This window comes from Ascaphus truei, chromosome 1 (assembly GCF_040206685.1).
Source record: "Ascaphus truei isolate aAscTru1 chromosome 1, aAscTru1.hap1, whole genome shotgun sequence".
Classification (NCBI taxonomy): Eukaryota; Metazoa; Chordata; class Amphibia; order Anura; family Ascaphidae; genus Ascaphus; species Ascaphus truei.
Genome location: NC_134483.1, coordinates 371,167,664 through 371,295,163, shown reverse-complemented (window position 1 = coordinate 371,295,163; position 127,500 = coordinate 371,167,664). Strand labels below are relative to the sequence as shown.

Genomic DNA, 127,500 nt, shown 5'->3' with positions numbered 1-127,500 from the left:
AACAAACATCCCGGGCAACGCCGGGGCTCTCAGCTAGTTAAGTAATAAAGATAAACACTGCAATACTACTCCCTGCAGGTAACTGCCAAGTGCATACAGTAGCCATAAACTTTAGGGACGGTAGACGCTGTTACTTACGGAATACAACTAAAGAAATGCGTAGGGCCCCTAATAATTCCAGAAGAACCCAAAGATTTTCAATACTTTTTTTTAATCAACTCCATATTTGTGATTAAGTCCTGGCTTTAAAACTCCCATTGCTTAGCATTCTGGTATTTATAGTCTTTGATTGTTTTTAAAGCACCACTACAAAACCAACAATGCTTATTGGTTGTGCTTAAAAACAGTGCTGAACCAGACGGTCCTAGGAGCCTGGAGCTAGTGGACAGCTAAAATTATTTAAAAAAAATTATCCCAATGTTATTTTGTTTTATGTGCCCTAAGTACTGTATATATTAAAACAATGAATGTAATAAAAAGAAGCATGTCAAATAGTTTCTTAAACTCTTCCATCAATGTGGGGACCATGGCGTTACTGGTAATGTTCTGTGTGCCCCTGAACCACTGCAGGAGAGTTGATGTTTCCCTAGTTTTTTCCTAGGGCACACAGCTGGTCCGACCCACCTCCGTAGAGTCACACGTCCTCCCATTTACAATGCTTGGAATTGAATATGATTTTTTTCAAATCTGCAAATAACGAAGCCTAAAATAGTTACATAATAAAAAGCAAGTACTGCGAGATCCAGCAGTGGGGACCGAACCCATTGAGTGCTGGGGGAGAATATATTGCCAAGCCTACTGTATGTTACTTACTGTACATGTGCAAATAATACCTCATGTCTTAAGTATTCAGCTCCCAATATCAATAATCCAAAATAAATGCTTTACAACAGGCTCTGATTCAGGGACAGGGGTTTGTGTTTAGATAATGTGCGTGTTGAAATGTTATCCCAGTCTTCATGACCTCTGACCTGGTTACATTTCACACTTTCTCTATAAGTAGTTCCTTTTTTTAGACCCCCCTTTATGGAATTAAAGACCCTAGGGTAGGATACCGCAGTGACATGTTTTACTAGCAACAGCATTTCATATTCAAAGAGCATTTGCCAGTTGTCCAGGCATTCATTCAGTGACAGGTTTTAAGCTGGTTTATAGACTGTAGCAGGCAAGTTCGATTTGTAAACATGCAACAATACAAACTTCACCAATAACATGGCTTTACACACCAATGTTAAAATCCAATACATACCAGTGATTAACCACATTTAGTTTTTATTGCTGTACTGTTTGAGGACCTCTATATCACCTTCTGATCAATTACACAGAATTAAAGCGACAAACCTGCCCCCAAAAAAATCTTTTGTTAGCTCACCTGAACTCGGGTCCCTCAGAGATCATCTGAAGTCCCCCAACCTCTGCGGGCCTCTTGTTTTCTGATATACTTGTAGGGGGCTTTTGTACCAGTTTTGACAAACACAAACTACAAAGATGGCTGCAGGGTCGTGAATATAACAAGGGAGATGACTTTGAGATTTTGTATTGCCCTGACCCTGCATACATTTTATGTCCACTATGCAAGTATTTTTGCCCAATGAACAAAAACTGCATGTCCATCAGTAACTGGGGGGCTGAGGAACCGTGGATCAGCTCTGGAGTACTTCCCTGATTCAGACACACTGAACATGCAGAAGCACATCACACACGCAACTGTGAATGAAAAAGGATGGGACTACCTGTGCCAACCAGTTAGTTGTGATTCACAAGAGCAAGAAAAGTACCAAGCGTTTGACCCAACTTTTTCCCTTTGCAATACTTTTCGGTAATAGTGAATGACGCTTTTTCTCTCAGAAGAGCAAGCACCAGCAATACTTCCAAATATTGACATCAGTAAACATGTACCATGTGCAAAATAATATTACCGTCTGAGAATCTGTAAAATCAGCCATCATGGCTACGCTATATATATATTTAATCAATGGCATTATGGGGGTCTCCAAGTAATCTTAAACTTTTTGCAAGGGCACCAACTTCAAAATGAGGTTTTTCTTTGTCTGACCAGTGTACAATATGTATATCTTTGTTTATATAGCACCCACAGTCCACTCAGCACTTTACAAAAGAGACAATACATAACAGGGAATTATAATACAATAAGTGTAACAAACAAAGCAGACAATAGGAAAGGAACTCCCTGCCTTGGGAAACTTACAATCTAAATGGTATTTTGGGAGACTTACAGAGAAGGCAGGTGAGGGAATAAGTGCTGTAGATGGCAGTGCTTGGTCACAATGGTTGGTAGGAGTGACTGTGGGTGTGGGACGGTGCAGGCTATTGAAATGCTTAATTTAAGAAGTGAGTTTTAAGGTTTGACTTAAAGGTGAAGAGATACAGTGCTTGGTGTATACTGAGTGTGTGGGAGTTCCACAGGTAATGTGCGGTGAGGGGAAAAGGCTTAAGGTGAGAGAGCAGTAGAGGTGAAAGGTGTTTTCCCCCTTGCAGCAAATAAATTCACCAGGTCTCAGGAGGTGTCCCCCTCTGTACCCCAGAGATCTGCACAAACCTCAGAAACAACACTAACAAACCGATGCAAATAGAAGTTGGTGCTCTGATTGGAGCCAATTCCCCCATCTTAACAAATATCTACCTGCGTTGGAAAGAGGAGTATCCTCTGAAAAGTATTTTAATAACAGCATGTGCAGAACAATATTTAAATGTTTAGAGTCACCTGTAAATTACAGAATTCTGAAAGTAACCCCTCTTTTTTTTAATTGTGCAATATGCAGATCTACTTTTTTTTATTCTAAAATGTACTGAACAAATATTTTACATTAAGCATGTTCAGAATGTCTAAAATAAGTTTGTACTAAATTCTGACTGTATGTATGTAAATATCTTAGAATGTACAGAATACCTCTATATAAATTGTGGATTGTGCAAAATATTTACATAGGAATATGTAAAACAATTCTTAGTAATTGAGAGATACCAGCACCAAAATGTCTCAAAAAACCCTTTGACAGTGCTCACAACTGTGTGCTAGCTAAGGAAACTTTTCTAGAATAACTTTTTGATTGTGCAAGATGAACTGTACAGTATCTTAATTGCTAAATGTGCAGAGCGGCTTTTATAATGTTCATAACATAGTCACTGAGTGTGAATTTGAACAACTACTCAATGCATAATAGGCCCCTGGCATATACTTCTATCACTTTCTCCCAGCTATGTGAATGTGACCCATAAAAGTGAAGTATTGGTTAGACCTACCAAAGATAGGCAGCCTGGCCTTGCTGTTGTCAGAAGCGATGCTGACCTGCACCCCTTGTGGGATATGATGCTTTAGAGGGGAGAGTTGGGGGTTCTTGTCACTGTAAGTAGAAGAGGCTGATTGAAGAGCCCTGCCAGGCCACGGCACCTCCTCCTGTTCTTGCGGTGACCCTCCAGCCCTGGAAAATCCTCTGAGGGACAAAGTATCTGGGTCACCAAGGCGGGACAAGGGGTGCTCAATAACCGGCAGCCGAGGCAGTGAGGAACCCGGGGGCGGAAGAAGTCGGCTGGACATCTTGTGTGTGAGACAACTACAGAGACCTGAAACACATAGAGACAGGGATTGAAGACAACAGAAAGTACGCAACGCAAAGGCACAATGATAGTCACTAAAGCCAAAGACACAATCACTGTTTACCTCATTGTATTGTACCTCATTACAAGTACTATATCACTATGATTGTTCTGTCTTACTGTAACTCAGTGTAATGTGGGAAAATGTTGCACAACAAAAATGTAAATAAACCTGAGATACTAATACCGGTGCTCTCTAACTCGATGAGGGAAGGCCCGCCTCAAGCCAAGTACCGGATACACAAGAAAGGATTTTATAAATGCAATAATTTATTGAAGCCAAATAAAGTGTCCAACATTTCGGCTGTTGTATAGCAGCCTTTGACACTCCTTGACGAAGGCTGCTGTGACAGCCGAAACGTTGGATACTTTATTTGGCTTCAATAAATTATAAATTATTGCATTTATAAAATCCATGGAGCTGCTACTCGTCCTTTCTTGTGTTACTGTAACTCAGACCGGGAGCACTAACACAGCCCTTCATTGGCATGTTGCTGTCATTTATATCAGTACTACGGCACAGTATTTGTATTATTGTTGGTGGAATTCTCACAAAATCCCAAATACACTAACATAATGTTTAATAATTCTTCTTTTTCATTAATAATGATATATTATTATTACGCTTGATATTTATTACGACAGTCAGTAAGGAACACATTATGAAATGATCAATATTCTTAATATTTGAATTACTAAAACGATTATTACTACTGTTATTCATTGTGACTCTCTCTAACCTAGAAAAAATACTCCAGTTGCATTCTTATTATTGTAATAATTATATTGTTATTTACACAAATCCTATTATTAATCTCTTATAGTGTTATGTACGATTCCACTCAGTATAAGTGTGTATTAACAATTTCCATGTAAATGCAAGATATTACAAACAGTCTAGTCACAATATAGATCATACAGATACCACAAAGCATTTGATTACCAAGAAAACATTAAAAGTTTTAACATATATCTTTTTTCAAATAACCCAAAATGATATCAACGGTATAAATTAACCCCATAAAACACATTGCTATCATTAGTTCACCTTACACCTGCAGCAGGATGGACTGCCCCTTTAAATTCAGAGTAAATTATGTCTAAGACAAATCCCCCTGAACCTTTTTCTGCCTAATGCCTATAACATTGTATTTTAGCAGGTTTACCGTATAAGAAAACTTTTGCCAAAGTTTACAGTGTGGAAGAGAACAAAATCAGTGCAGTTCTTACAGTCTGTCTGTATTTGCTCTTTTTCCCCTGTAAGACCGGGATTTTGTCGCTGTGGGTTTTTCCGTTCGTAGTCCTCGGAGTGTTTGGGTTTAGTGTTGTTTGCCTTTATTGAACAAGGACAGGTTGCTACAGGCAACAGAGAGAGAGAGTAGTAAAAATCTCCTGCCAATGCATTGTGATGGGGACGCAGCAGCCAGCACTGGGAGGCCAGGCTGTCACTCATTGTCTTCACCAAGCCCCTGCTCTGTAACCTAATGCAGCCTGTGTGCTGACGTGACAATCACACCTTTTACTCACAACACTGCGCACAACAGATATTACTGATAATATTTGTGCCTTTACGTGGTGGAAGACATTTCTCTACTGTTAATTTGCAGTTGCATGTGTTGCCCCCTTTCCCTAAGAATAAGGGAACTGCGCGTGCTGATTACCTGTTCGCTCACAGGAGGCCTAAGCCTCCATCACTGGGAGCCGGTGGTGAGCTCTTTCTTCCTCAGGTACAGCGCCTCAACATATGAAGGATCCCAGCGATGGCAGGATAACCCCTCACAGGAACCAATACAGTAAAGAACTATACACACAGGTATATAACTTGTATTTACTGACACACGCACATATAATAACAGTAACAATGCCCAATGCAATACCCACACAATACCCAACACCAAGAGTGAGTCCCCCAAAGTACTGAGGGTGCCCTGGGCACCTGTAACCCAATGTCCACACAAGTAGGCCCACCCAAATGTGAAGTAGCGCTTCCCCCCTTGGGTTGTGGTGGTCCACGGTGGGTACCTTCCTGGCCACGACCAGGGTAGATGGAGTTCCGGGCTTAGCAGGACCGCATCTGTGATCCCACAATGCGGGGTCTGCAAAATCCTTATCTCACCTTACGGTGGTGGTCCGCCTCATGGTGGAGCTCCAGCAGGAGTTTCTCCCTTAATGTCTATAGTGTGGCCTTTGGTCTGTTCGCAGGCCGCAGGTTGCCGTGTGGCGTCCGTCCGACGGTGCGGTAGCTTGAATGATTGTCACTAAGAGGGAGAGTCCCTATCTAGGGCCTTACCTACAATGCTCAGCTGGTTGGAGTGATCGGGGCCTAACTGGGGCCTTGGGGCAGAGTCCTGGCATAGTCCAGGGGCTTACTAGCTACCTGGATGCGTCTGTTCTCTCTGTCGGCTCCCTCAGAACTGGAGCATGCTCTCTTTCGTGCCAAATTCCTATCTGCCTCTCCTGGAGACTCCTGGCCGCCGCAACTAATTGATGGCCGCCGCAACTAATTGGCTATCTGTGCATGCGCAAAAAATCCAAGATGGCAGCCCCCTCTTACGGGTCCACCACAGAGCACTGGCGGCTCCAGTGGCACAGAGCAGCAGCTCCCCCTCACCGGAGGTAAGGAGGTGCGCTCTGTACATCCTCCCCCTGGTGGAGAATCCAACGTCCCGCTTGGAACAACATATACCATACAGAAGTTATATAATAAAAATGCATATCATCATACAATTTAACTCTGTGTAACAACTCTAAACAAGGTTGATCAGTTCATTGAGCATGGTCATAACTGAGGCAAAGCTGCTCCGAGACAGCTTCTGAGATTCATAGTGAGGTGCCCCTAATTAATCATATGCCACTCGAGTTGATGGGCGTCTCACTCTCTGACTCCTGCGAGTTTCTGCTCCAGCATCTTCTTCATTGGAGAGGCTACCATCGACTTGAGGCCCTGGCCCTTTCATAAGGTGTGAATCTGGGTGAACATTATCTCTTTGGGGGATGAAGCCCGGGCTTCTTGGGTCGAGTGGCCGGCCTGTTGAAGCCACTGGGGAGGCTACATGGGGCACTGGCCCATTACCCGTAACTTCTTTGGGTGGTGTCCACCAGTCTCCCTTTGTGTTGGCAGAGGTTCCTTCCATAGGATCCTGAGTATTCCGTCACTGCATCCGGTATGTCGTTGGACTCGTTTGGTTCACTTGCCAACACTACTGGAGATGGTTGAGGTTCGTCTTCCCCACTTGAGAAATCGGTAGCAAGTGGTTCCTATGCCAGACCCTTACCCTTCCATCAGCATCGCTGATGTGATATACAGGGAATCCCGGCATCTGTGACTCTACCTCGAAGGGAGCTTCTCGCCAGCGGTCAGCTAACCTGTGCTTCCATGGGATTCCTACATTTCTTCAACAGGTTGTTGAGGACCTTGGCCCTGCTGGAGTACCCCTCTACGAAGCTGCAAAAGTATCCACAAACCACCAGGAAGGATCGTAGCTCCATCACGTTATCTGGTCTGGGCCAGTTCACTACGGCTTTGACCTTAGCGGGGTCAGTAGCCACTCCTTCTGTGGACACTATGTGGCCCATGTAGGAGACCAAAGTGCGGCAGAAACGACACTTGTCTAGGGACAACTTCAGCCATTCTTTTCCCAGACTATCCAATACTTTCAGAAGGCGTTCTTCGTGCTCTTCAATTATTTTGCCAAACACAATGATATCGTCCACGTAAACTAGACTCCCGGGGGTTCATATCACCGATTGTCTTTTCCATTAGCCACTGGAATGTCGCCGGTGCATCACAAATGCCTTGGGGGAACTGGTAGAACCCGAGGGGGATAGACAAACGCGGTCTTCTCCTGGTCTTCGGGGCTCATGGGCACCTGGTAGTATCCAGAACCCCTGACTACCTGATAAGGTGCTGAGGATTTTCTTGATCCACAGTAGGGTATACTGGTCTGGTATCGTGCGGCGGTTCAAGGTGCGGTAGTCCATGCACAGGTGAACAGACCCATTCTTCTTCTGCACTACCATGATAGGAGAGGTGTAGGGGCTATGGGATTCTGTTATGATACCCGCCATCTCCATCTCCTTCGGGACATCCCTCACGTCCTCCACATCTCTTGGAGCGATGCATCTGGAACGCTCCCGGCATGGTGTGGCGTTATCCAACCGGATCGTGTGTTGATCACTCTTGTTGCAGCCCACATCCATCTCACTGGTGGAGAACACCTCTTGGCGCTCCGCCAGCTTGTCGCTTAGCCGTTTCCTCCACCCCGCAGGCAAGGTTGAATCCCAGAAGTCCAACTGTCGTCCAGTATGGGCTTCTTGTACAGTAGCGGCATTCACACGAGCCAAGGATTCTACAAGTAACCGGGTATATTTGGCCCAGTGCTTGACCGACGTTAAACCGTATGGGGTGGGGAGAGATATTCTGTATGGCCAACTTGAATAGGCGAGGAAGGGCAGACTTCCATTCTTTCATTTCTGGTACCACTCTGAACCCTCTTGTAGCTGTCTCTAGTGAGAAGTACCAGTCGGCTTCATCTCGGCCTGGGTAGTTGGGTACCGCGGCCATGTGCTTCACTCCCCCTGGTGGAATCTCTATCAACCCCCTCCTCAAGATTGAAGAATTGTCCAAATCCTTCATGGGCAGAGATCCTATAACACTCTTCTTTTTTCTATAGTGGCTTATCATGCCCATATTATATATTTTTTTTTGTTTCTTGGGAGTTGAGAGATTGTGTGAAAGGGGTAGTTGCCCCAAGAGTGGGTCTTTAGGCCTACCGGGGGGTAGCGGGACTGGTTAACCCCTTCATTACCATAGCGGTTCCCACCGCTATGGTAGTGAAGGGGTTAACTCCTTCTGCAACCTTCCAGGCAGGCTTAATCACCCACCCTGGGGCTACTACCCCCTTCACCCAACCCCTCTGCCCCCAATAAACAGGCTATTGAGGTTGAACCCCTTCATTGCCTTAGCGGCTAGCCAGTAAGGTAATGATGCTGTTTTAATCTCTCTGTGCAGCTCTTTATGCAGCTGAGCCAGATCGCTGCAGAACGCTGGGTGAGCCCTTTAGAGAGAGGCGAACATCACATTGCTGGCTCCTCGCCAGTTTTGGGCATTTTGCTATCGCAGGTCCTCGAGGCTTTCTGCATACCGTGATAACAACGCTCAAAAAACAGGCGGCGCAACAGGCCCAGCGAATTGGTTTATGAAGGCTACTAGCATAGGCCCCATAAAGTCAGAAGGTACGGAGGCATCATATCAGAATTATAAGAAATGTAACAAAAATGGCAAAAGAGCAATCAGATTAGCAAAATATGGAAACAAAAAAAAAAGGATTAGAAAAGAGAATATATGACCCTTTCAATATGATTTGGGAAGGGGAATTATTGGAGATCAGGAAAATGTGGTGGTATTAATTAAATTATTTACATCTGTATTTACCAAGGAGGAGTCAATTGCAAAACTATTGCAACAGGAGGAAACCATAACCTTTATATTAACGAACAATTGATTAACTGAGTAAGAAGTGCATTGACGGCTTGATAACATTTAAGTAAATAAAGCACCTGGACCCGATGGCATACATCCAAGAGTTCTTAATGAGCTAAGTTCAGCAATAGTCAAACAGTTATATTTAATGTAGAAGAACCCCATTTCCACAGGCTCAGTATCATAAGAGTGGTTAAAGCAAACGTGGTGCCCATATTTAAAAAGGGAGCTAGATCACAAACGGGGAATTACAGACCTGTTAGCCTAACATCAATAGTGGAGAAGCTACTTCAAGGTTTAGTATGGGATAATATTCAGGAATACCTCATGGATAAGAAAATTTAGACCAGGGCAATGCAGTTGATGTGGTCTACTTAGATTTTGCAATGGCTTTTGATACAGTGCCACTCAAGAAGTTATTGTAGAAAATAAAGGAAATTGGTCTCATTCAAAATATTTGCATCTGAATTGAAATCTGATTGAAGGATAGACAACGGAGTGTTGTTATAATTGGAACCATTTCAGGTTTGGCTAAAGTTGTAAGTGGAGTAACTCAAAGTTTAGTACTGGGAACACTGATTTTTAACTTGTTTATTATTGACCTTGAGGTTGGCATAGAGAGAAAGGTCTCCATCTTTGCTGATGACACTAAATTGTGTAAAGTAGTAAAGTCAGAGCAGAATGCTATTTCTCTCCAGAAGGACTTGGATAAACTGGAAGCTTGGGCAGGTAAATAGCAGATTTGGTTTAATACAGATAAATGTAAGGTTATGCATTTGGGTTGTAGACAGCAGGTTTATCAATAGTGCCCAATGTCAGACAGTAGCTGCAAAGGCAAATAAGATTTTATGTTACATTAAACAGGGTATGTATGGAAGCAAAGTAAGCATAATTATGCTACTGAATAAAGCATTAATAAGACCACACCTTGAATATGGAGTACCGTTTTGGACAAAATGCCTTAAAAAAGACATTATGAAACAACAAAGTGCAGAGAAGAGCCACCACATTAATAAAGGGGATGGAAAATCTGACTTATGAGGAGAGACTAGCTAAATTAGATTTGTTTATATTAGAAAAGAGGTGCCTAAGAGGGTATAGGATAACTATATACAAATATAGTTGGTGTCAATACAAGGTGCTTTCAAAAGAACTACTGTATTCATCCCAAGAGCAACACAAACAATACAGGGTCATTCGTTAAGGTTGGAGAAACGAGATTTCACCAACAAAAGAAAAGGGATCTTTACAGAAAGGACAGTTAAAATATGGAATTCATTACCCATGGAGACTATGATGGCAGATATAATAGATATCTTTAAAAAAGATTGGACATCTTGAAGGACATATCTTTTTTCAACCTCATAGACTATGTAACTATGTAACCATCTATGAAAGTGATTGCATTTGTGTGGGTTTAAACCTGCCCTTCTATGAGAAACACATCCTTCTCATTAGTGATACATGCCCTTTCTATAAGAAAAACTGCCTTTCTATGAGCTTCAGTGTATCTCGTTGTAGATTTTTCTATTATACAGCAATATAAAGAAATAAAGAAGAAAACCGCAAAAAACTCATGATGTACACTGGCGACACACTTTATTCGAGCTTGGCTAGTCCCACGAATTCGGGTATACCCGGGTGTATTGAGGTTTGTGACTGTTTTCTGCCCGAGTGCATTGAGTTATTTTCCAAGCAGGGATTGAAGCATTTTATTCCTGCTGGCTGCAATACTGCACAGTATATATATATATACTGCATTACAATTCATGAATTTATGCCATCTGGTAGACACGCGAAGCATTGCAGCCTATTAAATCCTAATCATTATCATTTAACAGATCAGCCGCCCATCAGCCAGGCATGAACCCAGGCTGGGAAGGCAAATGCAACGGGGCTTGTCAGAGGTGAGGAGTGGCGCATTCCAGGTATCTGCCAGGTACATACCGGGTATTTGCTCGAATAAAGTGTGTCGGTGCAGTAGTAAATTGATGATATTGTGGTATTCAAGCAGCAGGTAAGTATTGCACGTACATCATAGTGAAATCAAATAAGCATGACATGTTTTGCACATGTTACTAACATGGCGAAGACAGCTGGTCCACACACCGAGCGACGATTCCCACAGGCTACAACCGGATTGGAGGTCCAGGACATCTTCTCAATGGGAAGTCGGTTCCTGATGTTCCCAGTACCTGTCCACGCTTGACTGCGCTTCTGGTGGCTCGAGCGCTACTGTAGGGATCCTTCTACATTGACGGCTTAGGCCGATTACACTTGCCAAACTCAGGTGGCTGCTGATGACGTCACTGGCTGTGTCACGGAGTAGGCGACTGGCCGGTAGACAGTCAAAAAGTCTAATTGCCACAAGCTTATATGGCAGTAACAGTGTATCTGGAGTCTAAATTGTGCAGAGCTTGCACTCTAATTCCTACGTGTTTTGTAGTTAGAGACTACTTCTTTAGGGAATAATGATTCTTCATTTTGGTGCAGATTATATACCCCACGGGTTCCTGTTATTGGCTCAGCAAGGGGGAGGGGGGGGGGTGCTGCCCCAATCACAGTAAACATTCCGCAGCTGCTCTAATCTAAAAAACATATTGCTTAAAAACTAAACACTTTAATACAATATAGAATATTAAAAACATATAAACACCAATATACCATTTAGATTTTAAGCCCTTTGGAGAAGGGTCTCCCTTTGCCTTATGTTATAATTTACTGCTCTTATCTCCATTGTTTGTACTTTTTTTTCCCGGTACTGTAATTTTGTAGAGCACTGTGTACACTGATGGCGCTATATAAATAAAATGATGCGCACATTATCTGTAATACTTCTAGACAGTCCAAAAAAACTTTTGTAAAGAATTTGGCGCACGCCCGTGCCGCAACCATGAGCTCGGCCTAATGTGACGTTAAGTCTCTGCATTAACCTTAACAGACTTTAGTTGACGTGATGTATCACTAAGGGCCATTATAGTTAACGCAATGTTCTTTCCCGGGAGAAAACATTACTTAACATGATGTCATTAGCCTCTAAAGATATGCGGAAAGGCTTAATGGGATGTTAACCTAAGTTAACCCCATATAAAGTCACTAAACTGAGTTTGGGGATCTGGACCAATGTTTACAAACTAACTTAAAACAATGATTTTTACATATTTATAGGTGTCAGGTGTAACATGCCACTAGCATTAGTTCACTTTGCTTCTTTGAAAGAAAGATTTTCATAAAGGAGCAGTTGCTACTCATCATTTTGTTTTTAGCCCCCGTTCGTATTGCAGGATACTTACGGGTTTAAATCTTCCTAAGGGGAAACAAAATGGTTGCCAAATCTTGGGCCAATGGGAAGCTGCAACATCATCAGTTGTAGCTTCCTATTGGATAGCCATTTAAATCTCCTTTAAAAATCAGGACGTAATACCGGTAACTTCACCACTAAGTATCCTGGGAATCAAGGGGTTCCAGGCGCTCAATAGTGCAGTTCAGATATCGAAGGACACTTCAGTTCCAATTCTGTAAAAAACAAAATGGAGGTTAGTTAGAATGGATTTATCCTTTAATATATATGATATGGCTTCCTGTAAGTCCAACTGCCTTTCTGTAAGAGAATCTGATTCATATACACTAAGAAGCTTTCTTCCTGTAAATTAAATTCCCTTCCATTGGTCAAGTGAGATTTCGTTGTAGCACCAATCCCTCCTGGTCTCTTTTTTATATGTGCAGTTTGAATCAGAAGACTCCCAGAGTAAGACAGTGGCTTCCCTACAATGGATGATCCACCAGCTCTAGAGAGATTACAAATGTTAAGAAGCCAAGCAGCTTCCTGCTTGTACGTCAATCAGCAAATCTCATATGTCACTTATACTATCTGTTTCCCAACCATCTCTTCACATAAGCCCAACCAGACCGGATTTTAAGAATAACAAATGTACTACTAAACACACATATGCATTCTCTTCTTATGTGACTGTATGAGAGGCTGTGGCTTGGTTGGAGTTTTCCGAGTAAAGAGTAGAGAAATAATATTGTAACAAATTGACTTGCTTGTAACATTTTGTCGACAGCCATTTTGTATTTCCAAAAGTGCCAGTACTTCAGGGGTGAAAAGCTCCTGAGCTGGGTGGCTCTCAGCAGTAGTTACAGTGGTAGATGCTCTTGGGAACTCCTTGAGCAGACAAAACATAGAAATATGCCCTGTTTAACCCCTTTGCTTCCAGACGGGACTGCAATACATCGCAGGCCCTTCTGGCAGCAAAAGGGTTAAGGAGATAAGTGCTCTTACAGTCAGTGTGATTTTCCTAATTAGTGGAGGCCATGGAACGACAGCATCTAAACATAATTGGTTTTTAGTTTACAGTGGCATTTCCAATTTACAGTACCTGGTAACAAAGCACTATCGAGGATTACCAGAAGTTATAACAATGACTTCAGTTTTCTATATGATTTTTCCACCCTGAATTTCAAAAAGTATTAACAAATACTATTTTCTGCATTACTTTATCAATATTCTCCTCGCTGTATTGAATGGTAAATAGCCTGCACTGATCTAACTGAATGTTTGTTTTTTGTGACAGTTCATATATAATGACTTGAAGGTGTAAAACTAATTCTTTTACAAGAGTGCGTATTGACATTTCTGCATAAAGTCATTTCTACTTTTGTCGCATGTTCCACTTAAGTTATCTATCAAAGGAATTATTTGTTACATTGTGACACTACAATGCCCCTCTGTTTGCATTATATTCTATTACCACATTGGCTAATTTAAAAAATCCCTTTTAAAGAGCAAACAAGTAATAGACTGACACTCATTTTAATAGATGTAAGCTTTCAGACCGCTGAGGTGTGTGTGTGTGTGTGTGTGTGTGTGTGTGTGTGTGTGTGTGTGTGTGTGTGTGTGTGTGTGTGTGTGTGTGTGTGTGTGTGTGTGTGTGTGTGTGTGTGTGTGTGTGTGTGTGTGTGTATATGTATGTATATATATATATAAATATATAAGAAAGAAAAAGAGGAACCAGCGCTCAAATTGGATAAGTGATAACAAATTATTAGAGATACAGGCATACCCCGCATTAACTTACGCAATGGGACCGGAGCATGTATGTAAAGCGAAAATGTACTTAAAGTGAAGCACTACCTTTTTCCCACTTATCGATGCATGTACTGTACCCGAGGGCCCCAGACACCCGCGGGGACCATCCGGGGACCCCTGTGGGGCCTATGAACACACACAGGGACCACCTGGAGGCCCACAAACACTCGCGCGGACCCCGCGAGGACCCCCCGCCGGCCTCTGGCACCAATCCTGTGCAGAAAATGATTTTAATGTTTTTATGTGGGGTCACAGGGAGTGGGTGGGTTGTGTATTAGTGCAGGGGGGCGCAAACTTTTTTCCCTGCGCCCCCCTGCCGGCTGTCCCCTCACTCCCGCGCCCCCCCCCCAACCCCAACTTACCCTCGCTCCGGCGTAATGACGTCACGTTGCCATAGCAACGTGACGTCACATGACCTCGCAGCGTCATTTTGACGCCGCGTTGCCATGGCGACGCCGGGAGGAAGCCGCCGGAGCCACGGGTAAGTATGGTTTACAGAGGCCCTGCAGCTCCCCCGGCACTTAATTTAAGTGCCTTCGGGAAGCTCGCGGGGCCTCTGTAAACCCCGCGCCCCCCGTCGGCAGTCTCGCGCCCCCCCTGGGGGTCGCGCCCCACAGTTTGCGCACCGCTGTATTAGTGGTTAGTACATATTGTAATGTTTATTCTGGGCAGAGGGGGGTGAGTGAAGGGCCAAGTACCTGCTTCACTATCCACTCTGCCCTCAATAAACCTTCTATTGTGCCTTAACCCCTTCACGGCCTTTCCGGCTATCCGCTAAGGTAATGAAGCTGCTTTAATGTAATTTTTATTAATAGTGTGCGGGAGCAGAGTGTCTCCTGAGCTGATGCGCTTTGATTTATGCCTCAGCGACCCCCGCTTCCCAAGTTACAAGCCCTGGTATGAGGCATCGGGTGCTAGTATTGCCGCCATTTTTAAATCATCCGCGTCACGTGACCAGGGGATTTAAATAATGAAGGAGATACCGGCACCCCATATGTGGGCCTGTAACTCGGGAAGCAGAGAGTCCCCGAGGCTGAAATCAATGCGGTTCATCTCAGGAGACCCCCTGCTCCCGCACACTATTAATAAAAATTACATTAAAGCAACTTCATTCCCATAGCAGATAGCCGTTATGGAAACAAATGTATTCCATTTTGGGGGGGGTTTAATACTAGTGTATTGTAGCAGGGGGTCTCCGGAGCAGAACCTCATTGATTTGAGGTCTGGGGACCCCCTGCTTCCCGAGATACAGGCCCCGCCCGTTATGGGGCATTATGTGATAGCAACGCTGTCAAAACTGGCGATTTAAACAGCCCAGCGATTTTTTTCCGGAGCTTAGTGCATAGGCCCCTATGTTGGGGAAGTCCCTTTTAAATGTTAGTTATATGTTCAGCAAATCTTAATTTTAGTTTCCTACTTGTTCGACCTATATATTGTAATTTGCATGGGCATTGGATGAGATAAACTACATTGGAGGAGTCACAGTTTATGAAATTGTTTATGCTATATTCTGTTTCTGTTTTAGTTGAAGAGAATCTCCTGGCCTGTTTCACTATATAATATTGAGTTTACACATTTTACATTTAAGGCACCTATAGAAGCCTTTGGTTTCCATAAACGTCTGTGTGACGGTAGGGGTTGCTGGCATCACAAAACTGTTATGAAGCCCAGCTAGCTACCCCTAAATCTATCTAATTTGGCCACCATTGTAAGGCTTATTTTGGCCAAAAGGTATTTAACATCTGGGGAAGGACAGGGATGTGTAAATGTATTTCAAAGTCTGTATTTGTTATTACCTGTAAATGCAATCCCACAGTTTAGTGAATCACTATTCTTCTGTGCTTTGCGTGTCAGCTCTACCAGAAGGCAAATGAGATATTCCATTCTTACTATAATGTCTATGTTGAAGATTTCTATAGAATTTATAGGATTAGGGACAGCTAGGTGTCGGGACTCCTGGGGGGAGGTGAAAGGCTAATATTCAGGTCTGGGAGTAAGCACATTGTATTGCACAGACTGATTGAATCAGGGGTGGGTTTTAGCATGCCCTCTGACTGTTGTGGCCTAAACTCAATCAATGTCCAGCAGCTCCCTCCCATGTAAATTATAGCCACAGAGGGATATATAAAGGGGTGCTGCTGATCAGAGAAGCAGTTCCACTCTGGGAAAGAGTGTGGAGATCTGCCTTCAGGGAGCATCTGAGAGCAGAGAGGCTAACGGACTGAGTGGCACTCTGGGAAGGAGTGTGGAGATCTACCCTCAGAGGACTATCTGAGAGACAGAGAGACTGAGAGACTTTCTGTAAAGGAGTTTGATCTTTACAGTGACAAGCTGGAGAGATATCACAGAGGGGCTGCTGTGTGTGATCAGCACTCTGAGATCCTGGATGAGAAGCAGACAGGACAAGCCTTCTTGAAGCAGGCCCCAGCACCTAGCGAGGCTAGAGTCTACTCGCCAGGCCCCCAGTTGGTATTGTATTGTGTTTTGTACATCTTTGTTTGTCTGCTGGCGTGCCAGAATAAACCCCATTTTATTCTACAACTTTGTCCTGTCTAGTGCTAGTGATCCGGTGGTTTTGGTGTTAAAGTACTGGTCTCCCGTGACAGTCTGTGTGATTGTTTTAATTTTTTTTTAAATTTAAGCAGCTAGGAGCCACTTTTTTTTAAGTGTTTCTGCTTTTGTGAAAATGATTTTGGGGACTTTAGGAAGATGGGCTGGAAAAATGTGATCCTTTAATACTCGGTGCCAGTCTTTATTTAAAGCTTGTTTTATTTTGGCTGCTAGTGGATTGATTTGTGTTATGAATGGAACAGTTAGAGTTGCATCTAGTGATTCTAGTGTTGGGTCTTTCCTTTTTTATATGATAATAGTTCTTTCCTATCAAGATTTTTAACTTTAGAATAAGCTCCCTCAAGAATCGGATCCTTATAATGTTTGCTTTTAATTTTTTTTCAAAGTTGCCTCACTTTGTTCTTCAAATATAATGTTGCTACTGCAATTACGCTTAATTCTTCTCAGTTCCCCGTATGGAATATTATCCAGCCATTTGGGATAATGGTTACTGTTAGCGTCTATGTAATAGAGACAGCTGACAGGCTTATTGTATGAGCTTCCTGCATGAGCTTCGTCGGGAATCTCAGGCGAAACGCGTTGAATCGTTCCAATTGCGTTGGGAAACAGAGCCTGGAGCCCTGGAAGCCGGAGGTATCCTATCCAGCTTCTTCCGCCCAGACTACAGACATCACCGGAAGTGACGCGAGTCACGCTGGGAACCCGGAAGAGGCGACTGAGAGCGCTGGAACCGGCTGAGACACCTGCAAATCTCCTTACTATTCATGCGCATTGCCATTGTGCAAAATGTGAGTGCACATTTTTTATCTGATCTATGATTCTACAATACAAGTATAGCTATATTGTACCACTGAGAGTCACCTTTTTTTTTATAGATACTCTGGAGGGAATTGTAACATTAGATTGTAAGCACTTCGGAGCAGGGAATCCCCTTTCTAAATGTTACTTTTATGTCTGAAGCACTTATTCCCACGATCTGTTATTTGTATTATTTGTTATTTATATGATTGTCACGTGTATTACTACTGTGAAGTGCTCTGTACATTAAAGGCGCTATATAAATAAAGACATACAATACAATACATACATACATCCATTGGTTACCTACGATGCTGTTCACAGCATTGCTCCCATTGAGAGAGACTGGGTCTCTGACATGCCAAACTTTCAAAGAGAATTTGTGAGTAACACCTTCCTCTTTATTCACTCCACCCATATCCTAAATTAGCTTCACTAATGTATATATATATATTTATTTTTTTGTTTATTGCCACATATTCTCGTTGTGAACATCTGCACTCCCCTTATCTGGAAGACATCGTGCATCATATGGACCTAGGAACCGTCTAAAAAGGGCTGATTTGAGCTGCTTACAAAATATCATTACACATTTTGTCACATTGGTGGTGATTTATTCATTGTGTATTTTCACTTTTATTTCAATTTTTTGCACATTTATTCTGTGTAAAGTATTTGTTTAATTCACTTTCACTGTCAAGAATTCATGACACATACACATATATATATATATTGCACTAAGCACGTGATAGTCACACTTGGCTCACTCCATTTCCGTATAAGAGGGCCCAGTTACAATCCTCCCATTTCAGTCATGAAGAACGTATGAAGATTCTAATTGAAAGCGCAGAAGAAATGGAAGGAATCGCCAACAGGATAATAAAATCACAAAGGAGACAAAGCATCAAAGATAACAAAAGCTACTAGAAAATAATGCAGCGATTTATGATTGGGAAATGAAATGAAAATCATCGCACTCAAACAAGACAATGGATCAACGATAAAAGACTGCACTTATCACACAGGGAGTTGAGGATTTCTACATGAACTTGTAAGACCACACAGATAGCACAGGGCATATTCTAACAGAGGAAGAACGAGAAGAAATTACAGTACCAATGATGTACCAGAAAAAGTGGCAAAGGCAATAAATTCCATGAAGAACGGAAAGGCCCCCAGGGAAGATGGAATTACAACAGAAATCTTGAAAGAAGCTGTGGAAGAAGTACAGAAAATCCTTGCAAAACTCTTCCCATGCTGCTTGAATAACAGTACAATTCCAGAACAATGGAGCATTGCTATAATTATCCTCATCCACAAGAAAGGAGACAAAAAAGACCTCAAGAACTACAGACCAATCACTCTACTTACAGTCACTTACTGTACAAGATTTGTTATGTAGATACTCACTAATCAACTGCAGCAGACCCTGGTCTTTGCACAGCTGAGAGAACAAGCAGGAGTTTGCTGTGGATACAACAGAATTTGTAGAATAAGTGATTTCTCGAAGTACACTGTAAAGAATATGACCCAACACTTACTGTATTTTAGGATTCATACACTGTATTATGAAAAAGCATGTCATTCTGTCTACACAGACATTCCTTGTATTAGGAAGCATACAAAACAAAACAAACATATTTCCTAATACAATTTTTTGTTCACTATACCGGAGTGCTGTCTCTTGATTTCCTTTGGGGATCAGTGTGTGTGTGTGTGTGTGTGTGTGTGTGTGTGTGTGTGTGTGTGTGTGTGTGTGTGTGTGTGTGTGTGTGTGTGTGTGTGTGTGTTGTGTGTGTGTGTGTGTGTGTGTGGCACGGTAGTCCGCCGCACCTCCAGGGGGAGCTGATGCAGCTCCTCGGACTTACATGCGGAGGCGTGGTGGCCATATTGGTGCTCCTAAGGACTAGGAGGAGAGGATAGCCCCTCCAGGGACAGGATATCCTCTGCTACAGGGGACGGTGGGGCAGTTCTGTTGGAGACCTCGGTGGAAAGTTTGTGTCCGGCTAGTCTACCGCTACTGACGTTACCTGTTGGCTCACAGAAGGCCAGAGCCTCCGCCACAGGGAGCCTCGGGTGATCAGATGTCCACCTCGGTACCGCGCCTCCACCTGAAAGGGATCCGGACGCAACAGGATAAGCCCCTCACAGGAACAATACCAGTAATACACACACACATCTGTATATATAATAACAACCTTTACTATGAAGCATAAACTGTACCCTGTACCACACAGTATAGCAACCCCAACTCTGTACCAACAATGAGTGTCCCCAAAGTACATCAGGTGCTAGGCACCAAAACTCTGATGTCCTTTTCCCAATGTCCGGGCCCACTCAAGAGTGTAGGGAGTAGCGCTATCCCGTGAGTTGTTGGTGCACTTGGTGAGGTACCTGTCGAGTACTCCAGTACTCGGTGCGGCTGAATAAGCGATGGGAATCCACTGATCAAGCGACGTCACCATCCGCGATTGCGTCCGCCTCTATGTTGGGTGGTCTCTGGTAGGAGGGTCCCACCTTTAAGAGTCTCTGTAAGTAGATGGTCTGGTCCCAGACCACAGGGCTGCCATCACGTGCGGTGTCTTCCTCTGTGTCCCTGACACTACTCAGTAAATGGGGAAACATCCCTATCTAGGGCCTTCCCTGAAGCAACAACAAGCTCACTTGAGTGGGGCCTATCTGGTACCTATGGGGTACTCTGGCCTAGTCTGAGTACCACTTGCACTCAGACCCTACCTTCCCCTTCTCCGTCCTGGCTCCAGCTGCCTAGCATGGTGCAGACACGCCAAAATGTAGCAAATCTCCTCCAATCACTCCTCTAACCCTGTTGGTTAAGCCTCCCTGCGTGACCTCACTGCCCCTAAGCACTATGGGGCTTTTTGTCCCCTGTGGAGTAAATACAAAAAAATATTGCCGGCACTTGCATTATCCAGTGCGCACCTCCGACTGTCTCTGCGCATGCGCTAGGGCTTCTGCGCATGCGCGGAAAATCTAACATGACGGTGCCCTCACCGGCGTTCGCCCCGGAGCTCCCGGCGATCTGGTCGCCCCTCTGCTGCCTCCCACAACAACCCAGCACACCGGGTACCAGAGGGTGTCCCGATAGCCATCCCCCTCCCGCAGCCCAGAGGTAAGAGGGGGACATGGCTACATACATAACAAATCTTGTACAGTAAGTGATTGGAATTTAATCTCCTGTACACTGGAACTTATCCACTCCGCTAGCTCTCTAGTCCACAAGGACAGTGACTCCGTCACAATATATATATATAAAGAATATACAACCAACCTCATACTGATGAGACCCATTAAGGTTGAAACATGTATGTGAGTGGTTTGACTGGCTTTCCATCTAATCCCATGCAGTGCTTAAAAGCTATGTGAACAGCAGAGCATTTGCTTATATGGGTTCCATGTAAAAATGGATTTCAGGCAAATGGTAACACATTGTGTGCTCATTTGCATATCATTTCCCAGAATCCCTTGCTGCAGTGGAAGCACTGTATGCTAGGTGATAATGGTGAAAGGCAGGGTTGCAGACCTGTCTAAGACATGTGAATGTGCTCACAAGTGATATTCTTTATTGGCTATATGCTAACGGTGGAGGTTTTATGTCGCCTTTTTCACCCACCATAACTTAAAATGCGTATGTGTGATGATGTAGTGTCTTTTGCGTGATGACGTAGTCCTGGCGCGTTTCGTCGCACAAGATAAAGTCCTTTTGCAAGGACGAAACGCGTCAGAGTTCCTGGCTCTATGTATGTCTATTTTTGGATGAATAAATAACTTTTTATTTTTAATTGCGCTTTGTTCCTTCTTTTGATCGGTGAGCAGCGACCGCCACTTTCACAGCATTTTTTTCTCTTGCCCTCTATTTCTAAGCTTAAAAATAAGGTGTGGTTCATATGCCAGATGGAAAAGTTGGTGGGCCTCATGAATGATTCCTGTCTAGAGTTTCAAAGGGTGTGCAAACCTTGGCTCATATTCTCTAGCATCCCGAGTATAAACAGTCACACATTATTACTGTAAATGTCCCGGTATTTGTCTCCCCGGGGGTGCCTGGGTTGAATTCTCTTATTTTCCAGAGGTAAGGGTTCAGAGGGCCTGCAGCCGGGAAGCTGGCTCCAAGTAGTGTGGAAGAATGTGGTTGAACATATAGTACTGTTATGTGGGGAACTAATAACCCTCCACGGAAAGGTCGTATTGATACATATGCATGTATTGTATTGTATTGTGATATGATGGTATTGGACTGTCCCCCCCTCCCCCTCCATCTCCATATCCCCTCCCCTTTTTTCATTTCTGTACTCCCTCCAGTTTTTATTTTCTCCTCCCCCCCCCATCTTTAGAATTCAATAAAGATTACATTTAAAAAAAGAAAAAGCAAGCAAGTTTAACAAAATAAATCAATAGGTATTATTTTCAAAAAGTGTGTTTATAAAATGACCTCGCTAATGTTTGTAGCAGTACATGAGGGCATGTCTTCTATAACGTTCCTTGTAGAAATAAAGATCAAAACAAACTGATATGGGCAATGGCAAAACATAATGAACCAGCACTGACTTGGATCAATAAGGGGACAGCTTATAAAAATATTTATGTTCCCACATGTTCGATTATATTGTTTAACTTTTTATTTGTGATATGCAATGTGCATTTATCAGGTAGCACATTCCCTGGTATTAATAAGCCCTGACAAGCTTTGCTGGGACTTGCTTTGAATGTCACCGAGCAGGTGTATTAGTGCTACCATGGTTTCTCTGTGGAGGTAACAATTATGCTTAGCTCAGTCCAAGTGGCATTCAATACGTAAAGCCTTTTAACAAATTGAAACGGCAGTAGCCTACAGAAACAACAAAGAGAAGGAACAGTATCCTGATTTTAAAGGAAAAAGAGTACAATATCACTTTACAAATACTTTGGCAATGCTACTGCTGGAGACACCTTTCAGCGCCAGAAGACATCTTATAGCTCGTTCAGTCCTGTTGGTTGGACGATGTCTTATGGAGTAGCACCAATTCATTAATATAACACTTTGTGTAATGTCAAAGATCGCAATTAACGAGAAAAGGGGGAAGGGCCTGCTCAGCTTCTTAGATTTACCTACTGGAGGGGTGCTATCCAGCATACATAGCCATGAGCCTAATTAATTCACCAATCAGGGTAAAACCCCTTATAGTGGAGAGAACTCATTCAAAGTTTATGGCACAAATAAGTGCTATTTTTGAGGTTTTAACTTTAGTATATGTTTTCTTTGAATTAATATAATAAAATGTATTTATTTTCATTATCAGTGGAGGCGAGTGCATCACTATGGATTCTGTCTCTTCTGTGTAGTTCAAAGCTTGCAATTACACAGAAGAAACAAATATACACACGCAATCCAATACATTTAAGTATTGTACAGTGTGTATATGTATATATATATGTATCCCCCTTTCCCTATGCCTAAGGGAACTATGTGGGCAACTCCATGTGCTGCTGTACCTGTTTGATCATAGAAAGCCTAAGCCTCCGCCACACGGTTAGCCTGGGGTGAGTGAACTCTTTCTCTTCGCAGTGCAGCGCCTCCACCTCTGAGGGATCCAAGCATTGGCGGGATAACCCTTAACAGGAACCGATATACAGTAATAAGTAATTCACCACACAATGTATATAACAAAGGTTTACTGTACACACATAATAACACAGATAACATATAATAACTGTACCCACAGTATGAACCCAGTGCACCAACATGTGGTGGTTCCCCCAAAGTACAGAGGGTGCTGTGGCCCTAATACCCCTGGTGTCCTGTCCCTGCAGTTCCCACCCAAATGTGAGGTAGCACTACCCCCTGTGGATGTAGGTGCCCGTTGGGTACCTGCCTCTGTACTCCAGTACCCAGTGCTGATTGTCGCGATGGGTTGGAGCGGGTCCCAGGTAGCGGGGGCCTTCAATACAAATTCTCTCTCTCCTAAGGGTCCTAATCCTCCTCGTGAGGTGAGCTTCACCTGGATGTTCTGAAACCGCTGAGTGAGGAGACAGATGTGAGTGTGGAGGCTTCAAATTCCCCCACATGTCTGGGGTTGATGGTGCAGCCCGGGACATTTTCTTATCTTTTAACCTTCTTTTTCTATCAGAACTGTGATAGTATTGTACTGTACATATTCCCGCGGCGGGGGCTTATAAATCCTGTGATAATTTAGCTATTAGTTGCCTGGCTGCAATGTTTGCTAGAGGCTAAATTCCTATTCTAATGAATTTCCTCTTTTCCCTGACAGAGTTTTCCCGTGCACTGTTACTCCAGAAACCCTTCTCTCTTTCAGTGTTATAAAAAAAAAAATAATAGAAGGCTATTATACAGTACAATGCTGATTTATTTCACTTGTGCTCAAATCACTTACACATACAAACAAGTAAATGTTTCAGCAGACTGGATAGGCGTCAGCTTTGGTTCAAGTAGAAATCAAATAAAATACCTCAGTTGTAAGTAACAATGTAACTGTTTTAACAATGTGTTTACCTGTAGCTGTGCCAGGAACATGAGCTAAGAGTAGTCACGTAGGCCAGAAAAGATTGATGTCATTTATGTCATAATGTACTTCTTATGGCTGCGTCAAATGTAAGAAACTTTTTTATCCAGGTTATAGTTTCCTTTCTATTCAAAGAAAAAATGTATTTATTTTAGGAAGCCTCTCTTCCTTTCTGCTTTCTCAGCATTATGTAGTTTATACGTATTTCTACATTGTGGCCAGAATAGCTTGTCCTCAATGTTAAAGGAGCAATCCAAGAAATATTGTACGTGTGTGTTTTTTCAAATATATCAGTTCTGTAGTATTAGATAATACTTACTACCTTTTTTTTTATTGTATTTGACTCTTAATGCCATTTTTTTTCATTAGTTTTAATATTCTGATAATCCTTTGATTTCTACAGCAAGTTTTAACACACTTTCCCAGCAGTGCAAGATCTTTGTAACACTTTCCTGTTTGTGATAATTTGTTGCCAATATTCCCAGCAGTTTGAGCTGCAAACTGTAACAAAAGATAATGTTACTTTAGTAATGTAAGGATACATTGTAGCTGCTGAGTTACACTGACTGAAGGATTGATTTGAAACTGAAAGGCAGCCATTTAGTGAACCCTGGGAAGCAGGATTTCGCTGATCGATCATGGGAGAACAAATCAACCCGCATCTTAGGTAACCAGGTAAAAAAAAAAGGGGGGGCTTGGATTGCCTCTATAAATTAAAAAACAAGATCTACTATTTTTAAGCTACTTCCATCACTGGCTCTGAAGGTCTTATATCCATGTAATATTTGTGCGTTTCTTAATTCCTTCATTCTCCTTTTAATAGTTTCCAAAATCACAAGATGATGCACATAGGGGGTTAAAGTGGTGTAACATACTTTTTTTACCCGGAGACACAGGATAAAAGAATACCTTACTGCAGACCCCATTGAGATGGAAATGTCATTCTGGGACTTGAAGATTGATACTTTAAAAAATGGACCAATGATTGGTAGCTTGAACTTGCACTGATTACATCCTCACTCAATTCACACCACCAGGTGCTAATAAGTGATTAAATGCCATTGCACTGTGCAACAAGGACCATTTGTATAAAGCAGCAAGTACAGCTGTGTACAAAATAATATTCTGCTGGCTGGTTTGTTGCTTTCACTGAAAGTGGGAAGTAATTGCATTAGTTTTACTGAAGTTTTATGTTAAATTAGGGGTGCTTTGTAATGATTGCAGGGTTTTTCTGAATATGCTGTTAAACCATCTGCACCATAATGCTCATAAAAGTATAAACTCAGCTGAGGAGACAATGCTTAGAAATGTATACTTAGGTATTTCGTACCTTGCCTACAATACGCAACAGTTTATATAGTCATTGAAAATTTAATTAACCCTCTGTAATTTAACAAATCCACCAGTATGTTGGGAAAAGCCAGAAATGGTGGAATAGAGAAAAAGTTGCCGAAATGGAAATACTTGGTATTATCCAGCTTGTATCAGCAACGAGTGGATAAAATAACCCGATGTCAACTATATTCCTGTATATTGGGCTTTTGGAACTCGAGCGCTGCCACTGGCAATGGCACGTCTTTGTATACTGTACAGCATTTAAACATGAAGTCAGGGCCGCAGACAGCTTTCATGGGGCCAGGACTAGAGTTTCCACTGGGCCCCTGCTCCCGTGATGTTGGCCTTGCGAGGCCCCCCCTCTTTCTCTTACACCCCACCTTCTCACTAACCCCCTCCCCAATACATATTATAACCCGCCCTCCCTAATACACATTCTATAACCCCCCTCCCCAATACACACACATGATAACACGCCCTCCCCCAATACACATACCCACAATAACTCCCCCAATACAGACACACACTACCTTGTGGGGGAGGCCTCCGGTGCCACACCAATCCCCCTGGCATAAGTTGGGCCCGACTTCTGGGTGGGCCCAACTTCCAGCGCTGATGGGCACGTGTGCAGGGGTGGGGCTTCCGGTGAAGGCTGGGCCGCAGCTGGGGAGAGCTGGGGCCCGGTAGTCAACAAAGGCCGATGGGTAGATCCGGATGTTGGGCCCAATCCTGGCCAGGCCCAACATCCAGTGCCGGCTACCCGGACCCCAACATAAACACAGCTTTCCTGGCTCTCTCCCCTGTTGACGGCCCTGGGTGCAGTCTCTGATACTTAGTTTTTTTTAAATTGTTAATGCAGCTATTTAAAGCAGCGGTCTATGCGTATTGTCATTTCTATTTGTAGCGGAGGCCCCCTACGCTCCCCCCTACCCTGCCTGCTCCATGTGATCGAGCAGGAGTGGCGGAGTCCATTTTGTTTCAACGCATTTGCGCATAGAGCATCGGCCATCTCAGTAGAGGGTAAAAAGACTACGAATCCCAGAAGGCTTTGCGGCAAAGTGACACGAGCGGCTGTTTTTGAACAGAGAACTGTCCGCGGAATTCTAGAGGTGACAGTTAGTTGTGAGGGAGTCATGACAGAGGCAGCAAAGAGGACGGATGTATCCAGGGAGCTTGTAAGCCCCTGGACTAGGCCAGAACTTTGCCCCAAGGCCCCAGTTAGGCCCCGATCACTGTTTGAGCACAGTATTGTAGGAAAGGCCCTAGATAAGGTCTTTTCCCCCTTATAAACCCACAACCCGCGTCACCGTGCCGTCGGACGGACACCCACGCTGTGGCCTTTGGATGGGACCGCACGTGACCACCAACTGTAAGGCGTGAGGGGAATTTTGCAGATCCTGCATCGTGGGACCACAGATGCGGCTCTGCTAATAGACGATTCCCCTAATTCCCTGGTCGTAGCCAGGAAGGTACCCACCGTGCACCACCACACCTCAAGGAGGGTAGCGCTATCTTCACACACTTTGGGGTGGGAATTGATCTACAGACATTAGGATTTCAGGTGCCTAGGGCACCTTCCGTACTTTGGGGAACCATCATTGTGTGATGTCTTTATTATTGTTATGAAGTGTGTGTAATTGTATTATTGTGTTATTGCTGTGTTAGTAAAGTGTGTTATATATATATATATATATATATATATATATATATACATATATATATATATATATATATATATATATATATATATATATATATATATATATATATATATATATTGGTGTATTATTATTGTCGTAATGTCGTGAGGAAGCGGTTATCACCCCGAAACTTTGCCCCCTACCTTTTTCCCTTTTCCCCTGTTGTGTCATTCCCTTGTCCCTCCCTCTCCTTGTTTTTCACTTACAGAGTAGTTATCAGCGTTATTGTTACCTTTGGCTGCTATAGTGTATGACACTGTTCTATGGTTTTGTTCATGTGCTTTCACAATTAAATCTTTAATTTTTTTGGCATATTCCCTGCTTCAATTGTTATTACCTGGTCAGGGTGTGCTGGGAACACCCCCCCCCCCCCTTATTTTCCTTGATACTTGGAAGGAATAAGGGTCCTCATCGTTCCCTGGAGCACCCTCGACCCTATTCTTCAGTCTCTGAGTGCTGTCTATCTCCGTACTTGTTTACATATTATTGTCTTATTGTTTCCTATGAGGAGTTAATCCCGCTTACGCTGGGATCCTCATAGGTGGAGGCGCTGCACCGAGAGAGAGAGAGCTCACCCCAGGCTCCTAGAAGCAGAGTCTTAGGCCCCAGTGAGCATACAGGTATCATCAGCACACGTAATCGCCCGCGGTTTCCCATAGGCATAGGGAAAGGGGGTTACATATTTTTTACTTTCAGATATATTTCCTTGCCCTTTCCAAAGTGTTTTTATTTTTTTTTAAAATGTTAATGCTATGTTCCAGAAATATATAAAACATTAAGGGCCAAATCTACTGTTATGTTAAACGCATCGTTAAGTGCTAATGGGGATCTTCAAAGCGCACAAAATGTATGTTTGGACTGTCTTATTGCTGAGACGGCCTGCTGTTAACCTCGTTAATGATATGCAAACGAGGTGAGGAACACCTCTACGCATAGCCTCAGTAGGCTGTTAAAGTTAACATGGGACTTAACGTTATGTTATTTTAGCTCACATCCAAACCTGATCACAGCTATTTTTTGGCCTTGTCCAGGGTGCTGAAGTGGGCCACTTTGGCTTCCTATATTCCTTAGCAATATACTGTAGAAAGTCAAAGTGAATACCCTGTTCTAGGCAAAAACAACATCCAAGACCTATGTATTAACCCCTTTATGATCACTAAGGTTGCCAAGGAGTTTTGATCTGTTAAGGACACTCAATAGGAGAGAGAGTCATTATCGATGCATGGGAAATCTATCCTAGGGTCTGCGATGTGGTAGGTTCTGAAATCAGGAAATATAATATTTGATATGAAATTATGGTCATTTTTACAAATAAATATTCTAAGTCTTTCCTAGTAATGAATTATGCTGCCTGAATATGGGCTCATAGAATATAGAGTTATAAGTGAGTAATCTTCTTAAAAAATTATAAAAATATTAAAGGAATATTCTGTCTATTTAGTCTGTGATTCTTTGATATGTATTACCAAAAATGTAATGTATATGTCTTTGGGGGCACTAATGTATGAATATATGCAGATAGGGAGATGTTGAATATCTGTGTATGTATATTAATGCACTTTGGATATTATATTATATTTTTGTGTGTACTGTATAGAAAATACTGTCTTACATGTCTTATGCATATGGGGATAAGTTGAATGTCTGTATACAGTATGTATGGTAATGCACTTTTGATATTATATTTTGTATTTGTGTATATGTATAAGATACTTTTGTATGATCACACACATGGTCATTACGAGTTATATATTATATTTCACATACTGTATAAGAGGTTAATAATCATGGCAACGCTTTCTTTCACGGTTGCCATGACTACTAATAAACACTGATACGCCAAGGTGTCAGACGTCATACACAGCAATGACGGCTGCCAGCAGGTGCAATACCCGAGGAGAGGGTAAATCACCTACATAAGATACACATTATCACTGGTTAATTAGGCTCTTGATAAAGGGCCATAGCCCGAAAACGTTGAATCTCTTCTGGCGAGTGTGTCAGCTATGTAAGTTTTTTCTATTTTTGTATTCAGTATTTTCATGTCATTAATTATAATTGTCACTTTATGTGCATATGTACGCTGAAATACAAATACATATTTGTTTGACACTGGTGTCCTCCCTGTCTTAATAAATTAAGATTGAGTGTGTGTGTCCCCCCACTCCGCATCTTTATATATATATATATATATATATATATGTGTATGTGTTTTTGGGGGGAGGTATTCTTGGAGGGAAGCTTCTTCAGGGGGTGTTGAGACTTTACCAGTCCATATCGCACATAGTAAAAGATATATTTTGCATAAACATATAGTATTTTTTATATAAACCTGTGAGTTTTAACACCAACAGGGGAGTGCACTGATCTAATTACAGTGTATGTCCAATATTAACTTGGCACAGTCTTCTGAGTTATATGTACATCCCTTTTCTCACAATCCACAGCTACTACTATAATGTTTTGAATGTTTCACATCTGCACTTACATAGAATTCAGTGGAGAGAAGGGTGAGGAGCCTTTAGTGTTATTTTGAAGTATCTGTTTACCCAACAACTGAGTCTATAACCTATTTCCTCTCCTTTATTTAGATAGCAATGATTTTCTCCCAGATTAATGGGACCCTAGATTGTGCTAGTTAGGGTAATGGTTATGCAGGTTTACTAGGTTTTATGACTCAATATAATGAGTTAACACCGAGATTTCTAGCTAGAGGCTATGACTGTAATGACTGTAAGGATATTGATGCAGCTTTCAATTATGCAGATTCCCTTAAAAGAGAGGATTTGATCAAACACAAACATTTGAATAGACATAGTAAAAAGACCGTTGATAGATACAAAACCTCAAGGGTTAAGAATGATTGTCCCATGTTTATTACTACGTACAATAAGCAGGTACAAGTCATACGTGCCATTATATGCAAACATTGGTGCACCCTATCTCTTGATAAAGATATCATTTCCTTTGTTCATGAAGGCCCACGTTTCGTCTTCAAGAAGGCCAAAACGCTAGGTTCTTATTTATCACCCGGTATGTTTACTTCCAAGCATTCTAGTTGCATACAGGATATACCAAAAGGTTTTTTTTTCGATGTGGGAGATGTCCAATCTGTTAGTATGCATCACCTAACAAAGTGATGGTTCACAATAGGTCTACATATCCAGTTAAAACATTTATTAACTGTCATACCAGCTATGTTATTTATCTGCTGACGTGCGGGTGTCATACATGCTATGTTGGTCGCACCATTAGACCTTTATGGTCTAGGATTATGGAGCACATTAGATCCATTAGAAAACTTGATATGAACCATCCAGTGTCACGTCATTTTTCCACGTGTGTGCTTGGAAGTATGGCCAATTTCTCCTATCAGGGATTAGAACATGTCCCTAGATATGCACTTGGAGGTGATAGGCTTAACTGACTTAATAGAAGGGAAATGTTTTGGATATATACCCTGGACACCTTGACCCCCTCTGGCATGAATGTCAAGTTGGAATTGAAGCATTCCCTTATATAAAATCCTTTTTGAAGTGTTCAGGGTGTAGATCTTATTTTTCATATATGCATATATTCATGTGTATATTGATATATGTATGTCACATTTTTTAGTATTCATTGTTAATTATTTATGTTTATGATTTTTTTATCCATTTTTATGGATTTATTCATTATTCTTATATTATTTTCATTATATTTAGTTAGTATTATGTTATTTAAATCGTATTTAATGACATTTTGATGGTTTACATTATAGTAGATCCATTATTTTATATATGTTTTATGGTACCTTAAAGTTTGTTCTTTATGCTATCTGATTTATATTTTAGAGAGTTTAGCTATAAGATAAAGTATTCATTAGTTGCTCCACATTATTGAAGTGAAACTTCTTTGCTGGCGCCGACAGGGTTTTCATGGGAAAAAATCCTTGCGTTGTAATGAAAAACCGTAACGCAAGTGATGTCACGGTACTAATAGGCGCGCCATCATGCGTGGGAATCTCGCTCGTGCCTGTTGCGCGTTGCCATCATGCTCACGCATGCGCAAAAAACACTATGCCGGGTCTCGCCACACATGCGCTGTGGCGGCCAGGCTTGGTGCACATGCACAGTGGTGGACGGGCTCTGCACACATAGTGCACCAGCCGCCGGCTCAGTGCGCCGCTCATGCGCAGGAGCAATAACAACCCATTTTGGGAGACAGAGGCACCAGAGGCACACACAGGCACACACACAGAGACACACACACAGGCACCAGAGACACACACACAGAGGCACCAGAGACACACACACAGAGGCACCAGAGACACACACACAGAGGCACCAGAGACACACACACACAGAGGCACCAGAGACACACACACAGAGGCACCAGAGACACACACACACAGGCACCAGAGACACACACACACAGGCACCAGAGACACACACACACAGGCACCAGAGACACACACACAGAGGCTCCAGAGACAGACACACAGAGGCACCAGAGACACACACACAGAGGCACCAGAGACACACACACAGAGGCACCAGAGACACACACACAGAGGCACCAGAGACACACACACAGAGGCACCAGAGACACACACACAGAGGCACCAGAGACACACACAGAGGCTCCAGAGACACACACACACAGAGGCTCCAGAGACACACACACACAGAGGCTCCAGAGACACACACACACAGAGGCTCCAAAGACACACACACACAGAGGCTCCAGAGACACACACACACAGAGGCCCCAGAGGCACACACACAGAGGCCCCAGAGGCACACACACAGAGGCCCCAGAGGCACACACACAGAGGCCCCAGAGGCACACACACAGAGGCCCCAGAGGCACACACACAGAGGCCCCAGAGGCACACACACAGAGGCCCCAGAGGCACACACACAGAGGCCCCAGAGGCACACACACAGAGACATGCAGGGAAGGATTGGTTGAACAGCGAAGCCCAGGATAAAGAGCACTGATCAACTCACCGGGTACTTATAAAACTAAAAAACTTTTATTAAACTAGACCTTAAAAAACAAAAGACATACGAAGGACAACACAGGGAATAAGCGCTGTATAGCGTGAAACACATGGGAGAAGAGTTCCCCTGTTTTGTCTTTTGTTTTTTAAGATGTAGTTTAATAAAAGTTTTTTGTTTTTATACGTACCCAGTGAGTTGATCGGTGCTGTTTTCCTGGGCTTTGCTGTTCATCCAATCCTTCCCTGCATGCTTCTTACCTCCTGCTTGGAGTGACGTGCAGCAGCTTACAGGCTTCGGTACACAGGATTTCCACTGTCCGGTTACAGGAGGACGGTTTCTCATCACAAGTAGCTCTACACTGAAGCGGGACTTCAGAGTGATGGACAGAGAACTCCCATTTGGATCGGGGCTACAGAGGTACATTATCTGTCCTCTTTAGTGCATACTAAAGTTGAGTTGTTCATACATATTCCGTCTCCTTAACTCTGCTAATCTTTACCTCAAACATTAACCGTGGGTCCAGGTCAAAATTATACAACACACCTGCATTCAAAGCTGCTGTCTATACCCAGACTTATTACTATATATTGGATGCACATTATGGGACTATTTGAAGTTCAAGTATTCCTTTTTGTGCTCTTTTTTGGAGCAATGAGTGGTTAAATTTTGTTTGTTAACACGCACACACAGAGACTCGCACGCACATACACACACACACAGACACACATGCACACACAGAGACTCGCACGCACATACACACACACACAGACAAGCATACGCACACACAGAGACTCGCACGCACATACACACACACACAGACAAGCATACGCACACACAGAGACTCGCACACACACACACACACACAGACAAGCATACGCACACACAGAGACTCGCACGCACATACACACACACACAGACAAGCACACGCACACACAGAGACTCGCACGCACATACACACACACACAGACAAGCATACGCACACACAGAGACTCGCACACACACACACACACAGACAAGCATACGCACACACAGAGACTCGCACACACACACACACACACAGACAAGCATACGCACACACAGAGACTCGCACACACACACACACACACAGACAAGCATACGCACACACAGAGACTCGCACGCACATACACACACACACAGACAAGCATACGCACACACAGAGACTCGCACGCACATACACACACACACAGACAAGCACACGCACACACAGAGACTCGCACGCACATACACACACACACAGACACACATGCACACACAGAGACTCGCACGCACATACACACACACACAGACAAGCATACGCACACACAGAGACTCGCACACACACACACACACACAGACAAGCATACGCACACACAGAGACTCGCACGCACATACACACACACACAGACAAGCATACGCACACACAGAGACTCGCACACACACACACACACACAGACAAGCATACGCACACACAGAGACTCGCACACACACACACACACACAGACAAGCATACGCACACACAGAGACTCGCACGCACATACACACACACACAGACAAGCACACGCACACACAGAGACTCGCACGCACATACACACACACACAGACACACATGCACACACAGAGACTCGCACGCACATACACACACACACAGACAAGCATACGCACACACAGAGACTCGCACACACACACACACACACAGACAAGCATACGCACACACAGAGACTCGCACGCACATACACACACACACAGACAAGCATACGCACACACAGAGACTCGCACACACACACACACACACAGACAAGCATACGCACACACAGAGACTCGCACACACACACACACACACAGACAAGCATACGCACACACAGAGACTCGCACGCACATACACACACACACAGACAAGCATACGCACACACAGAGACTCGCACACACACACACACACACAGACAAGCATACGCACACACAGAGACTCGCACGCACATACACACACACACAGACAAGCATACGCACACACAGAGACTCGCACGCACATACACACACACACAGACACACATGCACACACAGAGACTCGCACGCACATACACACACACACAGACAAGCATACGCACACACAGAGACTCGCACACACACACACACACACAGACAAGCATACGCACACACAGAGACTCGCACGCACATACACACACACACAGACAAGCATACGCACACACAGAGACTCGCACACACACACACACACACAGACAAGCATACGCACACACAGAGACTCGCACACACACACACACACACAGACAAGCATACGCACACACAGAGACTCGCACGCACATACACACACACACAGACAAGCATACGCACACACAGAGACTCGCACGCACACACACACACACAGACAAGCATACGCACACACAGAGACTCGCACGCACATACACACACACACAGACAAGCATACGCACACACAGAGACTCGCACACACACACACACACACAGACAAGCATACGCACACACAGAGACTCGCACGCACATACACACACACACAGACAAGCATACGCACACACAGAGACTCGCACACACACACACACACACAGACAAGCATACGCACACACAGAGACTCGCACGCACATACACACACACACAGACAAGCATACGCACACACAGAGACTCGCACGCACATACACACACACACAGACAAGCATACGCACACACAGAGACTCGCACGCACATACACACACACACAGACAAGCATACGCACACACAGAGACTCGCACGCACATACACACACACACAGACAAGCATACGCACACACAGAGACTCGCACGCACATACACACACACACACACACAGAGACTCGCACGCACATACACACACACACACACACAGAGACGCACACACACACACAGACAAGCATACGCACACACAGAGACTCGCACGCACACAGAGACGCACACACACACACAGAGACTCGCACGCACATACACACACACACACACACAGAGACGCACACACACACACAGACAAGCATACGCACACACAGAGACTCGCACGCACATACACACACACACACACACAGAGACTCGCACGCACATACACACACACACACACACAGAGACGCACACACACACACAGACAAGCATACGCACACACAGAGACTCGCACGCACACACACACACACACACACACACAGAGACGCACACACAGACAAGCATACGCACACACAGAGACGCACACACACACAGACAAGCATACAAACACACAGAGACGCACACACACACAGAGACAAGCATACACACACACACACAGACACACACACACAGAGACGCACACACACACACACAGACAAGCATACGCACACACAGAGACGCACACACACACACAGACAAGCATACGCACACACAGAGACGCGCACACACACACACAGACAAGCATACTCACACACAGAGACGCACACACACACACAGACAAGCATACGCACACACAGAGACGCACACACACACACAGAGACAAGCATACGCACACACAGAGACGCACACACACACAGAGACAAGCATACACACACACACACACAGACACACACACACACAGAGACGCACAAACACACACACAGACAAGCATACGCACACACAGAGACGCACACACACACACAGAGACAAGCATACGCACACACAGAGACGCACACACACACAGAGACAAGCATACACACACACACACACAGACACACACACACACACAGAGACGCACAAACACACACACAGACAAGCATACGCACACACAGAGACGCACACACACACACAGACAAGCATACGCACACACAGAGACGCACACACACACACAGACAAGCATACGCACACACAGAGACGCACACACACAGAGACAAGCATACACACACACACACAGACACACACACACACAGAGACGCACACACACACACAGACAAGCATACACACACACAGAGACAAGCATACACACACACACACACAGACACAGACACACACAGACACAGACACACACACACACACAGACACACACACAGACACACACACAGACACACACACACACAGAGACGCACACACACAGACAAGCACGCGCACCCACCCACACACACACACAGAGACGCACACACACACACAGACAAGCATACGCACACACAGAGACGCGCACACACACACACAGACAAGCATACGCACACACAGAGACACACACACACACACAGAGACAAGCATACGCACACACAGAGACGCACACACACACAGAGACAAGCATACACACACACACAGACACACACACACACAGAGACGCACACACACAGACAAGCACGCGCACCCACCCACACACACACACAGAGACGCACACACACACACAGACAAGCATACTCACACACAGAGACGCACACACACACACAGACAAGCATACGCACACACAGAGACGCACACACACACACAGAGACAAGCATACGCACACACAGAGACGCACACACACACAGAGACAAGCATACACACACACACACACACAGACACACACACACACAGAGACGCACACACACACACATACAAGCATACGCACACACAGAGACGCACACACACACACAGAGACAAGCATACGCACACACAGAGACGCACACACACACAGAGACAAGCATACACACACACACACACAGACACACACACACACACAGAGACGCACAAACACACACACAGACAAGCATACGCACACACAGAGACGCACACACACACACAGACAAGCATACGCACACACAGAGACGCACACACACACACAGACAAGCATACGCACACACAGAGACGCACACACACAGAGACAAGCATACACACACACACACACAGACACACACACACACAGAGACGCACACACACACACAGACAAGCATACACACACACAGAGACAAGCATACACACACACACACACAGACACAGACACACACAGACACAGACACACACACACACACACACAGACACACACACAGACACACACACAGACACACACACACACAGAGACGCACACACACAGACAAGCACGCGCACCCACCCACACACACACACAGAGACGCACACACACACACAGACAAGCATACGCACACACAGAGACGCACACACACACAGAGACAAGCATACGCACACACACACACACACACACACAGAGACACAGACACACACAGACACAGACACACACACACACAGACACACACAGACACACACACACACACACACAGACACACACACACACACAGACACACACACACACACAGAGACAAGCATACGCACACACAGAGACGCACACACACACACAGACAAGCATACGCACACACAGAGACGCACACACACACAGAGACAAGCATACGCACACACACACACAGACGCACACACACAAAAATGCACACACACAGAGACGTACATGCACACACAGAGACACACACGCAGACACACACAAAGACAGTTAGTATAACTATATAAGTGCTAATAGCTCAAACAGAGGTGTGTGCCGAGCACGCGCGTTCTAAGTCAAACTTCTTTGCGTTTTGTTACTGACATTGTGTTTTGTTACTGACATTGTGTTTTGTTACTGACATTGTGTTTTGTTACTGACATTGTGTTTTGAATTTGAAATAAAAATATCACCATCACAAATACAATTTCTGTGACAAAACAGTGACCAAAGACAAAGAAGTTTCACTTCAAATGCACGTGCTCAGCACACAACAATTTGTTTCTATTCACTCATATTGAGTGTCATTTCATATTGCATGGTCTATTAACATGAATAGATTTAAAGAATATTACTGCAAAATGTACGTCTCTTGTGTAGTTATAGATATTCATAAGAGTGTTTATGTTTTGTTTTATGATGATGTCTCTAGATCTCCATATATACATGTATAATCTGATTAGTGTATATTTGTTTTGCATATAGTGTAGTTTATTTGTTTTATTTATTTATACACATTGTATCAGTTCATTAGCTACATTTAAACATGCTGTGCTGGGTACTCTGCATGTATCAGTTTGTTTATTGTTTCATTAGCTAGGATACAATGTTTTTAATCTTGTTATACATGTTTCTTACTGGGGTCACCGAAAAGTAGCGGCTTCCTATGCAAATGTTAGCTAACTGCATACCGATTCAGGTGTATTATTAGTGCACCTGTTACCAGTTCTTCAGTTGAGCTTTACCCAGAAGCAGCTACTAAAGGGTTTCCCAGATCTACCTTCAGTCACTCTTTGACACAGTACCAACAGGTACGAACACGTCAGAGTTGACTGAGGGGATGATGTACCTTTAATAAATTGCTTTTTTCAAACAGCTATTGGTGTCCAGCTTCCTTTCTAGCGGTATTTGCCGTGCTCCGCCAATTTTTCTTTTTTGATACTAGGTTTAACCTGGCATAAAAGGGCTAGAGTAATGTTGGTCTGAACAAGCCTTTTATATATGCTGCTGGTGGTTAAATACGTCTGAACAAGTCTCTTATTTATCTAGCTTGGTGTGTCAATTGCCTTCACCTAGTTTTTTTTATATATACAGTACTTAAAAGTGTATTGATTGTAATAACGTTTGGGGTACGGGGATGGGATAAGGTGTACAGAACAAAATAGAGGGAAAGGGAAGGAATAAGGGAGCACACCACCCTATTGAAATACATTGTTCGTGATAAAGAGAGTGAAAAAAGAAACATTACATTGTGACAAGTTTGTTAATGGCATTATATTTATAAGGAGACTGCAGACAAGCGCTCCCTCCAATGGTGAACTGGGAACGCCACACTAATATTGAACCTGATGGATATAAATGTGACCAGGAATGAGGAATGTAGATTATGATCAAAGCAGATGTTGAGCCAGGCAGATCATTAGATCTTGCCCATGGGTCCCACATTTGGAAGAATCTAGAACAGGAATTGTTGCGTGTAGCCATGATTTTCTCCATCTGGAAGATGTACCAGATTTTAGATTTCATTAGTGTGATGGAAGGATAAAGTCTCTGCTCCAGTATGTGGCTATTAAGACCATGGTAGGTTATTAAGGAGTCTACTGATCAAAATATGGATATTTGTCTAGAGGAATTATGTTTTTGCAGTTCCACCACATGTGGACAACGGATCTTTGCTGACCACATCCTCTTGTGCAGAAGGAAGATGTACCCAGAAACATTGTAGCTATTCTTTGAAGGGTGAGGTACCATCTGAATAAAAGCTTCTATACATTCCTCTTGGTTGTTAAACAGATTGAACATTTACAAACTGCCTCAATAATATAATCCCAGTCCTGATGGTCTAATACACGCACCAAGCCTCTACCTATTTTTAATACCCAAGGTAGACACACTGTGTATTGAACTCACCATTCAGGTTCTAGTACGTGTACTTGTACATAACAGAAAAGGGTATGCTGTCTGCACAACACAACCCATGTGTGTAAATCAAACATGGCACTGTATCATAGTTTATTCTCCCATTGAGATGGGACCTCGGTTCGGGTCAGCATGCCCTGGCACATGATCTGGCTGGTCTTCTTTTGACTCTGTCGCTTGTGCCGCATGCCATTTTTTTTCAGAAACCTCCATATCCCCTAAAGCAACAAGAGCAGGATGCACCAGTTGTGCCTTAATGGTCCATCAAAGTTCAGTGTGTGTTATCCAGTCCCTCGAATTGCGTCACGTGGTGGCTTTATTTTGAGTGACAGGAGGGTTGCATCCGCTAGTAGAGCCTACATCATCAGCGGGACATGGATGTGAAGGTGACTTCTGTCTTGCTAGCTCTGCAGTACTTCCAGTTCTTGCAGATTATTTGCCTTTGCAACAGAAACACGCTGGATTCGGACCATAGGCTGCTCAACATATCTGGAAACAAGCTCTGCAACAGATTATTCTCCACATACGTGCACACCATCTTCATATCCTAATCACTCATTACTAATTGCATTAATTAAATGGGGTCAGAATGATAAGGAAGACATCACACGAAACAGACTTAGGTACAGGGAACACAAGCTCATAATATGACATGGTTCTAACTGGTCGCAATCCACCACTAAATTAACCCAATGAAGTTCCCATTGTATCCCTCCCCCAGGAACAAGGCAGTGATTAACCCTCCAAGCCCCCCAGCACACGGTGTTTATAAGGCTCTCTTGCACTAGTACTAAGGAGATTAGTGTCTTTAGCAGAGCGGGGCTACTGTAGTTCCTCTCCCCTCGTCCCTTGCACTGAAGCACAAACACTTGATTTCCCGGATCCCACCACATGTACAGTAGGTCACTTTTTTCCCCTCTTCTTCCACAAATGAAAGATCTCACATTTATCCTGCTCCAACTTTGAAGCGATTTTACTTTGCTTTGCATTGAATGGGTTTTACTTTCACAGTTTCATACGTTAAAAGGGTTCATATCCTCCTTTCCCCTTGGTTTACTACGTGTTGTTGTCCTTTGCAGGTCTCCTTTGTGGCTGCCTTCCCCATTGCGAGTTCTGGGCGTGCTATTAATATATTGGGCACATGCTGTGACATAGTGTTCTGCACTGTGCACCAGAGAACTTCATTATGCCCTTTAAACGCCCCTACCAGCCTCAGCCACACGGGGGGCTCCATGAAGCAGTATGGCTGCCGTGCCCCCTGTGCCCTCTGTTCAGGGCACCCCAGCCAATTACTGCCTGACCCTTGAGCTCCGCCCCTCAGGGGATCCAGTGTCCTTATAAAGGGGAGCAACGCTGTCAATCGTCCTATTTTGGCTGGCAGTGCAGACAGTGAAAGGGTTTGACATCCACTTTTCAGGTGTAAGGAAGCAAGGTGCTTCATCTTCTCCAGTTCCAAAATGGGTGACCAAGTGATGGGTTTTATGAAGGACTTTCTAGCTGGTGGTATTGCTGCTGCTATTTCCAAGACAGCAGTGGCACCCATTGAGAGAGTCAAATTGCTGCTGCAGGTAAGCTTATGTTCATGATATGAATATAAGGGGGGTAAAAACGTCATACATATAGTATTTAATTTACTTTAGATGGCCAATAAAGATATAATGTCTTCCCAAATGTAATATATGAGTGAGTGAACTCATTGCATGCTTTGATTGGAAAGATTCGATTAATAAATGTTTCAAGTGCTTTAAAATAAGTTGGTGCATATTTGTGTATACAAGCTGCATGCTTATGACAGCAATAGCTGACAAGTGTTGCTTTATTCAATAGGATTATTGAATTAAATGGGCTTCATGTGTATTCAGAAATGATTGCCAGTAGCACATGATCTAAAATCTAAAAATGTTTCCTGCATGTCCAGTGTAAGTGTAGTTAAGGCTCAGTGAGTAAAAACGCTGTAAAGCAATGTCACTGACGCAGAGGAGCCTGGTTCAAATCCTGGTGTCCTTGCCTTTGTGACCTTGGGCCAAGTCACTTTATCTCCTTGTGCCTCAGGCATAGATTGTAAGCTCATCTGGGCAGGCACTGTCTGTAAAATTACTGTGTGCTGCGTACCACGCACTATACTGTAATTATAAGGCGCTTTGAGTCTCATTGGGAGAAAAGTGTTATATGAAATAACAATAACTTTATTTAAAGGTCACAAGATGACCCCCCTCCATTTCTGTAGCTCCGTAATGAACTGCAGGGTTAAATATTCAGCTACTTGTGCCAAAAAAGGCAGGGACATGAATGTGATGGTAGCTGGGAGGAGGATCCTTCATGGCACACCCAGGCAGCCTTGGGTGACTAAATATAGATGGTGTCTTCTGCTCACACATGGGCAAGAACTGGACTGCTTTCCATTGACTGTTTTTAGAACAGACCCATCACAAGGCTCACTTAGTTCACGTGCCAAGCTCGTGCTACTGAGGGAACCTAAGTAACTTACAGTATCATATAGTAACAACCAACATATATGATGCAGCTTGTGGAGTACATTTTATAGCACTCTTGAGTGTGAACAGTATATATACTTCATTGACTAAAACGCAAGCACAAGATTAACAGCCTTAAAAATAGGATTTCTATTGAAAATTGTTCTGCAACTTTATTGCAACCTTGTCAAGAACTGTTAGTAATTAATAATAATTATTATTCCATGTAACAAGTTAACCAAGTACAAAAATATTTTTGCAAAGTTATAAAAAATATATATACATTATCTAAGAAATAATACAAAATAATATTAAAAACAACTCATTAGTGGCAATATTCTTAAATATACAGGTAGATTTGGAATCTGCAGACTTAGAATAGAGTATACATTTTTTTTTATAAATAGTAATTTAATCGTTGAAAACATCTGGTTTGCAGCATGCTGTATGTATATTGCTACAAAAAGCTTTTCTGCTCCAAATGTTTGAAATAGGATGAAATATTTATCCCCTCAAAATGTGAGGCTCCGTCACCATTCATAATGTATGCGGAGGAGATGTGAATAGTTGTATTACACCTGCAATCACAATAAGGAACAGCTACTCGTTTGACTATTACGCTTCGTCATCACTTTTCATGTTGCACACACTGTAGATGAAAAGTTGGGAAATGGCTTAATGTCTCCCATAAAGGAGGAAGAAATCCCAGCACTCGGGCTTCTCTATAAAGAGTTTTAATCAGCCTTCACCTTGATAAAGAATGCATGGCATTCGAAACGTTGGTCACTTTTGCTTATTAAAACTCTTTATAGAGAAGCCCGAGTGCTTGGATTTCTTCCTCCTTCATGTGTATCTACAGGACATCCCCTCATTTCCGTGAGTACCGGCAGTTGAGCTTCATTTATTTATTCGAGACGTGTGCCAGATAATTGACATTATTGTCTCCCATAACCTGTCCCCTAGGTTTTCTTCTCTGTGGCTAATTGCACTTAGAAAGTATACTAACATTTTTTTTCCCTTTCTCGCTCTGATCTTGCACATTTTATTAACTATGTTGGCTTCGAGGAGACCACCGTTCACCAATAGAAAATAATAATGATGATAATAATAATAATAATGGTGGCTTTAGAGGGTGCAACCTAAGGGAACAGGGAGAGCATAAACAAAATTCTGCAGAGGGGACAGTCGGGAACGGGTCTCTGTTATAGGTGCACAACCTCTAACAGGAGGGGCAACTATGGGTGCTAGCAGTGTACCTGCAGTGGGTACCGAAGATCCATGAGAGGGGACAACTAAAATAAATGAAGGTTAATAATCAGATAGGTAACAGATCCTAAATGATAGTCCATCCGGGAGACGGCTTGTTCACTAGTAAAGGATCCGTTACCTATCTGATTATTAACCTTTATTTAATATGTTTTTAGACTTCACATTATATATCCAAATGGTTATGTACAAGGGATTCATATGTCTCTTTATTTTATTCATTACATAATAAAGTTGAAGTTTTATACAGACTCATATTACCACACAGTATCACAGTTTTCTTCTTTCTGACTTATGGTCACACCATACAGGTATGTCACCTCTATTGCTTCCACCATTTTAGTTGTTTCCTCTCATGGATCATCTGTACTCACTGCAGCTACACGGCTAGCACCCATAGTGGCCCCTCCTGCTAGAGGTTGTGCTCCATAAATGGGACCCTTTCCTCTTTATCGCCTCTGTGGATTTTTGTTTACACTTTATTAACCCCTTCCGCTGCCAGGGGATGTTAGTGACAAATTGCATTGGAATGCATTGCTGACAGCGAATGATATGAGGAATATTTTGTGGGAGTTTCTTAGTGATAAGAACACTGCCTTAGAAGCAGATGATCACTGTTTGACACCTATTGTCATCTCCTTGTGACCTTGTGAAGTCACCTTGTGATTCAGGAACCAAACATAAGAATGCACAGATGTAGCCAGCCTTACTGTTTTCAACGCTGCTACAGAAACGCCAGAAAACCGCAGTGCCGGGGGAGGTAGCAGCCGTTACGGCGCTGCAGGGGGGTCCATTAGGCTGTGTTCACACTGGGGACTCCGCAACACAGCGTGTGCGCACCTCTGTCTGCTGGGCGATGTGTGATCATCCCCAGCAGACAGAATGATCCGACACAAGGCGACATCCTGTGTTCCCGCACCTAGAGAAGCAGCCTTCAGCCCCACACCTAGAGAAGCAGCCTTCAGCCCCACACCTAGAGAAGCAGCCTTCAGCCCCACACCTAGAGAAGCAGCCTTCAGCCCCACACCTAGAGAAGCAGCCTTCAGCCCCACACCTAGAGAAGCAGCCTTCAGCCCCACACCTAGAGAAGCAGCCTTCAGCCCCACACCTAGAGAAGCAGCCTTCAGCCCCACACCTAGAGAAGCAGCCTTCAGCCCCACACCTAGAGAAGCAGCCTTCAGCCCCACACCTAGAGAAGCAGCCTTCAGCCACACACCTAGAGAAGCAGCCTTCAGCCCCACACCTAGAGAAGCAGCCTTCAGCCCCACACCTAGAGAAGCAGCCTTCAGAAACTTTACAAACGCCAAGTACCAATAAATATATATTTCTTATTTGCAAGTCTGCACTTAAAATAAATAATCTTTTTTCTTTTACATTTTAGAGCATAAATATTTAGAAAAATAAGGCCAGAAACACTGCCACGATATTTTAACGTAAAATGTCTTCAAATTAGGAGCTATGATTGGCTGCTGAACTTGACGTCGCGCTGCTGCAGCCACAAATCACAGATTGAAAAGACTCCCGCTACTGCAGCAGCGACGACGCCGTGCTTTGCAGCCAATGGTAGTTTCAATACTGAACACTACCATTGGCCGACAGGAATCTGTGACGAACGCGCGCGCCCGTAGCGCACTGTGTGAGCGGGGCCTTAGTTTCAATTGAACCCTCCCTCAGCGTTGATCCTCCTGGACTCTAATCGGTGCAGCCATGCGCCTGGAAAATTCAGGACTGCGTACACAAGGCAGCACTATATAATAAGTACTATTATCAGTTAGGGCCCTAGTAGTTTATTTTCTTGACTGGAGGGATTTATTTTTTTATAGTTAACATTAATATCAATTTAGATTTGATGTTACAGTCATTGCATTTTCATAATGTGTTATCAATTTACACTAAATGCCTTTTGCGCATACGTTGTTCTGCATTATTATCTTGATGCTAATATGGATTTTCAAGATGGCGTCAGTCGCAGCTGTATTGTAGCTTGGTGACAAATTTGATGTACTGTAGATGTAAACCAGCATTTCACACCTTGAAGTTAGTATCAAGGAAGTAGAAGTATGTGAGGATTTAACGATGATAATATACAGTGACTGATTTGGATTTCATTGCCAATATTTTTGAGTTAATGACCAAAGCATTTATTTTTTAAACATATAGGGCTATACTTACTAAGCAGTCTTCTGCTATAAGGCACCTTTTGGTGCTGTAAGACCCCTTGCAGCCCACTCGTATCAATGGGTTGGAAGGTGGCATCTAGCTCTGGAAGGTGTATTATGGTAGAAGATTGCTTAGTAAGTATGGGCCATGGTTAATGCATATAAGTGATATGTTTTAACTCCAAGAATGGAAAAGATATTGAGAAAGATGAAATGACGTAAGAGAAATGGAAATATTTAACAATATACACAGTCTTCCTTGTGCAAATTATGCATAGGTTTCACTTATTGTTTTCTTTGGAAAACTGCTACCAAACGTACCTCAGCAAGTTCACAAACTGACTTAAAAAAACAACTTTTAGGCATATATTTTTTATGTTTCAGTTAACCAGATTTAACCCATTTAAATGTCACTGCAACGAGTTCATTTCAATGTCAGAGTTGTCTGCACATTTAAACTTCTACAGCTTTCCAGTATTTGCATTCCTGTTCAGACACAACCCCATCTTCAACAACTACACATGTATTTTGTTTAATCTGCACATGAATTTTCACTCGTTTTATCAGCATGTTAATCGCAAAGTTAATCATTGGTCAGTAACAGTCCGAATAACTGTGCTACCAGCACTTGCCTGGATCACGGGCTCTGCTAGGAACAGAGTAATAGAAAGAGAGAACTTTTCGTAGCGCTACTCTGCTCCTCAAGTGATCAAAAAATAAATCTATACAAAAAAGGGATAACGTCAAACAATGTGTTTAAATGATAATCACTACTCTACAGTAATAGCTCAAATAACAATCCATAGCTATTGATAGTGTAACCTTATCCCAACAATAATGTGTTACTATAATCTAACATATAACATTCAAATGGGATATTTTAGCATTGACAACACTCCTGGTACAACACTCAAAATCTGCTAGGGATACATACCTGACTGCAACATGGTACAGTGCATGTTGTGTCATCATTAAGCCTTAAACCTGTCTCACTGACTGCCCCACACCTCTGGAATGCCCTTCCCCTCAATATCCGACTGGCACCCTCTATATCCACCTTTAAGACCCACCTTAAAACACACCTCCTTAACAAAGCATATTGGTAGCTCCGTGGCTGATACTATACACCTCATACATCAACCTTGGCCCCATTTAGACGCACTTACCAGAACACCTTCCTACTGCCTCTGTACATTCTCCCTACCTACCAATTAGACTGTAAGCTCTTCGGGGCAGGGACATCTTTTCCTAAATGTTACTTTTATGTCTTAAGCACTTATTCCCATTTTGTGTTATTTGTATTGTTATTTATATGATTATGTCCCGTGTATTATGGCTCTGAAGCGCTATGTAAATTAATGGCGCTATATAAATAAAGATATACATACAATTGTAAGCTGTTATGATATTTTGCAATATGTTGGTCACATATCTTGGGTAATATCCACTTTGGCTACTCATGCATTACTTTCTTTTAGGTTTGCAAGTTATTAGGTGTTAATATTCTTAGTTAAAATACCCCATTCTTGTTTCCCTCTGTTTATCAATGTATTCTTTTCTACCCCCGCTCATTCAACAACAGGTCCAGTATGCCAGCAAGCAGATAGCAGTTGAAAATCGGTACAAAGGAATCATGGACTGTGTGAGAAGGATTCCCAAGGAACAAGGATTCATTTCCTTTTGGAGAGGCAACCTTGCCAATGTCATCCGTTACTTCCCAACCCAAGCTCTCAACTTTGCCTTCAAGGACAAGTACAAGCAGATTTTCCTCGGGGGAGTAGACAGGCACACTCAGTTCTGGCGTTTTTTTGTTGGCAACCTGGCATCCGGTGGAGCTGCTGGTGCCACATCCCTCTGCTTTGTCTACCCCCTGGATTTTGCTAGAACCCGCCTGGCTGCTGACGTGGGCAAAGGCGCAGGCCAAAGAGAGTTTAGTGGCCTTGGAAATTGTCTCACTAAGATCTTTAAATCAGATGGCGCAAAAGGTCTCTACCAAGGCTTCAACGTGTCTGTTCAGGGCATCATCATTTATAGAGCAGCCTACTTTGGCGTCTATGACACGGCTAAGGGTAAGAGAGAACCTCAATCTGTGAATTAGATAGTGGTGAATTAGTAGAAATGGAGAGAACAGTGAGGAATCTATAACGGCAGATATAATATGTTCTCCAACAATGGAAAACGAGTGATGGTCATAGTAACAAATTGACCTAAAGGAGAGGAAAGAGAAAACGACAGGAAAATATATATGGATTTACCGGGTGCATGTACAGGGTTGTCATGGGAAAGACAATCAATACAACGTGCCACCAAACAAATGTATCAATAGATTTATAAGCATGTTATCTATATATCAAAACTGTTTTACCAGAATTATTCTAAACAGTCAAAATCATGGATTAGTCATCTTGAAAGCTTACATTTAAAACATCACCAATCCAAGTATAAATATATTTTCTCAGAAAATGATCCTATTTGTTTGACATGGCATATTTCTCATAGACTAGCAATTATTCTCTCCATAATTGGCTATGATGCAACAAAAGTATTACTATGTGAAAGGTAACGTCTGTATTATGGTAATTAGTTCTGCTATCAACCATAGGCTTGGAAATAAGATGTAGAAAGTGAATAGTGAATAATACATCTTTTTTATAGTAATATAGCTCATTAAAAAAAGACATTTGCTGGATAACTGTTACATGCATACTGTGGGCCACATGATGCTTTTGGCAACAGTAATGAGCAAATATGCTAGAGGTATCTAAGCAGGTATCTAGACATTTTGCTAATAAAATCTACCTTACCCAAGCTCTGGCTATTTTCAGTGAACTATAGTGTAAAAGACACCTAAAAAACATTGTTAAATTGAAAGGATATATTGTGAATGTATTATGTAGTACACATTTTCCACCCATCCCCAGGATCGATGCACTAATTTCTGTCCTTGTAACTGCTGGATGCTTATTTATCTGCTTGTTCTGCCAGTCAGCAATGAAGGGAAGAAGAGTGGAGGAGGCTTGTGGTGGTTGGGAGGAATTTATTTACAGAAAATCTTTAAGTACCCGGCGCGTTTCATTAAAAAAAAATATATATATATATATATATATATATATATATTAATTTCTTGTGCACATATTTAAAAACAAGTAGACTATTATACAGTATATTCTACATTTATGGGTTCATTTTATTCTCCCTTTACCTTTGTTTAGATTTATGAGTAAATGCATCCCTAATCCCTTTTAGGAGGAGTGGAGATGTCAGCAGTGCAGGATAGATGAATGAGGTTTTGGTAATACTTCTGTCTTCAGGAGCTTCAAATGCATTACAAAAAAAATAGAATTTTTTATTTAGAGTGCTAAATGAGTTAAGTATATAATATTTAATAAATTTGGTAAACCGTGGTACAGAAGTGATTTGCTTAGGATTACATAAGTCATTAATACCTGCAGAACGGCTTGAACCCCCATCCTTATGTATCGACATTCAGCCCTTTCAACTCTATGATGTGTTTGTTCTTCTCTTTGAGAGATCATGTCCTGGATCATTTGCTGATCATGTCTTGTGTTTACACCCGAAGGTATGATGCCAGATCCCAAGAACGTGCACATTATGGTGAGCTGGATGATTGCTCAGAGTGTCACTGCTGTAGCTGGCCTTGTGTCCTATCCCTTTGACACCGTCCGACGTCGTATGATGATGCAGTCTGGTAGGAAAGGAGGTAAGACAGAAATACCGCTGTATGTTGAGACCCATTGTCTGATTTGCAATCATTGGCCAAAGAGATGTGCTAGAATTTGTTCTCTATTCAATATGTGTTGAAGCCATCTTCCACCTCAAGATTGCCTCATTGTGTCGAATAGGGGCCAGATTTACTAAGCCTACTGTGCCATAAGATAACTTCCAGCCTTAAGGACCATAAGGTAGGTGTCTTATGGCTTAGAAGCACTTAATAAATGTGACCCTTCCTCTTCTGGAATGGAAAAACACTGAACATGAATACTCGAGAATTACAGGAGCATGGAGGAACAAATGCAATATGTGATGTTTATAAACGCTTCATAACAAAGATCTGGGAAGAAAAGCTGCATGAAGCACCAGAGACTAGGAAGGGGTCACAGAGTGGTACTCCATTCACGGGAAAGGAAAAAAGGCCTGATAAACAAGCCTTGAAATGGACGCATGGATGAGGACAGGAAAAGTTCAGTGTGATCACCTGTACAGAGTAAAGTCCCCCCAGACTGTCTCTGTCAGTATAGTGTTTATTTATAAGTATTAATGAAAGTATTATGAAAGATGACTACCTTATTTCTGACCCACTGATTTAGGCCTAGAAGGAAGGACACACAGAGGGTGATCACTTACAATTAAATGTAAGTGGTTGCTAGGTGTCAATCCTTTGAGGAGCTTGTGGGAGAATATCCCTCACCTGGTGGTGCCTCTGGCAAACTAAACCGTCTCCAGTTCAGAAGGTTTCCGATAGTGTTTAACATGGCGTGAGCAGAGGCCTCAACGGGCTGAACACATGATAATGGGTAAAGAGATAGATGAAGTTGTAGCCATGTCAAATGATGCCGCAGGGTCGTGATGTCACGTTACTATGGCAACGTGACGTCATGACGCCCAGAACCACGGTAAGGCGGAGGGAGGGGGCGCGCGGAGAGCAGGACAGCCAGCAGGGGGGCGCAGGGGAAAAAGATCGCGCTCCCCTGGTGTAGACAGCATTTCTTTATAATGTATCGGATCAAGGTCCCTATTGTGTCTTCCTAACAACTTCTCTACATAAATATAATACGTTTCAATTGTGAATGGACATTTCCTATGCATTATTTTTCATTTTGGGATCCATAGACTTTCAATAGGAAACTTGATTTCAGTCTTCTGTGTTTACAGTTATATAATGGCTATTGACACATTACTGAACAACTTGATTTTTATATCTCTATCTCAACAGCTGATATCATGTACAAGGGAACAATCGACTGCTGGAAGAAGATTGCCAAAGATGAAGGTGGTAACGCCTTTTTCAAAGGTGCTTGGTCCAATGTGCTGAGAGGCATGGGTGGTGCATTTGTACTTGTATTGTATGATGAAATCAAGAAATATGCCTAATTTAATAAAAATGACCCTATTTTAACCCTTTCAATATACTTGGTGATGACTCAGTAGCCCATCTGGTTTCATGGACAAAAAGATATTTCCTACGGAAATTAACAAGACAGGAATGGGGCAGATGCAACAGAAGTAGCTTTGTAACATGAATAGATGGCTGTCCAATTTACATTACCACTGTTATATTTTGTATTGAAACCAGCAAACCCATTGAAATCTATGCATATTCTAACACCAACTTTCAGGAAAATACAATATGCAAAACATGTCTTACAAAGAGACTACAGTAGCTGTCACTGCCTATAACAATTATATTATTTCCCCATTTACGTAATGCAAACTGTTAATAAACATTACAGAATCAAATGTTGTCATCATTTTATTTCTCGATCGCAACTTTTCTGCAATTGTGGGATTCTAATGATGTTGTTTATATGTGGCATGTGGAAAACCAAGGCCATTAAAATACGTTTCATGACTTTGAAGACACAGTCCCACTGTTTTTTAATTATTCAGGTGTATTATGCTGTATATTGATTCCATCTACATTTTAGTAAAAATATTGTTGGAAGTAGATGATCTTTTACTACGGGCCTCCAGTGCCAGACATAGTGCTTGTATTTTGGAAATGAATAACGCTGATATTATGACTCACCAGTGAAATGCATATGTATTCCAATCACTGGGTGCAGCCCCAAGCCACGCAGACATTCTAACAAATATATAACTGGAACCGAGGTGTTGCAGGAAAGTAAGTGGAAGGATGAAGCTCCTAGTAACACTCCTCCCTCTTGTTGCCCTCTGCTCTGGAGTCCACAGTTCTTCTCCATGAGTGTGTGACATCCTTCTGATGAGTATACTGTCTCTCCAGTTGCTGTGACTACTCTTGAATGAGTGATAATTCTCTTTAATGAACGTGCTTGCTCCACAGTGAGTGTAACTCTCCTCTAATGATGTACTGCAGAGATCTACTATTGATCCCAGACAAGTGTATATTTGTTGTAGATTGCAATATCTTTTGATGGACAAGAGACATGGGGGAAACTATAGTTTCTATCTGAACTGATACAGTTACCCCGTGTTCCATTTCATCCTGGTATCTACCCTCACCTTGTGTGACACAATATATGCGGTTGTTATAGCTATTTCATCCCTGCCTTGGGTTTTGATATTATGATATCACTTACTATACAGTACTAAGGAAGGGTAGTATGAGATCCACTCGTCACAGGTTGTTTACTAGAATTATATAGCATAGTGTCTTTATTTGGATAAATGCAGTCACATTATGCGGCTGCTTGTGATATTAGGCTATGACGCTACATGACACAGAGGGAGGCCTCCACTCAGTTACTGTAATACACTGTGCAACGACGTACTAGAGGGGTGCGCTAGGGAATGTGCACTACAACAGAGAAAATAATCCCTAATGTGAGAACCCAACCTCTACTAATTAAATAATAATGTAAAGTTTAATGATCAAGTTATATTAATTGAAACCTAAAGGACGTTAAGTACCAGACTGGGTCCTATAAGGGATCCCTATAACGGAGACATATTTGTAAATCACAGAAATATACCCATGCTGGTAATGGTGATACATAGGTGTTACTATATATATGTAGGATCTAAATGCTCTTTATATTCTGTAGAATCATACACTTAGTGTGTAAATCAATAGTAGGTAGCTATGCTGGCAAACAAACGCCAGTATAAAAGGTGCAAACAGTAAAAAACAAAACAAGCCAATGTAAGTTAGAGACTGTGAAGTCTCTTTATTATGTAGCGGAGTCCCCCTACCCTGCCTCCGGTGCGGGGAACGACTCCGCGCAATCGGGGAGAAGTGGCAGCGGCCATTTTGGGTTCAGCGTGCATGCGCAGTTGCACCTACACATCACGGGGGAGGGGAGGGAGGGAGGGTAGCTCACTTTGGGGTGGGTTGCTCGTGTGGACACCTGGGTGCTTTGCTTTGCTCAGTGCTTTGGGGGAACCACTCGTTATTGTATTGGTGTATTGTACTTTGTGTTTTAAGGTTATATAATGTACAGTAAATAAGTTATATTATATTAAGTTGTATAGTGTGTATTGGTTCCTGTGAGGGGTTATCCCGCCAACGCTGGGATCCCTCATTGGTGGAGGCGCTGCACTGCAAGGATAAAGAGCTCACCCCTGGCTCCCAGAGGCAGAGGCTTAGGCCTCCTGTGAGCAATCAGGTACAGCAGCACATTTAGTTGCTCGCGTAGTTTCCTTAAGCATAGGAAAAAGGGGCTACAACTGTGTAATATATAATGCGCCCCAGGATAGGGTGTATAAAATAGTGCAATTAAATAAGGCTACCTACAGTTTGCCAGATGGTATGGCTAGGGATGTCTACAGTGAATATAATCTGATGTAATTACAGTGTTATGGACTACAGTTGTATATCACTGCCATATTTAGCTCAGTGGGAAGTAAAAGCATTCCGTCACACTTCCATCGCCTTATCAGTGCTTCCTATACTGCTGAAGCCTGATGTATGTCATAGGCACCATGGATATGGCAAGCTGAAGGTTCGTTGTTAATCAAAATAATTCGTTAAGTAACTAGACTGAAGCTAGTGGCTGCCTCAGAGGGCCCACATCTCAGTTTAGCTTGCAACGTGTATCACTCAAGAAAAATGCCGGTACTCGCCGAAACCTAGCGTTTCGGTCGCGTCTACGTCACTGTGACTGCGTCATCTCTACTCTATATGCGCATTTCGTTCCCGTAAGAACTTCTTCAGGGGTGGCCGTTGCCGGGATTCCTCCTGTTTTATGTAGGCTGCCGGTTGCCATGGTAACGATTACCAAGGCCGAGCGGTCTGAAGTCTACAGACCAGGTAATCCAATGAAGGGTCCTGCTATAGCCAGGTTACAATGCAATCAGACTAAAAAAGTATTAAACAAAGAGACCAAGATACGATCTCAAGGATTAATGTATTAAGTAGGATTAAACACAACTCAAGGAAGCTTTTACAATATGAACTGAACTTCCTAATATATTTATTTCTAAGGCGCATTTCTTGCTAAGTAATGATGCATGATTATCATCACATCCTTTCTAGTGTATAAATCATAGATTATACTAGTAATTTATCAGCTCCAATTATCAACTACTGTGTGTTTAAATTAGACTTTCTTGTACTGGCATTCTCAGTTCACATATTCAGTATGTTTTATACTTACATTTGCAGTGTATAGCATATACAGGGATCGTGGAGCATACCTACTTGTTCATTGTATATGTTCATGCATATGGTCTACTTTTTACAATACAAGTTCCAAGGAATTTTGGAGCTGATATTTGCTGTATATCTCCACTTTTCCCTTCTGCATCCGGTGATTGAGGCTCCTCCTCAGTATTATGACGTGGTATCCAGCTGGGAGTTGGAACGAGGTGCTCCGCGAAACACCTTAGCTGAGTTGGTGCACCTGCCGCCCGGTGTGCTTGCGGTACGCCTATGTCAACGAGCGGTTGGAGGTCTGCCGCATTGAAGTGATTACATCTCTATCTCCGGGACCAGAGAGACGCCAGTACGAGATTCATTGCGAGTGGACGACTTGGCGGAAAAGCCAAGGCGCTGAAACGCCAAAAACTACAGGCAGAGGGGACTGGATGTGATCAGTCCTGTCAGCGTGAAGGTCCGACTACAACCGGGGATCCGGAGCGGTTTACAGCCGAAGTGATGGATAATATCGTATCCAGCATAAAGCCACAGATACCAGCACCTGTTTGCTTTTGGACTTTAAGCTGAAGGTATTTAACCAGTGGGGCACAGAAACAGAGATACTGAGAAGAAAATTGGCATACTCCAATGCAGTTTTACACCAATGTATTGCTTGCAACATTGTAAGTCAGTATTAACTTTCTCAACATAACACTTTTTCAAGTTCCAGTGACATTGATCCGCTTTATCGCTTACTTAAAAAGCTCAGGACACTATATGATCTACTATCAACATTAACTATCAGTCCCTCTTCTATAAGGATCGTTGTATTAATGGACTCTCATTACTGCGCCGAATGCTTTACCATATACAGTATATATATATATATATACACAGTATATATATACAGTTGCCACTTATTATATATATATATATACCATATTTCCTCGATTCTAAGACGCCATTGATTCTAAGGCCGGGCTTATAGTCCCGGCTACGGCAACGTGACCCGTCGCCATAATGATTTCTGCCTATAGTGTAGAAGACAAGAGACGGCAACAAGGGGGCGTGGCAGTGAGTGGTTCACGCTCATTGGCTGAACCGCTCACGTGCCCTTTAACGTCATGCGGCAGTCGCCGAAAAAATGCTTCAGCAGCTCCCCTCCAAGCTGATTTTTTTTAAACATCGATTCTAAGACGCATCCCAATTTCACGCGTGAAAACGATACGTCTTAGGCTGCGTCCACGCTGCCGCTTGGCACAGTCAGCACAATAAATGCAAATGTGTCTGGCACCGCTCACGGGCGCTAGGCACTTGACGAGACAGATCAAATTGTCTTCCAGGCGCACTGAAGGGTCAGATGACATCCTCAACCAATCAGCGCTAGTCACAGCTCGGCCATGGCACCCCCACTCGCGCTTAAAAAAAATATGCCGGACAGCCGAGCGCTCATGCTTGGTGAGTTCGTGACGTCACCGCTCTCAAGCATGAGCACAGTCAGCGGCACAGTGGACGCAGCCTTAGAATCAAGGAAATACGGTGTGTGTGTGTGTGTGTATGTGTATTTATTTATGTAGTGTATGTGTATGTGTATGTGTATGTGTGTGTGTGTGTATGTATGTATATATATATATATATATATATATATATATATATATATGAGAATAGCATAAAAAAGCGCGCACAATCCCTTTAGCCTAAGTAATACAAATTTTAATAAAAATCAGACATATATAGACCATGATCAATAGTAGAAAACTCAATAGATATGAGTAATATTAAAATTAAAAAAGGTTAGGTGGATGCTGTAGCCAATAGAAATGAGGAAAGTCCCTTGAGGGTTAATAGTCTGTTCATGAAATGTATATATCCTTAGATGTCCTCCTGAGGTGGCAATAGTATGCAGTAAATGACCAGTAGCTGACTCCAAACTTCAGCCCAAACACAGAATGAATCAGGATGCCAATGATGTGTAATAACTCCTCACAGGACTCGCCTCACATGTGCTGACTAGGGGAAACGCTGATATGCGCACCAGTCAGCTAGGGCTGACTGTCCCGGGGAAAGAGGGACTGTCTGTATAGGTAATCAAAGGGGGGGGGGGGTACCTGGTGTGTTGTACTGATATCGGAGGTGGCTATTACACCGCTCCGTGGGCACAAACCGTGACGGTATGCCGACCCCCAATATGACAAGGACACACCATCAAGGGCGAAAGTGTAGAGTCCGCAGATGGAAGCACATCTAATAACCGCAATCAAAGTGGAGGACACTTCACAACAGCTCTTTCAGCTTTTCTCCCACGTGAATGAACAGCAAGCAGTGTCTCTGTATACCGACACTGCACTGGTGTTGCTCCTCAGGGATTCCTCACAGCTGATCCACCACCAATTAGCACAATGACACTCCCAACGTCGTTTCATTGGCTAGTGCGCCAACTTCATCAGTGGGTACCCTGCAACCCGAGTCCAAAGGTGCAGCTGGAAGGATAATGGGAAAGTCTCACTAGCGTAGTCCTGAGTCCACATGACCTTAGCCAAGGCCAGTCCAGATGGAATCCACAGCAGGGGGACACCAGGATGCAATGCATGGGCACTGCTGGCACCGGTGGGGAATTCCACAGCTTGGCGTCCACATTACCTCCGGATATGAGGAGTGACGGAAGTACGTGCTGTTTGGCTTCTCGTAATCACACACACACACACACTCACCCATCAATGAATTTGATTGCTTTCCAGCGAGTGTTACTACCCGCAGATGAATGTCAGCTTTAACGAGCGTGAGCCTTTATTGCATTTAATTTGCTATTTAAATTAGATGTTTAGAAGATACATAAGTGGAGAACAAAAGGCTTATAAAAACATTCGATAACTTTAAAGCAGCAGTGTCATTGTTGTCTTTTTCTTAACACTATTAGATCTCCTAGTACGTAGCGCAGTTGTCCTATACCACCATTACACCCTTTCCAAATATATATTTATTTATTTGGGGGGGGGGGGGGGCAGTTTTGTGATCCAAACTTGGCTGGCAGTAAGTTATTGAGAATTAGCAACATAATCATGACATCATCCAAGCCTTGTGACCGATTTCAAATAAATGTCCTGAAATGTCACCGCTCTCCAGTGCCTGTGAATAAGATTTCTTTTCAATGAGCATGCCTGTCCACCAATTAATGCATCTGGCATCTGTGACCCAGCATCTCCTTCCTGGTTCAGTCAAATATGTCTCATACACAGGCATTATAAAGGGCAGGTTTATTGCAGCAGGTCCTGCTCATAGTGTAGATTGTACCAAAAAGATTACACACACTGATCAGACTACACATACAAGAAAAGAAACTAGCCACACTTTCGATATACAGTACAATTCTTTAAAGAAAATATTGTGAGTAGACATTTCAGAAGAAGAAAATTCCACCACACAATTTTCAAACGCTATTGCACTATTTTGTGTCCTGTTTTTCCTCCTTTTTTTTCAGTGCCAGCCTATGCTCGCCTTGGAAAAGAAAACTGTATCTGAAGGAACTCTGGAGATAGCTCCCCGCTTTTAGGGTTTGAGCAAAGGAGCTTGTTACCCTTATTTACTTATATGCGTTATTACACTCTTCACTTTTTATTCACATAAGGTGGGAATGTTCACATATTAAGCCCAGGATTTTGGAAATAATTGCACTTGGATTTGATGCACAAATTGTATATTTATATATAACTGTATATTTTATTAATTCACTTTCGCTCTGTTGGAGCCTCAACCATGATACTTTACCAAAATAAAGTTAAATTAAAGACCAACAGATATTATTTTTTGAGATTAAAGCATATCCACAAAGCAAATGATATGCAAAAAGAACAGCCTTTATTAGTGTAATCCTGAGTTCACTTACTCCCACCCAGACCTCGAAAGTGGCAACTCAACTAAGGGCAAGAGCACACATGGCGCTTCGGGGCGCCCTCCGTCTGCTGGGCGATGTGTGAACATCCCCAGCAGACAGAATGATCCGCGAGTAGGCGGGGCGGGGGAGCGGGCGGCGGATAAATAATGTAATAAAAATAATGTAAATAAATTAATGAGAATAAATAATAAATAAAATTATAAACCCCGTCCACCAGCAATTTCAGCAGCCAATCAATGAAAACCTCTGGACATTGATTGGCTGCTGAAACTGACGTCGCGCTGCTGCAGCCTGGAATCCCCCTTTTGAAAGACTCCAGCTACAGCAGCAGCGACGACGCCGTGCTTCGCAGCCAATGGTAGTTTCAACAATGAACACTACCATTGGCCGCCAGAGGTCGGTGACGAACGCGCGCGCACACATCGTGTAGCGCTGTGTGCTCCAGCCCTTAGGCGCGAGTCACCACTGACGCAGAGATTCCTTAACTAGCTGTGGGGTATTCATGGAGATGCCATCATGCGCTCTATATCATAGGTTACAACTGTAGGTCACGTGAGGAAATGTCATTATGAAACTTTGTGACAACATAAACTCAGATCAGTATGTCAGAGTTCTTATATATTATATTTAAAAACAATACTACAAGCTAAACCTTTAGTGCAAATCATTTGTCCCTTTGTTTTAATTTATGCAATCAATTTCTAATATGAAGGTAGATTATTCTACATAGATTTACGTTTATGTTTACGAGGGCTCCTATTGTATGAGGACTACCTACGAGAACAGATACCTGTAATTCCCCTAGAAGAGAATAATCAGTGGATGTACAGATTTAAAGATACTCTTCAAGTTTGTTTTACAATACAACATTATATGCTTCCAAGATAAAAAAAATAAAAATACGCACAAGATTGTTTTAACAAATAGATGTATTTTTGCAAGTTAGGAGAGATGACTGCTGTCCTGCTTTTACAACATTGGGGAGAAAAGAAAATACTTATCACATTAAATTATATATTTTTTCTTAGACTTTATGTTTACACACACACATAAAAATTCTTTAAATAAGTATTAAATTACAAAATCTAGCTTACCTCTCACTGTACATTAAATGCTTACAGCAAACCACAAATTGTTGATAATGGATACTTTCAGCTTAAAAACACAAAAAGCTGTGACATTTGTACTGCAAGAATAAGAAAGAGCAGAGAATAACATTATTATTTATTTTCAATGTAAAGAACAACAGATAAACTCCTATGAAAAGTACTTTTTGTAAGTGCTCAGAATTGTGCGTATATGGAAACCACAGAATGGTGTGGAGGAAGTATTCAATGTATTATCTACGGTACGTTCCGTGCTGAACCAAAACTGAAATATAAGCAAGTCCTCTGTGAAAAAGTATTGTGGGGCACTACTATTTCTGCTACAATGGATGCATGTTGTGTATTGGGTGTAGAACCAGAATAGCAGGGCGCGGTGTTATAAAAAAACAAAAAAAAAATTAAAAAAACTCAGACAAAAAGGTAGGTGATTGGAGAAACTGACGGCCTTAACAGGAACTGGACAGTACTGGCTGGCACAGTATTGGGAGTCTGACAAGATACATGGATGTCTGTTGGGATTTAATAGTTTAGATGTGCTTGGTGGTACAAATGATCACACTAGAATTGGAGGAAAGTAGGGTGGTTATTGGGCAAATGTTGGGAGGCTCTCTGGGCCTCAGTTGGATTTAATGATACTTGGAGGCCCACTAGGGTGATATCACCAAGATGGGTAGCTCTGCTTATAATCACTGCGATAGAAGGGTTCTGGGTAGGGGGTGCTACTGTTTGGCGGCCTGGCTAGACTTCCTGGAATGAGCAATATTGGACAATAAAGCCAGGTTTCAAAAATACACCAAAAATCCATTAAGAAAAAACCCACTTTAGAACCTGGGGCGTAAAGGGGAAAAATTGAATTTGCAATCACTACATTATCATTACACTACTATTAAGATCTGTATATCCCCCGTTAACAAAATGAAAAAATGTACACTTATCAATGCAGTGCTCTGTGACTGGAGTTACTAGGAACCAGAACATTGGTGTTGAAAGCTGCAGGAAGGGCACCTGCTGGGTGAAACAGAACAATATCAACCTGGTTCCAAGGAGATATTAGATTTGGCACAGAGATTACAATATCTGAAGGTATGAACTCATATAATCTACTTTTAAAAAAAACGGGAGCTTTAGAACACTGCACTCATTCTTACTTTATAAACGTTGCATTTTATCAAAATTTACAAAAGGAAACCTCACACCACAATGTGAACTTTATTCATCAAGGCAAAGAAATTCACTGTAGCAGCAAGTAAGGTCAGGATTACACGGATGTACAAAAGGACTTCAAGAGGAAGCTGGGGAAAGATCTGGAACATCACATCCAAGCTGCTCGGATGTTGCTGGGTTTAGTAGGTCTCAGTAATGCTGCGCTGGAAGCGGTGCTATCACTCCTGTGACTGCTCGCACTAGACAACCTTGAGCGGCCACCTTTAAAAAGAAAATAATGAGTTGTATGAAGGAACAACTCTACAGGTAAATGAGCACATCTGTAATATTACAGTTTTGGAATTTTTTCACTAAAATTCTCCATGATCAAGTAATTTACATATTTACATTATTTTATTCCCCTGAGATGCAGAGAGAAAATACAATATTTGTACTTGTGTTTAATATTGCAAACATTACCATGTGAAACTAGTAAAGGTTACTGTATATATAATTATGATAAGGTTCAAATGCATTGTGTTCCAAGTCTACAGATAAGGTAAAAAAAAACAAACTGTAATTGAACGTAACTTAATTAGGTAAATAGAGAAGTAATGCTGATGTGTCATATGGGTTTCAATTATCCAGTATAACAAAGCCAACTTTTTGTGACACAATCAAACCGGTGTGTTTGTGTTTCAAAATAATATTTTCTTCAAGTTTTTGGGTGAGAAGAATGAAGAATCAAGTCTAGAATAAAAAGTAATACTTAATCTGGTTTTTAGTTTGTTTTCCCCACCATAGCCATACTGCACAGAAAATAAAATGTATCTCAATAAAAGGATACGTTTGATCTAGATCAGGGGTCCTCAGTTAATTGTTTCCTTATTGCAAAGGACCAACTCACTTTATAGTTCTGTTCTTTACTATATTTCTATGTATATAAAACGTATTTAAAAAATATTGGAACCTGTATCTTAAAAAAACAAACAGAATACTCAGTCTTTGATCTGATATGCTGGCAGTGATAGAAATGCCACAGATCGCAAGAAGAAGAAAACGCATTAATGAATTCTGAAGGTTTCCAGGAACCACCATTAAAGTCTTTAGCGACCACTGGTTGTCCAGGGACCATTTTGAGAACCACTGATCTATATGACAGACATACTGTTAGTAGGGGTGTCAGAAAGGTAAAAGCACAGATTTAAGTCTTGCCTGATGAGGATGGGCTGAGACGGTTAACGGAGGCCTTGCCTGGTCTTGGGGATGTTGCCGTTGAACTCAAGTATCCAGCGTGTCGCTGGTAATCCATGAGCTGTTCAGAACGCGTCATGCCAACGGTTGGCTTTACAGAATCTAGTCTTTTCAGGAAGGCCTGCAAAACAAAATTCACATAAAGGTTAGCAAATTGTAGAGACCGTAACAATGCAGCATGCATAAAGTGGCAGAGCATGTTGGCATGATGATTCTCCATCCCACCTGGTAGCTCGCACACTGTGTTTCAATAACACTGCAGCTGTGTGCTTACTTTAACCCCAGAGTTTCTTAATCTTTGAATGCCCGGAAGGAGGCCTTATTTACATAAACTGATTTCTGAAAGACCACATATCCATCAATAGTTATGTTCATTCAAGTCCTTGCACAAAATAGCAAGATGCCAAAATGATATACCCACATACACTATATTAAACTGTACATTTACAAATTAGTGTTATCGAAATGAACAATGCTTTGTTATATGTCCTTTTATATACAAAACGGAAATAGCTGTGTTAGTGCCGAATAAATGAGTACTTCAGTATTAGTTGATACCCTTTTTATTTGGATTATCAAATTTATGTCATAGTTTTATTACTCTTCCAATGTCTTCAGACAGCCCTTTCTCATCCCACCTTATCTACAGCTCTGTTTTTTCCTGCTTTCCTAACTTCTGTTTTAGCCATAGATTCCTTTGTAAACCAGTATTTCTGTCCTGAGGAAGAGGAGAACTCTCGAAAGCTTGTCCTATGACATACACTGTTAATCCAAATAAAAAAGGTATCACCTAATACTGAAGTACTCATTTATTCTGCACTGTGTCATTTTAAGCATTTATATTAAATGCTATGCAAAACTTGTCATCAATATGCTAAAAATCACATCAGAATTGGTTTGTCCGTGCCAAACAATTCAGTGTAGTCCGTGAAATGCCTAAGTAATACAGCACCAATTTATCTTCTTTTTGGGGGAGGGGGGTTAATACACAATTAACAAAACCAGACATGAGCTGACAAACTCATGTATGTATCAGTGTGCTAGCTTGACAATGCTGGAAAGACCTGCAACATAAATTTAGGGACTACATATAAATGAATAAATTGCAAAACATTACATTAGTGAGAAGCCATTTTTGGATCTGGTTTCTTAAAGTTTAGCTAACGAAAGGAAATTTCACTTAAGCAGACTCTCGTAACAGTACATTGGCTGCTCCAAAGTGAAGGTGCCCGGAACACCTAACTTTCAAGGGTGGACAATGTATTCTGTTCTGTAAAGGAACAAAAACACAAAGCAGTACAAAATGTACAACATATTACTGTTATTAAAGATAACACCTCATTTAGGACATCAGTGAACTAATAGTATTAGATTTAAGGGGGCAGTGCAATGTGAGGGGTCAGATGTATTTATTTCATTCATTTGTAACTATTTATAAGGCTTCCTTACAAAGCATCCAGTTTTGTTATAAAGCAATGCTCTTGCAGATTCATATCTTGTGAAAAATGATATACATTTCTCTGGGAACACTGGATTCGAGCCTATTTTATCTTGTATGTATCTGTTTCACTATTGATGGCATCTTAACTACTTTGCAAACAAAGAACAGAGCAAAAAGAACCATTTATGCCAGGTTGAACACTGGAAAACACTCTGTGCCAAAAGACATTAGATATTTATTTACTTTTGCATTTGTTTATTATGTAAATGCTAAAATGTATTGAATTTTTTTTTTTTTTTTTACTTTTGTGAATTGTTAAAAAAAACGATAGAAAACACAAGGATGCACAAATGAATGAACAACTAAGAGTGGAAGACAATTGTCCCCCATTGTTAAGCCTTTGTGTGCCCTTTGACATAGATACTAAGTCATGAGGTCCCATGGTGTCCCATGGCATAGTAGCATATTCTATATGTTTGTTTTCTAGGGGAGATCGCATTATGCACCTTTATGAGCACTGAACGCGATCTGGCCCGCTGGGGACTCCGCGATCCGCCGTGATCCTCCGGAGCGATCACGTGATCCCAAAGTGGCAGAGGGGCTGTGGCTCTCTGGTGCCCACAGCCCCTCCAGCACGCAAAAGTGTTAAAGAACCAAGACAGAGCAAACATCTTATCTCACCAAGTACCGGACAGTATCTAAACGTCAAAGCCTAGGTAATACCTCCGAGCCTAGCTGGACCACGAAGTCGCATTGGTCTTAAATTTAAGCAAACATTTATATATATATTAAAGTAAGTTAGTAGTAGATAGTAAAGTTAGTAGCGGTAAAGTAGAGTAAGAAAAAATAGGGGCCCTTTTTATAACAGGGAAAGTTTTTACATAGTTTAAGATTTTCCACCTGGCGCTGAAAAAGTGGGTCGTCTTTACAGCGAAACATTGCAATGTCTGACTTAAATGAAATTGCATCATTCTCATCTTTGTGAATACAGGCATACCCCGCTTTAAGTACACTCACTTTAAGTACACTCGCGAGTAAGTACATATCGCCCAATAGGCAAACAGCAGCTCACGCATGCGCCTGTCAGCACGTCCTGAACAGCAATACCGGCTCCCTACCTGTACCGAAGTTTTGCACAAGCGGGGAGACTATAGAGCCTGTTACAAATGCGTTATTTACATCAGTTATGCACGTATATGACGATTGCAGTACAGTACATGCATCGATAAGTGGGGAAAAGGTAGTGCTTCACTTTAAGTACATTTTCACTTTACATACATGCTCCGGTCCCATTGCGTACGTTAATGCGGGGTATGCCTGTAGTCCACTTTCCCTGAAATAAATCCCCTTCATGGTGCGACCCAAGGGGTCCAGTGGCAAGTTATACAAAATATAGGTATCAATCACCTACTCTATGCTACATTTAACATCCCGCTGCCCTTCGTCCCTAGGATGAAAGTTTAATCATTGGAAACAAGGTATTTGATTAAAAGAGAACAATATTTTTTATTATTTCTGAAGTCCCCATTTCCCTTCGGATTAGGGATGATCATCTCTAGTGCGAAGCTGTTCAGTATTATGGGCTGTTATTCCGTATATAGCTCCTTCTAGGAGTCAATTATGAAAAATATCAATAAAAGAAAGATGGGACTGACAGAAGGGCAACAAAACCTAATATAAATTGTAACCTATAGCCAGGATTCACCAAGCTCTGACATGGGGCATCGCAGTGGGATCCTGGGTTAATTGCCATGGACTTCAATTGCAGTTAAGGGGGGATCGCATTGCGATGCCATGTATGGGACGTTTAGCGAATCTTCCCCTAGAGGATTTAAAAATAAATAGACTTGACTTTAAAAAAAAACTTTTAAAATACTTCTACTTTTTTTTTTTTTTTTTAAAGATATCAACCCCCTAGTTTTAACCTATGAAACAGGTCACAAGTTAATATTTCTACTAATAAGTCCTGTTTTCAAATGTTATTATATACAAGTTATTTGACGCTCCTATGTCATTGTTATTTTGGTTTGGGTCATTTTCTCCCTATTATTAACACCACTAGGTTTGCATGTTTCGTAATAGTTTGCTTGTTGAATTGCTATTGCATCTTTCATTCGGATTGCACCGCGATACAGCATCTTCAAAGACCACAACCCGAGTTTCATATTCGCATCTACATGAGCTGTAACTTCGTTTGGAAAAAGTAACCATAAAACTGATCAGATACAATTAAGAGGTTTGAAATAAAGTATGCATAGGCAACATTACTATACAACTTATACTCCAGTAAAATAGCAGTGCAGATTTAAAAAGCTGCTGAAACGAAGATATGTACATAAGCCCTTTAATTTCTAATAAGGCATTAGGCATTAACCTTGCTGTTTGATCTTAGTAGCAATGTAAGATCTTATGGTCTTACTTGCAATGTCTGTGCCCATGAATTATGTATGCTTAGTTTACTGTATATCTGCAATAAAAAATTGCTGGTGACACATTCAGATATAAATGTTGCAGCATTTTAACAAGGATTTCCGTATCTATTCCATAATGGTGTTACTAAAACAAATCAAAAATAGAGTTTCAATCCTTCAGTGCTTTGCAATAAAGATGTTAGTTTCAAAATTATCTATACTGTAGCTCGATATAGCTACATACCACAGGTGATAAGAAGAAAGTTGGCCGGCCACCCCTGCATAACATAAAGCAACTTGCGTGGAGGAATTCAGAAGGGAACAGTGAGAGAAAGGACAAGACATTTTGGCACAGATGACCGATGTCACATGTGCTTGGAAAAGTGCCATGCTGGTCGTCAAATGGAAATACCTTGGTAAGCAAAAAAGAAAAAAAATCATGGGAGGAACAAAAGCTTGAAATAGGCCATCGTGCTTCAATTAGGTAACATTAAACCATTAACCCTTCTGGTTCTGGTCAAAGCCCCCATCTGCTTCTGTGAATTATATTGATATGTCACAATATCCATATGCGAATACCAAAATATAAAAACAGAAAATTGCCTACAAACAGGACCTACTTAGTGACAGCTCGGCCATAGTATTCAGGACTACCCTAACTGCTCCCTACCCCTACCTGCTCCCTTTATTATACGGTTAGGTATGATAGACTACCTTTATTTATATTGTAGGTCGAACTGTGACATCTGGCCAGCAATTACTCTCCCTACTGTCTCACTCTATGGAAGGCCGCGATTATAGTGACGGCGCGCGTGTGTGACACCAGAACAAACTCATGGAGACCAATGAAGGCACATATAGTGCGCGTGACCAAGCGCTACGGTGCTTCAGAAGAGACAAATTAAATCATTTTTGACACGTGACGGCTGTGTCACGTGAGCGGTTCAGCCAATGAGCCCACCCCCCACAGAAAATTTGGCGCCACCCACTTTGCGCACCCCTGGTTTAAACCACACAAGTTGCAATGCTAAAAGGTATACTCTACTGGCTGATCTCTACAGAATTGCTACTTTGTAATGACGGACTACACCTTGGGGTAACAGAGTGCATGCAAAAGGGGCTATCCCGCCTATTTCTCCAACATGTGGAGAAGCTCTTGGACAGGGCCCTCTTTCCTGACTCTATATTCTCTTCCTCTAGTGCACCTACCCTCACATACCTTTTAGAGGTACAGCGGGTGCCTCTAGCACTTCATAAAATAGACACCATATAAATCTTCATGTCATACACTACTGTAGTCTCAACTGTGTTCCATGGTCTCGGATGTATGGTATAGCATACCTGAATTTCAGACGACAAAGCTGCGAAATGTAAAACACGCGGGTGGAGGGGGTGGGGGGGGAGGGATTGGAGAATATTGCCAGGCAAAATGCAGTACTATTTGAAACAAAAAAAATGGGCACAATTTTTCTTTTTACCATAAATTACTTATTATGGTCCTGCTGAAGGTGTGGTTTGTCCACAATTCTCCTATAGACTGCACCAGTACTGCCTGCTGTCAAGGCAACCCAATCAATCAAGTCCACTGTAGACAGAAACAGCTGACACAGACAACCCATGTGTAAATGCTAATTTGGTTACCATTTTATGTATTCTATTTCTCTGTTAAATATTTACCAGATTTTTGTTTTTATATTTGTAATGGTTTTGGAATAGAACAGCAGATGCCAGACTCATAACATTTTAGAACTGTCTGTTAAAGCTGCAGACCAATCAATATCCTACATGTGTTTTTTTAATAAATCAGTTCTGTACTATGAGAAAATACTTGTTGCATTTTTTTTTAAACAACTCTGAATGACATTTTTTATGTATTATAATGTAACAAGCCTTTTTTGTTTCTATAGCAACCATTTACAAAGTCACAGAAACGGAGTTAATACTCCTCTGCAGCCATTTAGTGATCCCCTGAGCCGAATCTTCGCCGATCGATCGGCAACGTAGCTAATTACACCTCATTGTGTGGATTGTATTGATGCACATATTAAAGGGGGGGGGGGGAGACGGGACGGCAGCTTGGACTGCTGCCTTAAGAGAACAGCGAGGGTGTAGATTAAATTCCAGATCTAGCATTTGAAACAATTCCAGTATTGTAATGTTTCAGAAATTGAAATTGTTTCTTCATTTATATGTACACCAGAGTGCAGAATATTCTGAGCAGCATTTGTCAGATTCACTAGACTCTGAACTTCAGACAGCTTTAATGCCAAGCAGCTGACTGCTACACCAGAACACCTGTTCCAATTTATTTATACTACAGGGGCCCTTCTTAAATTTCCCTGTCCCAGAACCACATTGACTTTCAGGCACAATTATCTGTTCTTCCTGTTTAGCAAAGGGCAGCTTTGTTGTTTCCAATCCGAGTGTTACTTGCATCATTCTTAGTAGTTCCTTTTTTTTATTAAATGTGTTGCTGTGGGTGGGTACTCGTTTTTTAATACTTATTTAACGGGACAGTGGCGGGTCTGATGTCTCTTGGAATTTCACTTTCAGATCAGGATCCGGTGACTGAGTTGAAAGGTCAGGCCTGAGGTTGTATTACTATGGAAAACCCATGACATCCTAAAGCTATAGTGTCTTTCAGGACAAGACAAACAATGTTATCCCGATAGTATATTCCACCTTACAAATGTGTATAGAAGAAAAGACAAACAAATACAAATAAAAAAACAACTTACTTGTTATATAGCAATTTAAACTAATATATTTTCAGGGTGGAAAAGGGGATGTATGATCCACAAAATAAAATACTGATTTAACATGGTAGAAAAGAATAAAGAATGGGATCAGACTCCTGAGGTGATGTCAAACCTGTGGTCTGTATGTGGGGTGAGTCGTCAATGACCACACCACCTCATAGTTAACTCGCTAGCCTGCTGCAATATTTCCAGCCCCATCAGTGGATGTCAGCAGTGCAGAGAGAGAACAATGCTTTGAGTACTTAACAGCATCAGCCAATTTCAGAGTCCCAGAGTCCCATTTTAGAAATGAGCCATTTCAGACTTGTAAACTCCTCCCTCCCACACAGCTATCTGCAGCCCATTCCCATATTGACTCTCATTGGAATATAACTCATCTCACACCTCTTGCTGTTTCCATTATCCTCACTAGCTCCTGACACTAAAGAGTGGCTCCTGCATCCCACCTTTTTGCATCCCGTTAGCTGTTTTCTGCTTTGGAGTGAGGTTGGAGCTCCTGTCCCTCATCCAAAGTCATCTGCTGAGCAGGAGCTGGTGCTCCTCTTCCTCGGTCTTCTCTGATCCAAAGAGGGCGACGTCCTTGCAGTTATTCTCCACACTTCTATGGGGTTTTCTTTTTGCTGCTGCAGATGTACTGCTACGAGTGACACGGTCCCCTGCCTTCCACTTCTTTTGGGTTCCGTCAAGGCTCCTCATCATTGAACACTAACATAACATGTCCTGGAACTAAATGAATCTGGCTATTTAAGTAACGTAACATGTAGGAACCTTTCCATGAGCCACCCTAAATGAAGGCAGGTGGTGCCTGGAACAGACACATAGTAGGATGGAGAGATGTGAAGGGATTATGTGCTCACCATAAACTATTTTTTATTTATTTATTTTTTGAAGTGAAGGCTGTTTAAACAACTGTATTTTTCTCTTCAAAATTACTCCTACAATTTGCACACACACTGTCGATGAATTTGTTACTTTTTTATTTTGTTTTAGCAATGTCATTGGACTTTGAGCCTAAACAGTTTTTGTGTACTTGCAACAATACCAGGTTATAGGATGTACTGCATAATACGAACATTACTTGATATGAACTTTATTCATACTGTATGGAGTACCATCCCAGCACACAAAATGAGCACCTGTACAAAGCTAGTTGTAGGGCAGGGGAACTAAAGTGGGACAGTCTGCCTAAAATAGCATTCCCACTTAACTCACATAAAATGTAAACAATTTCACAGTGTTATTGACTTTCTTAAACACACTGAAGTATACTCAGGATAAATTTAACTTTTTTTAGTTTCTTTGAGAATTAAACCATTTTCCCATTCTTAAATAGGAACTTGGGAAAAAAACACTTAGCCTGTTCCGTCCCTTGGAGAGGACCAAATCGCGGTAAACCGTAGAGCAGGCCTGCACAACTCGTAAAGCGAGAAGGGCCGAACTGCTCCAAGGAAAAAAAAATTGGGCCGCACGGGTAAAATCATCATCATCATTATCATCATCTCTCCTCCAGCACCTCATCATCCTCATATATCTCCCCTAGTACCCCTCATCATCATCCTCATATCTCCCACAGTACCCCTCCCTATCAAACTTTGCGATACTCCCCATCTCCCTCTCATACCCCTATCTCTCCCCCTCACCCACACACATAATACCCCCCTGCACACCACACACATCCCACCCCCCCTGCTCCTCACATCCTTCTCCCCCTTGCACCTCCAATGACCCCCCCTACACCTCCAATGACACCCCCTGCACCTCCAATCACCCCCCCTGCACCTTCAATCACCCCCCCCTGCACCTCACCCCCCCTGCACATCACATCACCCCCCTGCACCTCACATCACTCCCCTGCACCTCACATCACTCCCCTGCACCTCACCTCAATGCACCTCACCTCACCCCCCTTGCACATATGCCCACCCTGCACATCACCCCCCCCCCTCCTGCACATCACATCACCCCCTGCACCTCCTCACCTCACATCATCTCCTGCACCTCCCCTCACCTCAGATTACGGCGGGACTGCGCGCGCTCGCAAGCAGCGGGCACCGGAAGTGCCGCACTGCAAGAGCGTGCAGTCTTGAGAGCGGGCTGGGGAGGGGAGGAGGGGGAGAGCGGGCTTGGGGGGGAGGAGGGGGAGAGCGGGCTCGGCTCGCGGGGGGAGGGAGAGGGGGCTCGGCTCGCGGGGGGAGCGAGAGCGGGCTCGGGGGAGGGAGAGCGGAATCAGGAGGAGGAGGGGGGGAAAGCCGCCGCCGCGGGCCGCACAGTGAGCATGCGGGCCGCGTGTTGTGCAGGCCTGCCGTAAAGCATGTGGCTTGCGGAACATACTTAACCCCTGGTGATCACATTCAAGGAAGGAGATAAACTAAATCAAACACCTCTCACATTTCAAAGCATCATGTTTACAAATTCATTAAAAACATATTCAAAAATATTTAAAGGGGTCTGGGATTTTTGTGTGGCAAAAATGGCTCCAAAACCTACAGATTTAATCCCTTAAAACAACACTCCCACTGGTTCATTTTGAACATTAGGCGGGATTGCATCTCAAACTATTAAGCAGCACCACAGAGGAAACTATACTGGGATAAGAGGAGAGCTGCACATCATAAGTTCCGTTATCGTATTCCCATCAGGAAGCCGTTTCAGGGACAGGTCGTGACGTGCCTTAAGAAGCTTCATAAATGGCCGTTCAGCTAATGTTTCCTTTTTATAGTATTTTTATTGAAAGCCTTGCATTACATATTTGTCAACATTTGTTAAGATCATAAAATGGTCAATGTGTCTTTGGCAATAACAGGTTATTTTCCATTTGCAGGTTTGTATGACTCCTCTTTATTTTATATAAAAGCTAAACTATTAAACTTTGGTTAAAATATTGTCTCAATTTAACATTTCTTTATCTGCAATACATTCCTTTCCTAGAACTTGTACAACAAATAAAAGGTAAAGTCAATGAATAGTTAACAGCAATTCCTGCCACTGTGTTACCACTGGCACGCCACCATCGACTTTCTCATCTCCTCCATCCCTCCCCCCCCCCCCCAGTACCTAGTCTTTGTGTTTGTATTGCTTGTTATTTTCCCCTTTTCCTATATGGTTCTCCACGCTCTGGGTCATGTCTACTAGTCTGGATCTTTTTGCCTAGTTTATGTATATTACTCTATTACTGTTACTGCCTTTCGGGTGCTATAGTTGTTTAAGGATTTCCTGCATAGATATGTGTTATATAATGTGTTTCCCTGTTTTCCAGAGATCTTTATTATATTCTTAATGGTGGATCTCGTCTAAGCATCTATGAAGCAAACCAATGGGTGTGCTGGAAGTTTTCCTGCACCCGCTGTTTAATTTCCTGGGATAGATCTGCTAATGTTAACAGCAGATCAGCACATGTGCAAAAATCTTCATCCAAGTTTTGCAAAAGATTATTTTGGTTTAGCCAATTTGCCTGAGACTTAGAAATCCAAGCACTGGAATAAGGCATTTTCTGGTAAAGAAGAGATAGTCCAATTGAATAGATTACCCACTGACTTACACTATATACCCCCCAAAACACTCATCTACAGTGGTGTGAAAAAGAAAGTACACCCTCTTTGAATTCCATGGTTTTACACATCAGGACGTAATAACAATCATCTGTTCCTTAGCAGGTCTTAAAATTAGGTAAATACAACCTCAGATGAACAACAACACATGACATATTACACCGTGTCATAATTTAACAAAAATAAAGCCAAAATGGGGAAGCTATGTGTGAAGAACTAAGTACACCCTTACTGCTTCCATAGGAATTATGATGCTAAGTAGCAGACAGGTGCTGCTAATCAAATGCCCTTGATTAATTGATCATCAGCAAGTGTGACCACCTCTAGAAAAGCCGAAGTTTTAGCAGTTTGCTGGTCTAGAGAATTCAGGTGTGTGTTAACACAATGCCAAGGAGGAAAGACATCAGCAATGATCTCAGAGAAGCAATTGTTGCTGCCCATCAATCTGGGAAGGGTTATAAGGCCATTTCCAAACAATTTAAAGACCATCATTCTACAGTGAGAAAGATTATTCAAAAGTGGAAAACATTCCAGAGTGTTGCCAATCTTCCCAGGAGTGGAAGTCCCAGCAAATTCACACAAGGTCAGACCGTGCAATGCTCAGAGAAATTGCAAAAAAACCAAGAGTTACATCTCAGACTCTACAAGCCTCAGTTAGCATGTTAAATGTTAAAGTTCATGACAGTACAATTAGAAAAAGACTGAACAAGTATGGTTTGTTTGGAAGGGTTGCCAGGAGAAAGCCTCTTCTCTCTAAAAAGAACATGGCAGCACGGCTTAGGTTTGCAAAGTTGCATCTGAACAAACCACAAGACTTCAGGAACAATGTCATTTGGACAGACGAGACCAAAGTGGAGATGTTTGGCCATAATGCACAGCACCACGTTTGGCGAAAACCAAAAACAGCATGTCAGCACAAACACCTCATACCAACTGTCAAGCACGGTGGTGGAGGGGTGATGATTTGGGCTTGTTTTGCAGCCACAGGACCTGGGAACCTTGCAGTCATTGAGTTGACCATGAACTCCGCTGTATACCAAAATATTCTAGAGTCAAATGTGAGGCCATCTGTCCGACAACTAAAGCTTGGCCGAAATTGGGTCATGCAACAGGACAATGATCGCAAGCACACCAGCAAATCTACAACAGAATGGCTGAAAAAGAAAAGAATCAAGGTGTTGCAATGGCCCTGTCAAAGTCCAGACCTCATCCCAATTGAAATGCTGTGGCTTGACCTTAAGAGAGCTGTGCATAAACAAATGCCAACAAACCTCAATGAACTGAAGCAACGTTGTAAAGAAGAGTGGGCCAAAATTCCTCCACAACGATGTGAAAGACTGAAAGTCATACAGAAAACGATTACTTCAAGTTATTGCTGCTAAAGCTGGTTCTACAAGATATTGAATCATAAGGTGTACTTAGTTTTTCACACATGGCTCCCCTTTATTTTTGTTAAATAAATCATGACACGGCGTAATATGTCATGTGTTGTTGTTCATCTGAGGTTGTATTTACCTAATTTTAAGACCTGCTAAGGAACAGATGATTTTATTATGTCCCGATATGTAAAACCATAGAATTCAAAGAGGGTGTACTTTCTTTTTCACACCACTGTATATAATACGTGGACCTATAAACACACACAAAATACGCCAATTTAAATATGCAAATCTTATTTCCCAGCTCGCTCACTCCTATCAAAAACCATTGCAAACAGATTTCGGACACTGTCACACATCTCTACTCGGCACCCCTTCTTCACCCTTCAGCTCGGAGGATGGTGGCACCTCTGCGTCACGGAAGATCGGTTTGCCACCTTCTATCACACCCAACTCTGATGTTCAGTTATAGGCAGAGGGAGGGATGATGTACAGATTTTAAAATATAATTTATTTAAAAAAATTGTAAAACTAAATACCTTCCAAATTATTTATCTTAAAGAAATATCCCACCCCTTTAGACAAAAAGCGGGGAGTCTCTAGAGCTGAACAATGTTAATTTCAACTTAAGGGTCCTCTCTCCTCCCTCAGATACTTGCATCTGAAGGTGATGCAGGTATATCAATCCTGTTTAAAGGTCCCATATCACGAGGCAATAGGAAGCCCCAAGGGATGGCGATGCAGCTTCCTATTGGCCCGCAGGACCTTTAAAACAGGCATATTGTGCATTTAGCCAAGGCTACTACTGGCAGCCCCAATAGGAGGTATGTATCGCGGGAAGCACGGGTCCCCAGAGCTGAAATTAACGCGGTTCAGCTCTCGAGACCCCCTACTTCCCATAAATGCCACTTTGAAAACCTATTAATGTATTTTTCCCCTATTGGACAGCTATTTATTGCATTATATATCACAATACATTTCTTAGCATCATAGCATTATGAATATTTCACTAAAGCAGCACACAATGTGGCATTCACAAAGAAACATGAGAAAAAAAGAGATAGCATCAATAAAATACTGTTTGAGCCTAACAAAGTGATACTGCACCATTAATATAAACCAGCAGATCTAGGGTATAACATTACGAGAGGCCGTTATTACTGTTGATATGCTGCATTGCTGCCCTCTACTGGTAATTCTCCTCATCACTTTCAGATTTCTCCAGTTAGAATCACATTTGGACCCATGTAAAGTGCAGTATTGTCAGAGTAAATCAGCCTTGGACAGTAAAGTGGAAAAAAAACAAATATACAGGTATAATATTTATTTTTTAACAACATTTATATAGTGTCCTTATCCAGAGCGCTGTACATTAGTTAGTAAAACTTGTTTGGTTGGTGGGCAAGGGAGGGAACATTATGGACCGGGCTATGGGTTGGGAGCATTTAAGAGCTTGGTTGGTGGACAGGGGGTGGGGTAAGGTCTCTGGATTTAATCTGGTCAGTGGCATGGTGATGGGTCTGACAGTGGGGACAGTGGTGTCAATTGGATCTATGAGGTGGGTGACTTTGGAGGCTTTTGGAGAGGCTTTTGGAAGGGGTGGGGGTATGGGAGATCATGGGCGTTGGAGATTAGAAAGGAGGTTAATGGGGGATCATGGAACGTGATGAAAAAGAGATGAGTTTTGAGTTGCCTTCTGAAGATAGTTAGGGAAGGGTCAGATTGGATGTCGTGGGGGAGCTTGTTCCAGTGGAGAGGAGCGAGTAAGGCAAATGATTGGAATCCAGAAGCATCACAGGGAGGTTGTGGGGGGTGAAGGGGGTTAGAGAGGGTTGTGGCAGTCAGGGAGCGAAGATGACGGGAAGGGGTGTAGCGAGAGATGAGTGCTGAAAGGTAAGGAGGAGCAAGACCATGGAGAGATTTGTAGACCAGGGTGAGGAATTTGAAGAGGGAACGTTGTTGGATGGGTAGCCAGTGGAGTTGAGAGAAAAGAGGGGTGGCATGGGCAGAGGGGGGGAGATTGAGTAAACGGGCTGCAGCATTTTTTATTTATTGGAGGGGTATGGGGTAGTAGAGGGGGACACCGAGAAGATGGGAGTTACAGTAGTCGTGACGGACGAAGGTGAGGGAGTGGATGAGAAGTTTGGCCGAGGAGAGAGAAATGAGTGGACAAATTTTTCTTATGTTGTATATAGATGGTAGTGACAGGTGGTAGTGATGGAGGTGATGTCTTCAGCAAAGAGGGAAGGATCAAAGACGACTCCAAGATTTCAAGCAGAAGGGGACTATAAGGATTGCTGAATGGCAGCACAACATATTTACAGAAGATCAAGCATAAAATCTGGAGGTTCAAATGCTTTCCCAGGACCTCCAAATTACATAGTTGTCGTAGGGATAACACCCAATAGTTATTTAACACATAAGTCACGGGCATCCTTACTCTTTTTCCAATTCATTGGTTATTTCTAGCCTCTGTTGCAGCTGTGATGCCCTAATAATAGAACGGTTATACTGTATTACTGCTTTTAAGGGACAGTCACACTTAGTTCACAAGAAAATTGTGAACAACGTAAGTCTTCCTTAAAACAAATGTCATCAGTGAAAAATCCCCTTTTTAGTTACTTTGGATAAATAGATTTGTATTTTCATCAAGAACCACAAAAGGAGAATCAATATTCCTCCAGATCAACCAGTTTCTTTATCTACCATGGCTTTCCACAGTCCTATCAGAGGACCGAGCAGGAGAAACTGGGGGGCACTGAGCCGATAAGAATGGGGGGGAAATGATGTCTGATTAACATGAACATTACACAAAAGGAAACCAAACCCATTATCAGGATTACAAATACCTAATGAATTTTTCTTATACACAAAGAGGCACCAATTTCCTTATGACCTTTAATCAATCATTGGTTCATTTTAGTCCTAAAAGGGACTGTGGCCTATTGAAATCAATGGGCTATAAAAAGGTGTCTTCTGGAATTGTACTTCATTAAAAATGGCCTGCATTTTAAAATGAACGATTCTGTCTTTTAGATGAAGTTTGTTACCTAAATCAAGAGAATGCAGCACTCCGCTGCAGATGAAAGAGAATCATGCAGGCTTCAATCTCACACAGCATACTTTTAAATACAACATTTTCATATTTAGATCATGCAGAGCTCCTCTAATTCTGTAAATTAATCTCTTGGTGCCTTCCTTTTGATGCAACCAAGCATTGCATATAGAAATTATGAAATAATATTGAAAACTGTTCTTTTGTACTTTCGGTAGATACACAAATAAAAATGCAGAAGGAAACTCTACGCAATCTGTCAAATAAAGCAAAACATTAACTGGAGTAGGCTTTATCGTTAATAAGAGATAGAGAAACAACATAGTTTGAAAGCTCGTCAAAAAGAGCAGCCACTTCCGGATCCGTCACCTTCGGATCCGGTCTCGATCGCCTGGCAAACCGGATGATGCACAGAACCTCCTCCCTGGGTCTCTGATGGGGCTTGGAGAACACAACGCGTTTCTCTGTCAAGCAGCTTCCTCGGGAGACTCTTAGGAGGTTCTGTGCAGAGGAAGGCGTTATCCGGGTTGCCAGGCGATCGAGACCGGATCCGGAAGTGACATCACCAGTGGATGCAGTCCCGTTGTGTTTGGTGAGATAGCGACTCACCTCACATACGGGAGACGCCGTTGTACACCAATATGCTTGATTTTGTGTGTTTGATGTAAGCCTCGATTTCGGAGGGACATCCTCTGTTCTAAATATATTCATATTTTCCAGTACCATCTGCACTATTATCTTTCTTTCCATTTTGTGGGTCACCGGAATGAGTATTTACATGACTGCTGATTTGTGAGTATAAAATTCGGAAATACGTCTGATATACCCACTGTTCCTGCGATACTGCCCCATGTTGTTCTTTTTCCTTCTCCGTGGTACATATCCCCTGCGGTGTGGAATAAAGTTACTGCAATACATCATCTGTTAATTTCCAACTCTCTTAATCTTCTAACTGTTACAGAAACCTGGCTCAATCCTCAGACATGGCCTCTAATGTTGCACTATCCTGTGGTGGTCTCTCCCTTAGCCCTACCCCCATACCAGGGAATATCCACCTTCCCATACTTCGAAGTCCAAGCTGTCTCTTTCCCCCACCTTCCCTCATTTATGGACCTAAATCTCAATTTCTAGACAACTTTGCTGCCTTGTCGACTAACATACCTACAGTATATACAATCCCAATGCCACTTCAGCTGCCCATCTCAGCTCTTTAACCTCTTCCTATTTATTTATAAAATGTTTTACCAAGAAAGTAATACATTGAGAGTTACCTCTCGTTTTCAGGTATGTCCGAGGCACAGTTATGATGACAGATACATGGTTACAAATCCTGTGGTCTTTCCCAGTGGACCACCTCTCCTACTCACTGCAGTGGACACTCTTGACCAGGTTTTCTCCCGCTTCTGCTCTCCAACTCGTCTAATGTACCTTCCATCTCTCTGACCACCACCGCCTAACCTTTAGCCTTGCTCTACCGCAACACCTACTTCCACACGCACACATACAGAAACCTACATGCTCTAGGCCTCCTCCAATTCTCTGCATCTTTACAACCTTTCATATCTACCCTTCCCTACCCTTGCAACCTCTCTATATGACAGTACACTCAGTCGTAGACAAAAGGTCTCCCGCCACCAGTAGTCACCCCCAATAATGTAAGCCATAACCATGGCACACACACTTTACCCACTACCTCCAAGAGTGCTCACGCATTGCGAAACGTTAACACTGCCCTTTCCCTTACCAAGCAAACCTACTCTTCTTTCGTCAGAAACTCTGTCCCTCTAGCGCTCAACGCCTATTCGCTACCTTTAACTCCCTTCACCACCCAACTACACCTGCACCCCTTCCACCCACACAGCGCGAGACCGCACCACCCACTTCACAGACAAGATTACGTTAATCAGAAATCACATCTCTACATGTCAATGGCTCCTACAGTGTTTCTTCTCTGGTGTCATCTCTTTACTCCCTCTTTCTGTTGGGGTCCCACAAGGCTGTCTTGGCCCTATGCTCTTATTACTCTACACCTCTTCTCTTGGCTTTCAGTATCATCTCTATGCCGTTGGCACCCAAATTTACCTTTCATCCCTTCTCCTATCCTGTGTCACAAACTGTCTCTCTGCAATCTCCTCCTAGATGTCCGAACATTACCTAAAGTTTAACATGTCCAAAACACAATGAATACGGTTATCCCCTTCCACTGCCACCCCTACACCCAAACCTCTCCCTCACTGTCAAGAATACCGCAATATCATCAACACTTCAAGTCCGCGGTCATCTTTGACTCTGCTCTCTCCTTTATTCTCACATTCAGTCCCTCAAAAGGTGCTACCATCTACACCTCCTAAATATCGCCAGGATACGCCCTTTTCTCACTCATGATGCAACTAAAATCCTAATTCACTCACTCATCCTGTCCTGCCTTAACTACTGCAACCTCCTAGTTGGCATTCCTCTTATCCGCCTATCCCAACTTCAATCCATCCATAACGCTGCTGCCAGACTCCACCTCACTCACTGATCCAGTTCTGCTGTGCCACTATTCAAATCCCTACACTGGCTTCCCAATATCCTCCAAAATGAAATATAAAACCTTAGCTCTGATTTGCAAAGCTCTCAACAACGCTGCCTACCCACCTTACATCTCAGCCCTCAGCCCTCATCCCAAATGTATCCCTAAACGCCCCCTACACTCTGCTCATGACATCCGCCAATCTTCCTGCCTTATCACCTCCACTCACTCCAGCCTACAAGACTTATCCCGTGCTGCCCCCTCTCCGGACTTTCCTGCTACCAAACTCTCGCTCAGGTTTCAGACACTTAAAAACTTCCTAAAAACTCACCTTTTCAAGGAAACCCATCTTCCATACACCCCAACATCCTCCATGTTCCTCAACCCCGCCAACCCTATTGGTACCAGTTGTGCAGCTAGACCAGACTCCACCCTAACATCTCCCATACCAAAACCTTAAATGGGACCATGTAAGGGAGTCAAGGAGTTAAACTCCCATTACAGGGCAGGAGACTGAGCTAGGTGTCGGATTTCCTGCAGGTGATAAGTAAAACGTCTGATTGAACTGAAGATAAAAGGCAGAAATGTGCTGCTTTTCAGTGTCCCTGTTGCAGGCTTTGTAAGAGGATCACAGATGAGAGCTCCCACCCGCAGGGATCCGGGCTTGTTGACCAGAGGATTTTTCCTGGCAACAGTGGGGAACCAAAAGCCCCACATAGCAGAGAAGCCTGCACACAAAGAAGGGCAAAAGACTTTCTGGGAGCAGCAAGACTTCAACGCCTGCAGCTGGAGAAATCGGAGACGCTGGACCAGCATCAGTCAGATAAGACTATTCAGTATATTGTTCCCTAATTATTATCCCATATGTTTTTGGACTGGGAACTGGCCTACCCAGCCAGTCAGATAGAAAGGGCCAGAGTAATGTTTATTTAGCCTCTTAACGTGGAGTAGGTGTTTGTTTTATGATTGTGTTTTTCCTTAAAGGTGCAGTAGCCCCAATTTTTTGGTTGCTGTTTTGTGGAGAAATAAAACCACTCAACGTTTGGTTTACCCTAAAAATGCATGTGTGGACTCTTCTCTGACCTCGCCTACAGACCGCTTCATCAAAGATCAACTGTGCGGCTGGACCATACTCCACCCTGAGCCACACTCCATTCCACAATGGAGCAGTCACCTTATCTTGTGTTTCCACATTCTCTCATTCCCTTTAAATTGTAAGCTCACAAGCTTGTCCACATTTGTTGGTCATTATCAAATCTCTGTACACTGCTGCAGAATATGTTGGCGCTTTACAAATAAACAAGAATACATGTACAGATACTATATGTTAACCATCTACAATTTGTTGTAATCAAAGAAATTTGGGGGGGGGGGAGAAATGTTTTGAGAAAAAAAAAAGAAAGAAGTAAAAAACTAACTAATGTACACGAAGGAATTTTATAACAGGCATAAAAATGTACACTTCTCAAAAAATAAAAATAAAAAAAATAGACTGACTTCCAGTTAAATTGGTGTAGTGTATAACGAAAGTTTGTGACTATTCCCATTTGCATATCGCAACATTTTTGAGACAAAAATGTTAACTCGCATGTACTGTAAACAAGAATTTTCAGTAAGCGAACATGTATGCATCTTATTTTTGACATTTATAGCAATGCAATCATGTGTATGCTAAAAAAAAAAAACGAAAAAAAAACCCAAAGATATCAAATGTAAATAGGCCCAGAACTATGTACAAAATACTAATGGGATCATTCCATATACGCCGAACCGGCTATTCGGGCTGCTGCCAGCTTTTGAAGTCTATGGGGATTTGTGGTTGAATGGCCACTTCAGTGCTTATAGAACACTGAAAATAATTTCCCCCTGTCTGCCATTTTAGTGTCCCAAGGTTTCAAGACTGGAAACCGTGGTAAAGATGGCTGCCTGGAGGAGAGACTGGGATAGTTGGGTCCAGTACGATTTTGGGAAGTTAAAAAAATATATATATAAATGGGTGAAGGAGTTGTATTAACTTACTATGTTCTCCCTTTCGATGCGTTCTTGTTCCTTCTGCCTGTTCAGTGTACTGTGGTATTGCCGGATGGGGTTTGTGGTGGGTTTCTTGCTCCTGGGTTTTGACGTCTGTCTGGTCAGCTCTCTCAGCAGTCTCTGGTTTTCCCGGTCAATATGCCTCACCTCCTCGGTTGAAAAAGAGTAGTTCTTTTTGAGCGCTGGATGTTCAACGGTCAGGTTTCTCTGCTCTTTTTTATCTAAGTGCATGAATGCTGCAAACAAACAAATTATTATGTCAAATGAGAAAGCACCAAATTTAAATAAATAAAAATTGCAAAATGGGGGAGAGCAATGGGGGGGGGGGAGAGAGAGAGAGAACAATGGGGGGGGAGAGAGAGCACTGGGGGGGGAGAGAGAGAGAACAATGGGGGGGAAGAGAGAGAGAGCAATGGGGGGGGAAGAGAGAGAGAGCAATGGGGGGGAAGAGAGAGCGAGAGCAATGGGGGGGAAGAGAGAGCGAGAGCAATGGGGGGGAAGAGAGCAATGGGGGGGAAGAGAGAGAGAGCAATGGGGGGGAAGAGAGAGAGAGCAATGGGGGGGAAGAGAGAGAGAGCAATGGGGGGGAAGAGAGAGAGAGCAATGGGGGGGGAGAGAGAGAGCAATGGTGGGGGAGAGAGAGCAATGGGGGGGAGAGAGAGAGCAATGGGGGGGAGAGATAGAGAGCAATGGGGGGGAAGAGAGAGAGAGAACAATGGGGGGGAAGAGAGAGAGAGCAATGGGGGGAAGAGAGAGAGAGCAATGGGGGGGAAGAGAGAGAGAGAGCAATGGGGGGAAGAGAGAGAGAGAGCAATGGGGGGGAAGAGAGAGAGAGAGCAATGGGGGGAAGAGAGAGAGAGAGCAATGGGGGGAAGAGAGAGAGAGAGAGCAATGGGGGGGAAGAGAGAGAGAGAGCAATGGGGGGGAAGAGAGAGAGAGAGAGCAATGGGGGGGAAGAGAGAGAGAGCAATGGGGGGGAAGAGAGAGAGAGCAATGGGGGGGAAGAGAGAGAGAGCAATGGGGGGGGAGAGAGAGAGCAATGGTGGGAGAGAGAGAGCAATGGGGGGGAGAGAGAGAGCAATGGGGGGGAGAGAGAGCAATGGGGGGGAGAGATAGAGAGCAATGGGGGGGAGAGATAGAGAGCAATGGGGGGGAGAGATAGAGAGATAGAGAGATAGAGAGAGAGAGAGAGAGAGAGAGAGAGAGAGAGAGAGAGAGAGAGAGATAGAGAAAGAGATATAGAGCTCAGCGGCAGCGGGGGCCGCAGCCTAAGGCCGAGTCCATAGCAGGGGAGGCCGCGCTGACGCTCAGTGCTGAGCCCCTGCATCTTCCATGAGGATGTCTTTAGAGGGGGCTCATGCGAGCGTCCGCAGGCGTGCTGAGGCGTTGGATTTTTCAGCCGACAGCCAAGCTGTTTTTCAGAGTGCTGTCGGCTGAAAACATCCAATCAGCGCGAAGCAGCGTCAACGTCACGGCGCCGTGACGTCGGCGCCGTGACGTTGATGCGTCGTAGGCGAATGGCCCAGCGACGTCACTGCCCCGCCTCCCTCAGTCTCCCGATCGCGCCCGCTGGCTCGCCTGCATGGGCATGAAATCGCACAGATTTCAGCAGGCGAGCCTCAGCGCGGTCCAGCACTGACAACCCCTCTATGGACGTGGCCTAAGGCGGCCATTTTTCAGGAAACAGGAGCCCTTCTCTGCAGTTTCCTCACAGGGCAGACAATGCAAGCCATGGGAATGCAGGATGCGATCTGACCAAGAAAAACAAGCCTCGCTGAGCCTCAAAAGGGTTAACTACCAAGAAGTAAGACAGATATAGATATATAAAGCAAATAAAAAGATCACTTGTGAGCACATCCATATGTCTTAGACAGGTCTGTAACCCTGCTTTTCGCCATTATCACCTAGCAAAGGGGTGTGCAAACGTTTTCCCGTGCGCACCCTTCCCTGCTCTCCTCGGCTCCTCACGCCCCCCCCCCCCCCTCCGCAGCATTATTTGACCCCGGGTTACCAGAACGACGCGTAGTGGGAAGGCAAGTGTATTATAGAGGCCTCGAGCGGTCCCCCAGCATTTAATTTAAATGCCTGGGGGGAGAGTGCGGGACCTCTATAACTGTCGCGCCCCCCAAGAAAATCTAGTGCCCCCAGTTTGCACACCGCTGACCTAGCATAGTGCTTCCACTGCAGCAAGGGATTCTGGAAAATGACATGCAAATGAGCACAAAGTGTCACCTATTGCCTCAAATGCATTTTTACATGGAATTGCTGCAGTGGATAAAAAAAGAAGAAAAATGAGATAGAGAGCGCACAACAACTCATACTGTAGTAGATAACTCAGCATATATTGGCAGTATAAAAGGGGAGTATTGCATGTGCAAACAATGACAAAGTAAAAGGGGATTTGACAGAAACACTCCCACAGACACCGATCAGCAACTAGCGTCTAGATCAGCTGTTGGGTCCAAAGATTCAAGCGTCGCAGTCAACAGGGGAAGTTCTTTCAGCCATAAAAGTCCACAGAGGTAGCTGCAGTATGTCACTGTGTATGGCGCTAGCGCCCCTAAGTGATGTCATAAATTTCCAGTGGACAGCCCACTGGGCGGGTGTTACCTGCTAGCTGTGTCCTCAACTGAGCAACCTCTTAGGATATATATTCCCAGGGAACTCGAGCGGATCTAGGGTTATTTCTTCCTTCAAATAAAAATAAATAAAGATAGAAAGACTATTTATGATCAAAAGATATGGCGAGAAATGTAGCCGTGCTGAAAATGCTGAACAACCAGGTTAACAATAAGCAGGCAGGATGCCATACAAAATGCAACTGTGCAACTGAAAAGCGAGCAACAATAAAAAATAAAAGATTACAAGACAAAGAATATCTTGTCAACCAGTGGAGGTGAAACAAGTCAATCAGTGAAGAACCAATGAAGCTTGCCTGCCAGTGTGTGAACAGAATGGCTGTACCCAGATGTGACGGAACCGAGTCACTATGGGGATTCTTTAGAACCGGTGATCCTCACATAGGTATTGTGAATATGTAGAACAACTAATGAAGGATGGAAAAGCTAAATGACGAAAAATGAAAACAACATTTATCGGGCCTTATGCAGCTTTGATATGTCAACCATATTTGCTTATCTCGCAAGACTGAAAGCCATTAAAAACAAGTGGTGTCGCTTTGCACTATTTTGGGGGTGGGGTGGTTGGGTGGAGTGGATATGGCGGCATAAATAGGACTGAACAGTAACATGCCAAACTTGAAACAGACTGATCAAATATCAGAGTTCACACTCATAAAAATGAAAGAATGTTGCACATGCTGCAGAATCCACACGCCATATCAGGCTAATGACTGAGGTTCTTGAGCAAGATTGTGATATTTTCAGGGTCTTGATTTCCATCGGCTGGTTAGCAGCATCAGACGTCTAAATCCCAGAGTTGCCATGCTCACTTATAGTCACATTATTTGCACTGAAGTAGCGAGACAGGGGGCACTGTTGCCGACAGAGGGGAGGCAGATACGGAGTGATTTTGTAATACTCCGTATTCATGGGGAAATTAGAAGTTCAGTCTCTTTCTTAATTTCTGATAAGTCTCAATAAAATGTATACAAAAATTCCTTGGAAATCTTTTTTTTTCTTGAATACAATAGTAATTTAGCAGTAACTTGCATTTAGAAAACTTCACTCAATGTCAAAACAGTAATATTTCTCAAGACACACGGTAGGACCTTTCCATGAAACCTCAGGATGTGGACTTGTAAAACATACCATGCAGGATGTGCTACTGGTAACGATGGGATTAATATCCAAAGGCTGAGAACGCGAATGACCAGCTGTTCCTCAGTGACCAAGAAATAGCACTGGTCAGAGCCGGAGACAAAAGCGCAAATGCTAGAATAGTCCAGTCAAGAAAACACCCGTAGCTAGTATGGTCAGTAAGACAATATGGTCAGCCAGTAAGCCATCCAAGGAAGGGGAAGGTGTGCTCAAAACTCATTTTAAAGTTGCCTTGGTCACAATTATTTGACACAAAGTAAACTATCGATATCTTTGTATATTTTATGTTCAATAAAAAGCTCAGGTATATGAAGTAAATGCTGCACACCTTAAAAAATAGTTAGAATGATACAATTACCGGTGCTCCCGTGCTCTAACGAAAGCCTGTTTCCAGTCCTAGATCAGTAGTAGAAGTAAGACAGGGCACAATCTGCCCTGTGTTCCTTCTGCTACCAATAAAAAGCTCAGACACAGCAAACAATCCCGATTTTTTTACAACCTAAGCAGCATCAACCAGCTGTGTTTACAGAGGTTTGGAGCGAATGTATTCTTTGAAGGCAGCTGTGGGTGTTTGATCTCACCTCAGTCGACTACTACTGAGAGGAGCTCAAGAAGATTACTATGGCAATCCAGCAATTAGTAGGTGAGACATTGAAAACATGCCAGTCTTGCAGCCTCTAATTTTCAGGAGCATTTAGGTGGCTTCTTCTTCAAACCAGAAGTCGCTTGCTTTCCACATTATCTACAAATAATTACAATTACATTCATCAATATTATGTTGCAAGATGTAATGCAAAAAGATGATTGTCAAAGCACTGCAGGAGTTTGCTAATAACCCTCATTAACATGCAAGGATTACCCGTGGATAACTAAATAGAAGTGCAGAAAACATAAAATAAATAAATAAAGCCCCCCCAAAAAAGGTATTTTACAGGTGTAGTGAGTCTCCGATGTTGCGGCAGAAAAATCAGCAGCTCTAGAGACAGTATCGGTCGTAGATACAGTGGGAGGGATCCATACTTTCAGATATCGCCCCTCACAGAGTTAAACCTCCGGCACCGGGGCAGTCACATGACTGCTGTATGCCCTGGTGCTGGAGACACTGAACGGATAAGGAGGAGGAGATATTTGTAGTACAATTCAGTCAAGTATGACTCTCGGACACTCTATGGATCAGTGTTCTCCATATCTTCCGATCTCTCATGGCTTCTTTCAATTCTGCTATGTTCAGTCCAGTATCTTTCTTGATGGTATCTAGCCAGCGAGTTCTTGAGCGGCCTCTTCCGCCACCGATCATTCCAAGCATGACGTCCTTCTCATGCGACTTGCTTCACATGTGACAAAAGTAGGAGAGCTTTTGCTTTGTTATCTTGGCCTCCCGTGAGATTTTCGGTTTGATCCGTTCCAGAACTGCTTGGTTCGTTATTCTGGCTGTCCACGGAATGCGTAGCAGACGTCTCCAGCACCACAGTTCAAATGCATCGATCTTTCGCCTATCTACCTTTCTCAGAGTCCAGGTTTCGCAGCCATATGTTGCTATTGGGAAAACGATCGTACTGACCAATCTGCATTTGGTTGCCAGGCTGATGTCTTTACTCTTCCAGATGTTGTTCATACTGACCATTGCATTTCTTCCAAGTGTTAGCCGTCTCTTGATCTCAGGGGTGCAGTCGTCATCACAATCAATTTTGGAGCCAAGAAAGATGAAATCTTTAACCACTTCAATTTCTTGATTTTTGATCTTGATATTAACGTTCGCATTGTTTGCGGTTGTCATGATCTTTGTCTTTTTAATATTCAGGCGCAGTCCAACCTTCTCACTTTCTTCTTTGACATTCATGATCAGATGTTCGAGATCTTTCTTGTTTTCAGCCAGCAGGGTGGTATCATCGGCATATCGGAGGTTGTTGATGTTTCTGCCACCTATTTTCACGTCAATTTTGGGCTCATCCAGGCCTGCTCACCGCATGACAGCTTCTGCATACATGTTGAAAGCTGCGTGTGCCCTTTCCGATCTTGATCCAATCCGTGTCTCCGTATGGCGTTCGGACTGTAGCTTCTAGATCTTGATAGAGTGATCTTATGAGTTCGGTCAGATGTGTTGGTGTGCCCATTTACTTCAGGCAGGTTCAGAGGTTGTTGTGCTCAATTACATTGAATGCCTTCGAATAATCGATGAAACACATGTAGAGATCTTTCTGATACTCCCTGTTTTTTTCCATAATCCATCGAAGCTTGGCAATGTGATCACAAGTGCCTCTGCCTTTCTTGAAGCCAGCTTGAACATCTGGCATTTCCCCATTGACGGCTGTACTCAAGCGTTGTTGGATAATCTTCAGAAGGATTTAGCTTGCGTGTGGTATTAAGACTATGGTGCGGTAATTTGAGCAATCCTTCGTGTCACCCTTCTTCGGAATTGGGATGAATACTGCTCTTTTCCATTCTTTCGACCACTCAGACATGCTCCATATGCGTTGACATAATGCTGTTAATGCTATGGGCTTGAGCAATTCTGCTGCTATGCAGTCAATTCCTGGGGCTTTTCGGTTGGCTAATTGCTTCATTGCCCATACAACTTCTTCCTCCAGAATATCTGGCTCCAGTTCCAGTGTCTCATTCTCCTCCGCCAGATGGTTCTGATGTTCCCTTTCGTACAACCTCTCTGTGTATTCTTTCCACCGATCGCGTATTGCTTGCTGGTCATGCAATTCCTGGCCATTGCTCCTACGAACTGTTGCCTTCCGAGCATTGAATGTTGACCATGTCCTCTTCACGTGGGTGTAGAGTTCTCACGTATGACCTTTCCTGCTCGCTTCCTCCACCTTCTGGCACTGTTCATTCCAGTAGTTCTCTTTGTCCTTTTTGGCCTCTCTTTGGAATTCTGCATTCAGCCTTCTCTGTTCCCAGTAGCTTTGGCCTTCCTTCTGTCTTCTGCGATGCTGATGGTCGAGTCAGAAATCCACTGGGCTGATTTTGATGGTTTCTTGTACGGGACATGTTCTAAGGCTGTTTCGATAACGCATGCTTTCACTTCTTCTACATCTCGTCTGGGTGCCTTTCTTCTGTAGCGAGGAGGTCGAATCTGTTCTTTACTTCGACTGCGTAGCTGGAGCTGATCTTGTCTGTGTCGAATTTCTTTGCAGCTGCCGTTTGTTTGGTGTTGCAGAATCTGAGTTTGACTGTGGCTACCAGCAGTTGGTGATCTGATCCGCACCAGGGTATGTCTTCACAGCCAAGATCGAGCTCTGCCACTTCTTATGACACAGGATGTAGTCTATTTGGTTTCTGTGTTCTCCACTTGGCGATGTTCAGGTGTACAGTCGCCGTTTGGGATGTTCAAACCAAGTGTTCTAGCTATGTCTATTTGGTATCTAAAGAGCAGTTCCTACACCTCTTAATTTTGTCAAGAATATTTGTAAATCCGATACTGAAACCAATGAAGCACATGTCCATACAAGTACACAATAGGGTTGTAAGCGATGTGATTCAAGAATCTACAAAATAGTGACATACAGGAGAGAAATTACATTTATACTTGTAATTATATGTAAATGCCCTACACTGCGCTGCAACTGTTAAGAAAAAAAATCCTCCTGGTGGATTACATTAGATAGAACTGGGACTTGGGGAAATGTTTACTACATCTACAAAACCATTACTAACCGCTTCAGTGGCAACATACTATATTTTCTTTAGTATTTATCTTTTTGCCCCTCCCCTACCTAGGCGGTTTGTAAAATGGGTTCATTCTTGTGGACAAACGGGAAGAAAATGGCATTAGTACTTGAAGCACAGGACAAGCTATGACGTGAGGACAATAGAGATGCTACAAGGTTAACACCTGTCCCCCAGTCTCCCCCCCCCCCCCCCAGTGTGTGTGTGTGTCTCTCTCTCTCTCTCTCTCTCTCTCTCTTCCTTCTCTATCCCCAGTGTGGCCACTTTATGCTAAATAATAACCCAGAGACTTATTTATATAGTTAACTCTCATACCTTCTCCGGCGTCGGAGGCATCAACCGACGGCCTCTCCCCCTGCATGGTCTGGTCAAAATGGCTCCGCAACGTCAAATGCCGTCGTGTTGCCATGTCAACGGAGCCGAGATGGCATGTTGCCATGGCAACGTAGCGCCGCAGGGCATCCTGTCGTCATGGCGATGGGACCATGCAGGGGTAGATTCCACCTGCCGGATAATGCCACCCGAGAAGTCAGTGAACACTTCTGGTTCAGACCGCTGGGGCACGCTACTCCCTGGCCGTTCTCCTCTGCCGCCCTTCAACTCCTCTGACTGCTGCCCTGCGCCATTCTGGCGGTCCTTTGTTCACTTCTCCCGCCACCCCCTAGTTTGTGCACCTGAGATTTGAAAGCTAAACCCGTATCTAGGTTAGCATAACCCATAGTCTCCGGGTCAAACCCGGAGTGGTGGCAACCATGTGTCAATTTCTTTCCCTCCCCCCCCTGCCACCAGCGTCTTTCCCCCCCAGTGTCTGTCTCTCTCCCAGTCTCTTTCCTTCCCCCACCCAGTGTCTCACACACACACGAAAAACAAGGGGTTCAACACTTCGATCACATCGAATGGAGTATAAATTAAACCAGCACTCTCTTATAGTAATAAAAAAAATGTTTGTTTTATTATGAACCCTCAAAGGGGACACACATCACACACTAAACAGGAAACAAACTGGTTCCGGTTGAGTGTGCAATTTGTGTCCATTTTGAAGGTTCATCAAAACCTATGACAAACATGTACTTTTTTTTTTTTAGCCAAGAGATACAGGCCCATATTTACCAAGCGGTTCTATTCCAGAAGACACCTTACGGACCATTCAGTGCCAGATTTAAATAAGAATTTTAAAAAATAACTCTGCTTTTATTACATTTTGGGGCAAAGCTCTTTGAAATGTGTTTTAGAGACATTTACGCTGTCAAGATTGGACGGGGCATGGCTTCCCAATTTAAACCCCCTAACTCTTTAAAAAACAGTGGACTTGTAAGATTGTAGAGGAGGAAAGTAGTAGCATTCAGAATGCAAAGAAGATAAAAACCCTGTGGTACCATCACACTTTAATTACGACATACCAGGGGAATTTCAAAGCCCTTTTATAGCAAGTCCGTTTTATTGGTCCAAGAACAAGTCCTAAAGGAAACCTATGGTTATGTAGAATAAAACTTTAGTTTAAAATTGGAAGATCATGACAAAAATGCAAATAAATAGGGAGGCAATGTTAAGTGCTAAGTGGTTTCAACATCAGCTACGTTCAGTTACTAGAAAGCATTGCTCAAAATCTGGAAACTGTATTTAAAATAAAAATGAGAATTGTATTTGAGAAGAAAAATAGAAGAGGCATATTATTACCTTTCAGTAGCTGGTTTAGGTCCATTGCATCCTGTAAGGCCTTCTGGTTACCCTTTTGGTCAAATTCAGGATCTGAAAAGATAGAACCAGAGCTCTGAGACTAGTGCAATAAATGTCAGTGCCAAGCAGCCTTGCATCTTTTATTAAAATGTTGTGTAATCCCTTTATGTGATTATTATGGCCCGTTAGGAATTAATGGTGCGGACACACAGAGAGTAATGCCTTTTCCTATCACAAAGGACTGGGGATGAGTCAGCAGATGCCAAGTCCCGTCCAGCGTTGCCTGGAGACAGGGTCGACACAGGATGTATATATAGGAATGAGAAGGTTCTAGAGAGCTTACGTTCCAGGAGGTTTAAAAGTGGAGGAGCCTCAGTGTATATAGTTAAGAAGTATGTTACTGAGTGTATTAAACAGAACAATGTCCTGTTTATTATGTTCTAGATTGGAATAGTGCCCTTTCAGATAGGGTCCTGAGATATGGCCAAGGTGAATCCAGTGGTTTACAGAAGAGGAGGCAGGCACGCCACAGAGGTCTCATGAGGAGGGGTCCCTGTGCCCTAAGATCAGATCCACAGGCGGATCAGAGACAAGAGTGGGATGTAGATCTCCTATCAATATTGAGTTGGCCACGGCCCAAGAAGGGGCCCATAGTGACAGAGCGAAACGGACGTTATGCAGAATGGGGACAGGTCAGCTAAGAGAATCCAGTCAAGTACCCGCACCTCCCCAGTGTGAAGTGAGGGCGCCTGGGAATGAAACAGTCATGAGTGCAGACAAGTGATTAAGTGAAACTGATGACACCTGTACTTATGTGTACGATGTGTAGATGAGAAGAGCCCTAGAAACAGAGGGCACAAATAAAGAATGTTGTTTGTATTATAAAAGTTCCTGGTGCCCATCATGTCTATCTCTGCTACCTCATCACCCTGAATAATGTAATGTCTTCTGAGTAGCCACTAAAAGAGACACTGATGTAAACTCCCTAGGAGCCGGACAGGCAGTGATATATCATCAGGAATTTAAATTCAAGCAACAGATAATGCTGCTTTTCTGGGGGTGTCGGAAGGATTTATTTTTTTAGCATCTGAACCAGGAGGTTATTCTGAGACGCAGTCCCCTGACCTTCAGATGGAAAAAAGAACAAACATACCCAAATGAGGGCTGGCGAGTGGGATAGTTTTAAAATGCGTTAAAGAAAATCTATTGTTGAGTTAAGCAATGTGAATTGCTGCCTTAGGTCTGCACGGGCATTTCACTTGTTATATTCTCTTACAATGGGGTGTTATTAAAAATGTTTTTGGGAGGTTAAGCGTAACCCTTTGCATTTACGACCTACTCAAATTTACATTCGAATCAGTATCCCTTTTGTGGTTTGGAAACTTATAAATATTAGTCTTAAATGCTTTGGATGCCCCTCAAAAGGGATAAAAGGGGTTAAGCAGCTGAATTACCATATATTTCTTTGCTGATGTTCTCTTGTCGTTTGATTTTACTCTTAAGCAATTCACTGGTGACTGCAAGGTCAAAGGACTGGATAGGACTGATGTCAGGTGTAGACAGAGGAGTAACATCAGTGACTGTATCTTCTGATTCCTCTGCATAGTCTCTTAACTCCTTCACTGATGCCTTTGAGGACTTTCTCTCAGGAGAGCGCAAGGCGACTTGGGGGCCTCTCTCTTTTGATGACAGATATGAGGATTTAGATGTGCGGTCATCTGAATACTCTGCATCGGAGCTGGAGGTGGAAGAGGCAACGTCCTTGCTGTTCTTTCTCGTACTCTTCTTTCCGATGTTTGTTTGTTTTACCGATTTGGGCCTGGAGTTGTGGCTCTCCTCATCGCTACTGTTCTCTTCGTCTGTGTAATAATTGTCCTCAAACTCTCTCCTTATTTTGGGAATCCCTGCTGGAATAGTGGCTTCCATTTTCAAGCTCTGTACGAAGCTTCTGTCCGATTTTGCGCTACCAGGTCTGGAGGAAGCCACTGAAGATGATGATACTGTAGTCTCGTCATCATACAGACGCTTTTGGACTGTTGCTTCACTTTTAGGTTCTTCCTTGTCCAACACTTGCTCCTTCGCTGAAGCTCCTACTCTCACTTCCAAGTCTGTCCCCCCATTATACTTTTGCTTGCTCAGTCCGGAGGCGTGGCAGTCTCCTTTACTTGCTTCCTCGTCAGCATCACTGTCAAAAAAGGAGTGATCCACCTCACCGTCGTCTGAAAGGTTTCCATATCGATCCATGCTGGGATAACACCTCAAGATCTGAAATGGTTAAAAACAAAAATGTGAAAAGGAAATGATGTGTGTTGCCAGAACAAATTCCCATGTCATACAGTCCGAAGTATTTCATTAACTAGTTTAGAGTTAATAAGTTCGAAATAAAAAGCTTTTCTTCACAACTTTAAGACGTTTACGGTTATACAAGGGGCTTACATCACATTATGTTGCAGGTCGGAATAAAACACATTGGACATTCTTTGTACAGAGCACCCAAAAATAACATGATTTGTTCGGTATACTAAGAATACATTTTGTACATTTTGTGACACTACTAAAAAAACCTATTCGAGCACATTTAGCTTTATTTTAATAAAAGTAATTCTGCCAATACATAATAAAGGTAAATCAGCCCAGTAATCCAACTCTTTTTGTTAACATTTTATTAAAAGCAGTAATATCCCCTACTTTATTTTTCAATCCCTTCTCCCACTTCTTTAACCCAGGCTGTGCCGAAAAAGCTGTGTACGGCTACGGCCCCAGTCACTGCGTGCACGCGCGTCGGAGCGCCAGGCGGTGCGTACACCAGTTTGTCGTGATCTGCTGTCCTAGGGTCGCGCGTATAAAAGAGCAGGAGGAGCAAAGACAAGATTTTTGGCGGGGCACAGCCATGACGTCACATGGCTGGTTCGCACTCATTGGCTGATACGCCGCCGTGATGTAGCCAGGGCTCGGCCGCCGTGCGAAAAGACAAATTTCTTGTCTTTTGGCAAAGGTGGTCACGCATCGCGCTTACTGCATGCGCACTCAGGCAGTGACTGGGGCCGGTCCCATAGAGGGTTGTATCTTGTTCACGTCACGCATGCCGTAATGCACTCAGCCGTGAGCAGTGGGGACGAGGCCTAATACAGCAGGCATAAGGGTCCATGTTAAAATGGAGATTAGTGACACACAGTGCTCAGTTGCATATCATTACCCAGAATCCCTGGCTACGGTAGAAGCATTGTTTGCCAAGCGATAATGGGGAAATACATGATTGGTACAGTATGCAATCAGACATGTAAATGCACCACAAGTGGCATTTTTATTTGCTGTACAAATAAGGAGGGGTTTTGTCATTTTTTTTTTTTTTTTTTTTTAACCCCCCCATAACTTTTGTTAATGTTTTTTTAGTTATTTCTTTTTTTTAAACATTTTTTTTTCACCATAAACCGGTTAGGAAATAATGTGCACCTCAGGTTCCCGAGATATTTACCAGTAAAGTTACAGGGTTTAAATCTCCCTCCCGGGGGAAACAAAATGAAGTCCCCTTTAAAAGCCAAGAAGCAATAGCAGTAACTATCTCAGGAACCAGTGGATACCCAGAGCAGAAAATAGTATGGTTTAGCAATATTGGAACACGAGATAATAAATACTTTATTAAAAAATACATAAATAAAAAGGCTTGGGGGGTGGAGGGGGGGGGAAGATTGCTGCTTTAATAATGGTAAGATAATTGAAATCATACATTTAAAACAGATCAGATGGTATAAAAATGCCCAAATACTTAACATCTTTGGGCTTCCAAAAAGATAAAATGATATGTGGATGATGGTCACCCTCACCCCGAGAATTTATGATCATGAAAAGTTACTGTTACAAACCGTAAAAATGTCAGATTAATTCCGTAATCCTATGAACATGTATTCATGTATCACCTACAAATAAAATCATATTGTCTGCATAAAGTGCAAGGTTTACTTTCCCCCAACCAAATCTTGAGCTTGGCTCAGAGATTGCAAGCGCTTCAAATTAATATCAAATAGCGGCAGGGAAAGATGACAGTTTTGTCTGGTTCCTTCCTATAGCAAAGTTACCCAAGCCGCCGGAGTCCAAAAAGTTGAGGCAGTAGGGTTTGAATATAAACAATTTACCACCTGGAGAAAATTACTTTCAATTGTAAAGTTATTCATAGTGAAAAATACATCTCCAAGCAATCCTGTAAAAAGCTTTCACCACATTCAAACCAATAATTCATCCTGGTTCATCTTTAATAAAATATGATTCTTCCATTTGGGATTACTTTTACTGCAACATTGACTTGCAGTAAGAATGTTTCTCAACTTCTTGACAGGTTGTCTACCTTGTGTAAAGCCAGTAGAGTTGAAAAAATTGGTGGAACAGCAGGAACCCAGAGAAAGCACCGATCAACTCACCACTCACCTTGTGTAAAGCCAGTCTGATCTCAAAGTCGATAAAAGAGTTGAGACATTAATTAACATTGTTAATATTTTTCTAAAATGTTATAATCTCGGTTCACAAAGGAAATGACGGGTCCTTATTTACATTTTATTTATATAGGCAGTTAAAATATGTTGGCATCTGCCCCGGAATTAGAATCTTATTCAAATATAGTTAATGTTGTGGATTCAATTTATTTTGTGATAATGTACCTTTTGGTGGACCAGCATTATTGTTTTTCATAGATAAAATTAGCACTTTTAAAGCCTCATAGGTTTCTTCTTCAAGTGTTCAGGGGCAGCAAAGTTGGAAGGAAGCATACATATCCAAAAGTGGTGGAGATAAACTCTATGGGGAGTCTTCGTGTGTAGGGGTGACAAGATGAACCTAAGTTGCAGGAGCCAGAGGTAGATTAATAGCAGAGCTGTTCATATTGGTGTTTTCTATATTTTAGAAGTTATACTACACCAGATTGCTGAATTTGGAAGTGAATGATCCTTGTGTATTGATTTTATTGTTGTGAGTTGTGGTGATGGTAGTCTGGACATATGTTTGCATGTTTTGCATTTCGTATGGTAGTAACTTGCAGGACTTTGTTCCCTGTGTTTCTGTATTCTGGTTCGATTTGGGTTGGGTGATATCAAAATTCTTACCACGATAACGATATTAAGACATTTGTTAAAATAAATGGCTGAAATTTTTCTAGAAAATTTAAATCAAATGTGTTCTCAAAATACATACATTTTCTTTAGATTTACTACAAAAAGAGACCTTCATTCCCAAACCCTTTCCATGTCTGCACTACATCTTTTCTCACCTACACTGCTCCCATCACCCTAACGTCCCCCTCATCCAATCACTCTCACCGAGATACTCCCTCCATTTATTAACACTTTTCACACATAAAATGTTAAACAGATTTTTCAGCAGTGAAGAATTATCAGAAAAAAATCTGTTTTAATTAATGTTTAACATTTTCATGAAGGCCGAGAGTGATGGAAGCTGTGTAGGTGAGAAAGGGTGAAGTGTAGGCATGGAAGGTTACGGGTCCCAGAGAAGATAGAGGAAAGGGTCCCGGTGGGAGAAAAGAAGGGGTTAAGTGACGGGGGGAAAGGAAGGGGTTAATTGCCAGGGAGAAGAACGGAAGAGGATAAGTGCCCCAGAGGGCGGAGGAGAATTGGAGAAGAGAGAAAGGAGTTAAGGGTCCCGGGGGAGGGGGTAAAGGGGTTAACAAAAGTAAAGTGTGGAGTTCCTACCCTTCATAGCTGCCTCAGCCCTCACCCCACTGCTGCCAGAAGTTCCTCCCCCTCCCTCCGAGTCAGCATTCAGAAGCAGGGATGGAGGGGGACTTGTGGAGAGTGAGAGGCAGGGACAGCACATGGGTAACTTCAAAGCTGATCTCAATGCACCGGCATTCCAAAATATTGCGACAGCATTTAATCTCCCATATCGGCACACCGGGATATGCTGTTATACTGATATGTCAAAATATCCCGATATCGCTCAACCGTAGGTTAGATAGTAATCTGATTTTCATTAGCATGTTGGAGAGGTTTGGGTGGCGGTTCTAGGGAAATAGTTTTCAGTCTTTCATCACCAGGGAGCATGGGTTGTAGATCTTTGATGATATCTTTAAGTTGCGTGAGAATGAGGTTGCAAGTTACAGTATGACTAGAGTTATCTGTTCAGTTTTTCTTTTTAATTTATGCTGTAGTACCTTCCCCTTGGGATCTCTATAAGTCATTACTTTTCTATGTCTATTAGGCAGGCTGTGTTGCCTTCTTCCATGAGGGCATTACGAAGCGATTTGGTATGGTTCTCTCTTGTGCGAGTGTTACAGCAGATGATGTGGTATCGAGGGCCTGGCTGAATATTACAGATTTTGTAGTGTGGCTGGTATGGAAGCTGGTTTTAGGAAAATATCTACAAATCGGTTGGTAGGTTTTCTGTAGACGACCGTTTCAATGCAACCAGCTTTTTTATAGTGATTGTGATGTCCAAGAAATTGATCGTAACAGTGAAATATTCCAAGGTCAGTTTTATAGAGGGGGTGATAGTTGGTAACGTTGTGTAGATATTGGCGTTAAAATGTTTCTCAAACTCAGCAGAGAACACATCAGGACCAGGAGTGTTTTTTTGGTTTTTTTACACATTTGATGTTTTCTCAGTTTCTAGATTTGAAAGAGGTTTGCTTAGGAATTCTCTGGACCAAATCATCAATTTTGGGGCAAGAGTATGGATTTTCAAAATGTGTCTGGTTTGACAGTGTCAATTATGTAGTGAATATACAGGTTCGTACGAACATTTAATTATTTCTGCTATTTTTTAATCAGATGTTTTTGAGATTCAAATTTTTTGAATGTTGGAATCATTTTTATTTTTTAGATTTTTTTAAACAGAAGCGAGATTGCCAAGTAACTTTCCAGATTTGTTAGCAAATATTTCGAATCTTGCATTATAATAGTTTGAGTTAATTTTCTCTACGTCCTCATTTCTTGTGTTCACAAATTCCATCTTATTGGATCTAGTTTAAATGGTTTAAAATTTAGTATATTTTGCAGATGGTACTTTAATAAGCTGTTTTTCCTCTTAAAACTAACTGCTTTTGCAGCATCACAATAAAGTAAAGAGTTATCTTTATGTTGCTCATTGGGGTCTTACATGAACAAGTATATTTGGTGACAAATTTCTTTACTTTTTTGTTGGTTATTAGTTTAAGTTGGAAACTCAATGATCTCACTGATACAGGGTTATTAAAAATAATACTAATAGTAACCCAAATTGCAGACTGGTCAGAGAGACAGATATTCTCTATTGTAGCATGAGAAACTTAATGCAAGACCGACGAGTGTAATAGAAAATAGTCAAGTCTTGCCATGAGTCTGAGCTTTTGAGAGACATATTGTTTCTGTTCTACTGGATGAGAAGCACCCCAGCAGTCAACAAAATTAAATTCTACCTCTAAAGGAAGTGATATAAACTGTCTGTTTAGCTAGTTTCTATGTTCCTTGGTGAGGGAAGGGACCATTTGAGAATAATTTTAATAAAATCAGGACCACAGCTTCAATGACCCAAGAAGGATTGCATCCAGATAGCCAACCACTACCAGTATGCTTTACAATAAAATATAAGTTCTATAATTTAAATTAAGCTTTTGAGTGCCCCAGGATATAGTCGCTACATCATAGAAAATGGCATTCTGGGGGCTCCATGACAGTGATGGATACAGAGCTTGTTGTTTCCGGGTTGCTGCTACATATGTCTGAAAACAACATAGTTGAAGCATACCCCGAATAGGGTCAAAACAAACACATTTCCAATAACAGGTGTTTCAGAGACCACGAAGAATAGCATTTGTTTGTGGGCATGTGTAATAAAAATAAAACACCAACCAGAAAACTTTAACAAGGGACAGAACTGGGATCCTACATAATTTGAGCCCTATGCTAAGAGTTTGCTGAAATCAACTGTACCACAACCCAGCCAATGCCGGTCACAAGCCCGGATGAAAAATGAGGAGTGTTGGTTCTCGTGGCGACAGAACTGGAAAATTAGCCAAGAACCCAATGGGAGGACAACAATTACGAAGCGTGGAAACACTCGAGGACGTATTGAACATCCTGCCGCAGGCCTCTACAACGCATCGCTCACCACCTTGTATAAGATGAAGCGATGTCGTTTACGGAGAATACCTACCTAACTGTACCACCAAATATATTTTCCCCACTGTAGCAAGCATGGCTACAAATATGAAGAAATCACTAAAAAGAAATACATATCTATACAACAAATCACATATTGTGCTCCTAACAGTTTCAATTTAAATCAATTAAGCCGGTCAAATCATCAGGTTTTTTCTTTTATTTTTTAAACATGCAATTTTCCATGCCTTGGGTCTTTCCACATACGTTAGCAAACATTTTAATAAGTGGGACTTCTCTCTTCTCCACTGTTTAAGTTGTTACCATTAACACAACAAAACATGTTTACATACTACTCCTGTAGGTCTTGAAACCTTCCCATCCCCCCCAAAATGTGGCAGGTCAGAGTTCTGTATATTCTCATTAATACAGACTGTCCTTGGTTATCCGACGGAATCCACTCCGGAAACATGCGTCGGATAGTGAAAGCGTCGTAAACCAAATCCCAGACGGCAAGTGTCGGGTAATCTGGTCCGCCGGGGATAATCCGTTCCGATTGTGCCTGCATTGTGCCGCGTCGGTTAATCCGTTCGTCGTAAAGCAAAACGACGGATAGCGAGGACCGTCTGTACATGAATAACAGTTCAAAATGGGGCCTCAACATCTTTTCTTTTAACTGCATTTCTACAAGAACAGCCTGCTGACTTCCATAGCAGAGAAATAGTTAATAAGTAAACATGAACTTATTTATCAGCATGGTTTTCGGTTATGCCCAAAGGAGTAAGAAAAATTGACAAACCGTAATACACATTAAAAAGTATTGGCATCCTTGTTTTATAAATTTGCCTGCTAATTTTGGAGGACACACTGTTTGCTACAGATCAATCATCACACTCTATTTAATTGACTGTGTTTTATTTTAAATTTGCATCTTTAATTTCCCCCAATCAGATTCTGCCAACACGGATCTTGATTATATGGAGACACCAGGAGAGGAATTGACATATTACAATGCTCTATATCAGTTTAATATTGTCCTGGCACTTTCCCTTACATCAATTAGTTCAACTAGGCCAGTTTGTGACCTTGGCCGTCTCAGAACTGCATCCAATGAGAAACATTCAATTTCATGCACATTTTGATTGTTACAGTCTGCTTGTTTCACCATACGTGCCCACGTTCACTGCTCTAAGTAGAGAGCAGAATTCAACGCTACAACACTTTGGCTATTTGTATTATTATTGTTATTTGGAAAGCACCAACATATTCAACAGCTCGGTACAAAGCGAGTACAGAGATTTAATAACTACATATAGAGTTACATACAAATAACGACATATTTTTAAAAAAAAGTAATGAGGGCTCTGCTTGTGAGAGGTTACAATCTAGAGGGAATGAGAGGCAATGTTGAGACAAAAAGGTGAAGTGGCTGCTCATTGTGGGATGGAGTGTGACGCAGGAGGGTGTATGGTCAAGCAGTATAGCTGTTCCCATCAAGGTTTGAGGGTGGGGATGGGTCCAGTCACACAGTTGGTCCCAATGCTGTTGAGGAGGCAGTTGGATGTTAAGGGTATGCCCAGATAGGCCTCCTTGAAAAGATGAATTTTCAGGGGGTTTTTAATGGCTGAAAGCTGCGGGAGAGCGCGTAGAAGGGAATTCCAGGGCAGCACAGGAGAAGTCTTGTAGGCGGGAGTGACTGGAGGTGACACGGCAGGTTAAGAGGCGGATGTCATTGGCAGAATGCAGAGGACGTTTAGGTATATATTTGGGGATGAGACCTGAGATGTAAGGAGGGGGAGGGGGAGCATTGTTGAGAGCTTTGCAAGTCAGCGTTAGGGCTTTAAATTTGATTCTAGAGGATATGGAAAGCCAGTGTAGGGATTTTCATACACAAAATATTTTACTCAGGCAATAAGATATGCAGCACAAAAATACATTATATAGTGTATATACTGTATTATATATATAATATAACATAGTATATCATGTACTTTAATAATATAATTATATTATATGATATATATATTATATACACAAACAACTTTGTAAAGCGTTGTAAGAGCGTTGGATAAGCCATTTTGGCGTTGTAAAAATGAATATAGGTATGCATTGCATAGTGTTGGGTAAGCCATTCGTTGTAAAGCGAACCGTTGTAAAACGAGGACTGCCTGTACTCCAAAAACTGAGAGATGGCTGAAGTAATTACTTAACATGATGCTGTGTTTCCAGTTGGCATGTGCAGTACACAAACAGCAAAGGGTTTCTGCCCTTTCGCTATATTTATTATTAGACTGGATACATAAAAAAATACAAAATATTGGTCTATTCTGGAAGCTGTGTGCAAGGTCAACTAGCTTTATTAGGAACCATACAGGTATGAAGAATTCAGAGCACTACCACAACGTGAACAAATAATAATAGATCAAGAGATGACTCCCATAAAATCAACTTTTGAATATTGAATATATTGAATCACATGGATCAAGGCGCTAAAGCTCTGTGGCGCAAAACGCGTAGGTGCATTTTTCCTCACCCACTGGAACCAATGTGATTCAATAAAATTGATTTTATAGGAGTCATCTCTTGATCTATTATTTTTTCACGTCATGGTAGTGCTCCGAATTCTTCAAACCCGTCTAGATTTCTACTTTCGCGGCTGCACACCTTTGAATATTAAGATTAAGGATGCACAAGGGTCACCTGAATTAAAGCGAGTGGTCTGTGTTTGAACCTATTTATGTCCCAAATTCAATTTTCAATCAAACATTAACGGACGATGTGTCATTGTGCTGCTGAGTTTGGGGCCCAATGGTTGGGACTCCATTAGGAGCTATTCCTTTGGTTTAAATCTGTTCAGATTTACTTGCATAAGATATTCTTATATATTTATATATTACTAACTTTATGACTGGAGTCTATAAAAAGTCTGAGCACCATTACCCTGTGGGACTTTCACTTTATTAGGAACCAGCAAATATATATATTTACACACAAAGTTGATTACTTTATATTTCCCTTCTCTCCAACCATCACAAGTAATAGATTAAAGTTAGCCGGAAAGGGAACTGAAGGGGAGAGGATTGTAGGATTTTTTTTTTGTGTGTAAAAGTGGATAGAGTAAAGAAACATTAGTTGGGCAGACTATGGCTCTCAAAAACCAAGGACCTAAATTAGTGAGGTTTGTGTTTTCTTGTATACATGTTTGGCTGCGAATCATTGAGAATGCAGTAAAGGGTGACCATCCACTTTCAAATGTTTGCAAAAGAAAAAAGTTCTGATACAGAACAAACACTGCAAGCAGCGATGCCCAGAGGTACAGGTGACTGCAGGTTTATTGAAAGAATCTCGGTAGAAAAAAAGTTAAATATTTCTTGACATGTTATTGGTCCAAAGGTTGCCAATCACAGGCCCACACAAAGAACCAGAAACATTTACGTACAGTATTTTGTAATAAAACAATTTGCAGTATGTCGGGTGCTATTAAGGCTTGTAATATCCCCTTTTTTTCCTTAAGTCAGGCATTTTATAGTTCTCGAGTCGGTCCAATGACTGTTGGTGGGAACACCTAGGCATTAGTAAGCCCCGGGTAACTTTAAATATGTACACATTCACAAAGGCAACTATCGTGCTGGTCCCGTGCCCTTCAGTATGTCAATAGAGCATAGATGGGTTAAAATATATTCTCTTTCTATAGGCCGTGTTTCACAACTAGTGTACAGTCAACTAACCTAGAGACCACCACAAGAACACACACACACACACACACACACACACTATATTAATTTGCATGTCATTGTCCAGCATCCCTTGCATTGTATGCTACTAGATAATGGGCAGACCTGTCTGAGATATCTGCTCGTAAATTGTACTTTCATTTGCTATGTTTATATCCAGACATTTTATACAATCTGATTTTAGCATATTTATGAAAAATACAACATCGCATTAAAAAAAAAAAAAACGAGCCACGTGAATAAGGGGCGCTTCATTACAAAACACTGCCATGTGGGTAACGCTGCAGCGGTTATCATAACGATGAAAACATATCCAGTTCTCTCAGCTGACGCATTGTAACACTTCAGTATGGATGAAGGATGAACCCATGGGGTGCCCCAAATAACACAGTGATATAGACCATTGCTGCTTGTGACGTGACATCTCCTCGGGTTGGCCCCAGTGACGTCACGCACCCCCTCCTGTTGTGAACGCATCAGGTAACCATGGAGACGGTGGGGAAAGGGGCGGGGCCCCTAGCGCTGACCGCTACTAGGGGGGCGAAGCAGCGGTGGAAACACCGCAACCCCCGTCACATCACCGCACGGCCTCGCTGTCGTCACTCGCCGTAGGACGTCTAATAACCCGGTCTCGTAGCCAAACGTAAAGAGACCGTTATTTTTAAGAACGAAGGGGGGGACTCCAGACTCCTCCGCCTCTCTCGGGGTATAAGGAGATCGGGGATCCCGCGAGACAAGTAACGGGAGGGGGGGGGGAAACGGGACTCTTCTCATCTCCCTCCACCCAGCAGCGCCCGTTACCTGGAGAATGAAGGGGACGCCAGCTCGCGGGGCCTCTATTTATACGCGGCGACCAAACGGCGTGTCTTATCTCCCGTGGCAGAGCTCACGCGGACGTGGCTGGCGCGCGACCACCTCGAGACTCCTCTTTTCCCCTTCGCACAACATACAGCACTCCCCTGTGCGCGAGCTCGGAGACTCCACCTCCGTGACCGCAACACGTCACTGTATGGGAAGAGGGGGACGTACATTCGGCAGACATCTTTGTTTTGGGCATAAGAGAAAAAACAAACCGGGTTATTTCGGCTTGCATCGCTTATGTGTTCTTACAAGTTTTTTTTCTCTTCTAATTCTTATCTGACCTACACGAGGAATCTTTTGTTTCCTCGTGAACGGTAAGTTGTAATTTCGTTGCCCAAAACTAAGATGAATGAAAACCTTCTGCTGGCCCCGGTCCCGCGTCGGACGGTGTCGCGCGCCCTGACCAGCTCAAGCCTCGCGCCGGATTTGGTCACAAGGGGGCGCGCGACACCAGCTGTGACCGCCGGACTCCACACTGCTCTGCTGATGCTGGTGCAGAGTGATTATGACTGCAATCTCTGGGGAAAGGTGCTGCAATAACCAGCAAATAACAACATAAATAGACATCCATTTTGACATTAAAAAAAAAAATTTTTAAATGCATTTGAGCAAAACCTACTCAGCACTTTTACTTACAAATGCTATTTATTGGTGCAGAACTCGCAAACCGTTAGGCCTCGGACATGGTCAGTGCCTGAGGCGCGCTGCTGCTCGGCAGTGAGCCCCTGCAGCCGCAATGAGAGCGGCTTTAGCAGGGGATGCGGAAGCGTAAGTCTTAGCAAAATTTAAAATTCAAGCGCTCAAGGGAGCGCAGGGCCGGTCACGTGAGCTGTTCGCCCAATGAGGGCGAACCAGCTCAGTGACGTCACAGCCCCCCTCCCGACACACCCCCGGACGGCGCACGGTCTAAGGCCAAGGAAAGCACCCGCTTTCCCTCAGCCTCAGCGCGCCTCCGCCCGGCTCCATTCACCCTGGACGCAGCCTTAGGCTTAGTCCATAGACACTTAGCCCGTGCGGAGGCGCGCTGAGGCTTTCCCTGGCCTTAGAGCGCGCGCCATCCGTGGCATTTGTTAAGACACGCTTAACATTTGTTAAGACACGCTTCCGCAGGCTCTTATTGCGGCTGCAGGGGCTCAGTGCCGAGCAGCAGCGCGCCTCAGCACAGATGCCCAAGGCCTTAGGCCTTGGCCATGTTTGGCGCTTGCTTGCTCTCGCTTGCTGCCGCTCGCTCTACCAGGAGCTTTTTGCTGTCCTTACAGAGGAGACAGCAAGCGCTTGGTGTGTATCACTGTGTGTGTGTGTCACTTGGTAGCTGTCAGTGTGTGTGTCACTGGGGAACGTGTGTGTGTGTGTGTGTGTGTGTGTGTGTGTGTGTGTGTGTGTGTGTGTGTGTGTGTGTGTGTGTGTGTGTGTGTGTGTGTGTGTGTGTATTATATAATATTTTAAAAATTAAAAAAAAGACATGTTGTGAGAATAAATTATTTATTAACATTGTGCAACGTTGATAAATATATTCACGCACGCACACACGTGCACACACACATGCATACACACACACACACACACACGCACACACGCACGCACGCACACACAAAGGCACACACACACACACACAAAGGCACACGCACGCACGCACACACAAAGGCACGCGCACACACACACACACACGCGCGCGCACACACACACACACACAAAGGCACACACACACACAAAGGCACACACACACACAAAGGCACACACACACATGCATACACTCACACATGCATGCATACACACACGTGCATACACATGCACACACACACATGCATACACACACACATGCATACACATACACACACACATGCATACACACACACACACACGCATGCATGCATGCATACACACACACACACATACACACAATGCACAAACACAGACACACACACACACACACACAGGAGACATAGATCGGGGCAGAAGGGTGACAGGGATCGGGCAGAAGGGGGACAGGGATCGGGCAGAAGGGGGACAGGGATCGGGCAGAAGGGGGACAGGGATCGGGCAGAAGGGGGGCAGGGATCGGGCAGAAGGGGGACATGGATCGGGCAGAAGGGGGGCAGGGATCGGGCAGAAGGGGGATAAGGATCGGGCAGAAGGGGGGCAGGGATCGGGCAGAAGGGGGACAGACCGTCAGGGGGCGGGCCGGGAGCGGGCGCGTCACTGACCGGGGGCGGGCAGTGACGTCACGGAGCTGGTTCGCCCTCATTGGGCGAACCGCTCACGTGACCGGCCTGTCTCGCCGGCAAGCGGGGGAATTTTAAATTCCCCTAAGACCTGCGCTTCCGCAAGCGCGCGGAAGCGCAGGTGAGCCCCTACTAAAGCCGCTCTAATTGCGGCTGTAGGGGCTCAGTGCTGAGCGGGAGCGCGCGTCAGCACGCTTCCGCAAGCACGCAGGGAACATGTCCGGGGCCTTAGGCTGAGTCCACGCTGCCGCTGAGCTCGCTCATGCTTGGAGAGCGGTGATGTCACCAGCTCTCAAGCATGAGCGATCGCCGTCCTGGAACATTTTTAGAGCAGGAGTGGGGGGCGTGGCTATTAGGGGAGTGGCCGTGTCATTGGCTGAAAAGGGGCTGTCTGTGTATCTCTCCCCCTCTCCCTCCCCCCCCTCCCTCATCTCTCTCCCTCCCCCCCTTCCCTCATCTCTCTCCCCCCATCGCGCGCTCTCCCCCCCCTGCGCTATCTCTCCCGGACCCCCTCTCTCGGCCATTCCCCTTCTCTCCCCCCTTGCTTTCTCTCCCCACCTTGCTTTCTCTCTCCCCCCCCCCCCATTGCTCTCTCTCCCCCCCCCCATTGCTCTCTTTCTCTCTCCCCCCGCGCTCTCCCGCCCCCCTGCGCTCTCCCCCGTCACCTCTGCGCTCTCTCGCCCGGCCCCCGCGCTCTCGCCCGCCCCCGCGCTCTCGCCCGCCCCCTTGCGCTCGCTCTCCCCTGCCCCCCCGCGCTCTCTCTCCCCTGCCCCCCCGCGCGCTCTCTCCCCTGCCCCCCCCCCGCGCTCTCTCTCCCCTGCACCCCTCCCCCCCGCTCTCTCTCCCCTGCACCCCTCCCCCCCGCTCTCTCTCCCCTGCAGCCCCCCGCGCTCTCTCTCCCCTGCACCCCTCCCCCCCGCTCTCTCTCCCCTGCAGCCCCCCGCGCTCTCTCTCCCCTTCACCCCCCCGCGCTCTCCCCTGCACCCGTGCTCTCCCCTGCACCCGCGCTCTCTCCCGCCCTCCCCTCCCTCCCTTCTCCCCCACCACACCACTCCGTTTGCCTCCCTCACCACACAGCAGCACTCCATTTGCCCCCCCATCACACAGCAGCACTCTGTTTGCCCCCCCCCTCTGTCCGTTTGCCCCCCCCTCTGTCCGTTTGCCCCCCTTGCAGTCTGTTTGCCCCCCCTCGCAGTCTGTTTGCTCCCCCTCGCAGTCCGTTTGCCCCCCCCTCTCAGTCCGTTTGCCCCCCCCCCCTCAGTCCGTTTGTCCCCCCCCTCAGTCCGTTTGTCCCCCCTCTCAGTCCGTTTGCCCCTCCTCTCAGTCCGTTTGCCCCCCCCCTCGCAGTCCGTTTGCCCCTCCTCTCAGTCCGTTTGCCCCCCCTCTCAGTCCGTTTGCCCCCCCTCGCAGTCCGTTTGCCCCCCCCCTCGCAGTCCGTTTGCCCCCCCCCTCGCAGTCCGTTTGCCCCCCCTCTCAGTCCGTTTGCCCCCCCTCTCAGTCCGTTTGCCCCCCTCTCAGTCCGTTTGCCCCCCATCTCAGTCCGTTTGCCCCCCATCTCAGTCCGTTTGCCCCCCCTCTGTCCGTTTGCCGTCCCTCGCAATCTGTTTGCCCCCCCTCGCAGTCCGTTTGCCCCCCCTCTCAGTCCGTTTGCCCCCCCCCATCAGTCCGTTTGTCCCCCCCTCAGTCCGTTTGTCCCCCCCTCAGTCCGTTTGTCCCCCCTCTCAGTCCGTTTGCCCCCCCTCGCAGTCCGTTTGCCCCCCCTCGCAGTCCGTTTGCCCCCCCTCGCAGTCCGTTTGCCCCCCCTCGCAGTCCGTTTGCCCCCCCTCGCAGTCCGTTTGCCCCCCCTCGCAGTCCGTTTGCCCCCCCTCTCAGTCCGTTTGCCCCCCCTCTCAGTCCGTTTGCCCCCCCTCTCAGTCCGTTTGCCCCCCCCCCTCCTTTCCACTTCTCTCTGCTGAATTCAGTGTTGTGTGTGTGTGTGTGTGACAGCAGAGTAGAACACGCCCCCTCTCTCTTCCCATTTGTCAGAGCAGGATCAAGTGCTCTCAGCACCAAAGTATCTCTCCCTTGAACGCTTGGGAGAGCGTGTGTGTACGCGCATGAGCGCGCGAGCACAGCGGGAGAGGGGATGTGCCGATTCACATAGAAGAAGGTAAGCGCCCCAAGCACCAAGCGAGCTCAGCGTCAGCGGGTACTCAGCAGATGTAGGCCCTACAAGGCAGTGCTGCCAACAGAGTTTGTTGGGCAAGCTACAGAGCCCTCTTATTAGGCTACGCTTAGTGACAGCGACGCAACGTCAAACGCTTGCAAAACCAAGTTCCCACCACTGCAGCCTAGAAGCAATTTCATATCACACCAAGATATCCCCTGAAAATAAAATTGACAAATGAGCAACATTTTTCTTAACTTTATGCATTGATTCTATTGATTTTATAAACCCAAATCATTATTGATAGCATGGAGCATAATTACATCTGGGCCCACCAAAATAGATTAATGCAGGAAAAACATTGGTGAAACCTCATCCCACTTTATACCTCTCCTCCCCAACCAAAGTATCCTAGCCACTGAAGACAAACACAAATGCACAGTAATCCAAATAGTAGCAGTGACACTGGACAATGAAAATAAGCAGAGGTAAGATAAACATGCTAAATGAAGTAACTACATTTGTACATAAGGCCGAGCTCATACTTGCCAAATTGGTGCGTGCGTGTGCAAGACAAGCATACTCTCGTTCTTTCCTATGTAACGGATTTTCTGGCCTGGCCTGACCCACCCAATCTCACATTGGCCCCTGTGGTCTAACCAGTCCCCATTACATGGTAGTGTCTGGTGGTGCACCTGTTGGCAACAGGACTCCTGAGTCTCCCGCATGATGTTGTGTGAGGAATGCCAACCCAGACAGGCAGCTGAGGTAGTGTCTTAGAGTCCTACCTACATACAGTGCAGCGCCTCCACCTCATCAGGATCTCTGCGTCCGCAAGGAGATGGTTCTGATGAGGAACACCTTGGTGGTGCCTTCCGCTGTGGAGTAACTTCACACTCACACAGTGAGGTTGTCGTGAAACAGGGCATCTTTATTGATGATGGTATGGGCAGACTGCCCCTTGCAGCGGTCAGCTCAGCCGCTCATCTCTCTGCTGCACTCCATCTGGAAGGTTCCTCCTTCTCCTAATGGAGTTGCTTTCCACCTCTCCCCTCAGGGAGATTCACCAGCTTGTCTCTCTTGAGCTCCCCAGACTCACAGCTATTGCATCAGCCTCTGCAACACTGTTGCAGACCTCCACATGACTCTCCTGTACAGAGTCAAAACACCAACTGAACTGAACTCTAACTTTAGGCAGTTCTGTGTCTTATATCACCTCCAGAAAACAGACACCCTCTCTGTCACTAAGGGTGGACACAAAGCATGTTGTCACTTCCTTTGGGACATATGACACCTCACCAGGGTTTGAGGGCAAACCTCCATGATTGTTGCTGGCAATCCTGCATACTTACCAGGTTTACTGCCAGCATGAGAAAGAGATATGTACACCAATTTTACACATGGCTACATTCTCCCCCTGGTGGAACCCAACGTCCTGGCTGGGATCTAAATTTGTGGAACCTTCCTTCAGGTAGCACTGCAAAACACAACAACACACATTACAGTACATATCTTTTCATCATAAACATAATAACAGATACATCCTAACTTAGATGTGTAACAACCAGGATTACTCCCTGCTGGAGTATCCATTACTGGTACTACCATACTCTCTTAAGGTGGCCTGCGCACAGCATGGTCCACTGGGTTTAGAGCAGCAATGCTATAACACTCTGGGTGACATACTGGATACCCACAATCAGCCCATAACTCTGGCCTGGATGCTAGTGGACTGAGAGGATCATGCCCATACACTTCCTTCAGGCATCTCCTGGAGATGTAAGCTATCTTTTCTGCTGTCTCATTATACCAATTCTCATCTGATGTTTCACGATCCCAATTTTCTATGGAACTATCAGAATCCCAATTTTCTTCCCCTCATCCTTCCTCCTCATCTGTACTATATCCCCTATCCTCATCAGTGGAACCCATTTCAAACTCAATTTCTCCCTCCCATGGATGGTGAAAATAAAGTAACAACTTTTGGCGATTCCTGGCAACTCTTGCCGACACTGGAGGCACATAGGGTGGTACCCGAGCAACAGGCACAATATGAGCAACATTACCCAAATCCCCAGACATCCCACTGGAATGAGTGTGCATACCATAACGCTTGACTCCCCCTTTAGCCACATGCTTGATTACAGTAGGATTCACCCCCGGAGACTTCACATAGGTTAACACATCCCTCACCGGAGGTAAAGCAATCACCCCAGTCCAGGTTCTCCCCAGTCCTTTCATCAGAAGTGTCCCGTGACTCTCCCGACAACCCTTGGCTCGACTGGGACCCAGATGAGTAAGTGACGGGGGCAGGGGCTTTAACTATGGCTGGGGTTTGGGCATAGGGAAATACTGCAGGCATCCGCGGGGCTACAACCCGCATCTCTTTGCTACCTGGCCCGGTGCCATCGGACTGGCCTTCCGGTTCTCTCGTCTCGCTGCTCCCAGGCTTCCGCAGGGCCTGCCAGCTTCTCCCGGATCCAGGCGATCGGGTACAGCTACTCGGTCGCGAGGACACCGCCATCTTCCATCCGGCTCCGCTGTGCCCACCGGAAATTATGTCCTGGATCTCGCGGGATTCGCCGCCATCTTGCGTTGGGTCCCCAACCGGAACCTCTTCCTCCAGAACGACGTCCGCCGCCAGAAGTGAAGGTTCTGCTCTCCGTTCCGCTCGGGCCTGGGCTAGGCCTTCCTCCGCCGTTGCCACCACCGGCGCCTGTGGAGGGTAAGGATGTGTCTCACCGCTCCGTCGGCTCAGGATGGGATCTTCTCCTTCTGCGCTGTAAGTCACCACAGCCGTGGGACTCCGCCGCTCCGGTTGTCTCCGCACAGGCGATCTCGGCACCGCTGTAGTGGTCCGCCGGTAGGCGCGTCACCACCGTAGTCGGAGTCTCTTGTTCCTCGTCCGAGGAGTCGAACTCCGATTCAGGGAGTGGCACTCCTGTTGGGGACCGACGGTGAGGTTCCGGGTTCTCACCGCGTTTGTAGGCCCCTTTCTCTTCAGGCTCCGTTCTGATCATTAGGAGCGATCCCCATTCTCCGGGATCAACTGGTTCTGCTTTGACCGAGAGCGAGGCTTCAGCTGTCAGTTTAGCTGTGTCCGCTCCCGCCTCCACGGTCTGCCCTGGTAAGAAGGGCTGCACAGCCCCTAGGTAGTGGATGCCACATTGGGGGCACCTAGCCGTTGTGCTGGCTTCTCCACCGGGCAACCTGCACTGCATGCACAGGCACCGCAATGTCTCTTTGTCCCCAGCCTTGACAACCAGGAAGCCTCCTGGCAATGAATAGGGATATACCCCAATGTCCATCTCACTCTTTGTAGTGCTGGTTACGGGAGACACTTTGCACAGTGGTCTCTCCTGTTCACCAGCTCCTCGCAACTGTGGGACAGGAAGCTCACATCCAGCTCCTCCCTCAGACAACTCGGGTCTCGCTTGGCAGAGGTAGAGACCCCTCCCCCTGGTGAATATTTGGGGAGGGTCCCACAGATTCACGTTATGGCTCATAATTGGCTCTGAGTCTGTCACAGTCCTGGAGGGCGCGGCCACAGCTTTTGCGCCACTACCTCCAACAGAGTGGGGTTCTCTTTTTGGCGCCAATCCCGGCCAACTGTCTGCAACTTTTGCATTTGCAGAATTCTCTGCACTCGGCCCATGCGGTCTCCCAGGGAAGCGGGAGCCGCCATCTTGGTTTGCCCGGCCGTTTACAATCACAATTGAGGTAGATCTTTGCATGGGAATCGCCGTCTGGCAGTCAGATTCTTCAATTCCACTGCCCACAATCACAATGTCCTCAATACTGTCCTCCAGGGTAGCACCCCACGGTCCTAGGCAGGACCAAAACGGCGCGGCCACAGCTTTGACGCCACTCCACAGCATGCTTGCAAAAGTCCCTTCTGCCGCTTGAACGCACGCCACGTGCGCTCCCTCCATCTGCCTCTGTCCGCCATCTCGGACCTTCCGCACCGCGCGGATCCTCCATTCTTGTGGTCGCCATAGGTGTATTGTATCTGTGATTATTGTACATGGAGCTCCTCTCTGCGGGGCAGCTACCATACCGGTACAATAAAGATTGCCCGATGCACCACCTTGTGTACCTAATGTAGGTCTGACTCGTGTTGCACTACCTCAGGCTAGGCTCACTCTCTCTGTGTATGCTGTGTATCCTTCCTCCCAGTCTGTGCTCCCTTCGGTAAGTGCTCTGGAATGGCTAGAGTACTCTGGGGCTTCCATGCAGTACTTGGGCGTCTACCTCTCTTGCTCAGCCTAGCGCAGACTCTCTCCAGGATTCCTGACCACGTTAACAGGCTATCCCTTTAGGCATCCTACCACTAGCACTACCTCAAGGTGACTAGGAGAGCTATAGCCCGGCTCCAGACTTCCAACTCCTCTCAGGTTCCCAGGTCGTCCCTGCGGTCTGACAACTCCATCAGCTCCCTTGACTACCCCTGGGTCCCGTCCCAACACAGCACAAAGTGGCAGCATACACTCTCCCCGTTTCCTAGTGTGCCTAGCAAAAGCCTGTCCTGTAGACAGGTATCTCAGCAGCGCCTCCAAATGTAACGGATTTTCTGGCCTGGCCTGACCCACCCAATCTCACATTGGCCCCTGTGGTCTAACCAGTCCCCATTACATGGTAGTGTCTGGTGGTGCACCTGTTGGCAACAAGACTCCTGAGTCTCCCGCATGATGTTGTGTGGGGAATGCCAACCCAGACAGGCAGCTGAGGTAGTGTCTTAGAGTCCTACCTACATACAGTGCAGCGCCTCCACCTCATCAGGATCTCTGCGTCCGCAAGGAGATGGTTCTGATGAGGAACACCTTGGTGGTGCCTTCCGCTGTGGAGTAACTTCACACTCACACAGTGGAGTTGTCGTGAAACAGGGCATCTTTATTGATGATGGTATGGGCAGACTGCCCCTTGCAGCGGTCAGCTCAGCCGCTCATCTCTCTGCTGCACTCCATCTGGAAGGTTCCTCCTTCTCCTAATGGAGTTGCTTTCCACCTCTCCCCTCAGGGAGATACACCAGCTTGTCTCTCTTGAGCTGACCAGACTCACAGCTATTGCATCAGCCTCTGCAACACTGTTGCAGACCTCCACATGACTCTCCTGAACAGAGTCAAAACACCAACTGAACTGAACTCTAACTTTAGGCAGTTCTGTGTCTTCTATCACCTCCAGAAAACAGACACCCTCTGTGTCACTAAGGGTGGACACAAAGCATGTTGTCACTTCCTTTGGGACATATGACACCTCACCAGGGTTTGAGGGCAAACCTCCATGATTGTTGCTGGCAATCCTGCATACTTACCAGGTTTACTGCCAGCATGAGAAAGAGATATGTACACCAATTTTACACATGGCTACACCTATATCAGTTAGCCAAGTGCATGCGCGCCTGCAGGCGAAGTAGCGCGTTGACGCGGCAGTGTTTTGAGGAGACAATATATGTTGTCTTTTCAGGCAGCTGCCGCGTCACATGAGCGGTTAAGCCTATCACGGTGGACCAGCTCTGTGACGTCATAGCCACGGCTCCGCCTCCTCCCCCCCAACGCCTTAAACTCAGCACAGATCGCTTGAAATATCGAAACAAAAGAATTGATGCCAAATATGGCTAGTATCGAAAGAAACAAGCAAACAATGAAATTAGCATAAAAATTAGTTAAATATCGGACCCACGGGCCTCTAGAAATAAAAGTGCCTAGGGCCTACGAAGGTCTTAAAACGGCCCTGCATTCAACAACCTATTGGCCTCTAATGTAATCTATTTTGTCATGTATAACCACCCCTCCACCTTCATCGGCTTGCTTGATAACAAGATGATCCTGTTCTATAAGAGCCTAAAACTTTGTGTTACATTATAGTCAATTTCTTTGGGTAGAAAAACTTTTTGGAGCAAAGGTTATTAAAAATCTTTCTCCATCAAAGTATAAAAAGTATTCTGAGTATTTTTATTTATGTCACATGACAATGACTGTGTTTCTTTTTGCATTCATCCTCAAAAATGTCTCTTTAATGTAAAATTTCTAGTATACTTTTTGTAAATGTACGAATAACTGAAATTAATTCGGACTACAAGAAGGGGCAAAGCACCAACCCTGAGTTAATAAAGTCTGTTGTTCTCTATTTAGTTCCATACTAAAGAGTTTAAAAACTACTCTCGACGGTGTTACTGTCACATTCCATATCTTCTTCTTTTACCTTTTTGGATTTTTCCGTCCTCATTTTCCTCTTCTATAATTCTTCTCCTGTTGAGTGGCGGACGCTGTATTGACCCTTTCCTTAAATAATGGCGTCTCCCCGATTTTTGTCCTCTGTCCCGTGTCCCGATATTTGGCCAAATGTTCAGTTTTTAGGCCGTGCATGAGCGGTCGGCGCTCACCATTTGCGTATGCGGGACAATTGTCTCAGGAAAAATATGGCCATCCTATAAAAATAAGATATAGATATGTGATCTCCGTGTGCTAGGTTGGGCATAATTATAAATATAAAACTACAATTCAGGTGTTCAATAGGATGTGCACAAATAGCTATGTAAAATGTACAATAAAAAAAAATAGAACAACTAACCTATAATGAATAAATGTGCAAGTTAATGTACATGCAATTTAATAATATTACTCTCCAAAAATAGACATTTAAAGTGACAAATGCCTTTTTGTATCATAGATATCAGTATTAGAAGTGATAATTAAATTAGTGCCATTACAGCAATATAGCACATGAAAAATATACATCTATAATAAAAGAGAAAGGGGGAAAAAAGTAACAAAGTTGCTGAAGTGAAAATCCCCCTTCCAAAAAAAATGCGATTTCCTTCTGCTTTGCACTGTATCCTGCTGCTGATCTCAGGTGCCTGTTTACCTATATTGAAGAAATCAGAAAGAAAACAGAACACACACTAGTGCATTAAATCTTTACCAAAAAGGCTTAAAAGAAGATAACAATATTGCACTTACAATGTAAAATGTCTTCCCTGACCCTCTGGACTCCACTCACTGAAAGGGCTTCCCCGATCCTACGATAAGTGCTCCAATGTCACTGGAGTACTCTGTACCACGTGGAAGTTCTCCTGGCATTTCCACGGTTAGCATCTGCTGGTTAGTAGGCTGGGATCCTGCAGGTTCCTGTAACTTACGAATTCACAGCCACTTCGCAAGGTTTGCTTTTGGGTTCCATGATGTTGACCTTTTCCTGATACATGACAGGTTTTCTTCATACAGAATGTGAGGCTGAGAGAGTTTTCCCCCATACTTGACAACTAAGGCTGAGTCCCCACTGGCGCTGAGCGCGCTCATGCTTGGAGAGCACTTCAAGAGTGCTGTGGGGGGGGGGGGGCATTGCGGGTAGTTGAGCGCGCTAGAAAGCAAGATTTTTTTGTTTAAGCGCCGCGCGTGTGTGCCCGCGCACGAGTTGGGACTTACATATATTTATAGATGTAAGTAACAGCGGCAAGCACCGCCTGCTCAGCGCTAGCGGGGACGCTGCCTAAGGCCGTGCGTATAGTGCCGACGACATCGCCCAAAAACAAATACATTGCTGCCACCGCGTGCGCTTATAGTAAGCACGACGGCGACAGAGTTTTGCGAACTTTGGAAGCTGGAAATATTTGATTTTTCAAGGGCTGTCGCCTCATGTTACAGCCCCTGAACAAATCAAATACCAATACGCCCACGCCGCCGCAAAGCGAAATATAAGTTTCGCTAGCGGCAATGGTGACGGGTGATGTCACCCGTTGCGTCACCGGTCGCGGGAACTATACGCTCGGCCTAAGGCTTCGGCCACGCTGCCGCTGAAAGTGCTCACGCTTGAGAGTTGTGACGTCACCAACTCTCCAAGCATAAGCGCAGGGTGTCTGTGGCAGGACGGCCTGTAGCCGAGGTCAGGGAACAGTCCACACGTATAGTTTCAGGATAAATAAAAACGTTCAGTAGCTTTATTTCTCCACAGTAACATAACATGCTGGTACACTGTCCCTTTAACAAAATAAATCCTGCTCCACTTTGGGAGAAAAACTGACTAATAACACAGCAGACCTATCTAGCAGGCTGCAAACAAGAGCCGGGCGCTTACCTTAAGTGTTGTGTCAGGGTGGGGGGTGCAGTACGATGCTTAAATACAAACCAATGGAGGTGGTCTCTCACAATGGAGTCTGTTAGGGATCCCTGTGCTCAACCCCAGAAAGGGGTTTCCAAAACCCTTGTTGGATATAAAGAGAGAGAGAATAGGGGGAGCAAAAGGGTTAGAGCATAATAACCAGCAATAACAATCTTATGATAATACAGGTCACTATCTCTGGAGTGTCAATAAACAGATGATGATAAATCAATACTCACACGGCCCTGTGTGAGCAAAGTTGCGTAAGGGTGTCTTGTTTTTAGGGGTCTGGTCTATCCACGTGGTGAGTGGGATTAAGGGTATGGAAAAGTGAAGCAATAACCATAAACACTTACACGGCCATGTGTAAGCACAGTTGTTGAAAGGTATCTGTGGTATACACCTAGATTGCCCGTCCAAGATAATCCCAGGGGTGCTGTGCACGCTGCTGCTGGCAGGCAGGGGGTTAAATGCGGGTCTCCCTCACGGTCCTCCCGTTCTGGGGTTCTTTCCCTCCCCGTTTCAGCAAGGGGAGTGGGTGAGGCAAAATGACAGTGTGGGATCAGCAATGATCTTAAAAACGTAAACGTTTATGAAACATTAAATTAGATCCACAACAAATGCACTCACATAAAATAACACTGTCCCGGCGTGCTCCTGTGGCTGTGGTTCGCAGTTGTTCCCGGCCGCACTCTCCTCCGCGTCCGGAGTCGGAATGGATGGCAGTTCCTGGCGCGGCTGTGTCTGCAATTGCTTACACCAGCTACGGAAGCCCCAATAGTTCAAAAGTCTTCACCGAAATAGAGCTACGCGTTTCGCCGTGTAAAACGGCTTCCTCAGGCTCAAAATGTGTGTTGACGAGGGTCATTATGGTTTATATAGACCCATGTTCATAGATACTGTTAATAGTTTAATGATTATTAAATTTATATTTATCATTTGTCAATATAGTTTCCTTTCAATGCTACTAATGCCCAATTGATAAACCGAGGGGCTACTATTTCTAAAGCACAAATATTCATTAATTAAAAAGTTAAATCAATACCATTGTGTCAATGTTGGTGGGGTTATCCTCTCCACCGTGTGGGTGACAGGAGTCCAGGTTCTCGGGGAATACTGTGGGTGGCGGCCTCCCTTGAGTGATCCAGTGGCCTCGGACCCAGGATGGGCATCTCTGCGGGAGTTTGTACCAGGAACCCTCCGAGATGGGAAAGTGTCTTCCGATCGGGTTGACTGGATCTCCCGAGCTGGCGGGTTGTAGACCCCTCGATTATCTGCTCTCCTGCCTCAAGTATCACCGGAAGCAACTGGTGTTTGCACTGGCCGTTCCCAGCTATCCTGTTGGGTGTCGTCGCCCAGGAAGTTTTCCACCAAGCGGACCGCTGAATCCAGGGAAAATGCAGCGTGTCTTTTTACCCAGGAGCGGGAGGAGGGGAGCAGTATCTGTATGAACTGCTCGAGCACAAACTGTTCAAGGATCTCTGCCTTGTCATGTTTTTCTGGTTGTATCCACCTGGCACATAAGTCTACTAAGCGGTGGGCTACGACCCGGGGTCTGTCTCGGTTTGTATATTTGACTGTACGGAACCGCTGTCGGTAGGTCTCTGGCGTGAGGCCTAGGCGATCCGGAATAGCAGTGTTTAGTTTCTGATAGTCCATGGCCTCGTCCGCTGGAATAGCCTGGTAGGCTGCCTGAGCTTCCCCTATGAGGAGTGGAGCCAGAGTCGTTACCCAGCGATCAACTGTCCAGCCGTGGGCCGTGGCTACCCTTTCAAAAGTGAGGAGAAATGCCTCTGGGTCTTCGTTTGGCTTCATTTTAGGCAGCATCACCGGTGGGTTATTTGGAATCCCTGGTCTGCCTGGGGTTGGGCCTTCGACCAGCAGTTGGAGTAGCTTTTCCTCTCGCCGGGCCTGTTGCTCATCTTGCTGGGCTTGTTGCTCAGCTTGCTGGGCTTGTCGCTCATCTTGCTGGGCTTGTCGCTCTGCTTGCTTCTCTGCTAGCTGGAGCTGTTGCTAAAGGAACTGAGAAAAAAAATTCTCCATTTTTTTTTTTTTGTGTGTGGCCCTTCAGATACAGGGGCCGTCCGACATCCCACTTCTGACACCACCTGTGTCAGGACGGCCTGTAGCCGAGGTCAGGGAACAGTCCACACGTATATCACTCTGTCACAGTGTCCAGCAACTTTTTCTGTAAGAGCGAGCGGGAGGCGTGGCCTAACAGTGACTGGCGCTGATTGGCTGAGGAGGTCTTGTGACCCTTCAGTTTTCCTCAAACTCAATTTTATCTGCCTCGGCAAGCACCTAGCGTACGGGTACGCTGCGTGAGTGTGGCCGGACAGATAAAAATTGATTGTGCTGACCGCGCTAAGCGCCAAGCATGGTCAGCGGCAGTGTGAACGCAGCATGAGAAAGACCAACGTTTTCTTAATAATTGATATGTGCTGTCTCAATATGGACTCTGTATGACAGGTCACTTTCACTCACCACCGTGACAACTGGCCTGCTTGGTCTGCTCTCTGTCTGCTTGGTACCACTCTCTGGCCTGCTTGTACCGCTCTCTGATTGCTTGGTACCACTCTCTGGCCTGCTTGTACCGCTCTCTGTCCGCTTGGAGTTTGACAGCTCTGAAAATAACGGACCGAACAAGACACACTGACTTTCAGGGAGTCTCATTTATTTGGTTTCAGTCTAAATTATTGTTAGCATCAGTGCGCTCATCACAGGCTTCACTGTAGTCTCACTGATTGAAGTCAGTTGTTTTGTCTTTCTCTCCTGATATATCGCTGATGTGGGGTCTTGTAAGTTTGCATTTCTACCAAAAATAAAATCTTATTAAAAAAAAACGGAATACGCAATATTAGGCATTGTGTTTTCATTATCTTTAATGCCTTTTATTGTGTAACTGTTTTCGCCATAGCACTATTAATTGTCTATTGTCTATTATTAATTCACACAGTTGAGGATAATTGAGAACACAGGCACTATCTGTGCGTATTATTCTATGATGTAAATAGCTCTTAAACTACTCCGGGGCAGTCTCCTTTACATTAAAATGCACTTTTTATTGATCATACAAGCTTTAAAAACAAATTACAACAAGTTGCCAAAACAATACTTGCCTGTATAATGCATTCACTGGCACAGAAGAGGTAAACAAAGTATATGAAAAGAGCATTAGAAAAAATAAAAAGTATTTTATATTAAGTTATGTTAGTGTGGAACTTTCTTAGGCCGCAGGCATGGTCAGCGCTGACCCACGCTGAGCCGCGCTCACGCTTGGCAGTGAGCTCCTGCAGCCGCAATGAGAGCGGCTTTAGCAGGGGCTCGTGCATGCTTCCGCAGGCGTGCGGATGCTTAGCCGACAATCAAATTTTAGTGTAAGCGCGCAGGGACGGACACGTGAGCGGTTCGCCGAATGAGGGCGAACCAGCTCTGTGAAGTCACTGGCCCGCCCCCGGACGGCGCACGAACTAAGGCCAGGGAAAGCACCCGCTTTCCCTCAGCGCGCCTCCGCACGGCTGAAGTCACTATGGACTCAGCCTTAGAGTTTGTACCAGATGTCATACACATTGTTTATGTCCCTGTGCCTCTCATACCAAATTAAGATGAAACCTCTGGTGCCTGAATATTACAGCCCTATGAACTTTTCTCAGCACTATATAAGAAGTAGTCCAGTGTTTCTCAACCTTTCGGTGCTCGCAGCACACTTGTATTGTATTGTATGTCTTTATTTATATAGCGCCATTAATGTACATAGCGCTTCACAGTAGTAATACATGTGGTAATCGAATAAATAACAGATAATATAAATAACAGATCATGGGAATAAGTGCTTTAGACAAACATAACATTAAGGAAGAGGAGTCCCTGCCCCGAGGAGCTTACAATCTAATTGGTAGGTAGGGAGAACGTACAGAGACAGTAGGAGGGAGTTCTGGTAAGTGCGTCTGCAGGGGGCCAAGCTTTATGTATCATGTGTTCAGAATGTTCACAGTGCTATTCGTATGCTTCTTTAAGCAAGTGTGTCTTAAGGTGGGTCCTAAAGGTGGATAGAGAGGGTGCTAGTCAGGTACTGAGGGGAAGGGCATTCTAGAGGTGTGGGGCAGTCAGTGAAAAAGGTTTAAGGCGGGAGAGGGCTTTATATAAAAAGGGGGTAGAAAGAAGACATCCTTGAGCAGAAAGCAAGAGTCGGGGTGGTGCATAGCGAGAAATTAGGGCTGAGATGTAAGGAGGGGCAGAAGAGTGTAAAGCTTTAAAAGTGAGGAGAAGAATGGAGTGTGAGATGCGGGATTTGATTGGAAGCCAGGAGAGGGATTTCAGGAGGGGAGATGCTGAGACAGATCTAGGAAAGAGTAGAGTGATTCTGGCAGCAGCATTTAGGATAGATTGTAGGGGAGACAGGTGAGAGGCAGGAAGGCCGGACAGCAGGAGGTTACAGTAATCAAGACGGGAGAGAATGAGGGCCTGAGTCAGAGTTTTAGCAGTCGAGCAACAGAGGAAAGGGCGTATCTTTGTTATATTGCGGAGGAAAAAGCGACAAGTTTTAGAAATGTTTTGAATGTGAGGGGCGAATGTGAGAGGAGTCGAGTGTGACCCCTAGGCAGCGTGCTTGGGCTACTGGGTGGAAACATTGTTCTGCTTTGCGGCACACTAAAATTAAAATGTATTGTTTCGCATGGAATTTTGTCCTATAGCCAGGAACTGGATGGGACCAAATAGTTATTCAGCACCGATACGGTCCAACTGAGCAGAGGCAAAGAAAGTCGCCCACCTGTTTTATCTGGCCGAGATTTGAACTTGGGATCTTTGGATACAAAATTAAAATTGAGAAGAAGAATTTAGGTTTAAAAATAAAACTACACATATTTTTGTAAATGTATCTAATTTTTATATATCAGGCGCCGGCTTTCTGTTTTTACTGTTTCTTTTTTGTTGATTTGTGTTGATCACTATTTTGTCTAGGCAGCCTCACCTTCCAAGTGAAGTTTCCTTAGTAATCACTGTAATAATAATATTATAACTTTTTTCAATTCTAGCATTAGCGCTGTTCACACTTCTCCCCCTTTTTTTTCATAATTTTTATATATACATAATTGACCAAATAAAATTGTCATAAGTCAGAATCAATCTTCGTTACCAATACAACATAAAAAGCTTATGCGAATATTAGTGTGTCACTTGACCTTGATGGTGTTTTGGTGATTTCGTTGATATTCGGGCGTATACATGATAAGCAGACTCTAATTTAATCTTCAACACAGTTGAGTCTTTCCATTTTTTTGCATTTACTACTCGTAAGTGTGGAAAATCCCAACTCGCATAAATAGGATGCAGAGAACTGCATCAAAACTGTCAAAGCTTTTTTGCAATTTGAGAATATTCTTCTCTAACAGAAATCCAGAACATATCCAGTGATAACGCGGCGTGTTTGATTTTAAGAGAGCGATCAGTTGAAATTGAAGCAAACTTGTTCTTTGGATATTGTAAAATCTAAGTCAGACGAAACGGGCATAAACGGGTTGCTTACCCAGTCGTATCTCTCCATAGTGAAGGATGAAAGTGCTTCAAGGTTTCCAAATAATCCACCATGAGGGCAACAATGTCTTTTGTTAGGGTTTTAGGTATCGGAGGAAACATTTCAAGATTATCCTCTCTAGGTCTAATTTGCCAGATAATCATTTTTTGTTTAAATGCCGGTAGCTTATCAGTAGATTGATGCTTTCATTTTGCCCTTGCATACTGCTGTTCACACTATTCAGGTGCCTAAACATCTCTGCCACGTATGCTAGTTTGGCACACCAAAGTTCACTGCTACGATAGTCACAAAAACGTCTGTCTCCTTCGGATTAAACAAAAATATGTCAGCTCTCTTTTAAGTTCATATATACAAGTTAACAATTTTCCCCTTGATAACCACCGTACTTCTGTGTGTAAAATGAAACATTCGTAGTGTTTAAAGAGGTGGGTCTTTAGGGGCCATGATTTCACAAAATGACCAACTAAGACAACTTGGATTTAGACATACAGACTAAAATTCGATCCCTAATGTCTTTCCAACTTCACTGCAGAAAGCAATGGGTAGATATCATATTTGGATTTTGTTGTTTTACAAGTGAGAATAAGTCTTTGACAGATCCCAACATTGTTGGAGCACCATCAGTGCAAATTCCCACACATGACTTCCATGAAAGTTCCACTTTTTCTAAGTAGGTAGTCCAAGTATCGAATATATATCTTGACCTCTCGTGTATTTTTTAGAAGTTCCCTGCAGCATAAAAATTGACTTATAATTACATTTTTGACGATAAAGCGAACAAACGCTAACAGTTGTGCTTTACCGGTGATGTCAGTGGACTTGTCAACTTGCAAAGCAAAATATGACTTTTTAAGCTCATTAGAAACATTTTCCTTTATGTTAAATGGCATTTCTATTCTTCTTCGAATTGTATCATCCAAGAAAATACATTTTGTTCATTTCTTGGTCAGCTTCATCACCGAAAATTGTCAAAATAAGTGACTCGCCTATAGTATGTGGCTTCATTTGCTGTGCTATGATTTCTGCTACCTGAGAAGAAGCAGTTTGAATTTTATCGGACATTTTTACTTTTTTTTTTCTAACTACGTAGCATGTTTCGATTGCAGTTCCACCAACCTTTTCAAATCTTTTCCCTCGGGATGTGCAAATTTAGTGTTAAAATGTCTTATCAATTTGCTATGAACCATGGCTTTGTTTGAAAGTGTATCACTGCACACAACACACAACGGGAGAGGACAATCTTTATCTCCAAACCAAGAAAATCCCATACTCAAATAACTCTCCATGCACTGGCAGCGAGCTTTAGAAATCCTACTTGGCTTGGTCTCGCTCAAGCTGGGTTTTCCGTTATCACCAGCATATTTTTCACTGTCACATTTTTCTTGTAATAAATCTATCCATGTTTAGGGCAGTAATTGAATGTAACTCAACACGCGGTTCTACACAACAAACACACGTGTGCCACAATGATATGTCTAGGGTATAACACGAACAGAAGCGATGTGGATAGTGCAGGAATCGGCAAACCTGCGGCTCTTTCCGCTCCTACTTGCGGCTCTCTGCAGGTTGCCGACCCCCAGCTGCTGCCTCTCTTCCCTGTCTGAAATTATCAGCATGCACTTCACAGTGATATTCATGGCTAAATAAGGGTCTTTGCTAGAAACATTAAACCACAGGGCCTTACCTCCATGTGGAGTTCTCACCCGCGAATTAACTCTGAAAATGTAAAAATCTGCCTGTAAAATCAAAAGCCTGAAAGATAAAATTAAATTGGTTTATTCATTTTGCCTAACTCAAACCAGCATGTAACATCCGAATGAGAAGCGTGATGTCACCTAAATGTCATAGTGAAAGCTGGGTTAATAATGCCAGTGGATGTAAGCTTAGTTATTTGATACACCCTTTGGCCCGTTCCATAGTGCCTGCGCTTGCTGCGCCATGCGTTAGTCAGCCTTTCTATAATGGCACCACGCGCACGCACGGCAGGGAGGGGACCGACGATGGAGAAGATGAGGAAATTAATGATTTTATGTGTCTAAGTTAAATAAATAAAAATTATTTTTATTACATTTTTTTTTTATTTTAAAAATATTATTTAATACATAACTCACAATCTCTACATACACACACATACACACAGTACCTTCACTCACAGCATACACAGCATACACACAAAGTATGCGGCACGTGCACGGCTGCATACAGTATAGAACGGCCCTTTTCTACAGAGCACAGATTGAAGCATGGATGAATGTGAGTACTCATCTTTTCTCTCCTTTTTCTTTTACTGTGGTTTCCTATGGAAGAGTTAGTGAATTTCATGTTTCTATTTATAATAACTGTGATAATGCAGTAGCCAGGTATCTATGATCAGCTAACTTCCTTTTGTTCTAGGGAAAGGATTGCCACCTAACAATAGATGAAGGGGATACACAAGCTTCCCGAAGAAAGCCACTGCAAGCACTTGTCGCTGCTGCCTGTCAGGATTCACATGCCAAGGCCCCCAGCCTCAGATTTTTCTGGAAGCTTTATAGTATGATGACAATCCTTCATGTTCAATAACACAAAGTAAAAAACGATCTTATTATCTATTTAAACTAAGACATGTTTCATTTAAGATGCGTCTCTAACTCACTAATGAGAGTAACAAGAAACTTGGTATGAATAGGAGGAATAAACCCCTGAACTCCGGATTGAGAGTCTTGAGGTTTTTTGGTCTCTTACCCAGGTCTTGATAGAGCTATAAGATGTCCTATAATGTGTCCAATATTGTCGATTGGACACTTATTTAGGACCTTCTCTAGGAGCCACGGGGGATCCTGTCTTGGGCCCTGGTTTGTGTATAGGATCAAGATAACAATTGACTGGTTACTTTAAGAAAGCAATGGCAACCTTCAGGCTAGCCACAGTGGGAGGTGGCAATCCTTGTCCCTTGAACATAGATCCCTGCAAACTGGATTTTGTTCTTCACGAGGCTTGCCATCTAGGAGTAGCTGGTGGGAGAATATGAAGACCGGGCGCATGCTTCGCCCCCGTCAAGGTCCAGTCGCGTCATTGGCTTCAGCTTCTCTCCTCCCTGTGGAGCAATCTTGTGTCTCATTCGTCGACCCTGCAATTTAGGTTCAGCCTCTTCCACCAGGAAGTTGGCTGAGTATAAACTTTTTGTGACGTCGTGCTGGTCGCTAGCACTCTGCCTTGCCTTGCCTTGTTCCGGTTTTGACTCCTCCAACCGTCGACCTGGCTAGTGACCCCTACGATCCATACCGCTTTAATCCACGACCTCAGCTAAGTGACCCATACGATCCGCACCTCTCCAACCCTGACCCGGCTACCCTTTTTCTGATTCAGAAGGTCTCCACTTTATGAAAGTGCGAGGAGAGACCCAGCAAGCTGCTCGCATAATAATCGGTAAGGAGACACCTCATGCTATTGCTTTTGTAGCCACATCCCCTCTTATAGAATTTCCTTTAAATTATAAGATATCTATGCCTGCTGACATGTTCATTCGCATAGAGTATCCAACCTCAAATGGTGTTCATTTTTGCTGGTCTGAAGGGTTTTCTGTAAGTTATCAGCAACTGGGTAGTGTCTTGCCAGGGAGTTGAGATTCTGTCTAGGTAGGCTGATATCCACCTGACATTGCAAAGGGAAGGGTCTGTTGTGCCTCTAACAACAAAGTCTAATTCGACTGGGGATGTCAATAGTACATGTTTTTGTTCTCCCTTTAATAATTATCTGGAATCCCACTGAAGTCTGTACAAACCATGAATCAGAGATATGAACCAAGGAGAGCTCAGCCCCTCTAGCTGTGAAGGCAAGGGCTAGTTGGAGTGACAATTTTATTGTAAAGATCTCAAGTCTATAGAAGTCTTGTCTAAAGATGACAAAAAGACCAATAGAGGTTCACTGTCCCAAGTAGAAGTGTATTTCATGCTATAGTTCTCAACAATGTTGCACCTCTTAGTAGACAGAGGTATCGTTTTTGGGAGAGTAAGCCTGGTACTAGGGTGCCTAATGCCGCACCATATGACCTGAGTGTGGAAGCCTTGCAACTTGTGTGCTAGAAAATCTAACACTGCTTCAACTGTAAGCTCTTGTTGTGTTTTTGGTGTATTGGCCCTATGCCAAGGTCTGAACTCCTAAATGATCACCTTATACCATTTTCTAGTACGTGGTCTTACTGAGGAGTTAATGACTTCTTAAGCAATTAACGAGAGGGACTGTTCTGCTAAACTCCCAGTCGTACTGCCATCCAAGTAGGAGGTCCTCCATTCCCTGAAAGCAATTAAGGGTGATCCCTAATTGGAGGGAGGCCTTCTCGGGCCCCCGATGAAAAGCCGAATCAAGGGAAACCAGGACTTGGATGGCCACACTGGGTAAATTAGAAGCAATGCTTTTTCCTCGTCGGTACACATTTTTTTGTAATACCCTTGGGAAGAAGGGATAGGGGGGGATTCGTATGGAAGTTTCAAGTACGTCCATTGGGTCCATTTTCCATATCTTCTTCGTCCTGACTCATGATACAAATCACAGTATTTGTGCACAGAATGGACATGGCAAACATGTCTAGGTCCATTTCTCCTCCACTAGAAGAAACTGGTCCCTCGAGAGATAATATGCTGAGTGTTAAACTGACGAAATAGTGCATCAGCTATCACATTGGTTTCTCCCGTAAAAAACGTTGTTGAGAGCTAAATTGGTTTGGCTGGAGCCCAAGATCAGATTTCTAGAACTTTGATACATTGGGCTCTGGGAAAACAATACAGTACCAAAAATGTTCATAGAATATATTTTAGTTACGACACGAAACTACACCGGTTACAAAGGGCCACTGACTACATCTATTTAGCTCTATTGCCTCTAATATACTCCTAGCCCCGATGTTGGGGGGGGGGGGGCGGTGCGGGGCATAACCGGATACTACTAAAATATTATATTTATCACCGAACGGCATAGTGGTTACTTCTACACTAGCCCCTATACGTATGTATCCCACAAGGCTCCAATCTTGGATCGGTAGCCACTTCCCGGTTAGTAAGGACTGATTCTACTAGACCAACAAGCTGTACAGCTTTCACCACATTCACTCACTATATATATGTGGGTGTGTGTGTGTGTGGGGGGGGGGAATCAGGGTCTATTTTGTCCATACCTGGTACTCGTGCCGACTACTCACCATCCATCGGTGCAGCTGCAGCGGCTGTGTCAGGCACTCCACTCACCTACGCAACCAGGCTCCCATCATAGATTAGGACTACGGGTTCCCACAGGGAGCTCTGTTGTTTAATTACTCGCCTGACAACAGTATTGGTCCTTTCCCTTTTACTCAGGAATCATATCACTGACTACCATTCTATGGGGCTAGTCTGTCACATAATATCAAGGGTTGTGTGTCCATACCACTCAAGTGTGTCCATACCACTCAAGATGGCTACAGGGTTATAGCCTTGTTCAGTAACCATTGTATCACAGGATATTTAGTGATTCAACCCAACCTCCTCATCCTCCTCACACCACTACCACCCCCTCCTTCCTCATCCTCCCCCCTCCTGTTGTCTTACACGTGGGGATCCTCCTGGCAGACAGTGGCACTATCAACATCTCAGAGCTTTCTTTGGAGGCAGGAGACAAACCGTGGAGCTCTTCTCTCCGCTCCCATAGGTAAAGCTGGAAGGAAACTACATTTCCCAGCATGCAGAGGGGGGAGCTGTGAACATCCCTTAATGCCATGGAACCCTCCCATTGGTCAGTCTTTTCCTTTGCTGGGCGGGAGGGGTGGTGACGCCGCACGGCTCTGTTGCCCTGGTTACCAGGCGCTGCCAGGCTTGCCACCACTCCGGGTTTCACCAGGAGAATAAGGGTTTTGGCTTTGTATCTCCGGGCTATGGGTTTACCTGGTAAACATCTGGGTGGCGGCAACCCTGGGCAAGGGGGTGGCGGAGACATGGGATGCTCCGGCATCTTCCCCCGGCAACTGTACTCAATATGGCCACACGGCGTCAAATGGCACCACGTTGCCATGCCAACGGCAAACGCAATGTGACGTAACCGCGTCACGTGACGCCATTGCCATGACAACGAAACGCTACGTGACGTCACAATGTCCCGTTGCTCTGGCAAAGCGACGTCGCGCAGTCATATTGAGAAGAGTTGCAGAGGGAAGGTGCCGGGAGAACGCGGCTAAAGGTAAGGTGGCTGTCACAGGAGAAAGCTTGAGAAAGGCAGTATTTGACTGCCGAAACATTGGACTTTATGGCATATTAAACCTCCTTTTGAGTAAGACCGTGTGCCTGCTTCTTCTTCTTTGTACTGGAACATTTGGGACTACAGGAGCTCCCCAGGACCAGCGCACCGGCAGCTAAGTACCCCACCTCTATTACCATTGATATTGAGTGCGTCTCATCCTCTGGCTGTCACAGGAGACCAGGACTAATACCAGGGATCAATATCGCCAGACAGAACACTAGAGTTTATAAAATTAATTTATTGGAAAAACATATCCACAACTATACAAAAGACACAAACATCACACATACCCAACTGGGGAAACTGGGCAATACCCTGCCTAACTAGTCGCAGGGACCTACTTGCAGAGATTTCCCGTTCTCTTTCTTTGCCCAGTGCCTACAGGACTGGTTTTCAGGCCTGAGACCAGCACTGGATTGGACACTGCAGTTTCTCACTGTCACAGCAACTCTCTGCAGGCTCTGTCTGCTAGGGGTCTCCCTCCCCACCTTTTTATATACTTAAAACATAATATTGCAACACTCAGGGCCAGGAGCTGTCTACATGCCCAGGCCCTGATTGGTGGGTAGGACTGCAACATAACATTTGCAACAATTCTACTGCAAACATATTAACCCCTGATTCCTGGGGGGCTGGAACCAAGCAAATTATATATATATGGTAGGGGTAATGGCAGACTTAACCTTTATTAACAGCAGCCATATATCCCCCTACCGTCATAGTGGCAGTTCTTTGGGTTGGCCTTCAGTAGAAGGTGGCAACCCTGGGCACTGCGGCCTTCGGGAGGTGGCTCCATTGCTGCTCGCGCAGCAATGGCTTTTGCTTCTCGGTCGGAGGTAAGAGCAGGGAGCCTGCACCCGGCAAACCTTCGCACTCCCACTGCCCGCCTCACGTCCAGAGAGAGAGAATACCGGACACAGACATGTCCGGTATTACCTCTCATTTTTTACCGGAGGGGCAAAATTCCGGTCTGTCCGGTTTAAAACCGGACACCTGGCAACCCTACTCGCAAGGCTGCCGCCGACACTGACGGAGGGAGGTGGGTGCATCAGGGAGGTGGGGGTGTGGGGGAGAGAGGTGCGGGCGTGAGGGAGAGAGGTGGGGGCGTGAGAGAGGGAGGTGGGGTTGTAGAAGAGGGGAGTGAGAGAGAGAGGAAGGAGGGAAAGGATGAGATGGGGGTGTGAAAGGATGAGATGGGGGTGTGAGAGATAGAGGGGGGGTCTCAAAAGGCCACCGCCACTGAAGGGGGCAGTGGAAACTCTAGTCTTGGGCCCCGG

The 127,500-nt window shown here is 44.0% G+C and overlaps 3 protein-coding genes and 1 long non-coding RNA gene across 5 annotated transcripts in view; 1 reads left to right on the top strand and 3 right to left on the bottom strand.

The window, feature by feature from the left end:
- Positions 1-4,937, bottom strand: part of LOC142501025 (EF-hand calcium-binding domain-containing protein 6-like) — a 153,806-nt gene extending 148,869 nt beyond the window's left edge. Inside the window, exons 1-2 of one of the 2 annotated variants that reach the window (XM_075610271.1) lie at positions 4,849-4,937; positions 3,265-3,585 (exon numbers count right to left, since the gene is read on the bottom strand). In XM_075610271.1, coding sequence (XP_075466386.1) covers positions 3,265-3,559 — 295 coding nt within the window. In that variant the 5' untranslated portion in view covers positions 3,560-3,585; positions 4,849-4,937. Of the gene's footprint in view, positions 1-3,264; positions 3,586-4,784 lie in introns of both variants that reach the window. The other variant, XM_075610279.1, reaches the window with a different exon arrangement.
- A 35,860-nt stretch (positions 4,938-40,797) lies between these two features.
- On the top strand, positions 40,798-50,817 carry SLC25A4 (solute carrier family 25 member 4). The gene is made up of 4 exons (XM_075610255.1): positions 40,798-41,008; positions 46,922-47,408; positions 48,920-49,060; positions 50,294-50,817. The coding sequence occupies exons 1-4, from the start codon at positions 40,898-40,900 to the stop codon at positions 50,449-50,451; spliced, it is 897 nt and encodes a 298-aa protein (XP_075466370.1). The 5' UTR covers positions 40,798-40,897; the 3' UTR covers positions 50,452-50,817.
- LOC142501020 (uncharacterized) lies at positions 47,032-50,014 on the bottom strand. Its single transcript, XR_012803401.1, has 3 exons — positions 48,786-50,014; positions 48,542-48,653; positions 47,032-47,546 (listed from the first exon to the last, which is right to left on the bottom strand). It is a non-coding gene; the product is annotated as an uncharacterized LOC142501020 (long non-coding RNA).
- A 7,621-nt stretch (positions 50,818-58,438) lies between the features above and the next one.
- CFAP97 (cilia and flagella associated protein 97) lies at positions 58,439-102,096 on the bottom strand. Its single transcript, XM_075610244.1, has 6 exons — positions 101,917-102,096; positions 90,755-91,565; positions 89,301-89,372; positions 80,158-80,405; positions 60,992-61,151; positions 58,439-60,058 (listed from the first exon to the last, which is right to left on the bottom strand). Exons 2-6 carry the CDS (start codon positions 91,542-91,544, stop codon positions 59,946-59,948), a joined length of 1,383 nt encoding a protein of 460 aa, XP_075466359.1. The 5' UTR covers positions 91,545-91,565; positions 101,917-102,096; the 3' UTR covers positions 58,439-59,945.
- Between the last annotated feature and the right edge of the window lie 25,404 nt (positions 102,097-127,500).

Bases quoted from the DNA above. Each gene is read 5' to 3' on its own strand.
- SLC25A4 (XM_075610255.1), top strand. From the start codon at position 40,898: ATGGGTGACCAAGTGATGGGTTTTATGAAGGACTTTCTAGCTGGTGGT. The intron at 41,009-46,921 runs GTAAGCTTATGT...ATTCAACAACAG, and splicing joins GAGTCAAATTGCTGCTGCAG to GTCCAGTATGCCAGCAAGCA. The intron at 47,409-48,919 runs GTAAGAGAGAAC...TTACACCCGAAG, and splicing joins CGTCTATGACACGGCTAAGG to GTATGATGCCAGATCCCAAG.
- CFAP97 (XM_075610244.1), bottom strand. From the start codon at position 91,544: ATGGATCGATATGGAAACCTTTCAGACGACGGTGAGGTGGATCACTCC. The intron at 89,373-90,754 runs GTAATTCAGCTG...CTATCTTTTCAG, and splicing joins CATCAGCAAAGAAATATATG to ATCCTGAATTTGACCAAAAG. The intron at 61,152-80,157 runs GTAAGTTAATAC...TTTGTTTTGCAG, and splicing joins GCATCGAAAGGGAGAACATA to GCCTTCCTGAAAAGACTAGA.